The sequence below is a fragment of the Gordionus sp. m RMFG-2023 genome, chromosome 4 (assembly GCF_954871325.1).
Source record: "Gordionus sp. m RMFG-2023 chromosome 4, tfGorSpeb1-WG-v2, whole genome shotgun sequence".
In the NCBI taxonomy this organism is placed as follows: Eukaryota; Metazoa; Nematomorpha; class Gordioida; order Chordodea; family Parachordodidae; genus Gordionus; species Gordionus sp. m RMFG-2023.
Genome location: NC_088778.1, coordinates 12,842,826 through 12,944,731, shown reverse-complemented (window position 1 = coordinate 12,944,731; position 101,906 = coordinate 12,842,826). Strand labels below are relative to the sequence as shown.

At 26.6% G+C, this 101,906-nt stretch overlaps 3 protein-coding genes across 4 annotated transcripts; 2 read left to right on the top strand and 1 right to left on the bottom strand.

Annotated features, from left to right (window-relative positions):
* Positions 1–9,959: 9,959 nt before the first annotated feature.
* Positions 9,960–36,472, top strand: LOC135927733 (pre-mRNA 3' end processing protein WDR33-like). The gene is made up of 13 exons (XM_065463888.1): positions 9,960–10,194; positions 25,525–25,593; positions 25,658–25,762; positions 25,840–25,935; positions 27,955–28,106; positions 28,255–28,352; positions 31,547–31,673; positions 33,583–33,740; positions 34,212–34,290; positions 34,393–34,503; positions 34,609–34,724; positions 35,254–35,325; positions 35,475–36,472. The coding sequence occupies exons 1-13, from the start codon at positions 10,066–10,068 to the stop codon at positions 36,317–36,319; spliced, it is 2,157 nt and encodes a 718-aa protein (XP_065319960.1). The 5' UTR covers positions 9,960–10,065; the 3' UTR covers positions 36,320–36,472.
* An 11,687-nt stretch (positions 36,473–48,159) lies between these two features.
* On the top strand, positions 48,160–78,941 carry LOC135928449 (serine/threonine-protein kinase D1-like). Of its 2 annotated transcripts, none has more exons than XM_065464911.1 (19): positions 48,160–48,312; positions 48,355–48,493; positions 48,537–48,668; positions 49,496–49,782; positions 74,031–74,379; positions 74,452–74,577; positions 75,212–75,362; positions 75,420–75,609; positions 75,780–76,113; positions 76,156–76,250; positions 76,296–76,368; positions 76,418–76,524; positions 76,582–76,638; positions 76,700–76,804; positions 77,815–77,913; positions 77,955–78,039; positions 78,090–78,165; positions 78,269–78,461; positions 78,751–78,941. In XM_065464911.1, the coding sequence occupies exons 1-19, from the start codon at positions 48,178–48,180 to the stop codon at positions 78,853–78,855; spliced, it is 2,838 nt and encodes a 945-aa protein (XP_065320983.1). In that variant the 5' UTR covers positions 48,160–48,177; the 3' UTR covers positions 78,856–78,941. The 2 variants fall into 2 exon arrangements, with proteins under 2 accessions (XP_065320983.1, XP_065320984.1); XM_065464912.1 differs by lacking the exon at positions 78,751–78,941 and adding an exon at positions 78,506–78,642.
* Positions 78,942–79,020: 79 nt separating this feature from the next.
* Positions 79,021–91,704, bottom strand: LOC135928450 (serine palmitoyltransferase 2-like). Its single transcript, XM_065464914.1, has 11 exons — positions 91,588–91,704; positions 91,377–91,547; positions 87,351–87,505; positions 86,970–87,115; positions 85,891–86,015; positions 82,791–82,884; positions 80,039–80,364; positions 79,705–79,831; positions 79,509–79,644; positions 79,318–79,447; positions 79,021–79,259 (listed from the first exon to the last, which is right to left on the bottom strand). The coding sequence occupies exons 1-11, from the start codon at positions 91,651–91,653 to the stop codon at positions 79,152–79,154; spliced, it is 1,584 nt and encodes a 527-aa protein (XP_065320986.1). The 5' UTR covers positions 91,654–91,704; the 3' UTR covers positions 79,021–79,151.
* Between the last annotated feature and the right edge of the window lie 10,202 nt (positions 91,705–101,906).

The window sequence follows — 101,906 nt, the reverse complement described above, 5'->3', positions numbered from 1 at the left end:
CGAATGAGGCATTAGAATGAGGTAAGGACTCGCACATTTTTTCCAAGCATGGCCATTTATCATTATTACGAAAATATTCTACCCATTTCTCCTCTGCTTTTAGACCAACTAACTTTAAGTATTTTGACGAATCATAAAAATAGAGAGAATTACAATTTTACAATCGATTCAAACAAGAAATTAATGTCTTTCGGTATTTTTAATATATTTATTAATTATTAAAACCATCAATTGATGGTTTCTGTTCCAAGGTCATAATATTTATACATTTGTAAATAGAGTTATTAAAATCAAATTTTGATTGTAAATATTCTAAAATTGTCTTAATAAAAATATCTGCTTCATTTAAAAATGTATTAATAGAGTATTATTTGAACATTTTAATAATATTTATAGCAATATAGCGCCATAAAATTTATTATTAATTTTTAACTGTAGAGATGAACAGAGCTGTAGCATGATTTTGTGAATCTTTTTTATTAATAATATTATGATTGCAACTTAATATTAACAGCATGAAATAGATTTCCTACATGTGAAACGAATCCCAAATATACTTCTGCCATTTCATCTCTAAAAAATTTTTCAAAATTTTAGGACAGCTTTTAAAATCTTTATTTAAGAAAAGTATTTTTTAAGGGTTTGTAAAATTTTAAAATTCTATCGATGTCAGGTATTAATGATAATCACCTAATAGGTATATATCGCAACAATCACATTATTCCAAGTCAGACCACTTCACCAACTCTTTTAATTCATTAACTCTTTTAGTTGATGACTAAATTCGTTAAAACATTTCATCAAAATTATTTCGACATCCACAGATAGTACATTTATGCAAGAATTATGTAGTATATGGCATATGCAGCCAATTGATATTAATTCATTATTGTGCTGCCTCAATTCGTTAACTTTAGTTTTTGCCAAAATTTACAGAGGCATTATCAGCGTAGAAAGCTGACAAATCATTGATAAACCTGAGACAGCTATATTTACCATTATGTGGCTAGCTACATCGTTGGATTTTTTACTATCCGAGGAAAAATTTTTAACAGTGTTATGGAAATATTCTTATTCTTTTTGAAATAGCGAAGGATCACGGGAAATGTTTTAATATTTCCATTATTAGATATATCTGTTAGAATTGAAAATGGATGTCCATCTTTCAAATCGTCTAGTATTGACCTCTAGGATTCAGGTACTAAAACACTTGTGATAGCCTTGCTCATCTGCCACAAGTAAGGTTTGCACTTATTTTGAAGTCGTTAAATATCATGAGAAGAAGATATGACCCACATTGTGATGATATAGCTCTGTGAATGTTGAACTACATGATAGATGTATATGATTTCCGCAAATGTAGTTGCATCTGTATTATTTATTATTGTATTGCAATCGATGTTGATATACTCCCCTGTACTGACTTATATGAATGAAATGATGTTGATTTATTATTGGTTAAAAATAAAACAGGATAGAAAGAAATTTATAAACTAGACATATTTTTCGAATAAATATTTAAAATTATTTTAAAAATATAAAAATCATTAATTAATGTCTCTCAAAATTATTATTTATATATTTGTTAAAATACTAAAATACTAAAAAAAAAATTGCGGGAGAAATTAAAAAATTGCGGTAGATTTTTGCGGGAGATTTTCAATTGCGGTAGTTTTGCGAGAGAGATGTCTGCGTGTAAACTAAAAAATTGCGGGAGTCTCCCGCTGGTGGGGGGAGACATGGCAACCTTGGTGGCTACTACTGCAAATTAACCAGCATCTATTATTTGTGTTGCTATGTAATTTAAGATTATTAAACGGCTGAGAGCATATGATTGCATATTTTAGATAAACAATGGTCAACTGTGTAGTCGTTTATATATTATATATCATTTAAAATGGATGATAATCTTTTAGAAATTTAATATCTCACAATATACCAATTACTTATCTAGCTAACATCATGTCATCTAAAAGGAAGCTCTAACCACTTAATAATTTTATGATTTGGATTGATAGTTTATACTCTCTTCTTCAAGAATTGTTGATTTAGTTTAGGCCTATAAATTTTTCCTTATTAGTCCATTCTATAAATGTGTGAAATGGTAACAGAGAGTTATATTAGTTTGATAACATTTTGTCAATGTAAGTTGCTAAGAATTATTTTATTGCATTATGTGGTTTTTAAAAACTATTATCAATTGAGATGTATGAATTAATAAATGTTTTTTATCACTTGTAATTGTTTAGACTCAAATTTTTTTTATATCAGCAGTCGAAAATATTTTATACTGTAATAAATAGATTTTGTATTAAAAATTTTATTTTTAGAAATGTTTTGTATTGTTTTAATTATTTATATGCCTGTATGCATAATATAATAAATGAGAAAATTATAATTCAGAATAATTGTTCAGAGTTAACAAATTTAAAAAATGTATAATATATTAATATAAAACCCCGGGCCGAATGCCCGCAAATTGGAGGGCATGGGGGGAGAAGCCCCTCATAAAATTTTTTTAATTGAGCCCCCTGAGATTGTAAAGGCTTGCGACGCCCCTGATTGATAATGGTTTTTAAAAACCGCACAAGGCAATAATTCTTAGTAACCTATATTGACAAAAGGTCATGAAACTAATATAACCTTGAGTTACCATAAACATAAATTTCAATTTAATAACACAGGCAGAAATTAAAAAGACAAACAAATACAAAAATTTTAAAAACTTCATATTCACTCCAGTAGTGACTTCTACTAACGGGCATTTTTCGCCTTCAGCATTTATGTTTTTAAAAATTCTGGGTAATAAAATACGACTTTTCACAAATGAACCCAGAGAATTCCTTTTTATTCGACAAAAAATTCAAATAGAAATATTTAGACACAATTATGGTTCCTTTTTGGGGACTCAATTATAGAATTTTATTTAATTATATAATTATAAATTTATAAATTATAATTTTTTTAATTAGGTTTTATGTAAAATTTAAAAATAAATAGAATATATCTTTAAAAAAAAAAATTTAGACAATGTTTTATATTATGTACTAATAAAGAAAAATTTGTAGGCTGAAAATCAATAATTCTTGAAGAAGAGAATATAAACGAATCCAAATTATAAAACTATATAGTGGTTAGAGCTTCCTCTTAGATGTCATTATGGAAACTAGATAAGTAATCGATAAAATTATTGTGTGATATTAAATTTCTAAAAGATTATCATTTTTAATGATATATAAACGACTAGACAGTTGATCATTTTTGCTCATCTAAATTATGCAAAGATATGCTCTCAGCAGCAGGAGTAATAATCTTAAAATTATAATAGCCATACAAATAATTGATGCTGGTTAATTTACAGTCATAGCTATTACACTCACGATGTAAACTCATATCCGATTTTATTATGTTAGATAAATTGATAAAACACTAAAAAATTTTAGAAAATAATTATGCAAATATATTGAAGAGTTATTTACACAATGAGGATACTGAAAAGATTAACACTTTAGTCCGATCTTACTGACAACAAATATTTTCCTTGCTCTGAATAAGACACACTAATGATCTTTTTTACAAATTTCACAAATCTAAAGGCAATAATATTTTATTCACTACAAAATTTATGGAACAAATCTTATTGTATATTTATATTCAGAAAAATTTATAATATTATTATTTTTAAATTCATCAAGAAAAATCGTAACTCCCCCAAAAAAATAATAATCGTATTTTACATTACATAACTTCTTATCGGAAAAAACTAAAACAATCACGTGTGTTATAATATAATTTTAATCCAATCAACCTTGTTAAATTCGGTTGATTGGCATATAATAATTGTATATATTGATTAAAGTAATATCAAAATACGACAAATACCATATTAAAAATGAATCATTTGGTAACTAGAAAATAAGGACCAGAGTGATATAATGAAAGCAATTAAGTTTTGTGGCACCACCTCTAGTTAGTATATTATGTCTTAAAATAATATTAGTTTGTAATAATATCAAAATATTTACTTATTAAAAATTTAACTCAAAATTGTTTTTTAAAAAGGAAAAAAATAGCTTTCCTAAAAACATGTTAAAAAAAGAGAAGGGGAAAAGGATATCTGGTAAGATTATCAAAAGCATTGATTATTAAGGTATATTAAAATATTAACTGTAATATTTTCTAAAATTTTCAAATATGTCTGTAAAAGTGCCATTTTACCTCATATTTTGTAACCAATTCTATATAATAGAGGATTATCAACTATATGTCTACTTACTTTTTATAAAGAAATTTCTTATACTTGTTTGGACCTTGGAAATATTTTTAGGAAGAGGCATGGTAATTAAATTTAAAAATGGATTAGTGATTTTGAACACGACTAATTACAATATTAAAATGTTAGTTTTCAGAAAATTAATGATTTTATATATTTAATTAAGGTTTTAAAATAATTTAAATAATAAAACTCAATTTATCCTCAACTGTTAATGCTAAATTGATATTTAAACATTATGATTAATATTCCAATTTTAACACACAATTTGATTGTGCAAGCTGATATAGTGAAAATTTGATTTTTATGTATTAGCCTAATCTAATAATTAAAATAGCACTCATTTAATAAAAATTCAGATAGTCTTATTAATTTTTAAATAATAAAATCAAAATATATATAATACTTAATAGAATTATAAAGAAATCGATCAGGGAGCTATGAAAAAAAAAATTATTTTTAGTTGAGAGGGATCAAAGTTGGGCAGGTCCTCCCGGAAAAATAATCTAGATACAGATACAGATTCTTTATAAAAAAATGAATCTTAGATATAGATACTAGTATCTTTTTCAAAATATCAAAAAGATACAAGATAAAAGATACTTGAATCTTTTATCAAATTAGAGTATCTTAAATACAAGATACTTTTAAATTATCATTACCAATTAAATTAGAATAGTCTATAAAATAATGTTTTTATTATTTATTTGTGAAGAACAAAGCATACACATATAAGAATGAATATTTGCAATAATTAATAAATATTTATTGATGAATTAATTATAATAACCAGGGATTTTAATATTAGTTTTTGCCCATTAATAGCTTAAACAGGGAGTAATATATTTAATGGGAGGTGAAAATTTGCAAATAAGAAGAAAAAAATTAAATCAAATGATTTATTAGAATTTGCAGGTTTTTTCTGTGTTGTTTTAAATAAAGCTTATATTCGGAGTATATGGCTAAATGGCATCTCTAAAAAAAATATACTAGTTTATTTTATTCATTATCTTTAATAAGTATTTATCATTACTTGTGATATTTATGTATTTTTTAATTAGTTTTATTTTCTAATATGACTTATTAATTCTTGCGTTTGTAATATCATATAAATAAATATCATTTAAATCTCTTTTTAAATTTTTTCTAAATAATTCTTGCAAAATCATTAATTATATATAAAAAATATGAAAATAATGTACAACATTATATTATTTAATTATTAAATATATAAAAAAATTTTTAATGCATTTTAAATTGATTAAATTTTGAAAATAAATATTGTAATGTAATTTTACTCATATCATAAATAAATAAAAGTAACTAATAAAGTTAAATTCTACCTTATTATAATTATTTTATTAAGAGCCTTTTAAAATTATCTAATGTTATATATCAATTGTAGCTTAAATATTTCCTCTAATAAGAACTTGCTAAAATAATTATATATAAAATATATTAGGGATGTGCCAATATTTTTTATCAGATCAGGCCGATATTTCACCCATTTTAAAATATAGGTTATCGGCCAATATTATTAAATTTGATCCGATATAAAATGGCTTCTTTAACCAAAATAAGATGTTATAAAATTAAAAAAATATATATATTTAAAATCATTTATAAAAAAAACCTAATAACCTCGAAACCAAAGAAAAACTGTCAAAGATTATACGAAATTACAAAAATCAGAAAACAGAAAAGAAATATAACTGACAAACTAGAGAACTAAATAAATAAAAAACTTAATCAATGCTCTAAATATATAATTAATTAACACACTAAAATTACACGAATAATTTCTTTATTAATAATTTCCAACAAAAAAAATCTTCAAAATTTCATATATATAATTAATTAATAAAAAAAATGCGTCTTCGTAATTTTCATATTAAAAAAATTAAAATCTAATAAAAAAAATATATATTATTACATTTAATTTTTATATCCAATCAACCTTATTTGAATCGGTTGATTGGCATTTGGCGTAAAAAAATAAATGTATTCGTATATACAAATACGACATGCCACCCCTTTATGGGCTCATGGCATATCGTCATATATAAAACAAAAATAATCTAAAAAAAATAAGGCTTACAATATTATTTCGAGAATATCTTTACACATAACTTTCTTAAACAGACATGGGGTTGACCCAAAAATCCTCAGTGCCCGCCGTCTGCGGAACACCAGAAGTTAGCGTAGTGACCACCGCTTTCTGCAATATATTATCCACACTCGGACCTCGGGATCCATTCAGGGTCTGACCTCGAGCGTCAAAATGGCGAATATTAAGAGAATTTCTATCCATGTCCCTATCCGGCCTTGAGGGAATTGGGTCTATTGGCTGTCCCACCTCTAAATCGTGATGCGAGGGTTTTCGTCCTTCGTTGACTCCCACTCGCGGGTTTTCGGATAGCACTTTTAAGAGTACGCGAGCCCCCCGGGATGGCCGGGAACACTGATGCCGCAAGTGTCCCATTTCCTGGCAATTGTAACACCTTCGGCGTCGCACTTCAGGGATCGGTGGCTGATTATATTTACAGTGTTTACTTTATTTGTATATCGTGATTGATTATTGTCGTTGTTATGATATTTACAATTGCACATTTGATTTGTTCCTCGATTTCCAATATTATGATTATCGTTATATCTTTGAATACATCTTGAATCGTTATAATGTCTGTTATATCTGTAATTATAATCATTATTAAATCTATTATTATTATAGTCATTTTTATTATAACTAGCTCTATTATCAAATCTCGAAGAATTATTGTACGATCCTGGATAGTTTGCTCTGACGTTGTTGTAATAATTCGCGTTATAATTCTGATATCTAGGGTTGTAATTATTTCCTTGATATCTGGGGTTATAACTATTTCCTTGATAAATATTTCTTTGAAAGTCATGGCCTTTTGCTGTCCATCGTTGTCTGTTATCGTAATTAGATTGTAAATTTTGTCGTTCATCATGGTCTCCATATCTCACCAATTGTTTATTTTCTTCTGTTTTCCTGCCTCTTTGCCTTTCTACATGTTTCACGGTTGTATCATCTTCTGTTTTTTCGTTTAAAGAAATATTTTCAACTTTAGCAATTATATTTTCTTTCAATTCTAACTCTTCAAAATCATCTCTTAAAGTAAGAACTTCTTCTAATGTAATGTTTTCTTTTAACGTAATTTTCTGCCTAATATTTTTGCTGATTGACGAAATTTTTACTTTTTCAATAACTCTACTATCACTTAGCAAACATTCATTTTTTAAAATGCATAATCTACTTACCCAATCGATGTAACTTTCGTTTTTACCTTGTACAGCTGCATTAAATAATAATAAGTTGGAACTTGTAGATTTCCTCGGGTGTAATAACCTGAATTTTTCAATCAATATCGCTATATTGATGAAGTCGGTAGGTGAACATATCGATTTAAGCTTGATATATACCTCATCTGGTAATCTTCTTGTAAAGGAACCTGATTTCTCGATGTCCGAGATCTGAGTGTCCTTGAAGATATCTTCGAATCTACTCAAAAAAAGATCGCCATTGCCTGCGTATATTGGAAATTCAATATTTATATTAACATTATTATTGGGAATCTGTTTCATATTTAACCATAAAGTATTTTAGAAGATTGGTTTATATAAAAATCGTTTATTTAAATAAATTATTAAATTTTATACAATATATATTTTAAAATTTTACATTCTTTTTGAACTAAAAAAAATCTGCTTTATATAACAAAATATATCAAAATTTATATAAAAAAAATCAATCTATCAATATATAAAAAAAATCAATTTATATCAACATAAAAAAAACAATTTAAAGGTTAGTATTAATCGGTCATATTAACAGTCTGGTTGGATCGTAGTTTTTTTTTATTACTTTTGCATGGTACATGGCCCATTTTTTTAAAACTCTTACTCAGTTTGGGGGTCGTAAAAAATCTAACATTAGATATATATAGTCTTAAAAATGCAAAGAAATGCACTTTGTATAAATATAATTGATCCTTTGTAATGTTTTAAAAAAATTTTCCAAATAAATATCCAATTCTTTTCAAAAATTAATAAATGTTTTTATGAGACTGGTATTTTAAATTTACATATTTTAGAAAATCTATTATTTGTATTTAATTTTTCTGAATCCCTCCTCCAATATACACAAAATATTTTGAGCGGTTAATATAGACTGCTAAATAATTAAATAGAATTTATTTCACTTTAATAGGAAATTAATTTATAACTATCAGTATTCATAAAATTACTTTATTCATAAAGTTACTTGATTAAAACCAAATTATTATTCAGGGTTGGGCAGTATCGCATATTTGTACCTAAGATACAAAGTATCTTGTTCTTGTATCTTTTTTAAAATTTTGGAAAGTATCATATATCTAAGATACAAATTATTTAAAAATATTTGTATCTTAATCATTTTGTAATTAAAAAGATATAGATACTTTTAAAAAAATTTTATATTAGTTAATTTAAATAGTATTAAAATTTAAAAGGATATTATTTTAAAAGTTAAATGAAAAAATTAATCCAAATTTAGATATTTTAAGATAATGTATGATACATGACGTTGGTCGTCATATAGCAATTTGCAAACAAATACCATATTATATTTGAGTCCTTTTATATCCGTCTATTTTTAAATAATGATTGAAGAAGAAGAGAATAATATCATTATCTTCATCAGATGATTCTCCTACAGAAGAATATAATTATAATTTTAAATTAAGTATTTTAAATGGGAAATTTTTACAAGTTACTCAATATGAACAATAAAATTACTGCAGAATGTAAAGAATTCCACAAATACTGAGTTTATCAAAGCAGTTTTAATAAAATAGTTAGTTACACCATGCTGTACGAGATAGAATAACATGTTTGATAGCCTTACTAGTTTATTAAATAACTTCCAAAATTATATATAAAATTAGAATATCGAAAACTAAGAGTTATTGAAATGCAATTATTAGAAGAATATTCTTGCATAATGTCCCCATTGTCTATAGCGATGATAAAAAAGCTAAATTAGCTGTTATTATGGAAAATCAGCTACAATATTAAATGTCGCTAAAAAATCACAAATTTAATTCAAACAAGCTGTTTTGCAGTAAAAATTATTAAAATTAAAATTTGATAATAACTTTAAAAACGCATTTTTACCACTATTTTTTTTATCACTAACCCTCGACAAATAGACCAAGTCGTCAAAGACTGAACGACATATTATTTGAAAAATTAATAATATATAATGCTGATTTATGACGTTGATTTATTGATATTAACTAATTAATTTTGTTCTGATATTGTTTTCATTATTATTATATACAATTTTAAGAAAGATCTTTATATCGTATTATCTTATATAACAATTTGTTAATTTCTAAAATATATTTTCATATTTTTATAAATTTATTTTATAATTAAGAAAAAAAAGCTTGATAAAGTTACAAGTATCTTGAATCTTTTTGAATTTTATAAAGTATCTAATATTTTGTATCTTATACAAAATTTTATAAAGTATCTGTATCCAAATAGAATATCGTGGAAATTTGCCCAACCCTGTCATTATTTATAATTTAAATTTACTATAAAATCTCATTCAGAAATTCTGAATAAATATAATTAAATATTCCCTTGTGGATATATATTTAAAAATGGCAATGAATCAAGAAATAAATATAATAGAAGAAAAGATAAAACCAACTTATAAACCATTTTTTAATAAAATATCTTTTCAATTAACTAATCAACATCATAAATCCTCAAATTATATGCCTCCACAATTATCTGCTCAACATTATACGCCTAATCAAGCTTTAAATTTTGATGGGAAGAGGATGCGTAAATCAGTAAATAGGAAAACTGTTGATTATAATTCTTCCATCATAAAATATTTAGAAGTAAGATTAAATATTTTTAATTTCTAAATAATGTAAATTTCAATATTAATTTAAATGCTGTATATCATATAATATATTCTTTTACATTATAAGCAATTATGATATGTTCATAATAGATAATTATTCTAAGGTCTTAATAATATTATCTAAATAAAATATATTTTTTATAATTGTTACATTTTTAATGAAATCAACTTAATGTTAGTTAGCATTTAGTATTAAAAGTAATAATATAATTATGATGATTAAAAACAATATATATTTTATTTAATAAATTTCATAGGCATATACAAGATTTTCTTATGTGGTGGGGCTATTAAGTTTGTTTTTATGCTATAAATTTTATTAGAGATCATTAAATCCACTATTTTTGGCTGTTATATTTTTATAAAAATAATTTTGGGTTTTCACTTGTTTTTATGTAAAAATGCTTTTTTTTCTGAAAATTTTGAGTTAAATTAGTTATTTTAAATATTTTTAACTTATTTATGTTTTAAATATTGTATACATGGAGGGAGGAGGGTTTAATGGAAATTTTTTAGTAGCTTAAAAGATATTTATAAGAATTGGCAAATTTCTGTTGGGGTAAGGGGATTAACATGTTATTTAAATTTGGATAATATTAGATAATTTACCTTTCTTTATATAATTATAGTTTTATAATTTTATATTAATATTACATGAATATATGTAATAATATTTAAACTCTGTAGAGGTAAAATTTTAGGCCCAGTCCAGATTAAATAATATTATTTTCAAGCCCAGCCCAAGATTATTTTGGAATTTTTGATAGCCTGGCCTGAATTCTTACTTTTGATAATTTATGGCACAACCTGGAATTTTAATATTTTGATTAATTATAGCTATTTGCAAATTATCATAAAGGAATAATTGAAAATATGAACTTACAAAATAAATGCTCCATTCAATGATTTTCAAACTTGTTCTAATTGATTAATTGATAAAATTAAAAAAAATATTTTAAAAGAGCTTGGTATGCATTTTTTATTTAATAAAAATTTAAGTGTGATCTGGCTTGGATTTTTTAAATAATTCCATTTTTAGCTTCTTTGGGGCTGGAACAATAGGTCTCTGATAAATATATAATATATATAGATATTTTAATGCTTGATTTTCTCCTAAACTTTTATGCTTTTAATGATTACACTAAATATATTATAATTCATTTTTAATTAAATATATATGTTAATAAAGAAGATAACTTATATTAAAAATATCATTTTAATATGGACCCCATATAAGATTAAATTTTTATTAGTTATATTTGTGATGATAAAATATTTTAGGTTAGCTATAATTTATTCTGAGGATTTAGCAATATCATAAAAAATTTAAAAAAATAAGGAGGAAAAATATGTAATTTTTAAGCAAAGAGGAACATTATTTAAAACAGAATTACTTGAAATATTAATATATTATGTTTAAAACTTATAATTATACTTTTTTAAAATAGTGGTAAAATCTTGATAGGTAAGATTTTAGCCATTTTTTTCAATAACTCAAAATAAATGATTAAATAAAAGAGAAATATTTGCAAAATCATATTAAAAATGAAGTTTATTTTTGTTTGAAAATGAATATTTTAAATTATTATAGATTATTAAATTTTTGAAAAATAATTTATAAAATATAAAAAAGTTATGGCTTTATTTTAATAGATAATAAACTATAATATTTTTTGGAAATTTTCTGAATATTTTTATTTGTTATTTTTATTATATATTTTTTTGAAAATTTGCTTAACTATTTTTAATTTATAAAATTTATTTTACTTTAAAAAATTATGTCGTCTCATATCTTACATATAAATCAAATTATAATTAATCTTATTATTAGTTATTTTCTATGTTTGACTTACTTATTGCAAATAAATATTAATAAAGTTTTAGAATTCATAATAAAGGTTAAAATGCTAAATGGCATGAAGAGTCAAATTTTCAAAGTGGAAAATTAACTTATTGCAAATTTCATGTCAATTGGGGATATGGTACAAGCTTTATATATATGATATTGATTAGTGGGCCTCAAAATGGGTAAGGGGGGGGGGGGAACAATATTGACTTTATTAAAAAAATATTGCTAAAAAACACTTTAAAATTCATTTATTTTTCAGTATGTTATAAGAAATAGTCCAATATATACAAAATTGTAAAATAATATACAATCAAATGATGATTTATTGATATTATTAATAAATTTTAATTGTAAATAAATATTTCCCAACTATACCTGCCCAAATTTTTTTTATTGTGATGAGAAAAAGTTAATTTTGAAAAAATTTCACATACAAATTTTGCAATGCAGCTGGTGATATATTAATTGAATTGAAATAAAGATATTTATAAAACATAGTGTTAACGTTAAGTATATCAACAAAACTTAAAATATTTTAGAAAGTTTACAAAATTACTTTGTTTGTGTTTTTTTAAACCTTACCCTTTTTTATTAAATATTATTTTTTTCATAAGTATAAATATAATAATTTTCCCAAATTTTACTTACTATTATATTTATGACAAAATATACGTTTTTCTCTCAATTCCATTAAAAAGTTAATTATATTTGAGTAGAATATAGAATATTAATAACAAAATAAAAATATAGAAAATATGTTGATAAAGCAATTAGTATTATAAACCTGCCTAAAAAAAGAGTTTGGCCCACTTGGATCTAATTATTATTTTTAATTTTCAGGTGGGATGAGCTTGCACATCTTTAAGAAATGTGGGATTGGACAGCAAGAAAAAAATTCAAAAAATCTTGGACTAATCACAGAGTTTTCAAGATTTTTTTTTGGGACAGGTAGGGTTCACAAAAAACAGGTCTCATGGGTTCTAATTTTTATAATATTTTAATATTAATATATGATCTACAATCTTTCTAGTTTCCCTGTATAACATTTTTAATCTTAAAAAAACATAGGATAATTAACCTATCATTTTAGCAATGTAATACATTCGTTTTATTAATAATCTATAACATTTTTACTGAACACTTCATTTTTATAAAAAAAATATTGTCAATATAAAGATTTTTTTTATACCAAAACCAATATTCATGTCTAATATTTTCTTAAACTTCTTATGGTTTTCTAGAAAGTAAGCAGTAAAACTGTTATTGTGAACTTCATATAGTGAATTTTTGTTATGTTGAATCAAAATAATTCTATTATTGATTGACAAAATATTTTTAATGTTGGGAAATGTTTATTGAAATAGAAACATAATAGGTCATTTATTAGTATAAAATGCTTTTTATAGTAATATGCCCTCTTTTATATATTTAATATGTTTTTTATTGATTGATAATTTTCATTTATTGATTATTTTTGATATGAATATTGTTGATCATTTATTCAGAGACATACTAATACTTGACATCAATATCAGACTAATATCATGGTATTGGGCAGTATTGGTATGTATCATCAGATACTTTAAATTTCAACTGATACCAATAGTTGATTCACTGTTAATTAATCTTCATTATATTTAAAAAAGATTTAGCCAACAATTTATTTAAAAAAATATAAAAATTTATAGACTGATAAAAAAGAAAATACTTTAATTTTTATTTCTTATTTATCTTAGTTTAATTTTATGAATTTCATGAATTAATTATAAAATGATGAATAAATAAAAAATGACAATCTGCATTTATTAAAAACTTTATATTATTATCAGAGATATACTACATTAAATTTTATCACAGGTATCAGATCCAAATTTTTATTTATTTACCTGGATGGTACTAGTACAGGATCTTATAAAAAATATCTATTAAATGGAATATATAATTTAACTAGAGATTTATCTATCATAATTATAATAATTTATTTTGAAAAAATATTGAGATAAATATAAGATATAAAAATTATAATTTTTGGATTTATATAAGAAGCAATTTATTTTCTTCTGTTTGTAAGTAGGGGAGACCAGAAAGCGATTTACGGGGTAATAATGTTAACACGAATAACTTTTTCCCTTGAGCATATAGACCTAAATTTAATGTGGAGATGTATTTTTATATCTAATTCCTTACCTTTGTTCATCTTTTGAAAAACTTCATAGTTTGACATATTTGCCAAAAAACCGTTTTACCCAGAAATTATATAAACCTCTAGTTTATTCTACTTTTGGAAAGTATATTAAAGCTCACGATTTAAATTTATATATTTTTTTAAAGTCACTTATAAAATAATATTTATTGGAAGTTTATAGCATAACTAGAAGTCACACAATAACAATTTGTGTAATATAACACCTTGGAGTAAAGTTGTTATGGATAAAACGGTTAAAATTTTCCGTCTGGTTAAAAAAAGATAATTTTTAAATATTAACATCTACACCTTATAAAAAGATTTTTCTGAGCGAAAAAGAACATTAATAAATATTTTGTATTATTTGGAATAAAATTTTAAAAGTAATCGCAAAGAGAGATAATAATTGAAATGTCCCATGTGCTTAAAATAGTCACACTCTAAATTTGCTATTTTTGATAAAAATATTTACATTCCCATATTATATTGATAAGTTTATACTTAAAAATGATGAATAGATGCCAAAGTTACAATACTTTGTTCAATAAAACAAAAGTTATATTCAATTTTATTTTAACCACTTTGCTCGGATGCCTAGCCATTTTACTCTGGTTATGAGGTAAAATGGCTAAGATCACATACCTCACATAATTAATCATAGCTCCTAAAGTATTATAGGTAGAGAGCTACATTTTTTATTTTTTTTGTAGATGAGGGATTTGGCTTCATATAAATTTTTAATTTGTTAGGTTTTTGTTTCAAAATTTTATGGTAAGAATGCAAAATACCAATCGTTTTATTGTAGTCTCCTCTACTTTGTTTAGTCCAAATGAACATCTCATGATAGAGCTGGTAGAAAAGGATCTTGCAAAAAGACCGCCAGTTTAGTCCCAAGCATTGTGATCATTCCTTCGAGTTTGGATTGGGTTCGGGGCAGGAGGGTTCTAGTGAGGAAGGGATACTTGTGGCGTTCACTGTTTTATCGATGATGGTATTGATGGCATAGGACCTGGGTAGTCGACCTTTTGAAAATGACAATTTAGTTGGTGGTGGGTGGCCTATACTGTCAATGTTATAATTTCAAAAGCCAATATCAATTTTAAGCTCATACTTGGGTAGGAAGTTAGAGCTATTCATACCTTAGGAATATGAATTCTCACTAGTATTGTTTGGATCGGTTGCTAATATGTTCATATGGCTATATCCTAATGGATTTATAAGGTTAAGGAAGAGAGAAGGATAATCACTTTGCAAAGAATTCAAATGTAGGTATTCAACGGAATTTCGAAGGTAAATCCCAATCCTTTTATCAATATGAGTTAGGATATGTACAAATCCAAAGGCTAAACACATTGACTTGTTGTGAATCAATAATGTGGTCTCCAAGTGTTTCATAAAATTTACAACTGATGAAAGGAAAACTATACCGAGTTATATCTTTGAACGGAGGCCTAAACCTCCAAATTTTGATGGGAGTGAGGCTTGTACCCAAAGCTATAATGTGAATTTAAGAAGGATTGATGCAAGCATATTATTCAGGTCATTTTTGAGATCTTATAATATGTCTGAACACTTAAATATCGAAGATGAATGAAACGTAGAATTTTAGAAATATTAATTGATCAGATAAGGCCTGATGAGCAGGTAAAAATTTATAATTTCCTTCATAAGATTAAATTTTTTAATCTAAAATAATGTATCCGCTGATAGGTGAACCCAGATGTCTGAATACTTTGTCTACGAGTAAAGATGATCGGTTACCTGATTTCGATTGACGAGTAAAATTAACTGTTGGAATTTATAGACAAACCTGCCATGGGTTTATATATAATTTATGAATCTTTCATTAATTTTGCATTAATTAGTTTTTTAAATTTTCTCACATTCAGGAGGTCCAAGATGGGGGAAACATAGTAAGAGATTTTTTCCTACATAATAATTAGATAATTATGTTTTAAATTTTGACCCAGGAAGGTTGCTTAATGTCTTTTGACCAAATGCTTTCGTTATTTTTTTAAGTTTTGTTTGCTGATAATTCTTTTCTCTTTTATTGGGGATTGACCCAATTCTTCCAGCGATACATTTATGATATCCAAAGTTGAACTGGATGGGGGTTCGGGCTCTATATTTTCAAATATATTCTTAATGGATTCCACCTTTGCCAAATATAAGTGCCATGAATGACATAATGATTTACCTTTTGTTAATAGACCTTTGGATTTTTTCATCATGCTTGATGTCACCTAGTTTTATATATTAAAAACAATCACGATATCCTATAAAAAATAGTTTTATGTTAGTAAAAATCTAGAAGCTAAAATTAAAAAAGTTCCAATCCCATTTAATCACTTACCTTTTGTAGATTTTTAGCCTTATAACCGTTTTTAAAGAATGGATCACTGCATAGAGATTTCATTGGGGAAAAATAAAATAATTCTTACATTGTGAATATCAAAATATCAAGGGAAAAGAAAAATATTCAATCTTTGTTACGCTAAATTATATATTTTTTTAAAAGTTAAATATTTTGATTGATAATTAAATTTAAATAAATAAATAAACTGATATCATAAAAATCTTGAATTTTTTATTGATATTTTTTTAAATGAGATTGGTTGGACAAACATAATTTTTTTTTAAAAAATCTCAGATCGAAGCTGAAAATAGGTTAAATTCAGGGCTTATTTTCCAACCTAGTTTAGTCCATTGAAATTTGGCTGGATTTAACGGGAATCGTTAATAATATAAACTAAATTTTTTACTATAAAAATTTAGATATAGTTAAAAAACGCTATCAATTTTTTATAATTAAACAGTTTAATGTAAAGGTAATAAATAGGGCTGTACCGATACTTAATATCGGATCGGCATCAATATTAAGCGTTTTTAAAAATGTCGGATCGGGCCAATCTTTTTAAAAAACCGATCCGATATTTTTTACTGTTGTTATTTTATAATTGAATATATAATCATAATTTTTTTTTATTTTAAAAATAATTTCATTATAATAAATTAATGAAAGAAACTAATACAATTTTTTGTTGTTGTAATGTTTAAAAAAATACTTTAAAATTTTGCTCTATTTTTTGTTATATTATCTGCAAAAAGAAAATGATTTTAAAATATCTAACGAGTCACATTCAGTTAGTGTTGATAAACGATTCAATTTAGCCAATTTTAAAAACGATTAACTCAAAATTTTGGCCAAGAGTATATTACCTTTGCTTATTGATTTTCTTCATATATATCAGAAAAGTTTGGACTTTTTTTTGGCTAAATCGAGGCATAGGTAATAATATTTTGGTTAAAATTTGGATTTGGCCATTTTTAAAAATCTGTTAAATGGAGGTTTTTAACAACACTACATTCACCCGTAAACATTGCAAATATTTTAAATGATAATATTAGGGGTGTACCGATACCATTTTTTGGAGGCCGATCCGATCCGATATTCCAGATATTAAATTGATATCGGCCGATTACCGATCTGATATCATATCTAATTTTGTATTTTGTAAAGATACCAATAGTTTTAATTTTTAATAAACTTTTTATTAGTATAACATCTATAAGTTAACTATACCATAACTTATGTCATTTAAATATATTATAATGATCAATTATAGTTTATATTCAATTCAATTGCAATTCTAACAATATATAAAATATTTTTATTGTTAAATCACTTTTATATAATAAGTAATAACATCAATCTATGATACATAATAATAATAAGTAATAAAATTATGAAATTTGAAAAAATATTTAAAATCATATTTAACATAAATATATCGAAGATTTCTATTTAGAAATACCAAAATTTCAAATTTATCAGAGGTCAGCCTGCGGCGATGGTAACTGTCAATATCACCAGTTTCACTAAAAAGAAATTCTGAAGAGATTATCGCACACTTTTATAAACAGAATGCGCAAAAAATAACAATAAGACAGAATATTAATTAATTAATTATTATTATTAAAATGTACATAAAAATGGATTTCGATTTTATTTATAACATATTTTGTTAAAGACGCCATTTTATATCGGATCCGAAAATTTTATAATATTGGCGATAACCGATATTTTAAAATGGGTGAATATATATATTTATTTGTAATTCAGATCATAAATTTTTAAAATCTTAACAAATTTTTCCTAATTAAGATAGTTTATAAATTAATTAAATCTTACTTCATCTAAAGGAATACAAAGCCTGGCTAGCTTGTGAGATTTCTTCAGGAGTTAATATATATGTTCGACTAGTGGGAGTAGAAGGATTGACCAGCGAGAGAATATGAGATTTAGGCAACACTAAAATATCATCTTTCAGATGAGATTTAAATGAGGCTGAAAGTCCACAAGCGTGTAAAAATCGGATTTTTACTTCTTCATTTGTATCATTTTTATCGATTATATATCCTAACCACCATTTATCTTCATACACACATTGTTATATATCCATTAATATTTTAAAATATAATTTTCTCATTTAAAAACGAAACTTGTTTTTTATTATATTTTTTGGAATTAGAATATATTTTGGTTTTTAGTCTATTTTGATTAATGGGAATAACTCCGTGAATTTTTTGGGTACCATGTATGGGCAGTGCAGAATCAAGTCTTTTACGAAGGGCTAATTCCTCTTCGATATATTCTTGATTGGATTATTCAAATTAATTCCATTAATATTTTCTTTAGCATAATTATATAATTCTAATGGGGTTAGGATTTGATTTTTATTTGGCCTTTGAAGACTAGCTCTGGCAACTAATCTTTTGACAGTTCTTCCGATACCGTCACATGCATTTTTGCCGTGAGCAGTGGCAAAGAAATGCCATTCGGCAGGAATATTAAAATCGTATATATGAAGGCATATGTTCAGAAAATTTTTGCGATTCTTGTATTGAGACGCAGCTTCATCTGAAAAATAGATTATTTTTTCTGGTTTAGAATTAAATTTGGCTGTTAAGAAATTATAAATTCTTTTTGATAAAGGTGGACTGCACTAGTATTATGGCTTAATGATTCGGATAAAATAACAAAATTTATATTTTTTAATTCTTCTCCAGATTTATAATATTCTACAAATGAATGTATAGTGGCCTGCACGTTGTTTCAATGAAATCCCTGAACTTCATCTTGTTAAATGAGGAATAATTTACAGAATAATCTAGAATTGTTAAAAATTCCCCATCTTTTAAATTTTCTTTGGAATTCTTCAATAAACTTTGTGTTTAGCTATAAACGAGTGACGCAGTAAAATTTGAACTTTTTCTAATAGATATTCGATGAAATCATCAATGGACTTTATAATAGTTTCAAGATTTGCTCTATCCACCGTGATCCATTGTTTAAACGTGACATATTCTATACGATTTCTCTGAAACAATTGGTATAATTGGCCCTTAAGAGATTCTATACCAGGGCATTGATCACAATTTGTTAAATAACATTTTGGCTGAGATGGATTACAAATAATTTGCGCCAAAAGATAGTTATAAAATTTATACAGTAATCTTTTGCTGTAATTTCAGCATTTACATTTGTCATTAATTTCACATTCTGATGAATGGCGCAGACACAAACAGTGTGTGTGCCACTAGCTCCAACTAAAATACAGTTTTTTGGTCTAAGTTCGGCAAATTAAGAGAATCCAATTGATATATTTGGGTATTCTTCCTTAAACATCTTGAATATTTCTTTAAGATTATTTAATATAAGTCTTTGGACTGATTCTTTCTCGCCTTTAACAGATACACTTTTGTTCCAGGCATGAGTCGGCTTATTTCATCAGATAATAATTTTGTTATTTTTATTGCTTAAAAAATTTTTCAAAATCTTCGAAATTTTCTTTATCTCTGGTTATTTTAATAATTTAAGATAATGACAATTTCATAACATTCTTGGTCTTGATGGGTATGACTTAGTCTGGGGGGGGGGTGGAGGGTTGAGGGTAGGCCTGGTAATTAATGCTTAATAATTTTCCTGCACTCCTTTTATCCTGCTTTTTTGTTCATGTGCTAGTCGGATTTTTTAATTTACATTGAAGTATTAAAAAAATTATTAAAATTTTTTATCCTGAATATCTCAGGGGAATAAGGTTTACAAAGTTATATAATCGAATTTTATGATAATTATACATTAAAATATTTTAAATCAATAAAAAAAATGAATTTTAACATATTATAACTACTATATATAGCGCCATCTATTTAGTATAAAAATCGCAATATTTCTTTAAATAAATATCCAGCCATGCTAATTGTTGAAGAAATTATTAAAAATCGGAGAACATATTCATTTCGAAATATTAATTTCAAATTTTCAACTGACCATAAGATTACCCATATTTTATCAAAAATTAATTTTGATGTTTCGCCATAATTATCAATTATTAACTTAGTTATTGATTTTAGATTAATATTTGATCATATTTAGTTTTAAATTAAAAACTAATTATTTAACATCAGTAAAAAGCAAAAAAAGACGTTTTTTGGACCTTTAACTCCGATTATCTCCGCTAATATAGTTGCTAATGCGCTAAAATTTTGTTTATAATCTAATGGGAAGATATATAACCAGTCTACAACTTTTTATCGAAATTGAAAGGGATCGGCCGAAAATCTTGATTTTTTGCTCATTTGACATGGAATGACCCTGTCCATGTTTAATTTCATTATGTATTAAATTAAAATAAAATCTTATTATGTTTACCCCCATAAAAATCCCATCATCTAAGGGTAAAAATGTAAGCATACTTTGTACAATTGGAATTGGAGGGGTAATCCATTATAAAATATTCGAAGGAGCTTATAATGGGTTATTATTCCCTGATTTTATGACAGAGCTTTACCAGATGCAATTATTGTAATGGATAACGCATCTATCACAGAAGCCATCTTATCGATGCTTATAGATAGGATTGAATACTTACCACCATATTCACCTCAGCTAAATCCCATTAAAAATTTGGAGTCTTGAAAAATAAATATCGAACAATCAATCCCCGCACTAATTCAAGAGATGGAATTATTGGGAATATTATTCAGCTCTTACACGGATTTATTCCTTATAATTTTACTAACTTTTACAATCACATTCTAAGCTATTTGAAGTTAAGTTATCGCGGGCAACTGATTAATTAGGTAATCCGGACTATCATCAAATTCTTGGAACAATGGAATATATTGATAAATTATAATTATATTTTTTATGTATTATCATATTTTTATCGAAATAAATGGATATAAAATTACAAAATAGTTTATATTTAAGAAATTCTAAAATTTTTAAAAAGACTTTTTACAAAAAAGGATTTAGAATTTTAGATAAAATTTAATCAAAAATCTTACTTGAGTTCTCAAAGAAGATCGAAAAATATTTTCATTTTTCATCACAAATTATATATTTACAACATAATTTCTTTTTATTATTTAAAAACGATTAATCTTGTTAATTAATTGCTTGTCCTAATTTGATTTCAATATGTATTACATAAATTAATCTAAAATCTTATTAGGTTTACCCCCTTTTATTGTAAGTTGATTATTAACACTCGTTTCACTATATATGTTATCGTGATAAATTTAAATTATTTAGTTCCTCATTATTTATGATTTGCATATGCATGTTCTATAATTCAAAAATAAAACTAAAATAGCTGACACATAAAACATTTAATTAATTCAGGCATTTCTACACCCCCCCCCCTTCCACCATTAATGACGATATTACCACTAACTCATTCTACCCATCTACAAAAACAAGGAAATCAAAATTAAACTTAGAACAAATAAAATATAAAGATTTTATCATAATATTTGAAATGATAAACTATATTTCCTTCCTAGTCAAAGCCTATTTCCAAATTTAGATTCGATTAGGACTTAATAGGAAGACATTTATTCTACTGAAACGGAAGCTACGCCTCTATGAGAGTTGATTGGAGATTAGGATTAATTATGTAGAACATTAATAAAAATTTTATTTTAGTATTTTCACCACTCAAGATTCGAGAGATTTAATATGAAAGGCGAAAACATTGTTTTAATAACTTTTTTGATTTGTTATGTTATTTACTTATTAATACCAGGTTTGTTAGCCATTTTTCGACGCAATCTGATTGGTAATTTTTTGCAATACACTCAAAGATTTTATAATTAAAATTAGTAACTTTTATTATCTTTTGAGACTGATTGCTATAACTTTTTGGTAAATTACTTTGTTTTTTTTCGTTTTCCCTGACAAATTTTATATAGTATTAGTGACTTATATATGCTTGGATACTATCTGTGTTAGCATGTTCTCTACTCTCATTATAATTCTTTAAAACGCAAAATATTTATTTCTAAAATAATTAATATTTGTTCCTTTACACTTTTTACCTCGAAATCATTTAAATAGATTGAGTTGTTAACACTCATTTTTATAAAAAGTTAGCTCCCGCCCCCTGTTCTATCATTTCATAAGAAACTAGTTTTTTAAAAGGAGCGCGCTTCTGCTCCAAATTTAAAAAAAAGCAGCGCCGCCGCTCCTTTAATTTAATTTTTATAATATAAGGTACACGCAACAAAATCATAAATTTTTTCATCTATCAAAGAAAATGATGCATCAAAAAAATTTATTGCCTTTAACAGTAGTAAATTTTCTAAATTTGAATTTAGCAGCAACGCTTCTCGCCTAAAGCCTGCTAGCAGTACTAAACAATAGGGGTGTAACGATGCCACTTTTCGGAGGCCGATCCGATCCGATATTAAATTGATATCGGCCGATTACCTATCCGATATCATATCTAATTTTGTATTCTGTAAAGATACATACTTTTTATTAGTATAACATCTATAATTTAACTCTACCATTAACTTATGTCAATTGAATATATTTATTCAATTTAATTGCAATTCTAAAAGTATATAAAATATTTTTATTGTATAATCACTTTTATATAACATTAATCTATATACATAATAAGTAATAAACAAATATATTATGAAATTTGATAAATAATTAAAATAATATTTAACATTAATATATCGAAGATTTCTTTTTAGAAATATTAAAATTTCAAATTTATCAGAGGTCAGCCTGCGGCGATGGTAACTGTCAATATCACCAGTTTCACTAAAAAGAGATTCTGAAGAGATTATCGCACACTTTTATAAACAGAATGCGCAAAAAATAACAATATGGCAGAATGTTTATTAATTAATTATTATTATTACATGGAATGTAATTGGAATATCATCATTATTACTTTATATTGATAAATCTGAATCTGAACTTTTTTGATGATATACCGAACATTATGTATTTCTGTGATCCTTTTAATGTGTGTCATGCCTGATTGATATTAATTTTTCGACTCTTTCATTCTCTCGTTTTTGAATGAATTTTTCAAAATGCTGACCAGATTCTTTGACGAGGCACTTGAGGGTGGTATTGAAAGACATTGTACTGCCACTTGACAGAGGGGTTGATTTGTACATAACCTTCTCCATCAGAGTGGTTTGGTATGGATTGAGCTCTCCTATATGTCAGCTCCTTTATAGAAACCTTGTTTTGAACGATATTTTGCTAAATTACTCACAATTTTTCCAATATCGCAATTAATTTGGCCTGAAATAATATTTATTAAATTTAAAGCCACTGATTTCACACCATAATATTTAGAAAGAGATTTGTTGCATAATGATATTCTCGGCAACAAAATTTCTTTCGTTTATTAATATGCATCTTAACACTTTTCAAATCATTTCCATTAATAATAAAAGTTGATGAATTGAGTTTTATATCCCAAAATAATTTTGGTATGTTAGATAATAACGCTGCCGATTCTACAATTATAATTTGTTATAAATAAATTCCAAAAAAGTCAGGACAATTTCTAATTTATCCCGTATCCTTCTTTGTCCAATATAATATTCCTTTGTTTGTCTATAAATAAACTTGAAATTGCAATTTCTTGCAAAATTTCCTTATTTTTCGCAACATTATAACAAAACCTCTCCATCTTGTCGGACTTGAATTTTTAAGGAAGATTTATATCCCTTCAATATTTACCTTTATTTAAAAGTTGTCAATAAAATGCCATTAAATATTATATATTTAATTTGATTTTTTAGATGATCTTTTCAATAAAACGTATTTGGATAAAGCTTTAATAAGCAGATTCAAGCAATGTGTAGATCCAAATCATTCAATTAAAGACTCACGAGGAATATAAAAATTATTTTAAATTTATGATATAATAAATTAAATTTATAAATCATAATTTTTGCAATAAAATATTATATAATAAGGAAAAATTCGGTATTTTTTTAACCTTTTTATCTCTAAATAACAATTATATTTATGATTATAAACTGGTGAAAATCTAAAGTTATTCAAAAATATTTATTTTATTTTTATAATGTTATAAACCTTTTATTAATACCGCATATAAAAGATTCCAAGAGTTTGGCAAAACTCGAAATCTGCAAAATAGGATCTTCAAGGTTTTTGCCCAAGGCTGACCTAAAATTTATTCATTTTGAAAAAATAACGATTATATTAATATTTGGCTATATTCTGTAATAAATTTACATTCCTGAGAGTTAAGACTTATAAGTTTTAATGTTATTTCATAAATTATCAAGATCGAGTTTTTCGCTTAATATTTTAGTTAAGAATATAATGTATTCATATGAATTTTATCTTGTGGAATTTAGACATCAAATACTCCGTAATTTTTAATATTATTAGTCATATTTATGGATATATTTTGTTTAGACTGACACCTTTGAAATGAACTTTGGGATATAATTTTAAATCTTATATTTTCGAAATCTTTCTCCGCCTCAACTGTAGCCACTAAATGGATATTGTGGCACGGTTTAAAAATTTTATTTACGAAAGCTGATTCATATATATGATCCAACTTTTTTAAAAAAAAATCCAATTTTTAACTCTTTTAAAAAATCAATGATTTAAATATACCCACCCTACCACAATATTTTATCAATCATTTTATATTGTTCTTATGTATAACTATGATTCAACCCAATCTCTAAAAATGATATTCTAATGAGTAAACGCGTTACTATTCAAACTTAGGATTTTTTATAGCACTGCAATAATATAAAATTGATTGAAAAATTTTATCATTCAACAATAAATGTTTTATCAAAATATATCTTATTTATTTATTATTTTTTTAAGCCAACATGTTTAGAAAATGATTTAAAAGTCTTTATTAATTTTTTTTAATGCCAAATTGTAATTTTATTTTTAGGAACGCAAATGGAGACGAGACTCAAGAGACATAAATTTTCCCGAACCAGATCCATCTTACAATGTAGAGGTAATAATTCATTAATGTTTTTAAAAATAATTACTATTACTTTATTTTATTTGCTTATGAATAGATGCTCCCCCCTGAAGGCTATTCAAATAATCCCATTAATTCTGTGATGACGAAATTTATCCGTACCGCCACTAATAAGATTAAATGCCCGATATTCAGCGTCGTGGTATATATAATAACAAATATATCTTAAATTTTTTTATTTGTACCATTTAATAAACATTAATATATACTTATTAATAGTGGACACCCGATGGCAGGAGATTGATAACCGGTGCTTCTAGCGGGGAATTCACACTATGGAATGGATTAACTTTTAATTTCGAAACCATATTACAAGTTCTATTTATTTTTGTGATAACTGATTATACTAAAAAAAGAAAATAACGATGAGTGATAAGTATAGAAAAAAGACAAAAAACGTTAAACTCATAAAAAGGAATTAATATAAAACAACCAATCTGAAAGATTAGTTAAATATATACTTATATCTAATTTTTTTATAAATTTGATATTGGAATATTATAATCTAATCGGGGAGAATGGGAAAATTTGAAGATTGAAATAATTTTAACTGGATCATAAATTTGGATGTGTTTTGAAGGTCAAATATATATTAAAATTGAAACAATAAACTTCATTTTAAGTAATAATAACAAAAAGAATAGCATTCTTTAAAAAACTTAGAAGTGGTTTATTTTTCACCCTTGATAAGTTTGAAAAATTGTTTTCAAAATTAATTAGATCACGGTGAATTCCTGCATAACGCGCCTGAACTAGAACAACTCATTATTTCCAAAAAACAATTTAACGAAATATATATAGTTTATCATCTAAAGAGCAAAATAAACTAGACATTGAATTTGCAACAACCTATGTCAAATTGACCATTTTCCAAAACTTAATATGTGTATATTGGAAGAAATTATTTTATCTATTCAAAATGTCTTCAAGAAATTTACTTAGTAAAATAAAAAAATTCGGGCTGGGTCGGGTCGGACCTTCGAAATTTTTTTAAATATATCTAAATTTATCAATTTTATATTGAATTTTTTATGTAAACTAAAAATATTTGATTTTATTTTGAGAAATTATAAAAATTAATTTCTATATTTAAATAAATTCGGAATTTTTTTAAATAAATTCGGAATTTTTTTAAATAAATTCGGAATTTTTTTAAAAAAATTTCGGCCGGGCCGGCAAAACTTTTTTAAAAAAAATTACGGGCCGGGCTTGAAAAATTAGGCCCGATGCAGATCACTTATTATATTTAATTAGCCGGTTATATCTTACTTAAAATGTTTAGTGTTACAAAATTATTGAAGTAGATTAATTTAGTTGTTTACATTCAATGCAATGTCATCTTTTATTTAAAAAAAGTTCCTTCACATTATGGTCAAGGGAAAATGCAAATATTTATCAACCATGCCTATGATATGGCTTGAAAAATTTTATAGAAAATTGTTAGTTAATCTACATTACAATATAAATGTTTTCAATCAAAAAATACTTCATCTGGCATTTCTAATTGCCATATTTTCTTATAATTTTTTTATTATCTGTTTCTAGTTTTCAAATGATGTACGATTCGAAAATCTGATCATATTCTTTTTCACACACATCTTTGTCATCTTTATAGTGTGGAAAAATGTATTTCAAATGAGATTTTTGAGATACTACTATAAAAATATTTTTCCATATATTAAAAATTAATGAATATGTGGAATAGCAACAAAAAAAATACAATTCAATAAAGAACCACAAGTTTATAATAAAATTTTAATATATAAAAAAAGATGGGGAAATTTTTCAAGAAAATTAGCAATTTTATTACATCCCTATTTATCTAAGCTCATGCCAAAAATAGACATACATAGCCAAAAGCATTTTGATTTTGCTTCAGGGGAAACAAATTGAATATATACAATTTATAAATAGAAACATAAGAAAATTTTTACCTTTAAATGAAATTTTCATGGTGGGTAAATGCCACCATATAAGCTATTTTCATTTTTTTAAATAACTACAACAAAAAATAATTTAGGGCATCTCAGAGTTGGTTGCTACAAGTTTTTGCTACATTTTGTTTACAACTGTTTGGCTAAGATTTATATTTTTGTCGACAGCTACTTGCAAAATAAAGTGGAAAATAATTATATAGATAAAATGTTAAAATAGAATTTTTTAAAAAAAATTCTAGGTGTAAATTTAGAACTCAGATGAAAAAGGGTTCTGGTTCCTATATTTGCTACAATTCCAAGGGTTCTGATTCCAGTTCCAAAGCCTTCTATCGATAAAAGGCATAATACATTTTTATCCTTTTAATTTATAAAAAAATTGAAGTTTATTTTTTTACAGGCCCATGACACATCAGTTAGAGCTATGGTATGGAGCCACAGTGATCAATGGATGGTTACCGCCGACCATGGTGGCTATATCAAATATTGGCAATCTAATATGAACAACGTTAAAATGTACCAAGCTCACAAAGAGGCCATCAGAGGATTGACGTTTAATTTAATTTTGTTTGCATATAGTAATTTAACTAAGCTACATAAATTTAAATTATGTTAATCTAATGATTTTATTAAAAAACATTTTGATATATAGTGGGTTTAGTAATTTTTATTTTTTTAACTATATATATATATAACATAGTTTTAGTCCAACAGACCACAAATTAGCATCTTGTGCCGATGATGGAACTGTTAGGATTTGGGATTTTGAACGCTGCGCCGAAGAAAAAATTTTGAGAGGTGCCTATTTTTTCCTTCAAGATATTAAAGCATTGAATCTTAATATATTTGTATTATATATATTATATAATGTTATAATAAAAAAAATCAAAAGTTTTTTAGTTTATGTTGAATTTGTTTATAATATCATATTTTATCTGGGTGGAAATAAATGGTATTATGGATTAGTTTGCGATTTGCATATATTAAATAAAAATAATAAAGGATTATGTATCCGTTTTATATAAAGCAACCCTTTCAAAAATTTCTGAAATATTATTTATACCTTAGCTTATAATATAATCAAATTCATTTTATTATCATTAATTTATTCATCCGAATGTTGGTTTGATTTGAGCTTCAATTTTCAAATTTTTTAGATAAAGATACTGATAAATAATAATTATATAAATTATGAAAAGTTATTTACGATGGAATTTTTTCCCATTTTTCTCTATGTATTAATAATATATTTTGGTATAAACCCACAACATTAATAACATATTACGTCAACAACTTACCTCATCAAAATATCCCTATATTCAATTAACGTATTATTCAAACTTAATGAACACGATTGACTAAACCATCCAAAATATTTTAGGAATTAAAATGGAACAAAAAATAGATAGGATCTCATAGAAAATTTTCCAGACGAGGAATGACAGGTATAAGATTAAATCTTATAAACTACTAAAGAACAGCAATCAAAATAATTGAAAAAAACTAAATCATAAATTAGACAACATGTTACCCATCCTACAAAACAACACTTTCAAAATAAACTCCAACAATTATGGATTAATCGCAACTTTACAGGAAGAAATAAATAAGATAATAATATTCAAAAGAGCAACGGTTTCTAAAATTACTTCCTATCAAGATTTATTGGATGATTGGACTCTCACTATAAAAACCTCTTGAATAGACCTCCTAATCAAACAGATTTTTTTTATTTGTCAGTAGCGACCCTATGAATATTTAGCCAGTAAATCTCCCTACCGTCAAAGGACTTTCATCTATTTGCTGTTCCAGGATGGGAAGATATACTGCATTCGGTAAAATTGGCAACAAAGTCATGGATATATGTTGTATTTTTAAATATTGGACAAATGCAATTTTTTATTTTTCCTCATGACATAGAAAAATTCTTCAAAAGGCCAGAATGTTTATTCTAATTAATTTTAAAAAAACTACTCATTTGACTACTAGAAAGAAAAAAAGTAAAAAGTTGCCATTAAATTTATGTTTTGCTGTTGAGAGTCTAGTCTGCACTTAAATTGTTCAAATTTCCCATTATTTTAGCTACATTTAATAAGAGTGCTATTTTAAGAAACCAATATTAATGCCAAATCATAAATAATGCCAATAATGATTGATCTTTAATATAATTGCTTTTGCTTGAAAGATGTTTATTAAGTAGTGGACAAGCTTTCAGCTATATGAGGACGTAATTCTTGTCCATCTCTAACTCAAATGAAATTGAATAAATTTAAATTTGGTTCTTTTTTTTATTGGTAATAAATCTCATTTTTTTTCCAAAAATATTTTGAAATGATTTTAATATTTTATAGAAGCGATTGAATCATTCAAAATTAGCTACAAACAATAGCACGACACCATTATAAAAAATACAATTACTTGTTTCCAAAATGAATATTCGTTTTATTTTTCAATTCCCAAAAAACAAAATAATGAATAATCACAAAATCCATAATAATAAAATTGATTGACATTTTTTATAATATATTATTTATATTATTTAATTTCCATTTTCAACAGCTGCAACACTAGAGCCAATGACAATTTATAAAATTTGGGAATTTGATTAATTTTAGATCCATACTCTGCCACAAAAATCTATTAGAAATAAAACTCGAAAAGAAAAATCTATGAAGAATTAACTGTTTTGAGTTATAATTATTTTATTGCAATTTTAACAACCGGGGCTCGCATGCAAATTTTTTCTCTAGGAGATTGGCCCAAGTACAGAATTCATACTTAAATAATTACGTCCTATTCATTTATTATTCGTTACATTTTAACTTAGAGATTCACTTGCTCCTTTCCTATGCATTTAATATTTACGTCATTAATTTATTTATCTCAGGGTGCTATTCTGGATGCACCTTACGCCCCCAAGCCTTTTTCGATGTACCACGAAAAATCCATATCAGTCCTGATCTTTGCATAACAGAAAGAATAAACCTACTGAAATTGAAAGTTTATGCAAAACATTCTCATACTAATAATTTTAAAATTGAAAATTAGGGATGTAAAATTTGTTTCCCACTTCATGTTTAAGCTCCTACATTTTTAAATATATGAAATATGACTTTAAATTGGAGAAACTACTATTACCCTTTCAGAATAAATCTGGATTGAAAGAGGCATATATTCTAATTTCACATTAGTTTAGTTTATATGCCTTTCAACAAGCTGTCTAGTACATAAATATTTACAAAAATCAACGCTTCTAAACCAAATTCTAGCACGTTTTCTTACCGTGCCCTCAGATTTCTTGACCCAGAAACAAAAAATTCCTTTAGAATTCTATCCACGGTTTCTGTAAATGGGTAGCTTACAAATACTATATTCAAGCTACATCGGTGAACTACTTATCTAAGGATCGAAGGGATATATTTTTTAGCTACAAACAAGCACCTACTAATAAATGAACGAAGATGGATAACTCCAAGGCCCAAAACGATATTTTGGTAACTTATATTTTATTACTTTTTTGAGCAATCTTAATTTTTTTTTATAATAAAAAAATTATAAATTTATACCTTATTTTCTGATAACAAAATATTAAAATTGTACTCGATATTAAAAAATATTACGAAAATAATATTGTTATTTGTTATTAAATTCAATTTTCTCATATAAATATACCAGACGTATGATCAAACCAACATTCAGGTGGCGATTCTATCTAATAAATAAATGATATCTTATTTAATATTATTTTCAATCATATCAAACTACCTAAACAAAAATTATAAAAACAGATTTTTTAGTTGGAAAATTTTAGAATACTTCACATAAATCGATTATTTTACTAGCAGGAAAATGAAGAATTGTTGCTAGAATTCGATATTTCTCTTGTATTTTACCCTAAAATTTTCTGAATAATATGTATTTCTAAAATATAAACAATTTTATTATTTAAAAATAAAATACTTATTGTCATGTCAATAATATAATATATATAGGGCATGGGTCTGATGTTAAATGCATAGATTGGCATCCATGTAAATCCCTATTAGCCTCTGGAAGCAAAGACAATCAACAACCGGTAAAGTTATGGGATCCCAAGAGTGGACAGTCTCTAGCAACTATGTTTGATAATTTATATACTAAATTTATTAAATTATTTCTTATGCATAATTTTTACTGTTTTTATTTTATGTATACAATTATAACCTTCTGTTATGTAAACATTTTGTATTCGATTCGTTTAAAATTATTTATTATTCTTAATTCAATAAAAGCCAACCAACAGTTATTTTTATAAATATGTTTAATTTTTTTTTCAAGCTTTAAATTTAAAAGACCTCTAGTTTTTACTATATAGTATTTTTTAATAACAAGGTTTGTTAGATTAGATGAATTAAATGTAAGCTTAAAGTTTTTCACCCAAAAATAATTCTGGCAGAATTGTGTTCACGCTCCACTTCAATCAAACCTACAGCAGAATTCAAAAAAAAAATTATTTTATGAACCTTTATATTCGATAAAAACATAATTAATCTTGTGGCTTTTTTTAAATAAGAAAGAAGATGGAAGACTTCCTAAATATAAGATTTTGACTAATCAATTTACAACCAAAATAGAGTTGGAAGCTTATATAATTAATCGGTGATTTTCATAATATCATTTTTTCAAGATATATATAAGTTGGATGAATTTCTTACTATCTTATCAAAATGTAATCGCCTCAAAGAACATTTTGAATAGTTGACAATATTGATAAGAATTTAATCTCAAAACAAAGGAATTAAGCAACTTTGTCTAGTAATTCTCCATTTTTAAAATATAGTAGCAGGCAAATATACCATACTATTCAAAATTAATTTAATTTTATAATTATCTTGCATAATTCTATTTTATTATATTTTATCTAAATTTTATAAAAAATGACTTACATAATTAGACTTGAGAATACAATTATTTTCTTCTCAACAATAAATTTATCATACTTAAAAAATATTACAACTTGGAACTTGAAAGCAACTAAAGTAGAAATATTATGATGTTGTTACCTGTCAAAAAGAATTGTACAATCATAGGAAAACAGTTACTATAATGTATAACTAGGCTTTTACTTTGCTGACCTAATGCCTATGCTGATTAAAATGGTATGATTGTTGTTAATTTATAATTGATAAACCAACAATTATTTCAAAAAGAATAAGAGAACAAGATAGCAAATCAGCATATATTTAAAAAAAACAATGCAGTATAACCCCGCTTATAACCTTTTTTGAGGGATTTCAAGTGAAATATCGTAAATTATGTGATCTCACATAAATCAAATTCGAAAAGGTTATTAGCGGGTTATACTACTGTATTGTTAAATGTTGAAAAACGAAAAATATAAAGAAGCCTCCAACTTCGCGAACATCCTATTTTAAATGTTACCAAGATTATATATAAGGCATCTTAAACTTTGTTACTTTATGGCATTGCCTTATTTTTTATCATCCTTAATAGATAATATGAATCGAAAATGAATTATCCGCTTAAATAATTAATGATTAAATTATGCGAATAAAGTAAAAGTTCCACTAGGAGCATATTGAAAACTTACGAATAAACGAATGTTATACTAATAATTTGATAGAAAAATAAAGAGACCTCTTTGACGAATAATATTTTTTCGAATCGATATAATTTTGTTTTTCGTGTTAAATATACTAATGAATCGATCCGGATTCGAGTTACAAATGAGTCGATTTAGGCCTTGTCCTTAGCTTTAAATTTTCTTTCTTAGCCCTAACAAATATCTTTCTAATGATACTATATTCTATTATTTCTAAATTAGACAAACTGATTGTGAAAATCTTTTGTTACCAAAGGTATTTTTTTAACTTTTCTTTAGCTATCTATTTTTGATATTGTCCTTCAAACAACTTAGAAGAATTGTCTCAAAAATTTATTAAAGTTAACGAAAAGTAAAAGAAATAGCTTTGGACATACCTAAAATACACTTTATTGAATTTCTATTTATTATTTTAAACTTTTATAGTCATTCTCACAAAGGGACGGTGATGTCGTTAGGCTGGAATCCATTTAATAGTAATTGGCTAGTCACTGGGTCGAGAGACCATTCGCTAAAACTTTTCGATATCAGAAATTTTAAAGAGGAAGTCCAGACATTTCGAGGCCATAAAAAGGACATTACTTGTAATTTCTAAATGTGATTTTGATCTTTATTTAATTTCATATAGTCATTTACCCACATTTATAACGCCAGGCGCAGGATTGTCTTAAAATAACTTTCTTTTACATTATTTTTTGTCTTAATTATTTTAAAATCGATTTCTAAATAATATTATATTGGTTCATAAAACCTTATCTATCATTTAAAGGGAAAATCTTTCTCATATTAAATAATCTGCCCTTAAACATACATCTTATGGAATTATAAAAAATTCCTGCCATAAACCGGGTTTTAAAAACTATTTATTTTTTAACTCATTGGGACTGGAAACTTTCCTAAACTTTTAAAAAATTAGCCCCAGATTGACTTCTCTTTAACAATTGCTTAGATTTTTTAACGGTTACTTTAAAATTTTTGTAATATAAACTTTGAGCAGGTTGGATTAATTTTTGGTCAACGATTTTATATTAGCCTATTTTTTTTAAAAATAAAAGCTTTATCGTGGCACCCGATACACGAGAACTTATTTGTTAGCGGTTCGGCTGATGGTACCATTTTATATTGGACAGTTGGGTATAAATATAAATTATAGAAAAATTTTCTACTATAATTTAAATAATTAAATGATCTATTATCTAGAGAAAATATATTTTTAACCTGTAATATTTCATATAGAAATGATAAAGACGTTGGAGGGATCGAACAAGCCCACGATAGCATTATATGGACTTTGTCTTGGCATCCATTGGGCCATATACTAGTTTCCGGTTCTAATGATCACACTACGTATTATACGATTTGAAATTTTTTTATCGCCATGCCCATTTTAAATTTTCTATGATCAATTTTTTTTCAATCATATTTGACTAATGTTTGAATAAATATATCAAGAAAATTTTGGACTCGGAATAGGCCTGGGGATTTGATGCACGATAAGGATAACACGTTATTATCTTCCAATTCCATTGGCGTGGAAGATTATATATCGCCGAGGAAACTACAAAACGGTACTTTTGTTTATTTACCTTATCAAATATATATTGGATACCAAGAAATATATGTTTTCGAATCTACAATATTGCGTTAGAGTCCAAAAGAATACAATTATAATATAATGATGTTAAATTGTACATTACTTTTAAATATATTATTATGTTTCTTAAGTTCAAATTCAATATTTCGTAATTTATTCTATTTACCATCTTACATGTAATTAGATTTTTAAAACAAAAATATGGATTGCATCTTTATTTAAATAGTTGTAAATGTGACTATCATATCGATTTCGAAGCCTTGTCACATTTATTATGTCTGCCTAATATTATCCATCATTATATTTCCTTGAGTTTTAAGTATATCCCATCCAGCAGTCCGCAACCATAAGATTGATTTTTTTCAAAATTATTTTTTTTACGGTTGGCAGTCTCATTTTTTATAACTCATTTTAAACTATCACGCTTTAAAGTGATGAATTTATTTATAATAAATTTTTGTTTTAACCAACGAAATAAAATGTTTATATTTTTTTCAAATTAGATTACACCAAAATTGAATCATATTCAACAAGCAAAAATACTCAAATTCTAAATACAGCAACACCTCTTTTAGGTATTCGCACTACAATTTTACATTCTTCAATTTATGAATATATTTACTAATTTTATATTTTACGAGTACAATCAATGTCTCAATTATTATTTATTTTTTATTTCTCCGAAATTAAACATAATTATTCTACATTAAAAAAAATGTGGCAGATGCTAACCAAGCCGTAGTGAACTCTCAAGTTTCCTTGGATGATCATAAGACTCCATCTACTCAATCTTGCATCTTTATTCCGGGTCTAGACATCATAGCCCCGACTAATTCTACGCATCAACAACCAAGCGACACCATAAGGAATATTATTGATCGCCACGAATTCAATGCTCTCGATCGAGAAGATTCTCGAACTTTGGAAACGGAAAGAGGGAGCAAATATCACGATACCGATAATCGATACCCCCAAGATAACGCGCCTTACAATAAATCCCATAATTTTGATAGCAATTCCCATAATTACAACGAGCAAAATTACGGTAAAAATAATTTTCCGACTAATTTTAATGCGCCGAATATCGCTGGAACCGTCGGTAATATTCTTTATCAGCGTGTTCAAGATGACTTTCATGTGCGAAACGCCCCATCATTTCCAAATAATTTTAGCGATCTTAAAGTGTACACACAACCAATCTCGGACGAGAACGATGCAAATAATAATGTTTTTACTAATCGAATGTTTATGATGCAGCGGCAAATGAGGGCTGGTGGTATGATGATGAATAATAATATGAATTCGGGTTCTTCCTCCATAAGTCAGCAATTTTCGCACGATCCCTATCACTTTAATCCTAACCAGACTAATTTTACACGTAATTATAACAACAACGATTTTACTCAAGGGACTAACAATAACATGATGTTAGGGGGCGGAAATATGAATAACATGCATAAATTTGCAATATTTAATAGGTTCACGTATCCTCGTCTAGATATGCCTAACAATGGCCCCCTTAACACTAAAAAGGATTTTAGGTATCAACGAAATTATAAACGCTTGTAAAAAGACATTTTTATCGCCGACTATAGATTTGGGGCAGAAAATAATAACGAATTTTATATAAAAAAAATATATTATTTATATAAAAAGAATATTAAAATATAATATTACCAATAGACAAAAACTTTCTTTTTTCCCCTTATTTAAAATATTATGAAATTTTATAAATATAACTGCGTTTTTTGAAATTTGACGTTGATAGGAATTTAAAGTTTTGTATATAGCTTATATTGCAAAAATAAATGATGCATAGTATAAGTTGTTAATTGCTTTAGCAGTACCCACCCCGATGCATGCCCTTTACATACATTTGTGCGAGGCGGCAATAATTGCAATTTTTAGGGCGGCAATTAAAAAAAAATAGTATTTTTTTCAGAGACCTGCAGAGGTACCATAAAAATTTTAGGCCCGGCCAGAATATTTAAAGAAAAAATTTTTTGGGGCCCGGCCTAGATTAAAAAAAAAAAAATTTTTTTAGGCCCGGCTCGGAATTTTTTAAAATTATATTCGACATGGTATATACAAAAAATTTTATCATATTTTTCGGCGAGTATTATCATTTAATAAGCAAGTATATTAGCTAATGTTGTTAAACGGCTCGTTTTGAGCCGATTTTTAAAAACGGCTAACTCAATATTTTCGCCAGAAAAATATTGACTAAGCCTCGAAATTTCGATACTATATGTCTAGACTTTTGCTCCTTCTATGAGCAAAATTTTCAGGCTTGCATAAAATTTTTCTGGATCAAACACTGAGTTAGCCATTTTTAATCGGTTTAAAACGAGCCGTTTTACAACAATAACATATTTTATTTTTTTTTATTCTAAACAGATATTTAGTATATTACAAATTGATACTATAAAAAATTTGTTTAAATAATATTTTGAGAATATACTATGTATTTATAAAAAAAATAAAAATGATTTAATAAAAAATGTAACATATATTATATATTATATAATAATGTATTTAATCCTGCGTATTTTATTCCATGGCAGGAAAACTATAATTTTTTATGTAATAGATACTATGAGTGTTAGCTAATGTTAACTTTTACCAAACATTATATTAATCATAACTATATATAATCATTATAACCATATCTAATTGACGAATATAATAATTCATGTTGTATAAATTTTTTTAAAAAATATGGCCCGGCCCGGGTATTTTTAAAAATTTAAAATACGACCCGACCCTGGTACTTTGGCTTAGGGCCGGGCCTGCAGGTCTCTGATTTTTTTTAAGATGCTTTTCCTGAAAAAAGTTTTTTAAGACTTAAATTAATAAAGGTACCTATATAAGGTCTACTATTTACTCAAGAATTAGTGATCTTCATCGGGCCTAATTTTTCAAGCCCGGCCCGGCCCGAAATTTTTTTTAAAATTTGCCGGAATTTATTTAAATATAGAAATTAATTTTTATAATTACTCAAAATAAAAGACATGTTATATGGCGTTTAGTTTCAATAAATATAATCAAAAATTTTTATTTTACATAAAATATTCAATATAAAATTAATAAATTTAGATATATTTAAAAAAAATTCCAAAATCCGACCCGACCCGGCCCGAATTTTTTCAAAAATATTAGGCCCGGCTCGAACCCAATTATTTTAAATAGAATTAGACCCGAAGCGCGTATGGGCTGGGCCTAACTTTGCAGATCTCTACCAAGAATTGTCTCTTAGTTTATCATTGTTTATTTCAATAGAAAATGAATAACACTAGAAACAATTTGAATATTGTTAGAAAATTTTGATAAAAATGCCAGAAAAAAATCTAAAAAATATTTGATTCTAAATATGATTAAATAGTTTTATTGTTTGATCTTTTTATATTTAAAAATAAAAAATTATTATTCTATAAGATAATTAAAACTTCAAAACTATTTTTGAAAGTTTGAAAAATTATTAAATAATCTTGCATTAGCTGAATTTCGGAATATTTTTTTTCAATTTTACCACATATCTTGGAAAATAAATAATATTTTGAATAGTGGGCATGATGCAAAAATAAGATTTGCCGGACCTTGTAAAAAACGTTGGGTGGCCCTGGCTTTATATATTATGTTGTGATATCTAATCTATTAGACATGAGATATTTACCATATTATTTTCGAAAATAAAATAAAATTTAGGAATGTTAGTAAAAAGTAATGAGTGAAGATGATATAATTTTAACTATTAGCAGCTAAATTAAAATTGGGATAATGATGAGATTAATAAATGAACTAAATTAAAAAAATACATTGATTACGATATTTATAAATTTAACCGGTAGCAAAAATAATAATAACCTTCATAAGTTTAAATTTTTTTTAGTCAATATGCTATAAATATATAAAACAAAATTCATATAAAAATTTCAAAACTGATAAAAAAAAAAAAGGTAGAAAGATGGTAATATTATTCGTTTTCCTTTGTAATTTATTTTTAATAATATCATAAATTAATTATAACTAAATAAAAAAATGACAATATCGATGAATTTTATTTCCACTTTGTTTTTAATAAATATATTGAATTGTTATTTTTTGTATCGGTATTGGGAATCGTTTGACCTATACTCAGGAGTGTATTGCTAAGGGTGACTACGAGTGGCTAAGCCCTCGTGAATTATTTTTTGATATATAGCCCCCCCCCCTAAATTTTTATTCAAAGGTGGCTAAATTTGATTCCATTTCTTTATTATTGTTATAAGAATTAAAAATTTTATATAGTCAAAAATAGAATTATTTTTTTATAGCCACATAGAAGATAGAGAAATGAAACGTTTTATATTTTATTATCAACTATGATAAAAATTTAGATTTCTCTTTAACAATTGTTTTTATAAATATTAGAAATTTTTTTCATGTTAATAAAAGATATTAAAAAAAAATTTTTTTTGAAAATATTAATCATAAGGTTAATAAAAACCGTACTGGCTTGAGAATAAAACAATTGACAGATGACTGATTTTAACATTATTTCAGTGTCGTCAACTCTACGAGGATTGCGGACTCTACCCATTGAAAAATTCTATAAAATATATATTATTGACCCATTCATAAGATAGACATCAAATTTTATTTGAAAATATGATTACTCCCGTATAAATTTTTAAAAATTATCGCTGCCGCTTCTGCTTTATTTAAGTTCACTTAGGTTCGCCGCCTATAAGTTTATTTATAAATGGCTCCATTTTTTGCAGGTTTTAAATCAACCCTAAAGTGGCTAAAATAAATTTTTAATCTAAAACTAAACTATCATAACCTCTATCGAGATTTAAACCTAAGATATCTCAATCTTCAAAAAAAATAATATTTGTCGCTTCAAGGCTTAGCGATTTTTTTTCGACTGTTGGGTTTGAGCCGAGTTAGCAACACTGCAGGCAAGAAATAGTACAATTTAACAAGATCTTTAACTATTTAAAATAAGTAGGTTACCTTGTTAACATTAATCAAACTATTTTGAAAGAAATAATAAATTATAATATTTTTTTTTATCGTTCTTCGGTTCTTTTCGCCAATTGATCATTTTTTTATTGATTGACTGAGATTTTAAAAAAAAAATAAATCATTAGGACCAGACTAATATTTAATATAGGTGAATATTTAGTTATCGCTCAATTCAGAAATTAAAGTTATATTAAAATATACTATTAAAAAAAATGCAAAACTTATAAGAATAAAAATATAGCAATATATAATTTTACTAGAAATCATGCAGTCCCGTCTAATGGATAGCTAAAATTGAATATTTTAATATTATAGAATTTAGAAATTCTTTCCTACATATTCTTTATTCAATTGGCCTAAGAAATGAGCGCTGCTGAAGATTCAAGTTAAATAAATATGAAACGATTATAATAAAAGTATTAAATAATTTTTTGTAGCAATATTTTGCCCTATTTTATCTAAAAATGTAACTGATAACCCCCCCCCCCCTTCCCCAATAAATGTATACTATCCCCTTAAATGCCTTTATTTCTATTTATAATATTAAAATTCATAATTATGTACATAATACTTAATCCTAATTTACCTTCTAAACTCAAGATTGATTTATTAAAATTTTAATTAAGAGCTCTTCCGGTTATATATTTCTCAGTTTGCGATTAAAACGATCAAAGAATTTGAAAATAAGTATGTTCAAATGGTCTCTAAGAAAATAATACTCAAATCAAGCATGCTTATATTTAAAATAAAAATTGTGTCTATTTATTAGTTTTAAAATAATGCCTAAATAGCTCCATATGATATTCTAAAAAAATCCGTCAAAAAAAAATCTTAAATAGAAAATCCAGCATATTAAGAGGTTAAAAAAGTTAATTATTCGAAATAGTAATTGGGTTATTGTATTACGGATTATTGGAATATAAATATTAGGCCAAAACATTATTTCTTGTGGGAGCGAATGATATCCAGTTAATAATAGAATTACAATAAATCTCTTAATATCTGGGATTGACCTATTAATTTGTCTTTCATAAATATTACTTTGATCTACATTTAGAAAATATAAGTCTTTTTCACAAGTTAAAGAAAATATATCTAATGACTTCTATCATGCATATCGTTTTCATGTTTTATTATCTTCTTTCCCATATAAAGGGCTGTAGAATATAATACATCTATTTCTACATTTTAAATTGCATGAAATTACAGAATAGCTTCTTGTAGAAGATGGTCCTGGAATGTCGTCATCAATTGAATTATGAATCTCTAAGCAGAACTCGGTCATTTGTTATCTCATTTTTATCGAAATCTTCTTCATCATAATTGAGGAGGGGCTTGGTGGAATTATAAATATATCTCTTTCCTCAATTTCTTCAAAATGTTGAGCAAGTGCTTGTTAAATTGTTAGAAAACGATTCATTTACAAATTTTAATTAAAAATTAAATATAATTAATAGAATTTTGATTTTTTAAATTAGTCATCTATTATTTTCATAATTTTGATTGAATCGACAAAAGAGGTGCTAATAAGAAAAAATTAAATGAATTTAAATTTAATAATAAAATAAAATGTTTGGCAAGGAAGTGGCTACAAATAATATTAAATTTTTATGAATAATTTTAAATATTTTCGAATATTTATGAACCAAATATTTATGAATATTTCATATATTTTGATCGAATAGATAAAATATCATAAAAGGAACAATATATTATTCGATTTAATTTTAGATGGCTCAAAAAAACATTTTAACATTATTTTCAAAAGACGATACAGGTTTTAGGTATAATATAAAAAATTATAATTCATTAAACTAAATTTGATTTGTTTGAATTTTTTAAAATAATTTATTACGGTGCATATATGCACCAGTCAAACTTTATGTGATTACCTATTAAAATTTTAATTATTTAAAAATGATTGATAAATATTGATATACTATAAAAAATATACACACTAGTTTTCATTGAAATAATTTCATACTATGCTTGTGAGATCACTTAAAAAACTTTGCATTTAGACCTCATAATTTTCGCCATGTTTGAGGGCTTCTTAGGGACATAAAAAAAATTTTTTTTTCATATTTTTCTTTTCTAGTTTTGAAGTAATGTCTAAACTATACATAGGCGTAGCCAGGATTTTTTAAGGGGGGTGGGATTAAAAAATTACTGGGGATTCGCCCCCAGACCCCCTTTTGGGCGGGTCTTCGGCCGGGTTCCCCTAGTCTATATATAGTCATAAAATAATTTTAAAAATTTTAATAAAAAATATAAGCCTGGAACAAATATGAAATATATTTTTATTAGTTTACATAAAATATAATAAATTACTTGTATATACATAATATAAAAGCATGGTAACAATTTATTTCAAACAATTAGAAGATAATTATTTATAAAAAGTAAGTAGACATATAGTTGATATTCCTCTATTATATAGAATTAGTTACAAAATACTAGGTAAATTTCACTTTTACAAAAATATTTGACAGTTAGAGAATATTTGACAGTTAATAATTTAACAAATTTTACTAATCAATGCTCTTGATAATAAATATAGCAACAATTTGCATTCAATTATTTAACGCCATCTATTTTTTTAAGTAAAAAATTATTATTAAAATTTAATTTTCATATTATTCATCCCACAATGTCTTAAGATATTTTCTGATGTCCTTATCAATATTTTATAGTTTTCTGTAAAATATATAATTCGCTATATTGGTAAAAATTACTTGATTGCCATATGATAATTGATAAAATTAGATATACTGTAAATCTACGATATATAATATTCCACTGTTTGTATTGTGCCTTAATATTTTTATTTAATTTATGATTTAATTTTATCAATAGTTTTTTAATTATATTTTACCTTTATTAAGTTAGATAAATTAAAATTACTCACTTTATAAAAAATTATATTTGATATATTATATTATTTAGTAATTTTATGGATTTATTATTACTATAATACATTTCACTTTTGTCTTAAGACTTATCTTTGGCTTATATTCCATTTATTAAAAAGCATTTTTGGTTCATTTTATATATTTATAAATTTATTTTTCCAAAAATGTATAAATTATGATGAATAGTTTTAAAAAAATATCAACTTTTACATTCTCTCTTTCAAATTATTGTTTAAGATATATGCATACACTTCTGAGGGTCAGGGAGTGGGGGGAGAACTAAGGGGGATATTTTTTATTAGCTAAAAAATGATATTTACAAAAAGTGATAAATTTCTGAAGGGGGGGGGATTTTCCCTTGCCCCCCCCCTCCCCTGGGTACGCCTATGAAACTATATAAAAACTTCTTTTTTAAAAATATAAACTAATATGTTTAAAAATGTTATGTAGGAGGTGGTATATATATGTACCGTTAACCAGTAAAGGGAAATAAATTGAGTTGGATTCTTTTCAAAAAATTAATTTTGTTGCTTGATATTATTTAAACTTGACTACCAAAATTATTTTTGATTTTATAATTTTTTCAATTCAACATAGTTTAGTGTATACTATTAAATAATTCATTTTTATAATCATAAAATTGAAGATTAAAATGTAAATTTATTTTAAAGACAACAAAAATATAGTTTTTCGCAAGATTTCAAATGGAGAGGAAATTCCGCTTTTGCTACTCCGTAGTTCCTTCCAAAAAATTTGCGTTATTTTAAAAAGTATCTAATTTATTTTGACTAGAGGAGATACTATTATGGGGGTACACGGTAAAATTGTTTTAAATATATGTAATTCCTTGCAAATTTAATGAATACTACATACTAACCCCGCTGTAGAAGTCAACTGATTAGAGTTAGTCAATTATTTTTGAGATATATTTATAAAAATGGCGACGATAGACATATAAAAAGCGACAGGTATAAGATAGAAAGAATGCTATCTTTTATTTTGGGAAAATAATTAATTCGTTCAGTGCTAACTTGAAGAATAGACTAAATGGTTAAACTAATATGTTTTAGACGAGATAAAAGTTTCAATATTAGAAAAAAGTTCTATGAACTTTGGATTAAGAAAAAAATGTCCTTGCTATTTTTCACTCAAGAAGGATACTAATAATTTACAGTATTTTAGCTCCAACCCAACGGGAATACCTGTTCAGGCCCCTCATCGAGCCATTCCTTTGCTTATAGTGATAACAAGCGTCTACATGAGAGAAACTGTTGGAGGCAACCCCCCTCTAAAGCTACCTTTAATCCCCTATAAAAAAATTAGCTGCCGTAGGTGACAATTTTCAATCACTAATATCAATCTGATGCTATTTAAAAAAAGGTCCATTTAATTATTAAGCCCACTATAAGATTTTTCTAAAGAAAGGCAAAATAATTTAGGCTATGAATAAGAAAGAAACTTTAGTTGGTGACAATCATCTGTGTTTATCACTCATGATCTGAATATTAATCCCGAATATGTAAATGAAACTATTTCGCTCATAATATAAAAAATATTTTTTAACTTTATTCTACCCGCTTACTCTATCCCCTCTTGATGCCTATTCCCTTTAAATAAAATGGAGGCAAATGCTCTTATCTTTTTCATGTAGACGCTGGATGGCACACTCATTTTAAATGATCTTTAACAGGATTAATAATTAAATATTATGTTTATAGGAAAAATTTTAACTCATCATTTATTCATTACGCAGAATTATAATGTTACCTTGTCTTCGCAGCCAATTAAAGGCTCGAATACGGAATTACAAATTAAAAAATACATAAATATGAGTTAGAATAATTTCCATTTCGTTTACTTTGGGTTTTATTTTTCTTTGATTTCTAGCGATTATTCCTTTTAAATATTTTCATACACGGATCTGAAATCCATTCCTATATTAAGGCCCATTAATATTTATGAACATATAAGCATCCACACTGGCGTAGCCAGAATTGATTCATGGGGGGAAGGGGGGGGGGGTGGTTTAAAAATTTGCCAATATTTTGTGCTTTATTAGTGTCTAGTGACCAGAGTTGTTAAACGCTACTTTTAAAAGTAGAGCGCTACCGCTATCGCTAATTATCAAAAAAAGTAGATCGCTATTAGCTACTTTTTATAAAAAAAATTTACAAACAAATTTTTCATTTTTTGCTTATAATGTTATTGTATAGTAAATATATAAAAATCAACATTTATAAATATTAAAATATAGTTAGTTTTGATTATAAAAAAATTTATGTAATAAAAATAAATATTTATGGTAATTTGTTGCATTTTAATAATAAAATCATTTCAATATTATCATCCCCAAGTCTTGAGCGACGATCAGAAAGTATAAGTTTTGCCTTACTAAATATTCTCTCGACACTAGCACTTGAGGGTAGTGGTGTATTTAATCTTATACATATTTTTAATATAAGATAGATTATCAATAATTTTATTTGCAAGTACATCGTTTGTCTGGCATTCTATTATCATTTTGAGGGCTAATGCCACAGATCTTCTTTTTAAAGTCCTAGGGTCTAGCCAATAGCCTATGATTCGCAAATAACCTCAAAAATATTTAATCAGATCAATTTATAAATATAAATAACTTTTTACTTTCTGTTATGTGTCCAACTATCTCCCATGGTTCACATATATGATATCTCTGATAACTCTACTATTAGAGCATCTTTCATCATTTTAAAGTTATCTGCTATTTTATTCATTAGTGTCTGGCGGCATAAAATTGTTGTACCAGGGTGATAGAGTTTTAATCATCATGGTAAATGATGGATTATTAACTAAGGACATTGGCTGAACTGTATAAATTATAAAATCAACAATAACTTTATCAGCCAATTTCTGAGAAATATTGTCATTTGCATTATTAATTAATTTGGTTTGAATTAATTAGTCTTTTTGGATGTAGAGTCGCCTATATCAAAATTATTTAGATGTTTCTCCATTTCCTTAAAAATCATGAACAGTCTTATAAAATAAATATTAGAATGTAAAAATGACAATTTACCTTTAGGTGCTTCTTGAGGTTATAGCTACTGGATTGATTTTAGGAAATATTTTTTTTTACATTTTAAATAAATAAATTTGAAACCAGTTTTGGTTATATATTTATTTTAAAAAATTTTCAAATCTAGGGAATGGGAAATTTGTATTATAGCTATTAATAACATTTTCTTCCCTGGTATCTTCCATTTCATTAATATCATTGTCTGAATCACTTTCAACGATTTGGATATCCATAGGCGATTACATTTTAAATTATTAACACGTGATTTAGGTTTATAATACAAATTTCAATTTTAAAATTAAATAATAAATCATAAAAATTATAATTAATTATAATTAATTATGATATTATATTTAAATTTTCATGTTTATACTTATCTTAATTATATTTTTTAAAAGTAGCGAAGTAGTGGCTACTTAACTTCTTTTAAAAAAAGTAGCGCGCTAAAAAATTAAATAATTACAAAAAAAAGTCGCCGCTATTAGCTATAGCTACCAAAAAAGTTAGCGCGCTAATTAGCACGCTACTTTAACAACTCTGCTAATCACTATAGTAGCCAGCATAAATGAAAAAAAATATTAGTAACAAAATTTTGGCCAAATTTATGATTATTACGCTACTGAAAGCATTATTCTGAAAATTTTATCAATGTTTAGTCAATGGTAAATTAATTCAATACATTCGGTGTAGAAAGAAGAATAAAATCGCCCCCCCCCCAAACCTCTTATTTTTTATGACACTCAATATATCTTATTTTATGTTAAAAATAATTATTTTAATTAAATTTTTGCATATAACAAAATTTTGCAGAGAATTTCATTATAGATTTTATTTATTATTAAAATTCTTTAGTATAAATAACATCCCTTTATTTAACTATGTATTATTTTAATGATAACAAATGAGTATATTAATAAAACATTAATAATTGTTATTAGGCCTAATATTTTTAAAAAAAATTCGGGTCGGGTTGGATCGGGCCTTGGAATTTTTTTTAAAATATATCTAAATATATCAATTTTATGTTAAATTTTTTATGTAAAATAAAATTATTTGATTTTATTTATAAAAACTAGACGCCATGTAACATATATCTTTTATTTTGAGTAATTATAAAAATGATATTTAAATAAATTCAGGCCAAGGCCGACAAAACTTTTTAAAAAAAATTTCGGGTTCGGGCCGGCAAAACATTTTTAAAATAATTTCGGGCCGGGTTGAAAAATTAGGCCCGATACAGATCACTAATTCTTATTGCAAATACAATATTTTTATTAAAAATAGTATAATATATAAATATTATGACTAAGAATTCATTATAATTACTTATTGAATATAAAAATTTTATGTTATAATAATATAGCAATTTTATGATTTGAATTTATAAAGCGAGGTGTATTTTTCTCTGAGATTTGACTAATTTATCTAGAATCAAATTTTTATCTAGAATAATATCCTTATAAATATTTAATATGACGAATCATTTAAACGGCTTTCACCGGTGCTATTACCAAAATAGGGTTTTAACTTTTTCAAAATTGAAGAAGACCTTTCATTAGTGCAGGTGCTAATCGGTAAGGTAGCTAAAATAAAAAGCAATGTTTTAATATTAGGCAGGGAATCTAAGGTGCTATTACACATGGAAAGGGCCTGCAAAGCATTTTTTGGTCTCAAAGAGTACTCTATTCTGTCAAAGTAACTAATAAATCTTTTTGTTTTTTGGTTACAGTGTATTTTATTAATGTATATAAAAAATTAAAAAAAATAAACATTTTTTATTATTTTTAATTAACATGTTCCTAATGATTTATTTTTTTATATATCATTAATCAATAAAAATAATGGTTAATTGGCAAAAAGACACCAATGCTGAAAAATATCCAGATTTATTATTTCTGACATAATAAATTACAGGAAATCTTATCTATTTAAAAATCTCAAATTCATATCTAAATATTTAAAAGATTTTGTTAAAATTGGATTATTTTTGCCTGTAGTGTTGAATCGGCTAAATCCTAACAGTCGAGAAATTTGCTAAGCCTTTTTTTTAAATTGAGCTACCCTTTAAGTTTAACCCTCAATCGAGGTTATAATGATAGTTTTCTCTTAAAATGGCTTCTTAGCCTTTTGGAGTTGGCTCAAAATCTGTTAAAAATAGATATCCCCACTTTCTAGATGATAAAACTTACTTTAAACTTTAAATATTAAAAAAAATTTTAGGAAGGGGGGAGTAGGGGGTCTCAGCCTTTTCTTATAATTTGGAAAGGGGGTTAAAAATCAAAATAATCAGATACTTTTAGCCCTCGATAGCCCTCTCGCAATACACCTCTGGCTATAGCGTATATATATGTATATATTTGAAACAAGTAAATATGTATAAACAATAAAAAAAAAAGTTATTAAATCAAGAAGAACACTCTTACATGTGTTAAATGTTTGGTGATTTAAATACCATGTCTTCCAAGATTAATATAATATTCCAAACTGGCGTTTTTAGGGAAGGCATCTTAGTTGAAAAAGCTCAATTTGATATATACAATCTTAAAAATTTAGCCCTATTATTTCTGCAGCGCGTATTTAGTTTGCAAGTAATAATATACAAAAGTTTATCAATTTTACAAATATTATAGGAACCTTTAATTGGAATTGGGATTCAAGAGAAAGATCTTATGTTATTTTATCATAATTATGAATCTCCATGTATTTTGGATTATCTTACTGATACATTAAATTTAACAGACAATTCTATGATAGAAATAGTATTACGAGGTTGTTCTTACTCATGTGTTTTGAATATTATTTATCAATATAGGAGATATGAAGATGATATCACCTTCTCTTTACCCACATTCTTTACATATACATTCATATAAATCTCCTGCATTTTGTGATTTTTGTGGTGAAATGCTTTTTGGTCTGGTGCGTCAAGGATTAAAATGCGAAGGTTTACCCTTTTATTTTCTATAATATTGATTACACATATGTATACTAATTAATATTAAATTGTGTTGGGCTTCATTTATATGAGCATAGTAATACCATGTTATTGTTCTATAAAGCAATATAAGAACATCACCATGGAGATTGATATCATGGTGCACTTTTTTTTGCTTAATTTTAAATGTGGTTATTCACATTTACTAAAAATATGTATTTATAACTATAAATTTACAATTATTTTGATTTTTTTTCTCTTTAATCAGATTTAATTCATAGAACTAACAAGAAGAAAAATCTTCAAAATAATTTATTAAATTTGAAAAATTATTTTATGTATTTGAACATATTGAGTTTTTAATTATATAATGAAATAGGATTAGAACTATAACCTATATAAAAAAAATAATATTCTCAAACAAAAATATTTTAAATACAATACATATATATTTTATGATTGTTTTATATAAAATTAAAAATATAAGTAATTTATATAAATTCTAATTTAAATAGTATTAAACCTTAAATTGGAGTACAAGGGTGGGTAAATTCTAATGGAAATCATAGTACCTAACCATATAAAATATTTTAAAAGATTGCAAACTTAAAACATTTTGATTTAAAATCTAAACCTAAATAGTTTGGAATCAGAACAATAATAATAATATAAGCTAAAAATGTTTTTAAAAACGAATTTTTTCAATCTCATGTTTAAAACGTCCAACTAAGAATGATATCCATAAATTTTTGATAATTCACTAAATAATTTAACTGGTTATACAGGGATTACTTAACCCTATTCTTACACTTAGATTTTTTTTTATTGACTTTAAGGATGTGGGCTGAGTTTTCACAAAAGATGTGCTTTTAAAATTCCTAATAACTGTTCTCAGCTCAGATCACGATGTTCATCAACCTCTACCACCCATAATTTAGTATCACCTAATAGTTCTTCAGAGTCAGTTGTTAGCACTGTTTCAGGCTCTACTGTTCTCAGTACCAATAATAACCTTAATCAATATCCCTGTTTTAACGATCTCTCGAATATTGCTTATGCCAATTCCAAAAACGAAGCCAAAAATGAATTATTTCATTCAACTTCTCACCGAGTTGACAATATGGTAAATTTTTATTTTATTCATATAATATAATTTCTTAAAAGATATAATTTTGAATTATTAAATTAAAAATATTTTTATCTTTCATCTAGCTCGATTATTATTTTTAACTTCTTCTTTTTTGACATTTTTTTTCGTCCATCAATATATCATGCACTATCTTTTTTGTCCATTGCTTGCCAGTAAGATAACAATGAGCCAATTTTTTTTTGCGACGCTTATGCTATTTTTTTTACGATAAAAGACTTGGCACTAGCATTACATATTTATTCATAAAGCTTATTTTAATTTATTTATATATATATGTATGTTTTTATCGTTAATTACAACTGTTAATTTGCCATTTTAATAATACATAATATAACGAAGCTAAGTTTAATTTAATTAGTAAGATAAGTTAGTCAACATTTGATTAATAATAATTTTCTTTCAAATGGATAATGAAAATTATTTTATTATTAGATAGAGGCTAATTTTTTAAAAATATTTTATAGCGTTGGCTGATAAGAAATCTTATTACCGTATAACATTTTATGTTTTAAATGATTTCCCGAGTTTTTAAATTGTTTTAATTTGGTCGTTTAATATTCAAAACACGATTTTTCTGACGACCGATTACATAAAAAAAAAATATTAACGAAAGAAAATTTTGAAATGACAATAATTGCTTCTCCCTTTTTTTCCTGGTGGTAATTTGATGCGCGAAAGCTTGATATTTATATAATATACATTAACATATAGAATACGAATCCCGGATAAAAACTTTCAGGAAAAAAACACCCGGAAAAAACCCCCGTTTTTTTCATATTTATAGAATTTACTTAAGACCTAATAATATAAGTATATTTTTATTTGGATTATAATGAATATACTCATTTATAATGTATAGACAAATTAGTATTTTAGAAAAAAATATTATAAAAATATAATATAAGCTAAATTTCTTTAGGCCCTAATTCATTATTTAAAGATTACTCATATACCCTCCATAAAAAATGCTTAAACAAGATAAAATGCTAAAGTTCAAATTGGTACTGGGAAAAAATAACCCATGTATTTCTTATTTTCGTAAAGATTATTTGCTATACTAATAAATACAATATCCATCTTTAATTACGATATTAAGTAGACTAAATTTCACAAAATTTTGTAATAATATATTTATTTTATTGGTAATTCATGATTATGTATACAAATTTAATAATTTAGAATAATAATTATATGGGTGACATCGAATATTGAAGGAAATCGCTCTTAAAAAATTTGGAAGGCTACACACCCCATCATGGTATTCCTCACAAAGTTTCTTTAACCGAATCTGGGTAATATAACTGCGATTTTGTATTCGGTGTCCAACTATCTACTCGCCATTTTTCAAGTTTGGTTTCATCGGTAGCAACCTCGCAATTTTTTTAAATCAATACCCAGATTGATGTGTGTTTATTCCCAACCAGATTAGAAAAACTATGATTCCAACCTTCACATTTTGTGCGTTCTTCGTCGGATAGAGTGCTCTGATTCACGTTCCAAGTTTCTGGAGGAAATCGAGGCTCAAATCGACGTGTTTGGAACTGAGAATTTCTTCTTGTGATAAATTCTATAAATATGAAAAAAAAATCCGGGGGTTTTTTTTCAGGAGGTTTTTTTTCCTGTGAGTTTTTATTCTGTGGTTTTTTTTTCCTATTACCATTATTTCTTTTTATCATATCAGTTATGACTTTTTTCTTATCACATTCATATATTTTATATTAAAAGTTACCATGTTTCCTTTTTTAGCATTTAGAATATCTACTTTTTTTTGAGAATTTGCTATTTTATGAGTTTATGCTTGTCCGTTTAAATGAAAATCAAGTTTTGATAAATTTATATTCTTATACATTTTATAATTATTATTTAAATAGAATTCAATTAGCTTTAAAATGATAAATGCAATAATATGCATATTTAAGATAATACAATGGTTAGGTATACAAATTCTACAGCGAATCGGACCACAATGAAATACTTATCAATTTTGAAAATTGAAAATTTAAATCATGGGAATTTCTTTGAGATGATACAAAAAGTCATAACAAAAAATGATAAAATGCTCTTAGATTCCATTTAGAAAACTCTATTTTCAGGAGCCAAATTAGAAAGGAAAAACTGAAATTCATGAGGAATCAAAATCCAAGGGAAGAAGTTCTCTAATAATTTTATGTCTAAGACAACCATAATGCCGGCTCGAACAAGGATGACAAATCACAGGGGTGCTAGCCCGGAATCGCCGGAGCCTAGACGTCCAGGATTGAGACCTTGGAGGAGAGAACGGTTGTACTATATTTGCAGAGCAACTGACCATCTGCAAAATCAGTGCCTCCGTGGGTCAGCCAAGAAGCAAGAGGCAATTTCCCAAGTCGATATGCCAATGGGCGTATAAGGAGATAAAGAAGTAGGAGTAATATAAGAGAAGAGGCAGTGTCCATCTGGACGGTATTGCCACAGCTGACAAGACGGAGGACCCCTGATGTTCGGGATTTGGGAGAGGCCGGATTGGTCAGACCGGTTGCCATATTGGAACCGTTGGGCGAACGTACCACATATACGAATCTCGAGGATGGAAGTTTAGGTAGCTGGCCGATAGTAGATCTATCGGCGGGTGAATTAGAATAACTGTTGGGTTAAACCTATAGGGTTCTTAGGTATAATTGATGGGGGCATGTGATAAGTATGTAAAGAAAAGTTTTTTTTGTATTTTATAAAAAATAAATTATTATTTTTTTTGTTATTATTTATTGCAATAATAAAAGATGAAAAATAATATATATATTAGTTATCTGCATCGGGCCTAATTTTTCAAGCCCGAACCGGCCTGAAATTTTTTTATAAAGTTTTGCTCTGCCCGAACCCGGAATTTTTTTTTTAAAAAATTTTGCCTGTCCGGCCCGAATTTATTTAAATATAGAAATTAATTTTTTATAATTAAACGATATGTTATTTGGCGTCTACTTTCAATAAATAAAATCATATATTTTTATTTTACATAAAAAATTCAACATAAAATTGATAAATTTAGATAGATTTTAAAAAAAACTTCAAAGCCCGACCCGACCCGGCCCGAATTTTCTTAAAAAATGGGCCGGGTACTGGCCGGGCCTACTTTTGCAGATCTTTAATATATATACGCGTGTTGCAAAAATCATGATTATTATATTACTATCTAATAACCCGTCAAGAATGACGGGGTTAAGGGGTAATTAGTTAGTTTGTGTATATGATACTAAATATGCTTTATATTAAAATTTAGGAGAAAGTAAAATTGTTGCAATGTAACCCGTGAGCATTAAGGGTATTAGAACAGGCGCGTACGCAGCGGGGGGGGGGGGGACAGGTGGACAAATCCCCCCCCCCCCAAAGCCAAAAAATGCAGATGCCGGATTATATTTTTCAAAAATATTATTGTTAATATTAATTTATATTTGTTAATATTTATTCTTATCTCATATATACATATATATATATATATATATTTTATTTATCACATTCATCTACTAAGTTATTTTATCAATCAATTTCGATTTCAAGTTTTCCTTGGCGTAATTTACCTATTATTTTCAAATTTTAGTGGCGTAATATTTATCTAAATTTCTAATAAAATAATAATTATCTCTGAAACTCCTTGTCCAACAGGGAGAAAAAAATTGCAAGCTTGTCCAACGAGATCGAGTCTCCGCCACAGTAACAGCTATTTTGGAGTTAGAAGAGCTGATTATTAATGCTATTACTGAAATATCACAATGGCTTGAAAGAAATATTTCCTCAGAAGCAAGAAAATTATTGGATTCAATACTTATTCCAAATTGTTTTTCCCATTAGAATGTATTATTTAATTATACAACTATTTTATGTAATACTTTTAAAAACATAACATTGACTTGATTAAGAAGATGAGAATAGCGGAGAGCATTTTATTAGAACTCAAGGAAATAGAGCTAGTGTTGTTGAAGAATTTCATATTTTATATGTTATTGTTGAGTCAAAAGCAGAGCTATACGTGTTAAATATTTGTCCCCCTCGACTTGCAGCAAGCAAGCTCATCATCAAAACATTAATATAGGATCAGTAGAAGAGTATTATAAAACAAATGTCCCCTCTCCCAACCTTTTTCATATGGTGATAGAAAAAAAATATAAATATTTGTTATATTTTTATCATGAAGATGTTAAAATATCTTATGATGCCTTATTAGCTGAATAACTATGATTAAAAGATTAACTATGGTTGATACAGTCCCAAAAAATGCTATGGATGCTTTTTATTTCAAACACATTTTAGATTAGTTATATATATATTAGCAGCTCTTTAGTAAACTAATGAGAGAACATTCACTTTTTTAAGAAGAATAACAGAGCCTTGCAGAGGTACCATTTGCAGGACCAGGCCCAGATTTTATTTTAAAATTTTTTCCGGCCCGGGTTTTTTTTAAAAAAATTTTCAGGCCCGGCCCGGCTGGCTTAGCCCGAATTTTTTAAAATAAATTATATTTATTTTTGATATTTATAGCTAATAATGGCGATTTCAAATATTTGGTTTTAAAATATACAACTAGGCTCGGATATTTTTTCTTAAAAAATTTTCAGGCCCAGCCCGGGTGTTTTTAAAAAAAAAATTACGAGCCCGGCCCGGGTATATTTAAAAAAATTAAAATACGGTCCGGCTCAGGGGCCGGGCCTGCAAGTCTGTGAAAAACATACCTATGAAATACAACATCTGAAAGTAGATTGAATGATTTGGATCTTTTGAATATTCATAGACATTTAACGCCAAGCAAGGATTGATAATTGAAAAATTAGCTCAAAACATACAAAATACAATTATTCCTAAGAAACTTTTTGTGTATTAATTTATATTTACAACATTTAAATTTTTTATACTTTATATATTTTAAAAGCTCAAAAAATTCAAATTTCAATTTTGGGTCATTTAGGTGATTCATATCGTGGGTTATATTCACTTTATATTTTATGATTCACATTTAAATGCCGGTTTATATATATAATTTTTTTAATTCACATTAGTTTAAAATTGTGTATTAGAAAAGTTATTAATCCTAATAAATTTATGCTTAGTATTTTTAATTAAAAATATTATTTTTTTAAAAAATTTATTATTCCCCCCCCCCCCAGACCAAATTCCTGCGTACGCGCCTGTATTAGAAATATCAAAATTTAAATATGTGATAGGAATCATATGGGTAAAATTAAAAATAGAAATAGAAATTCTTCAAAATTTTTCAATTTTAAATATGGGCTAGATATTGGCCTCAAAATTTTGTTTTGCAGACACAGCTAGGGCTGATCAAAAACCACTTCCTATGCAACTTTTCAAAATTTTGCCATTTATTTCTATTGTAATTTAATAATAATGTCTTAAATTTAATTTTATATTTAGAATAAAATTTAAATGTGTGATAGAAATCATATTGAATAAAATTTAAAAAAGAGATGCTTGGAAATTTTTTAATTTTAAATATGGGGTAGACATTGGCCTGAAATTTTTGCAGACATAGCCAGGCCTGATCAAAAAACCAAGTCCCATGCAACTTTCATAAAATTTTGCCATTTATTACTATTGTAATTTAATAACAATGTCTTAAATTTAATTATATATTCCATTTATTTCTATTGTAATTTAATAACAATATCTTAAATTTAATTTTATATTTAGAATAAAATTTAAATTTGTGATAGAAATCATATTGGGCAAAATTTAAAATAGATATGCTTGAAAAATTTTTTATTTTAAATATACCAGACATTGGCCTGAAATTTTTCTTCTCAAACCTGGCTAACCCATAATAATTTTGTAATTTTTTCTCAAGCCTGGAGATAGGTAAATCTCTGAAAACCATATTGTTGGAAAAATTTTCTCAATATAATAATTTTGTTAGTTGAGAACTGAAATAAAATAAGTCATAATTCATTTAAAAATAAAATCAGTATATGGAGTTGCATGGGGTTGGTTTTTTAATAAGGCCTGGCGATTTCTGCAAAAAAAATTTTCAGGCCAATGTCTAGCCCATATTTAAAATTAAAAAATTTTCAAGCATTTCTATTTTATATTTTGCTTAATATGATTTCAATCACAAATCTAAATTTTATTCTAAATATAAAATTAAATTTAAGACATTCAATAAAAATAAATGGCAAAATTTTATGAAAGTTGCATAGGACTTGGTTTTTTAATAAGGGCCTAGCGATTTCTGCAAAAAAAAATTTCAGGCCAATGTATAACCCATATTTAAAATTCAAAAATCTTAAAGCACTCTATTTTAAATTTTATCCAATATGATTTCCATCACAAATTTAAATTTTGATATTTCTAATACATGCTCACGGTATACATTGCAACAATTTTATCTCTTTTTTCTCCTAAATTTTAATATTTATATATAATTTATTAATAAAGTATATTTAGTTCCATACATACAAACTAAATAATTATCCTTCAACCTCGTCAGCTAGTATGGTAATAAACGGCAGAATTTTAAAAATATCAGATTAATTAATATATATATAATTAATATTTTCAATTTAATTATATTCAAGTTGGTGCATGCTTAAAACATGCGACTTTGAAACGGGAGGGTTGTGATTCGACTCTCGTAGAGAGCAAAAAATTAACATATAGTCTCCTTAAATTTTAAATACATTATGAAGATACGAAAACGATCATGTTTGATTATGGAGATTATATATATTAGATTATTTTATTCGATTTTTTTTACTAATATAAAAAAAGAAATAAATAAAATTAATTACTTTTGTTATGTATTAATTCATTATATTTCAGGAAATTTAAAGTAATAATAAATTGAAGTAAGAAAAGGAGATTAATAACCTATTAATTAGAACGTTATAAACCCAAACTAAGAAAATATTTTGATGAAAAAAATATCTAAGATATTTCTGGTCTTGAAGAAAGAATCACAATTAGAAAATGTATTTAATGAGAAATTACAACATGATTTGTCTTCATTTGCTCATATTTAAAAAAATTTAATAGGCAGGTTAATGGAAATTTCGATGACCTAATTTGTAATAGTAAGGATTCCAATAAACATTGAAATATTACAAGATAATAGTAACTCCAACCAAGTAATCAATGCTTAATATGTATTCATGAAATTCTTTGATGATATGCACGGTCAGAGTTAGATGTTACTTGAGATAGTTTATGGTTGGTTATTATTAATAAAACCTAAGGTACCAAGTCACTTCAAAGAAAAGCTAACGGCTATGTTATCTTTAGTTACAGTTACAAAACATAATTAAAAATAAGAATAAATAAAAAAGAAAAATGCATTAAAGAATTTAATGATTCATTTTTCTATAAAGTAAAATAAAAAGCAGTTAATAAAGAAACGAAAATTAATTTATTAATATTTTAGTCTAATTTAATAAAAATCAAAGATTATCAATTAGCATTCATTCAACGATGGACTAATAAAATAAAATGATTTTTATCCCTGTTTGGTCTTCAAATTTGCCAAAATGGTTATACGGGATATGTATTGTAGTGAATAATTATTTATATTATTGGATATTTATGCTGTATATTTATTTCAAATGATAGATCGAGATATAGAATTCTTTCAGTTTTTTTACTACAACTGTGGAAAGAAAGAATCATGGTTCTAGCTTTTAGATTATTATAATGTTAAAGTGGTAATATTTTTAAAATTAGTATAATGTTATAATAAAAAAGTGGTAATATTTTTTAAATGAAACTTTAAATAATCTGTTTTTCACAATTGTACAAAATTCGTTCTTACTGAAATACTATCATCGTCCTCCGATTAAGAAAATAAAAAAAGATATGTAACTAAATGCCACAATCAAAAGATTTGAAATTGAAGAAATTCTATTCGCAGTTCTATTGGATTCCTTTATTTTCAGTTGACCAATACAATCAGACATTCCATTTATCGTTTAATATATTTTTATAAAATGTAAAAATATTATAAAAATGACGAAAAACAAACGTTATTTTAAATCAGGGCTATGATACCCTCTTTCTAAAAAAGTTGTTTCGGGTATGGGTTCAGTGAAAAATCTCTGAACCAGATTCGGGTTCAGGGTTCGGAGATCAGAAAAATAATGACATAAAAATTAATTAAAATAACAGAACATCACTTTTTTAAAAAAAAATATTTTAATTCATATTGCCATAAAAATAATTTATCATCATAATTATAATATATATAACTAATACTACAATACAATTTAAAAAATAATATTATAATTCTATTTTAAAAATTTATATCTTCTAAAATATCGTCATTAAGACTTGCACGATTTTTTTAAAAAAAAAGCTTGAACCCCTTAATTTTAAAAAATATCGAGGGTTCGGGTTCTCAACCTTGCTTTAAGTTACTTAGATAAATATAATAGTTACAGAACCTCTTCGTTGTATTTTTAAAATGGGAGATGTAATAGCGTAACGCTTCTGCCCTACTTTGCACACAACTGCTTACATCAATCTATTTTTTGTCAACATATTAATAAATTGTGAAAGAACATCTGATAAATTAAATTATAAATAGACTAAGGGCAAATATGGGACATGAACATGATTAATTAGAGGAATTTTTATTGATGCTCATTGAAAAAGAATTGTTGATGCAAATATAACTTAAATATGGGTTTATTTGCGCAAGCCGATACATACAATAATAAGTATATTTATTATATATATTCATTCTAGAGATCAAGGACCATTTCTGTTTACTAACAGTTAAAGCTTGAAATATCAGCAGAATAGTTCAGGATAGGTTTTCCTCATATAACAGTTGCTATTGAAGGAAAGCTTATGAAAATAAAACAACCTAAAAAATGGATCTGTGTTTTTTAATTATAAAAAATATTACTCCATTGTGATTGAAGCTGTTGCAGATCACAGAGCAAGGTTATATATATTTTAAGTTTTAATTCTTTTCTAGATTCCTGTTAATTGAGGTTCGTTTTCCTGGATCTCAGATAGAACTATCTTTACAAAGAGCTTATTTTATTTGTCATTTTCCCAGCAAAAATTTTACGAATTACAAAATTATAATGATAAAATTATTAAATTTTCCCAATTCTTAAAACTTTTAAGAATCACAAAACATTCGCGAATTGGAAAAAAACATTAGGCCAATATTTTAAATTTACATTAAAAATGGCATTTATATTTTTTTGTTAAACGCATAATTTTTTAGATTTAATTTTTCATATTTAGGACTTAACCTAATGTCATTGTTTTATTATTATTTGGATTAATTATTTAAATATTTTTTTTTCGCAAACATTAGGAAAATTCTTATAACTAAGCTACTTGTTAATAATTTTATGATTCATTAAGATTAAGATTATTATTTTATTAATGTTTTGCAAAAAAGCAACAAACTTTATTAATATTTTGATTCATTTTTAGTTTCGAGTATAATTAAAAACCCCTAAAGTCTAAAGGGTTTTAATGAGAATACTTTTACTAGATAAGATATATCAAAATTATGCACATATATGGCGAGAGAGTGTAAAAATGATATTGCTCTTCATCGCAATAAATTTATACGATTTTGATATCTTGTTTTATGAATGACAAGCTATTTTGAGGCTTATTAATAATATATCAAATTAATTTTAAATGATTCATTAATTTTATAATAAAAGAAAATTTTTACCTAATTAAATTAAATTAATATAAAAGTAATATATTGATTATGAATCTCGGACATAAATGTCCTGGACAAAAATACACTAGACATAAGTACGCATGCATGAGCATAAGTGCCCCTGAACAATTTTAATTGATTTTTTAAAATGCTTAGAAACGGGAATTAAGTTATTTTAAAAATTCGTTTATTCTATACAACTCTAAGTATCTATCAGATTTTACTGAATGTAGTAGCTTTAGTGTAAATAAAATTATTATATAACCTCATCTAATATAAACACCCTTATTTTTGTTATCTGGGCTTAAACCAACCTCTAACGCATCCACGAGATCAATATCAGGCCTTAGTCTAACCCGCGGAGTTCTGTAAATACGAAACATATTGGCTGCTCCGCGCTCTGATTTTACTGAATTTAGTAAATTTAGTGTCTAATAACAAACATTTCCCCAGTACTCCACATTTGCATGATCTTTTTAAAAAATTTGTGTTAAAATGCATGGTGGCTGCGCATTATCATTAGTTAAATATTTTTTTAAAGAAAAATGAATGTGAGAAAGAAATTAATTTTTTTTAAAGACTTTTCCCATGTTCTTAAAGAAATTATTAAAATTCTGGTATTTTTGTCCAGTGTCTTTTTGGTCATCACACATCTGACCGATTACCCTTCCCAACATAGATCTATTTTTCTTATCTAAGACTGAAATAAATTTTAAGAATTTATCATCAAAAACCGAGTGGTGACTATAGTCTAAATATAGCAGATTAGAGATTATCAATGAGTTGCATGTCAGCATTCTGGGCTGATAATGCCTCAGTGAATTTTGGCAAAAAAATGTATTTACAGAATCGAGGCAACTTAATACTAATTGGCTGTATATGCCATTTACTACATAATTCTTGCAAGAAGGCAATTAATGTATTATCTGTGGATGTCGAAATAATTGTAAAGAAATGTTTTAACGAATTTAGTTCATCAACTAAAAGAGTTAATAAATTATAAGAGTTGGTGGAGTGGTCTGACTTGGAATGGTGGGAGTTTTTGCGACATGTCCCTATCAGATGGTTATTAATACCCGCAATCGATAGAATCTTAAATTTTACGAACCTTCAAAAAAATAATTTTTAAATAAAGATTGTAAAAGCTGTCTATTTTGAAAAATTTCTTCGAGAATCAAATGGCAGAGGCATATTTAGGAATAATTTCACATGTAGGAAATCTACTACATGCTGTTAATATGCACTTACAATCAGAAGAATCTTTTTTAATAAAGATTCACAAAATTATGCTGCAGCTGTGTTCATCTTTACAATTAAAAATTGACAATAAATTTTATGGCGCTATTGCTAAAAACAGGGATTCGAACTGAACCCGAACCTGGAGAAGAAAACCCGGGTTTTTGGAAAAAATGAACCCGAACCTGAACCTCGTTTTTAAAATTTTTGAAACCCCGAACCGAACCGGGGAATTTTATTTGAACCCGGTTCAACCGGGTTCAGTGTATTGTTAAAATCATATTATTTATATAATTTTAAATACAAATATTAACAATTTAATTGAGATTTTATCATATTTTCAGATTTCAAGTAATTGAAGTGATAATAAATTTTAAATAACTTTATCCATTTACGCCATTTTTTAATTTATTCTCAAAGATTCCTATTGGAGTGTTAATAAATTTTGAACAATTAAATTCTTTTACCCCATTTATTTTTAATTTTTAACTTATTCTCATAGATTATTAATTAGAGGAAAATGAAAGTGAAAAAGTCAAAGTAAAAATTATTATATTGGATATTGTTAATTTAAAGAAATACATACGTCTAAATAAAATTTTTAAAATTTATTTTTTATAACTAATTTATGTCTAGTTTTTTAATTGTGATTTAAATATAGATTTTTTTTTATCAATTCAAAAATTCTTAAACTCGAGCTAAATCCGAAACCAAACCCCGGTTCAAAAATATTTCCCTGAACCGAACCCGGACAAAAATTTTGCCGGGTTCGCATCCCTGGCTAAAAATATCATATTCAAATGTTCAAATATTACTCTAAGTCTAATTAATGTATTTTTAAATGAAGCAAATATTTTTATTAAGACAATTTTAGAATATTTGCAATCAAAATTTGATTTCAATAACTCAATTTACAAATGTATGGATATTATGACCTTGGAAGAGAACCATCAATTGATGGTTTTTTAAATTTAATAAATATATTAAAAATACTGATAGACATTGATGACATGTTTGGAGATTGTAATGCTCTCTATTTTGTATGATTCGCCAGAATGCTTAAAGATAAATGGTCTAAAAGCAGAGGAGAAATGGGTGGAATTTTTTCGTAATTACGATAAATCCCCATGCTAGGAAAAATATGTGAGTATGTTTACTCCTTACCTCATTCTAATGCCTCATCGGAGCGCATTTTTAGCCCGATGAGGACTGCCTGGATAAAGGAGAGAAATTGGATTGTTTTAACATTAGAGGTCAAGCTAAAGATTAAATAAAATTATAATGTCATGCACACAATTTTATAAATATCTCAATAACGACGGTAAATGTTTAGTTCCATTATTTCAGCTCTCTGGATAATTGTTATTTAAAATATTTTCGAATTATTTTGCTCAAATGATCTAGTTTTTAACCCTCGCCCTTCTATATAATTGGGCGGGCTAGCTAAATAATTTAAGTGTTAACGGACCTTTGAAAAATTTTAACAATGGGCGGGCTAACAAACTTTTAACTTTTATTTGTTATTTAAAATTTATTATTGTAAACATTAAAAAATATATGCTTCATAAATTTTTTTTAAATTCCAGATTATCGATAACTGTTGTAAATATTATCGTCAGAAAAATTAATGAGATAAAAAAATACTTGTTGGATTTGATTTGCAATTATAGGGTCGAAGTATTTCGTCCTATAATTGATCAGATTATAAACAGCATGTCAGAACGGTTTTCTGCGAAAAGAGAGCTCATTTTGAATGTGCAATATTTTCATCCTAAGCATTTTGATGAAAAAAATAGTAAAGGTATTTCTGAAAAGGCCTTGGAAAAACTGACACAATTGGCAAATATATTGAGTGTTAAATACGTAACGAATTGTGTTCATTTGCCTGTGAATTCAAAGATTTAATAGCAGAATTTGAAACGGACGATGATATCGTATGTGCAGGTGAGGAGTCTAATGAAAAAGTACAATAAGATATTAACTCAGAATGTGAAATGTGAAAATAAATGTAACAATTGTTTAATATGCGTATATGAAATTCTTAAAAGATACAATATGTACACAAGTGCATACACTAATTTATTTTTGACATATGAATACATTTTAACTTTGTCATTTGCGCAAGTTAACTGTGAGAGAATATTTAGTAAACTAAAAATTATTAGGCTGAGAACTAATATAGATGAAAAAAAATTAGGATCATTTTTAATGTTATTGAATGAGAACTTTTAGTGAAGATTGAACTAGAAGATATTCTTGTTTATTTGCGCAAAGGTTCAAAGTTAATGAGATTTATCAACATAAGAATTATATATTATCTTAATTCTTTTATTTAAAAATCATGTAATTCAAATAAAAATAAATATTTAAAAAAATATTATAAAAAAATAAATATTTAAAAAAAACAAATAAAAATAAATAAATAATATTAAAAATTTCCCCGTGATTCAGTGAGTTACCAAAATTTGGATTATTTATTATTTTTGCATGAAAATAACAAATAATATAAATAAATAATAATTTTATATTATCATAAATATTTTGATCATAATTTAAATCGAATATTTTTTTTGTGCTTATTAAATTATGAAATTTTTAATAAGGGTGTAGCGTTGAAACGGAATCATTCATGTGTTATTAGATGCTTAAAAAATTTGAAGAATGGACATATTTAAATTTGGTTTTAATTTTTTTATATGGGCGGGGCAAGACGAAAGGTCTATAAAAATTATTTAGATTTTATTTCACATTTTTTCTCCATGATTAAATTCCCTTATAATAATAACTAAAAATTCTGCTTTCTTCTATGATAAAAAAATTCAAAGGAAGACACATTTAATTTACAATTTATTAATAAATAAACGTACACAATATAAAGATATTTTTATAAATACGCGATTACTATACAAAAAATATAGAAAGAAAAAAAAATATAGATTAATTGTTATCATTATAAAATCCCATTCCTTCAAAGTGATGGATGGAAGGCAGTTAAGTTTTTTAGTCATGCATTCCACCGCTTTGCTAAAAATTCTTTCACTTGCAACACTCGTAGTTTGCTGAGCCAAAAAGTCTCTGGCCATTAAAGACAAAGTTGGATATATTGAGCTGTTTTTATGCCACGAATCGAGTACATTGGTTGTTGGACTAGCTACTTCCTCTTTTAAATATGTATCTATTTCATCTATGATATGATGTGGAAATTCATAAATAGCCCTAAATAATAAAGAAAATTATATATAACTATGTAATCATATTTACCTTCTTAGTTTATTATGTATACACATAGAATAAGGCATGGCTTCCATATCGGGCTCATTATAATCGTACGCTGACGATCCGGACATTGTACTCTTATATTTCATATATAACGTTTCGAAATTTTTAAAATAATCAGGATTATTTATAAATTTAGGCAAAAAATTTTCTTTGTCTTCGGGTCTAACAAACACGATATATAGTTTGAAAGAGTATTCATGTGTTCCATATATATCTTTGAATTTTTTTAACATACACTAGCAGCATTTTTTAATATTTCGTTTTCATGATTTTCACTAGCATCTTCTAGTGTTTTGACAATTTTATCTATAAATAAAACTGCCGAACCAATTGTAGAATTTGTAACTGAGGATATTTCTTGGGTAATAATGTAGAATGGTTTCAAAAATATTACAATATCTATTAAATATTTGGCCTCTTCATTATTTATAATAATTTGATTATCAGGAAGGCTGCCCTTCTTGCTTAAATTATTTACCACATCAATATTCTATATATAAAAATAAAAAAAGGTGTTTGTTATTACTTTGTTAATTGTGGAAATCATTAAAAATTTGGAATTCCATTGTGATGGCATCTAGTGGTATAGGAGTATCACCTGATAATTCCATGTATTCCTTCATAAATTTGGGAGAATTATGTAATTTTTTAACAAATTTATTTAATTTGTCTAATCTTTGATTCAAAATATTCATTCCGGAGCTCACTATTATATTCAGTATTTGAGCTAAACATCTATTGCTATATGGACAATAACCGTATTTATCCATATAAAATTTTGTCGTAATAAACACAGATGATAGAAAATTTTTTGCATTATCGATTGTTATCGATATAATTTTATCCTGAATCCCGAAAGATTCGAGAAAGGATAATAGATTATTTGATATTTCTTCACCCGTATGTGGATGAGGTAAATCTATGAGATCAAGTAGGTGATTCACGAATTTCCAATCTTTATCAATGTAATGAATTGTTATTGAACAATAAGATAAGGAATTTATTCCGGACCAAATGTCCATTGTTAGGCTGATTTTGCTTACCTGTTTAAGGTCTTTAATAATTTTATTTCTAGATTTTTGATATAAATCATTTACATATCGGGCAGCCGTTTGCCGGTGCCATATCTTCTCATTTTTAAATATAAAAGAGAAGATATCTCTGAAATAAAAGATTCTATTTTGTTAAATGATAAATTGCTTTTATTACATATTTCATTATCAATTTGTTCAATTGAATATTTTCGTGTGGGACCAATTTTCTTATCCCTACTAATGAATTTGTTTTTTTGTTATTATTTTCTACTCTCAGATGCGAAGGTGAGTGATATGTCTTTTTAAATTTGCTAAACATAAAAATTATAGTCATATATAAAATTTTAAAATTATGTACTTGAGGCTAGAGAACTGCAAAGTAATTTTTTTCGCAACCCGAGCCCGACCCGAGCCCGAATTTAAAATTTTTTTTTGTCCGAGCCCGACCCGAGCCCGAGCACACATTTTTTAATCCAACCCGACCCGACCGAGCCCGACCCGAATAAAATTTTGCAATTTAAGTTTTAATATTATAATAACCAAAAAAAAATTTATGTGTATTTATTCAGTTCAGCCACCTTAAATAAAAGTTTATTTGACGGCCATAATCTATTCAAGATATATATTAAGTTGCATTTTTAAAATTTGTAAAAAATATTATAAAACGATTAATATACAAGCGAATTTAAAAATTATAACGATTATATAATAAGCATCATTTATGCGAATATAGATATGATGTAAAAGTTAATAAATATATAAAAAATATAATGAACATATTATATTATATATTGACCTCATCAATATCATTATCAAAATTATCACAAAGTGAATAATTATGATATATAAATAAAGAGGCGTCCAGTTTATCTGGCTTTAAACGAGTCCTTCTCTCCTCAAAGGCCCTACCAGCAGCTGAAAACGCCCTTTCACTGCTAGCCGACGAAGCAGGGATAGCCAGGAATTTAAGAGCTAAAATACTTAAATTTGGAAACTCATAATGGTTTGTTTTCCACCATTTTAAAATATTATCGTCATCAACACATAATTTCGGATCTAGATATTTTTTTAGCTCGTCAACTTCGGCGCTAGCATCAGAATACGCATTGTCAGCCTCCCATAGAGAGAAGTCCAAAAACGTATCTACCACCTCTGTAGTTTCTTAAGAAAAAAATATTCAATAATAATATTAAGATATATATTTACATTATTATTTTTTAATAATTTTACATATTTGATGATTAATATTTTTTTTGATATATGATATTTTTTTATAAAATTTATGTAATTATCATTATTCAACATTGATTTAATAAAATTTGAATTTTTTGAATTTTATTTAGTGATAATAAAATAATTAAAGGAAGTACTGAAAAAGAAAATTTTATTTCAGTAATTTTAGGAAAATTTTTCTAACTTTTTTTTGGAAGTAAATATTAATCTAAGATTTTGTATTTATTATTTCCAATATTTTTAAAATATATACTCAAAATTTTAGATCTCAATTTTTAATATGTTTTGAGATATATCTAATCAAAATTTGGGGTAAAATAGACCCCACCTTTGTAGTTAAGGGAGTTTTTTCTACCTTTGTAGTGAAGGGTTAAAACAAATGTTAAAAAAGACAATGTATAGGCTAGTTAAATAATAAATAAAACTTACATAAAATATGTCTTATCTTGTAATTTACGAGAAACACAATTTAGTAATAAAATAGTTTGGTATCCGGTTGTTAGGTTTATAAAATAATAATTAATAATGACATGACATGTTAATATGATTGACATTTTAATCCTAAAATGTGATAAATATTAAATAGTATGATTTTATAATTAATATTATAAATTATACTAACTATTTAAGATATTAATATTATTATATATATTTTCGGGTCGGACAGCTTTTACAACCCGACCCGAGCCCGAACCCGAGAAATTTTTTTTTGATGTCCGAACCCGACCCGAGCCCGAGGCTCGGGTCGGGTCGGGCCGGGTCGGGTCGGGCTACGGACAGCCCGTGCAGTTCTCTACTTGAGGCTGTATTTACACTCTATATATTATTTATTAATAAAAAATATATTTTATCTCTTAAAATTGATTCTTTGTTATTATACAAAAAGGTTATATTAAATTATATATTTTTTAAAGTTGTTAAATTTTAAAACTATCTAAATATATTACATCCGAATCTGTGTCAAACCCACGAATATGATTTCTTCATTATTTATGATTTTATAACTATTTTTTTCTACATTGTAAATACTATCAACTAAGTCCTTTTGATTCTATAAAGTATTGTATATAGTTAGTGTTGTTAATCTACTTAGTCGAAAACTGAGCCAAGTTTTGGGCCAAAAAATCGACCCAAACTGACTCTATCAGAAATTGATGCATACTTAAAATGAATCGAGATCGATAGAATTAAAGACAACAAGTAAGAATTTAATAAATAGATTAGAGAAATGGGCTACTCGATATGGTATTCCACATCAAATTGTAACCGACAATGGTCCACAATTTATTTCAAATGAATTTAATAAATGGTCTAAAAACAAGAATATACAACATTTAAAAACTAAACCGTATCATCCAAGAAGTAATAGTAGTAAAAAGATGTATTCAGACTATCAAAAATCGATATTACGCGAACAAACGAATAGTGGAGAGAAATGCTTAAATGAAGTGCTATTTACATATAGAAATTCACACTCATCAACGGGGCGAATACCAGAAAACTATTTATGGGAAGGAGACTAAATATATTATTGGAGTGGATCAAACCTTTTATTATTGAAAAATAGGTAACTTCTGTATAAAACCTAACCAGTTAGACAAAGAAATACATATTTCTTTTGACGAAAACGATTTGGTTTTAATAAAAAAACCATTTGAAAAAAGATGGCATAAAGGAAAGATAATAAATCAACAAGCAAAATCTCTTACCGACCACTACGAACAAGGGAGAACCAGTTGAACCCAAATCAATAATAGCAGATGACAATATAAAGTTAGGAGAAGTTAAAACAATAGAAAAAATGGAACTAAGTCAAGAATGAATTCAACCCTGATATCCAACGAGGGAAAAGCCAACAAAAAGACGGGTTTGGGCTGGGTCGGGCTTAATATTTTTTAAGGAAATTCGGGCCGGGTGGGGTGGGCCTTAGAAATTTTTTTAAATATATAAATTTATCAATTTTATGATGAATTTTTTATGTAAAATAAAAATATTTGATTTTATTTATAGAAACTAAGCGCCTTATAACATATATCGTTTAATTTGAGTAATTATAAAAATTAATTTCTATATTTAAATAAATTCAGGCCGGGCCGGTAAATTTTTTCAAAAAAAATTTCGTACCGGCCGGGGAAAACTTTTTTAAAAATATTTCGGGCCGAGCGGGCTTGTTGAATTAGGCCCGATCCAGATCACTAATTCAAAGCTATTTGAATATTATATTTGTTATACAATATTATAACTTTTCTATATTAATATTATTGAGGTCAATATAATTGCAAAATATTAGAAGTTATAAATTACATAATTATAAAATATTATATATAGATAAAAATTTAAAATAAAGATACCAATTGTTTTGACTATAAAAGAGTCGACTTGAATTAATCAACTAATTCTAATAACATTTAGAGACTCTGAGTCGGGTGAACTCGTCTTTTTAACAACACTATGTCTACTGTTGTTAAATGGTTGAGCCTATCCGGCTTAGCCCTAAGCTTAGCCAGTTTTTTAATCTAAAGAACGACTTATATTCAAGCCGGTTCATTAGTCATATGAGTCGGCTGAAGCCCGACCCGTGCGCTATTTTTGAATAAAATATTTTTACTCTTTCCCTAAATTGGTATCATATTAAGTAACTCCTAAACCGGCTTGAACCCGGGCCGAATTTTTAACAACACTAATTGGGTATAATAATTTAAATTATATATAATAAAAATATTCAAAATTACATCATCTTCCTCTTTCTGTTGAGAACCCATTATATTCGTATTATATAACTCCATGTATTTAAATAAGGATTTAAATCTCAAATAAAATATAATTAATATTATAAATACAAACTATTTAATTTTACATATTTTTTTTATATTTTATAAAACCTTATTTATACATTTGCATAAAATAAATATATTTTTTACATTGTAAAATTTAAATCGTTTGTTTTTCTTTTTTTATAAAATTTTATCTTGTTGGTTTTTTTAAAATAAAATAAATATATTTTAATAAATAAAGTTTTTTTTTCCAATACTTTATAATTTAAAAAAATATAAACTCATTCTATAAAAACGGAGGTGGGACTACAAGTTCCCCATAAAATAATAATTTGTATATTTTGTTTTAAAAAAATAATATTCTTTAGGTTCTGATGTAAGGGCTCTTATTTTGCCGCCTATATTTTTAAAAATTTTAAGTTCCACTTTACATTTGTCCAAGGGAAGAGATAACGATTGGTAAAAAAAATATAATTTGTTAATTTGAAATATTTAATTGTTTTTTTTCTCGGCTATATCAACCGGGTTAAAATTTAAATTTTTTGGAAATGAAGATACGCATGTGAAGTCCCAAATTAAGGATTTCCCTAAAAACCAAGGCACAGAAGCTAAGCCATCTGTCTTAGGCCACCTAATGATAAATTAGGGATATTTGGTATTCGGGCCCTGGTAAGAGAACGGCTAATAGATGAATTAATTGCTGCATGTCTGCCTTGACTATATATACAATTAAGACAATGTCTCCCTTTGGAGTCAACTAATATTTTACATTTGATACATATACATATGTGGTTGAACTATGTTAGATGGCCTATGGCAACTCTAATTGTTCATCTGATAAGAGGTTACCTAGGTACGACTTGGTAATGCTTCCAACCATTCATAACCACTAGTACAGTTAGCATTTTGTAATAGTTGAATATACTCTAAATGAGGTTTGATGAGAGTATTTTAAAAAGATTTTTAATTAAAGGTTCGAAAATTGATCGATATGTTAAGATTGTGGGTAAAACAGCTTCAGGTGGAGCTAAAGATACCCAAGCTGTCAAGGCCGAATTTAAAAGGTTACCTTTAGGAGTTATAAAAAAAGATATCATGGCGTTGTTCATCAAACGCCATGCCAAAGATGAAGAAAGAGATATAAGATTTAATGGATATAAATCTAAACCACCCATTTTCGAGGGCAATTGTGAGAAAGCCCAATTAAAATCTTCCAATTTAATATTTAAAATAATTTCTAATGTGCTTTTAAACAATTCATGAACACGATGAATAATTTCATTATTTAAAAAAAGGAAGAACATTTAAAAATATGTAAAATCTTTGGTAAAAATAAATATTTCTTTAAAAGAAAAAAGCTTTGGTGTGAAGATATTTCTTTTAAAATATTTTCAAGTCCTAATAAGCCTTCGAAAAATTTTTCCACCAACACATCACAGTTGGAAACTGCTTAAAGGTGAACCAAGAAGATTAATTTCACTTTCTTTAATGATTTTAAACCTCTGGACTTCGAGGGCATTTAAATTTAAAAAACATATTTCGATTTAGCTTTATTTAGATTAAGACCTATGTTTAGAGAATTCTGCTCTATATAATCTCTCGCTGCTAAAATATTTTTAGAAGGTCCGCAGATGGTGCTATCATCCAAATATGTTTAAGTCTAAGTTAAAAATCCTTTATAGAGAATGAATTAAGTTATGTATGCCTAAGCTAAATATGAGAGGGCTCAAAGGGTCTCCTTGTTGTATACCCTCATCAGAAGGAATTATATAATCCCCGAATTTGAGAGGGGTTCTACAACCATATGACTGTTCAGTGAATCTTGCGTAAACAGGAAATTTTCATAAAAATGTTCAAAATAACTTTTCTGGATAAAGAATTAAAAGCATTTTTAAAATTCAGCTTACAGAGTATGGCGTCTGGAGGAGGATCTTCGATATATATACGTAGAGAGTGGGCAGCTATTTCTCATCCACTTTTAGTACCAAAGCCTAGTTGATATTTTTGGAACATTTTTGAAGCATCAGGTTTGCGCTCAACGATTATCTTAGCTAATAGTCTCCTAAAAAAGACGCAATCGGCCAAAATCCACCATCAGGCTTAGATAGAGCATTTAATCTTGCACCAAAAAGAATTTGGTGAACTTGACTAGGTAAATCATTGTTCAATATATTTTCACTAATTAATTGGAAATAAGAGGGGCGAAAACCGTCAATTCTTCCTGCTGAGTTTTTATTAAAAGATAAAACTGTTTTAATAAGTTCTTCCTTGCCTATTTCGATTAAATTAGATTTTATAGGGATGGGAATGGGAAGATCCTCAGCAAATCCTCGGTTAAAAAAAGGATTCTGATTCAGTAAACGCGGATTGGTTCTTACCCCTGTTTTTTTTGGAACAGCAATGCTTCATGGGTTTCTTTCCATGTTTATTCAAAAATACAATTACGATTTTAAAATTATTATTTTTACTCTTTTAATTTATTAATTAAAAATTTAGGCCTGGTTCTATTATTATTTTATAATACATATTTTTTTTATTGGAAATTTAATATTTCCACATTATTTGTATTTTTTTTTAGCTCATTCATCTCCCGAACATTTAAGGCTTTTCAGATTTTGCCCGAATTTATTAATTATTTTTTTAAAATCTGAAATGTAATTTTTAAAAGGTTCTTTTTATTAAAGCTCTGCATAAATCTGTTCGATCAGGTCGAACTCGACACATTTTCCTTGATTTTTTAAAATTTTTATAAGAGCTGGACTTGACAATTTTATAAAAAAAATTTTTGTTTGACTACAACTTTTGGGGTATTTATTTTTTTTCAAGAAAAACACCAAACGTAAATAAAACTTTCTTGAATTTATGATTTTGATAAAAGTTTGATGACATTTCTTAATCAATTACTTATAATTATAACAGTATGAGTTATGATATGAATGATTTTTAAAAATTATTTTATTTAGTTAAAAAAAATATATAAAAAAGAAAGATCTAAAATATTTATAATATAACACGTAATGTAAACTGTATCAAAATTAAATATTTTTTTAAAAAATATATATATTATATATAAACGCTTACCCTAGCAGATGGCAGGGTGCTTATACATGGTCCTTTAATTTAAAACTATTAGGATTTATTTACTAGAATTAGATCGACACAGTGGGCCAGGATAAAGATTTTCAGACCGAGCCGGGTAAATTGTTAAAAGTATTTTTACAAGCTGTTAAGGGGTAAAAGTTTTAAAAATGTTTTTAAAAGATAATAATTAGGCAAATTTATCTCTTTTTCTTTCATAAAAATTATTACCACCCGGACCGAAAAACGGGGCTCCCTATAACTTGTATTTTTATCCAATCATTTTATTTTGACATATATAGACCAATGATCCAGTATGGTTAAAATATATAACAACGTTGTGTGTTTTTATTTCTAAGAAAAATATATTGATAAAATATAGAATCATTATTATATAATATTTTTTCTTAGGAATTTAACATAAATATTTTATTTTAATTATTTAAGAATTTACAATTTATGACTAATATAACGTTTATACGTTTTTTATTTTTTACAAGATTTAGGCTCATGGGAGAGGTAGTTATAATTTATTATTTTGTAGTTCATCATGATTGAGCTATTATTTATAAAACGAGTTTTAGATAATTTATTTTAAATCATATATAATTAAACTCCTATTTTTCACGACACGTGATAAATTATTCATAATTGATTAGTAGGTCTATAGAATATAGTGTTATTAAAGGGCTCGATTTTTAAAAATGGCTTTCCCGATCTTTTGGCCAAAAAATATAGCGTAAGCCTCGAATTTTTTTTAATAGATCTCGAAACCTTTCTACCATCTATGAGCAAAATATACAAGCTTGCTAATATTTTTTGGCTAAAATTGGGTTAGCCGTTTTAAAAAAACGAGCCGTTTAACAACACTAATTAAAATATTTAGATTTAAATAATTAATTTTAAAAAATTTTAAAAAGTCTTTATTTTTAAAAATATTTTTCCCCCTTCTTATAACTCCATTTTTTAGGTATATAACAAGAGATCAGTTTTAAAACTTTTTGAACGAGGGCATTCTTGCCTTACTATTCGGTTCGTTAAAAGTGAAGGTTATTTGGCCAATGACATATGATTACATAGACTGATGTTTCATAGTGTCGTTGAATACATATCAGCTGCATATAACAATCTTTATAAATTTCTACGCTCAAGTTTTTATTCTTATTTAATTCCTCTAAACATACAAATTAAAAGTTATTTTTTTTATGTTATATTAAATACTTTGGTTTGGTAGTTTAAATTAAATGATTTTAAATGACACGATTTTATAAATCATACATAGTGCTGGCTAAAATACAATTAAAATGAGAACTTGCTTTTGCCATATAATTCATTCAAGAAGTTCCATTCATCATTTTAATTAGCTCAATTATTTTAAATAAATTATAGTTTGATTTATAACGATGATACCTGGAATATCATTACGCTTAAATCAGATCTCTCAATAATTAAAAAAAACTCTTGCTGTAAATGATTTAAGTTTTTAAAAATAACTAAAATACCCGGGTTTATAAAAAGTCTTAAATTCGCTAAATTCCTACCATAATATTAAGATGAGTAAAAAATTAGATATTATATTTATTGATTTAATTATATATTTTATTTTCACGGTTAGTATATTAATTCTATTTTATAAAAGTTTAAATAATATTTAATTATTGAAATTATATAAATAATTTAGACGTTTATGTCTTTTTTAAATTAAAATCTTCCGGATATATATTTTTGATTTTTAGACTTTTTTTACAAAATCTAAGATGACAAATTTTTAAATAATTATTTGATCTTCTTAAACCAAAATATTACCATTTTAATCTGTTCTCAACTCAATTAAGATATCAACGTTTTTTTCGGTAATATCTTTATATAAATTTATCTAATTAATTTTTTTTCCACATACTGTAAAAACACTTATTTTTTTAGAGCCTTAATTCGTTATCCAAATACAATAGCTTAGATCAACATAATCTATCCTCACTCCCTTTCAATTTCCATACCCTCTCGCTCGGGGTGTTTTTATTCAGTACGCACGATATATCAAACAATCAAAATAGTAATACCGCCAACGTATTTGGCACGAGTAGTATGTTGGGTAAACGACGAAACACGTTTATACCTTATATGGGAAGACCTTTTTGGATGGAGCGGGAAATAGCAAATCGTATAAAGATTCCTCATACACTTATGATCCATTCCTACAAGATTCCTACCATATGCCAAAAATGCAAGAAATTGTTATTGGGGTTATTTAGGCAAGGCCTGCAATGTCGTGGTAATACATTTTTTAAAAATTATTTTGCTTCAATTTTATTGTACATTTGATTTTTTATTTAAAAAAATTTAGATTGTAAATTTAATAGTTGCAAAAAATGCGCTCCTATCCTTCAAAAAGATTGCCAAGGAAGTCCTATAATTGATGAGCCACATTCGCCCACCTTCAGTAATTTAACTCCAGTTCCAGCTCTTGAAGGTATTTATCAAGATCTTCTTAAACCCATATTTTTTTCAAAAATATTTTCAGGCCTGGATTTTCATTTTATGGTCCATCTCGGCCCGAAATGCTTAATATTTTGTTTTTTTCGAATAATATGGACTGTATTTTGTAATGTTTCAAAAGGAAATTGTATTTGAGCAGTAAAATTACATGCTCCATAAGGCAATATCCAAACAAAATTTTTTCAAAGCCAGTTTGGAGGCATATTTCCAAATTAGGATAATAATTTATCGAATTAATTTTTTTTGTATAATATAAACATTTAAAGAAGTACATACTGGATCAGGTATCTCAGACGTCATTTAATCGTTTCGATAAATTATTTTCCTTAATTTTGAAATAAAAAAAATTGCTGGAAAGCCTCAAAAACCGCTTTGAACTTTCTGCCTGGAAATAGTATATGATTTTATAACTAATAAAGAATATAATTTAATTTTTTTTTAAAGAATAGTCCCAGTCCGCATTTTATATATATATATAAAAAAAGAATAATTTTAGGCTTGGTCCAAGCGGGTTTATGTTTTAAAAAATTTTACGATTTGGCTCATATAGTTGGGTTTTTCGGTAGAAATAATTTTATATAGTTTTATTTTTACATATAAAATATTAGATTTAAAAACATCCGATGAAAATCAAAGCGAAGCAAATGATTCATTAGTTGAAACTGAACTGGAAGAAGAAAACGATACTTTTGAAGAACATTTACCTGCTCAAAAAATAACTAGTTTTCAAAGCGATGAAATATTTGACAAATTTAAAAAGTATTTTAAATTTACCAGTGAGTCATCGAGCAATTTTTTTGTTTTATTTTATTTAAGCAATATTCCGTTACAAAGGATGGTCGTGTCATTGAAATATACCAAAAAACGTCAAGGTACTTTAATTCTCAAAGATGGTTGGATGGTCCATTACACGAATCGGGATAACACTTTAAGAAGGCACTACTGGGTGTTAGATACCAACTCTTTGACCTTCTACAAAAACGAAATGGATACAAATTTTTATAGAGTACTTTTTACCCCATAAGTATAAATATTAGAATAATTAAGTATCATGGAATTATAAATCGCAATAAGGATATTCTTTAATTGCATAATGATAAAAAATGCCAAATAAGTTTTTAATTTTTTTTAAACATCATTATTTGAATAGAAAAAAATAATATCAAATTTATTAAGCGCATAGTATTAGACGACATAGTATCGGTATTAGATAACGAATCTAAAGCAGCATCTCATAATAGAGATTTTAAGCGAACCCACGCTTCATCGACCAACTTCGAAAAAAACAATAATTTGTTATTTGATCCGCCCCTTCATTGCTTCGAAATTGTCATGGAAAGTGGGTTAATATATTACGTCGGTGTTGAGGAAATTGGTAATGGTGCCCCTCTGGAAACGGGACTAGGTTACCATAGTGCCAAACAATGGGAAATATCTTTGAAACAAGCTTTGACGCCTAAACTTCGATTTCACAGGCTGCATAAAGGAGATCTGCCAAATGTTGAAGAGGGTACAATTTTCTTACAATATATTTTTTAAACTAATAATTTAGAAAATGGTAGCACGATCAAAACGAATAACAAAAAAGGGGATCATGTATCAACTGAAGATAATGATATTCATGTTAGATATTTATGTGAAATGGAGGTTAATATTCAGCTTTATAAAATGAAATACATCATAATTTAAAAGGAGTTCCAAAATAATTATACTATATTTCCCAAAGAGGTGTTGGGTTCTGGTCAATTTGGCACTGTTTACGGAGGTTTCGAATTATATAATAATTGAGTCTTTAAAATATTATTTATTAAAAGGTTTAAACAAAAAAAACGGTGGACCCATAGCAGTGAAAGTTATTTTGAAATCCCGATTTCCTAGTCAAAAAGAATCTCAATTGAAAAACGAAGTCAAAATTCTTCAAGTATATAAATTATAAAATTTTGCTAAAATTATTTTTTTCTAAATAATTTATTAATAGACACTTTCTAACCCGGGAGTAGTAAATCTAGATAGAATGTATGAATCAGAAGAAAAGGTATTTAATTAAATATATTTTAAATGATTCTATTTCAATTATTTATTCTCTCTTCTCTTAGATTATAGTCGTGATGGAAAAATTAGCCGGTGATATGTTAGAAATGATATTAAACAATCCCAAGGGATTATTGTCCGAAACTGTAGCTAGATTTCTTGTTTATCAAGTTTAACAGCATAAATAAAATTAAGTATAAAATTTAGAGATGCCAATTTTTTAAATATCATAGCCCGATTTTTTGAAATATTGGTACCAGCCTATATTTAAATTGGCTAATTTAATTTCATTAGGTAATCCTATAAATGTTTTGATTATTAATAGTTATATATCAAAATATCTTATAAAAATGATTATGCTAATTTTGGATCGCAATTTTTTTTAAATATATGGTTTAGTGATATGCAAAAAAGTTCGCCTGTTATATTATTTTTAAAATTCTCGGAGTTGTTAAAATTTTATGAAAAATCAGGCCCAGCCCATTAAAATTTTATAAAAAGTCTGGCCCCGACTCTTAAATATTTTGTACGAATTTTCCGGTCATCTTTTTTAATTCCTTATCCAGTTTTTTCCAAATGTCATTTAAGGTTCTTAAATCGGTTTCATATCTGCATTATGTATTTATAATTGGATCATATCAAAAATAACTTGTTTTATTTTTTCTGAATTTACTATATTATTTATATTTACATATTATAGACAGAGACAGTTCATAAGATAAAAAGTATTAAGCATGTAATTTATTTTCAAATATTATTCATCAAAATTTTAGCTTGATATTCAAGTCTATTAAAAGCTAAAGATCAGAAATTTTTTTAAAATAAATTCTCCACCCCGGTCCGATTTTTTTTTATATTAAATTGCTTGGCCTTATTCCATTTCAAATAAATTTAGATAAAAAATTTCTTTCTGTAGATGCGTGATATCTATAGTTGGGTAATGGTTATAATTTGCTAAATCGGCGCATTTTATAGCGCCAATGAAATTCCACTAAGCATTGATATGCAGGCTAATATTTAAACTTGCTTCAAGTTGAGCTATGTTTGCAAAACCCGAGAATGAAGTTATGATAGCTTTTGGCTCAAAATAGATAAATTACCAAACTATAGTGATTTCGGATCTGCCTATAAATCTGTATCAGATTGATTTAATTATTTTATTTATTAATATAATGAATAGATTTTGATAGCTTTACGATATCTCCATAACATGAATATCGTTCACTGCGATCTTAAGCCTGAGAATGTTTTATTATCGTCTTACATAGATTTCCCACAAGTAAATTAACATTTTTATTGACAAATAACGTTGATATAAAGGTTAAATTGTGTGATTTTGGATTCGCGAGAATTATTGGCGAAAAATCTTTTAGAAGATCTATCGTAGGAACGCCAGCATATCTTGGTTTAATTTTTAATTTAAACAAAAATATATATTGTATAATATATTTTTAGCGCCCGAGGTGTTAAGAAATCAAGGCTATAATCGGTCATTAGATATGTGGTCAGTGGGAGTCATAATATATGTTAGGTAATTGCGTTTTAAAATTTAATTTATCCCCCCCCCCCCCAAGAGTTTTAAAAAATTCAAATAATTTGTATTATCGTACATTGTTATATATTTTTTCTAACAGCTTGAGTGGTACCTTCCCTTTTAATGAAGAAGAAGATATTAATGATCAGATTCAAAATGCGGCTTTTATGTACCCCCATAACACGTGGGAAAATATTAGTAACGATGCCAGGGATTTGATCGATAATTTGTTAAGAGTTAAAATTAGATTAAGATATTCCGTCAACAAATGTTTAATGCACCCTTGGTTACAAGTTACATAAAAAATTACCAATTTTTTTTTAAATATTGGAAATAGGCTGATATTTTATAATTGGCCCATCTAATATATCAAAATAAAGGATTAAAGGGCATTTGGATTACCCATTTACTTTTTTTTATTTTATGGAAACTTTCTTCGATTTTATTCTCTATAGATTTCCAATAATCTTATTAAAAATCAAATCTATAATATCGGATCGGTCTTTAAAATGATTTATCCATACATCTTTACTTATGAATATTATTTAGTACATTATTTACACTATATTTTATATACATTAGAATTATACGACATGGGAACATTTGAGAAAATTGGAACAAAAAGTTGGAAAAAGATATATCACTGACGAAATTGATGATATACATTGGAAAGCCTACAAAAAATAACTGAATCTCCTTTTCAAAAAATATTTTCCTAAATTTGCTCAAACGATACCTTTTTTGTCAAAATAAATTTATTATTTCAAATTTTTTTTATATTATTCCAAAAGAATATAAAATAAATTACAAATTTTTCAAACTTATGTAAAAAAATAAAACTCGTAACAAAGCAACTTTTACGTTTACAAAATGAGTGAGATTTTTTTCGTGCATTTTAACAATTTTTCTCTAAATGTAGTAAAAAAATCTAATTGGCTTGTTTTCAGTATAATACTTTTGTAAACAAAAATTTGATAAATAATTTAATCACATATATTTTTTTTGTTCCAAAGGTTGATAGGCATAAAGGATCTCTGTAATTTATATTTTATTGAAAATAAGTCCCCTATTTCGTCAATTTCTTTCAAGCACTGTTTTTATAAAATATAATAGAAACATTTACAATTCAATAAAAAAGTTAAGATAAACTTTGTCTAACATCTCTTTCGTATGTCCAGCTGACAAACAAAATCTGACTCTAGCACCTATAATATGAGTTGCGGGAAAACCAACAGTGACACATGCTATTCCTCTCTTCAACATTTCTCTATAAAATGATCTAGAAATTGTTGTTTAAAAAAGAAATATTAGATATGAATTTATCTCGTCGTTATAATTACGAAAGTTTTGTGGGAAAATAAAGATAAACAGGAACGACAGGCGAATCATCATCGCCTATAACATGAAATCCCATGTTAATCAAATTTCTCCTCAGATATTTAGAATTATTTTTCAAATTCATTATTCTTGCGACACCTTCATTATTTATGGTGTATATTTAAATAGTTTATGTATATTAATATTCAATAAATTTACCATCTTTTGTACCATCCAACCCCATAATAACTTCCATGCTACTTATTATTTGTTGAGCAATAGGCGCTGACATACCAACACCGTATGATACACAATGAGAATGTTCTTTTATATGATTTATTAAACTCTGCGAAATTCAAAATTATAATAAAAATAGGAAAATGTATTAGTGTTTTTACGTCTTGTTGCACTCCATTCTATGGATTATTATAATAATTAATTTAAATGACTATAAAACGATCAAACCAATATATTAGAAGATCGAATTAAAATAAATAAATGTGTTTTCAAACGAGACATTTAAAAATTATTGTAAATGAATTTCAAAAAAAACTTTTGATCCTGCTATATAACCCCCAGCGGAGGCAAAACTTTTTGTAAAAGTTCCCATCATAATATCAATCTCTTTGGGGTCAATGTTGTAATAATCAGCGACCCCTCTTCCGTTTGGCCCCAAGGCGCCTATACTATGCGCTTCATCTAAATAGAGATACGCTTTGTATTTTCGTTTAAGTCTCATCACCTCGGGTAGATTAACTATGGTTCCTTCCATGCTGTAAACACCTTCAACCATAATCATGATTTTTTTCCAAGGCCTATGGCTTCTAGGTTGCCCCATAACAATGTATTCACCCAACTTTGATTCCAAATCCTTCATATCTTAAATGGTTTTATATTGACATTTATTAAACTTGTAGTAAGGAAATGTTTGACATAATAAATTTTTTTTGAATATGATTATAACAGAAATAATAATCTAAAAATTAAAACATTTTTCTAAAATCAACCGCAAGGAAAACGAATCTATGCTATGAAAAGATTGTTAAAAATTTATCGACGAAACAATTATAATTACTCCGTTTAAACGTATTTTTTGTTTTAGATGGCAAAAAAGATTTTTCATAATTCCTTGTGATTATGATTTACTTACATCAGCTGTCAATATTTCAGATGTTGGCAGGGGATTTTAAAAAGGCCATATATTTGCTTGATTGAAAATCGGCGTTTAATATTATATTCGTTTGAACAAAAAAGTTTACTAATAGGGTTATATTCTAAAAATTGAGTGGATATTATGCCACTCTTATTTTATTAAATGATTTCTATGTTGTTCTTTTCTGACCAGTGTAGTATTATTCTGACGTCACATAGTCAGTTATCGGCCATTTGGCTATGATATTTGTTTGTAGACTCATTTGTACAGATATACCAATAAGTCTACATGCCCTAACCGATTGGGGTATTTAGTAAACATAAATATTTTGAAATATGTATGAAACGCATCATTTCGTAAATAAAGTTATCTAAATCCACTAAGTCGAAGTTATTTTCATATTACGCCAAATTAGATAGTCAACTCGCAGCTCAAGCACACCCCATCTCACCAATAAATTCTTCGTAGAATTATATTTTAATGCCTAGAAGGGTATCACGCAAATGGCCATTTGACAGTAGTTGAAGATATATGAAATGTTAGCAAAAGTAGCATAATCACGTGAGAATTATCGACAGAACAATGCTTATTAAACAATCCAATTTGAAAACCATAAAGGCGATTATAATGTTTTCGTCCATACTTTTCTCCCAATCATAATATATATATATGTGTGTCGTATTGTGATATGGAATCATGTGGGATTCGGAATCCCAACGCGGGGATTCGAGATCTTGAATCCGCAAGTTTTATTAGGATTTTTTTTTTAAATAAACAATTAAATAAAAAAAATTTTCTTCGCTTTTGCCACCTGGCTGGCACCAGAAAATTTTATTTTTTAGAGATATTTTGTTAAAATAAATAAATTATATAAATTATCAAAAAGGATAAGAGAATGTTTAAAAAAGTAAATAGTATAAAATTAAGGCATATAATGAATGAAAAGGAATAAGGTTAAAAGACATTTTTTTTGTAAATTTATATAAAATTATAAATATTTTCACATGAATATATATTTTTAAAAAAATCCGAATTAAAAAAAATTATTTATTGCAACTTATTCAATGCAAATGACATTTTGCTGAACATTTGATGTTGTCTTGACAGCGTCTACATGAGCGTAAGGGGTAGGAACAGTTTGCATGCTATTTTGTGAGGGGGGTAGGGGGTAGGCTGCTTTAATGAGGGTAGGATAAATTGGGGGAGGGGGGGTTATCTATTAAATTTTGAGATGAAATAAGGACAAAATTTATTGCTGTAAAAATTAATACTTTTATTATAGAATTATTATAATACAATTCATCGACCAAATCTATATATTGCAAACAATCATACACATTGTTTTCCAAATAAAACCTTCTGCTTACTTTTAAATGTAATTTAAAAGGTTTAGATATTTCAGCCATAATGTCATAATTAATTCATTGTAAATAATGGAGGTTTTAATTGAATTTATTATCTAAAAAATAAATTCTTTATATTCACAAAATATTGATAGTTGGTAGTAGAGATAGATTAATTTAAGTTATCCTTTATAAATTTTCTGAAATAAATTAAAAAGGTGGAAATAATAATAGGGAGACACCGCCGCCGAAGGTGGTGTAAATATTTTAGGGGGGTAGGCAAAGGTTTTTGAAGGGGGTTTGCATCCAGCGAAAATCCTGTCATGTAGACGCTGTGTCTTAAAACACTCGCATCTTTTATTCATGAAACCCATAATTTTCTGGTGCCAGCCAGTCGACAAAAAAGAAGAAAAAAAATATTATTTAATTGTTTAAAAAAATATATATTCCGAATCCCCATAGATTCCGAATAAAACGTGGGGATTCAAGATCTCGAATTCCCACGTTGGGATTCCGAATCCCACATGATTCCATATCTCAATACGACATATATATACTAACCTAGATTGACGATTTATTCATTAAAAATGTACAAATATATTAATCAGCTTAAGACACTATTTTGGGATCTGCAAGTAGACTAAATGACAATAATTTAGTCAAAGTGCAAGCCATAAAATAATATATAGTTGATACCTATTATATGTATACTTTTAACATTTTAATGAATGAATCGTTAGTCTATATACTAGTATATTAATGTCATTACTTCTACTATAAGAAAAAAAGTAAAAATTTATATAAGTAACCATTGTGTTCAAAAGTTTTGATAACCGCTCCAGATAATCGACAACCTAAAGCAATGGATGCGTGATTCAATTTATCACTTAAAATAAGGCAACCCTAAAAAGAGAGGGATTAAAACGAAAAATAATTATATAGAATAATAAAAAAAGTAAAAGTTTCAAATATAGGAGAAAATATCATCAGCTCTCAGCTGTAATATCGCTAATTGACATGTGATGTCTCTAAAATTTTGGAAATGAGCACAACTTATAATTTTTGTAATGCGGATTTTCTAAAATTTACTATGTCAATTGTGATTTCTTAATATTATCTGATGAGAATTGGTACCGATATGATAGTATTAAAATAAAAGGTAGATTATTTATTTTTTATCTCAGAGGTTTTACGACCTGAAATATGAGTAAGTTTTAAAATTATATTTACTATGTAAATTCTAGATTATACAATGAAATCTTATAAATATAGACAGTTCTTGATCTCTGATCCTATTGCAGGCATTGACCGATCTTTGTAACCTAATAGTTAATGGGCTATCCATTAATTCCACTATTCTTTAGAGCTAGATTGATTGCCTTACAGAAGTATATCAAGGCATCTGCTTAATAGCTATAGGGGAAGTTATATGAGGATTATCTCAAAAATATGCAAACATTAAAAATAAATCCTAATCAAATTGCTCCCTCTAAACTAATTAGGGTTTGGCATAAAAGGAAGCTGTAAAACAAGTCAAACAGCAAGAAATACTCTGGATATCTTTGTTTCAGAATACGCATTCGTCATACTTGACATAAAAGAACCTTCAATTAGTGATCTGCATCGGGCCTAATTTTTCAAGCCCGATTCGAAATTTTTTGAAAAATTTGTCCTGCCCAGCTCGAATCCGAACTAAATATTTTTTTATATGTCCCAAAAGCTCGACTCGAAACAAGAATAAAAATTTTGTTCGTCCGGCCTGGCCCGAATTTATTTAAATATATAAAAATTCGCATATTTTTTTGATTGTAAAATTATATTCTATAGACAAAAAATATTAGGGTCATGTTTCTTGCAAAAATATTAAAATATATCAATTTTTAAAGCAAAATTTAATATCTTATTTATAAATGTAAGCCCTACCCGGCCCAAATTTTTTAAAAAAAATATTAGGTAACACCCAGCCTGAACCAAATTATTTTTAAAACCTTTCAATACTTTAAAACGTAATTTCACAATCCAAAGCTTTTTAGAAGTTTATCCAAATTATTTCAACTATATCCAGTCAAGCTACAGTTCCAAACTATATTACGATATGAACACAAACTATTCCATCAGCACAAGGAATACAGCAGGGGAATTTACTAGGTTTGCCTTTATTCTGCATAGCCATAAAAACAGCATCATCCAACTAAATATCATTAGGCCCGATTTTTTAAAAAGTCCATGCCCCAAATCAAAGCTAATTCTGACCCCGAGAGGAGGCGGGCTTTGCAGTCTCTAATTGTAATCTCGTCCACAATGTATGGTATTCAGATGATGCCATATTATCGGACCCCATCAGTGAAATAATTAAAACTGTAGATATCATCATTTTAAATTTCTAACTATTAAATTTATCTTTAAATTATAAAAATGTGAAAATACAACCACAAATGTTTCTTCCTTATTGAACTTTTTTATTTGTGATTAAAGATAAAATCTTCGTTTTCGGGTCATCTAAAGGAAGGTCTACAGGCATCCAAATATTTTTAGACACAATTCAAAAGAAAATATTCTCAAGCATATGTCTTACCATCAGGCGCTTCAGTTAATTTTAAAAAAAATAATATTCCCAAAATATAATTCTGCTCTAGATCATAAGATGCCGATTTCCTTTTATACTTTAAAAATATAGGGAAAATTTTTAATCGATGCTTAAGAATTAGTCAACCTATAATAGCTGGCTATAAACCACCCTTCCAACAAAATCCGGCAGACTTGGCTTACGATCACCATTACTCATTCCAATAGTTTCATTTATTTCCTCTTTATTAACAAACAAAAATTTCATTCTTAAATTAATTACTTTTTGAGGACATCATATTAAACAATCTTTGTCAAGCTGGCTGCTAAAACATTCTTTGACACAATTTATAGACTCTAATCTATAAAAAGATGCTGCTGTGCGTACCATCGATTATCTACTTTGCAATGATACCGTTTTGTACTAATGTTCGTTCATCGGTAATGGATAAATCAGATCACAAATGGTTAAAAACTTATCCAGTATCTCTTGACAAATAAGGAATTTAGAAATGTTTGGCCATCAGGCTATTAGACATATCTATCTGAAAAAGATGCAGGGTATAAAGCACGCAATAATTAATAAAACAATCCAAAATTCATTATTCAAATCCAATGTTCCTTTTTGTTATTAATAACTCGTAGCCTGATGGGCATACATTAACCCCCTGGAATATGGGCAAATACATGTATGTGGAGTTTACATGTATAGATATTTTCGCCCCATAATTAGGTATCTAGTGGAAAAAAGGAAATCAAAAAATATTCATTCTAGCCGTCAATATATTTATCAGAGATCTGCAGACCCGGGTGTATGGGCTGGATTGTAAATTTTTTCGATAAATCCAGGCCGAGCCAAATATTTTAAATCGCGATTATTATATATATAAAATAAATTCATTGTTGTATAATATCATTTTAAAACTATTTTATATAAAAAATTATACACCCAAGCTGGGCCAAAAATTTTATCTTTTTTTAAAATGCGGGTTAGACAAAATTTTTTTTAAAAATCCGAACCAGGCCAAGATTTTTTTAGAAATCCGGACCGGCCCGTGCAATTGATACCTCAGCAGTCTGATATTTATACCCATCGTGGTTTCAATAATTTTCTCATTTGGGAAAGAACCCTTTTGATCAAACAAAAAATCAAGGTAAACGAATAGCACAGGCCAAATTAAACATTCACTTTTATTATGACCATGTTTAGAATTAATTATCAATAATTCAATCAAATGTAACGTATGACGTTACTTTAAAAATAACATATAGCTCTTAAACGATACAATAATTAATTAAAATCAAATAGCAATGTATAATTTCATAGGAATTAACGAGGAAAACCTTGCCTATGATGCATGGAATGTTGCTGGAATTAGTGGCAAAACCCATAGGAAATACTATCGCATCTTCGACGCCCAAAAATTTGGCAGTTAATCTCTCTAATTTTTCTTGTATAACTGATATACCTTTATTAAATAGATATAAATAACAATGATGACCCTTCTAAATATAAAATAGTTCTAATGCTGAATGCAAATTGTGAATCTAAGAAGTTCGATTCATATTAGTGCCAGCTATTTCGGAGATTAAGTCATAAAATTCAAATATTTTTTTAAAATAAACCAAAAATGAACTTTGACTTGTAAAAATCCTAAACTCAACTTAAAGCAACTATAATTATGGTTGCTAAACTTCTAGCCTTTTTAAAAATATAAAGTACCATTTGAAAATAGGAACATTATATGCTATGTATTTTTTGTTCAAACATAGTTGATGTTTATTTAAAGTTAATTTGATATTTTCAACAATTTATAAAAAATGAATCCTGCAGGTACAGATACAAGTCCGATTCGACCATTCTCTCAGATTCGATCGAATAAGGATCCTTATTTCGGGTTGGACATGGACCTTGTCGAATTTTTAATTATTTCATTTTCCTAATATTTTTATAAATATTATTTTCAAGAATAACAAAAAAAAATTGCTTAGAATTTTTCCGCTTTAAGTTGTTAACAAGTCTAATTCTAAAAAATCGGAACGAATATAATTTAGATTAGTCCTTAAATCTTTTAAAAAATAATACTCGGATTGGATTGGTCAGACAAATTTTTTTTTCTTCTCAGATAAGGTTGGATGTGAAAAAATAGGTCCTATGCAGAGATCTAGTATATAGTGCACAACCAGTGATGTTAAAATTTTACTGGGGGAGGGCTTGACCAGTTTACATTTATTTTTCTATAAAATTCTATTTCTAAAAAATTTAATGGCATTTTATATTGAGACGAAAGGATATGTAAGAGGATTAATTTTACTAGCTTAAACTGATATATATAAACAGTCAAATTTGCGAGAATTTGCTAGTGATAAATATCAAAATTAATTTTTTAAAAAGAAAAGAAAGAGAATGTTAATCAATCAACCGATTTCTTTTCTGGAACCACAGATACCCATACCGTGTATTGATATGACTTCTTCTACCTGATCAACACATATCCCAGAATTCTCGGCAAAGCCCAGATAATTGTAAGAGCCGAAATTTATTGCCTCTAAAATCTTCCCCGTGTATCTATAATTATATTACACAATCACATTATAATTTATGAATGAAATGAGATATTTATTATTTTTAAAAAACAGAAGCTAAAATAACTTAGGCCAAAGAGGAGATTAAAATTCCAGGCCCAGGTCAAACAGGAAAATATTTTTTTTACAAAACCAGGTTAGCCTTGTAATTTTGGGAACCCTATTTTGCAGGTCTCGTTAAAATAAAAAAATTGAGCAAAATAAAAATAAACTATTACTGGAATGTATAGTTTTCATCGTGGCTGACTCGCTCTAAATATTTAATTTTAACACCGGGAGTACTGCATATGGGTTGAGATAAGGCGTCCCTGCAACGAAGATAGACGTTTCTGGTATAAAAACTTTCGAAATTTGAGTATAAAGGCACAAAATCCTTCAAATTATTTTTTTTATCATCAACAAAATAAACAATATTTAAAATTTATAATACATCAGCTATAAAGTTGTCCCTTTTTGAGGTTATAATAATAATTTATTAAAAATTTATAAAAATCCTGTTAATTATAAAAAAAATATAAATGATGAATTCCATCATCATTAATTTAATACTTTTTTAAAAATAAAACCTTGAGCTAATTAATAAAAATAGGACATTTTTAAAATTAGGAAAAAAAGACCACATTTATTCTTTATTTTATTGTAAAAATATTTGTTATAAAATAAAAAATTCGAAAATGAAAAAGGACAATAAGTTTATAAAATCGATATACATTTGTTTAAAAACTTATTTTGTATAATATATTTTAAAAATCATTTTATTATTGCCATAAACAAATTTAAAAAATGTGACTCTAACGTTAATTATTTTTTTCCTAAAAACATATGCAATAAATTTATTTCTGTTTCTAACAAAATTACATTTCTCTTACTTCTGCAAAAATTCACGCATTTTAAATTTTTTTAAATTTAGGCGGCTTCTAAAAAACAGCCTGCAAATAATATTTATATCAGAATTTAGAAAAATTTAGATTAAAAAGGATTATGGCGGTTCTAAAAAATTTAAGAAGTTTTAGCTAAAGTTTTTAGATTTGACGTATTTAATTAAATTGGGAAAAATAATGGCAATTCTAATTTAAGAAGTTTTAGTTACAATTTTTAGATTTGACGTATTTAACTAAATTGAAACAAAAAATTTGAGCAATCAATAAATAAACTCTTTTAAAATCAGTGAACAATATACAATACATTATGTTGTGTTTATTAACTGGTGCTATAAAATAACGTCGATGAAAGTAACGTGGTTACTAACTGCGTTACTTTTTTGAGGAAAAACGCAATTCGTTATTTGTTTCAAAAGGTAACGAGTAACTAGCAACGCGTTTCTTTTTTCGATTAACGGTAATGCATAAAGTTACTCGTTACTTTAAATCCTTTCTTAAAAAATATTTTTTATTTTATTTTACATTATATATTTTTTAAATAATTTAAGCCAAGTTTTTAATTCAGATAAACTACCAAAGTTCTTAATTTTAATTATTACATTTTATGTTAAATTTTATAGAGTCAAGATTGATAATCAAATTAATATGGACTCAATCAAGGTATGTTGATTTATATTCTTTAATATAATATATTTTATAAAGAATATATGTCAAAAATATATATTTCTTCAGGTGAAGATGATTTAACTCTGCCCTGGTCCCAGTATGAAACATTTTTTACACAAATAAATAAAATTAAGGGAGCTTTTACACCTTCTAATTGTAGACTGTATCATAATTATAATATTTCAACCTATCCAGCAGCTCAATCTAAAAAAAAGAAGTGAAGGTAAAAATATGAATTTAGATTTCAAAAATTGATGAGGATCTGAAATGAAGATTCTTGTGAAGAAGATCTAACAACCTTCTTTTTTTAAAAAAATTTCCAATTAACATTTTTATTTATTAAATATAATACATCCCTCCCATCATCTGCGCCAGTTGAAGCTGTGTTGAGCACGAGGCGCTCTATGTTTACAGTGTAGACTGTCATAATTAAAATATTTGAACCTCTCCAGCAGCTCAAATCTAAAAAAAGATGTGAAGGTAAAAATATGAATTTAGATTTCAAAAAAATGATGAGGATCTGAAATGAAGATTCTTGTGAAGATGATCTAATAAGCTTTTTTTAAAAAATTTCTCCAATTTATATTTTTATTTATTAAATATAATACAACCCTTTCATCATCTGCGCCAGTTGAAGGTGTAGCACAATGAAAGCTGTGTTGAGCACTAAGCGCTCTCGTTTATCTAATCAAAATTTGAAAATCAATTATTGTTAAAAATAAATAAATATTATAAAAAGAATTTATCTTTGTATAATTTTTTTTATTTTTTATGGGGAAAAGTAAAAATAAAAAAAAAATTTATATATAATACTTAGTTTTTTAAGTAACGAGTAACGTGTTGCTTAATTTTTACAATCGAGTAAGGCTAAACGAAACCTTCATTGAACCCAAAAATTAAGATATACTTGCATTTTGAATTATTTTTTTTTAATGAAAGAGTATGGCCAGAAGAATTTGTACAAAAATTTATCCAAATAAAAGAACGTAAAACGATAAACAGAAAAGTTTTAGTTGGTATTTTAGTTAAAAAGCTCTTAAAATACAAACAAATAAACATATTGCAATTTATTTTCAAATGGTATAATCAAAATATTAGCTTGAGATTCAAAAAAATATATCAATGCCTGGATGTCTGTACAAAAAATCAAGAATTTGTTAAGCCCTGCCTGATTTTTTATGTATAAATTGCTTGGCCTGGTCAATTAATAATTTGTTTTAATTTTCCCGTCCAGCCTGTGAGCTGGGCTAGAGGTCGGCACGGACTTGTCTTTGTCTGAAGCCCAACCCGGGACATTGAAAAATTTTTCCTCAGGCTCAGGTCGGGCTGTGTAAGATGTGTTCAACCTGGTATTGGAAAAAAGCCTTTGGGAAAAAACTGTGGAAAAAAAACCTATGGACTTAAAATTCAGTCCTTTTTTATTTTAGAAAATTAAATACTAATGAAAATTTATTACAGATATATTTATTGTCTATAAATATTATGCATGATGTAAGATATTTGAAAAAATAAATTAATAAATGAGACTAAATGAATGGATGAATAAATGAATCTGTATTATTTATATATAATATATTTATCATTTAAATAGTGTTTAATAAAGATTTCCACCTATTTTTATTTAAGTTTTTAATTCGGCAGATATTTTTTGTGCAGTTTTTTTTCCTTAAGATTTTTTTTTCCTGCAGTTTTTTCTCCACAAGATTTTTTCCGGGATTTGTGACCTGAAGTTGAACAAATAAATATTAAAAATACAAATATCCTTATTGTTTCACAAAAATGTCGATAAAGATGTCTTTTTAATATGTTCATTATTATATTTTTAGAAATTTTTTCTCTATATAGACCATTATATCATCTTTTTTGACATCAATGATACAAATTATTTTTAAATAATCACAATAATTTTTAAATTCGATTGTATTTTAACTTTACTTTTATATTTAAACTGAATAAAATTTATGTGTATACAAATTAAATAAAATTAAACTTTATATGAATATTGATTAAATTATGGGGGTTAAATATACTTTTATTTAAGGTGGCAATATGTGAATATATACATATAGTTTTTAATTATTTCTTAGATATTATAATATTTAAACTCAAATAATAAAAAAAATTTCTGTTGGCCTGGTGTTTGGTTAGATCTAAAAATGTATGCTCATGCTTGGACAAAAAATTTTTAAATTCAGGCTTGGGCCACAAAAAATCACTTTACAGACCTCTAGGCTGAACCAAGTTTTGCAGATCTCTGATAATGACTAATGAAGAACTAAAGGGTGAGTCAATAACTTAATTGTTAGGCAAAATAATGTTAACAAGATATAGATTTCATAGTATAATTAAATAGATATTAATCGAATTAACAATGGTATATAATGTATTCAATTAGTATTATAAATAAGATAAAAGATATCAAATTTAAAAACATAATTTTTCAAATTTTAAGATTTTGTGACTGACTTTTTTCAAAATATGTCAGTATTTATTTCTCTATTCTATTACCTACATTTCATATTCTCAATAACACAAATAGAAGTTTTTTTTGTAATAACATATATTAAAAAATTAATTAAAAAAGTTTTTTCTGTTTTCTTAGCAATTTTTAAAGACTTTATTGAAAAGGCCTTGCTTTGTGATCCTCAGTGATATATATTACTGTAAAATATAAAATAATTTAAATTCCTTTATTACTTTTGTATCTTTGTCACACATTAATTGTCGTTTTTCAAAGCCATATTTTCTCAAAGCATCCCTTATATAGCCAAAAATAATCAAGACTGCATAACAAAAATAAGTTAATATGGCTAATAATAAGGGAATATCATCCTCATTTCCTTTCCTTTTCTCTTTGTTTGTTAACAACTTAAAAATATTTTAATATCGTTAAATCTAAAATGAATACTTTTTTAGTTTTATTTTTAGTAGATTTGAATGAATACTTTTGAATTTTTATCACATTAATAGACATGAAAGTATGCTTTTAAATGTCACCATATCTGAATATAATTTTACGAATGATATTTAAAATCTATTTAGGGATGGTTATAGCTAAATTGGGTATACTTGGTTTTATTAATAAATAAAAAATAATAATACACTAATTAACAGACACTGCTTGCTTAACGTATTGTTATTTTATGTATATAAGACATTATTTTAATGCATGGGTGCCTGCTTCATCTGGGTAGCGCGGGTTTAGAGTCAATGAAATTTTTTTCTAAGTGATAAGTCCCTATTTAAAAAAAATAGATTGAATTATTATATCTGATCTAACAACCAAACAGAGAAAATAATATTTAAAAAATAAAAACACGATTTTCTTTTTATTTAATCATTCAATATTGATGTGCTTTTCCCTCTTTTTATTTTCTCTGTTTAAATCTTGCAATTATTTCTTTTAAATTTTTTTAAGTATATACCTAGATAACATGACAAATTTATTTTAAAAACATTAATCTAAAATAATCTCTCTGTGCTTAATGGCATACGGATATTTATTGCTTGATAAAACTTTTGATGAGATTTCCGGTTTTTGATGAGATATTAACTAGACATGTGCCCCGCCAGAAATTTTCTCCACGCCGGAAAATTCGCTACTGAGAGCCGCGCCGTTTTCAAGTAATATTTAATTATATTTAAATAATAAATTATTATTTTTTAAATTTAATATAATATAAATAAAATATGAATTGTATTGGTATATGTGAGTACTTATTGCAATCGCGCCAAATCAAAACAATATAAGGATTTTAAAATCATGAACAGATTATTAATTATGCTAGAAAATATCCGTGGTGTTAACAAGAGCCCTAAATAACAGGGACCCGAACCGTTATATATAACAGTTAAGTTTGGTTACGGTTCAGTATGTAAAAAATTAAAATGGTTAGGGTTAGGTTACGGTTCTTAAGAAAAAATTTATAAAGGTTCGGTTCAGCTAATTGTAAAGGTTTGTAATGGTTCATTACGGTTAGAATTTTTTTTATTGAAGTAACACCATCGTCTAATTTATTTTTATTAAAAGCATCTATGAATTATATATAAAAAAAATATAAGATTCAAAATAACTCATCTTCAAATATATTATTTGAACGCATAAGTAATATATTTTCTAATATAAATGGATTCATATTTGTTCCTTGTGAAGATAACTCAAATTTTAACCCAGAAAAGGCCCTTTCTACAGAAAATTGTGTTGCGGGAACCGCCAGTACTATAGGAGCAAGTTTATATAATCCTGGATGTTCAAATTTTTTTTCGATTCCTAAAATATAAAAACTGAACCGGTTAAACCTTTTTTTATAAGGGTTCTTTTTACTCCTTCAAAATATTATTATATCGGTTCGGTTACGGTTCAGATATTTATAACGGTTTATAATGGTTTAACGGTTCGTTACGGTTCATTCCGGGTCCCTGCTAAATAATACGCTAAACATAGGGAAACAAAAACTTTTCAATAACGAATTAGATCCTGTAGATGAATTATTCGTATTTACCAAATCTATTCAGAGAGATTGTAGTATTTCTTTCCTCCCAAAAGGGCTCAATCGGTTTATTAATTCGTCGTGAAATAGAAACAAATATACAAATCAATGAATCTTATAGATCAGATATCATTTGTCTAAAAGAATAGCAAAAAAAAATAATGACCGACCATAGATTTCTAATTACAGAACTGCATATAATTTATTTTATATAAAATTTTTACATTTAATATTTCAATTTTAAAATATTTTGCATTAAATATTGGTGAAACTAGTTGGTTCAATGCTTGATCGACAATAAGTTTCCATTTACCGAAATGCATGAATTTATTTTATATATCAATTTTTTATTTAATTTTTAATTCTGAAATATTTTACAAGAGATATTGGCGAAACATCCTAAAATCGTTTCAGAATATTTAAATTCGAATTTTACGACAATATTGTAATTTGTAATCAGAATTGTTTAACTTATAAAGCATCATAAGAATGCAAAGAATGAGATACAAGATAAAGATAGTGGACAAACATTCAATTCTTACATAGCTAAATAGCAAACAAATATTTCCAAGCAACGAATACATTAACACAGGCGCGTACGCAGAGGGGGGAGGGGCAGGAGGCAAATCCCCCCTACCAGTCAAAAAATGCAGATGTTAGATATATTTTCCAAAAATATTATTGTTTATTAATTTATATCTTATAATATTTATTCCTATCTCTTTAAATATATATTTAATTAATTACTTTCATTTATTAAGCTATTTTGTCAATTAAATCGATTTCAAGTTTTCCTTGGCACAATATTTATCTATTATTTTCAAATTTCAAGTGGCCTAATATTTATCTATCATTTTCAAATTTATAGTCAATTAATAATTATGGACATAAGAAATTTTTTTAAATATATTGATGATTATGAAAATCCTAGTCATCTTACAAAAAAGCAAAAAAGTACAAGTAACATTTTATAATTAGCCTGAAGAAAGACACTTACTTCTTAAAAAGGTATTAAAGATACCTATGATAAATAATTTATTTAATATAGATTTATATTCCACCCCATAATTTTCAATATCGATAAACTTTATGTGCTAATCGAAAGTTAAAATTTCAAAACAGCTATTTTACTAGATGGTTATGGCTAGCCAGCGTCTACATGACAGGATTTTCATTGGATGCAAACCCCCTTAAAAAACTTTTGCCTACCCCCCCTAAAAAATCCCCGCCGCTTATTTTTATTTTGACCTTTATAATTATATTGATACTCTTTTCAGAGAATTTATAAAGATAACTTGAATTAATCTATCTCTACCAACTAATTTTGTGATTATAAAGAATTTATTTTTTAGATAATAAATTCAATCAAAACCTCCATTATTTACAATGAATTTATGCCATTATGAGCTTGCTGACATTTAAAAGGATACCAGAAAGTTTTATTTGGAAAACAATGTGTATGATTGTTTGCAATATATAGATTTGGTCGATAATTGTATTATAATAATTCTATAATAAAAGTATTAATTTTTACAGCAATAAATTTTGTCCTATTTCATCTCAAAATTTAATAGATAACCCCCCAAAAAATTTATCCTACCCCCATTAAAGCAGCTTACCCCCTACCGCCTCAAAAAATAGGATGCAAACTGTTCCTACCCCTCCCGCTCATGTAGACGCTGTGGCTAGCATACTCTATTTATTGCAAAATATTAGCCTGTTTGGCTCAAGATATGCTGGAAGAAATTTAGTTAAGCTTAAAAGTCTTGTTAAGACTCCATTTAGCAAGTACAAAAATGATGGAGAAATTTTTGACAATCATCAAAAAATCACAAAAGCTTTGAAGTGATGATTTCTTCAAATTAATTCAAAGTGGGGATATAATTCCCATTACATCACATATTGACAAAAATTTATTTTAAAATAGCAAAAGAAAATAAATGTAGGATTATCAAATTAGCTATTGAGCCCATTCTATATTGTGGCAGGGCCTAGAATTACATGGCCATTTGGATTCAGGAAGCTTAAATTTCAATTATAATGATAATAAAGGTAATTTTCGTGATCTTGTAAAATTTAAAGCATTAGGGGATTCTGCATTAATGGAATACCCCAAGCGACAAAATATTTTAAATAGAATTATTTCTGAAACTCCTAACAAAGAGAAAGAAATTGCAAAAAGTTTGTCTAACGAGATGGAGTCTTCGCCATCAAGCAGTAACAGCTTTTATGGAGTTAGAAGAGTTGATTATTAATGCTCTTATGAAATATCACAATGGCCTGAAAGAGATATTTCCTCAGAAGCAGATAAATTATTGGATTTTATACCTTTTTTTCTCACTAGAATGTATTTATAAATTATTTAATAATACAACATTTTATATAATACTTTTCAAAAACATTACATTGACCTGATTGAGGCGATGAGAATCTTAATCCCTCTCTTAGATACATTTATAACCCAAATAAATGAACGGTTTTTAATTCATCAGGCAGCACTTACCAATCTGCAGATATTAATTCCATAAAAGCCTTCAAACATTTTTCAGATGGTGATAGAAAATAAAATATTTAGCAGATTTTTATCACGAAGATGTTAAAGTATCTTATATGGTCTTATTAGCTGAATGCCAACTATGAAAAGATTAACTATGGTTGATATAGTCCCAAAAAATGCTATGGATGCTGCTTTGCATCATTTTAAATATCTTTTAAACTATTTTCTTATTGTATTAAAATTATTATTTATTAGCAATACTTCCCATTAGTACTGCAACTAATGAGAGAACATTCTCTTCTTCAGCGTCTACATGAACGGGAGGGGTAGGAACAGTTTGCATCCTATCTTTTTTGAGGGGGTCGGATAAATTTTTTGTGGGGTTATCTATTAAATTTTGAGATGAAATAGGACAAAATTTATTGCTGTAAAAATGAATACTATTATTATAGAATTATTATAATACAATTCATTGACCAAATCTATATATTGTAAACAATTATACACATTGTTTTCCAAATAAAACTTTCTGCTATCCTTTTAAATGTAATTTAAAAGGTTTAGATATTTCAGCAAGCTCATAATGCCATAATAATTAAATTGTAAATAATGGAGGTTTTAGTTGAATTAAAATAAATTCTTTATATTCACAAAATATCGATAGTTGGTATTAGAGATAGATTAATTTAAGTTATCCTTTATAAATTCTCTTGGTGACTTTTTTTAGAGAGGTAGGCAAAGGTTTTTGAAGGGGGTTTGCATCCAGCAAAAATGCTGTCATGTAGACGCTGCTCTTCTTTAAGAAGAAAAAAAAACACACCTAAGAAGTAAAACTTCTGAAAGTTGATCGAATGATTTGGCCCTTTTGAATATTTATAGGCATTTGACCAGACATGGATAAGAAAATTGAAAAATTAGCTCAATCCCAACCAGGGGCATCGCTAGCCTTTACAATCTCAGGGGGCTCAACTAAAAAAAAAATTAAGGGGGCTTTGCCCCCCTATACTCCTTCCCCCTATATTAATATATAATACATTCTTAAGATTTACTAACTTGGAACAATTATTCTGTATTCCATATTTTGTCATTTATCATATTATGCATAAATAAACTAGCATATAAATAATAAAACAATACAAGACATTCCTAAATATAATATTTTGTAATACAAATCTATTTATTACAATATAAAATATTTCGATTGCTGATATAAAAAAATTTTGCGTCTATACAAGTGATAAAAAAGGTTAATTAATTCATCATATGCTTCAATTGATAATGGTTTTTAAAAACCACATAAGACAAAATAATTCTTAGCAACTTAGATTGACAAAAGGTCATGAAACTAATATAACCCTCTGTTACCATTTTACACAATGTTTTATAGAATAGAGCAATAAGAAAACCAACGAAGATCAGATTTTACATTATAAATAATAATAGGTTTCTTAATAATATTATTTGTGCACATTTATTTTTTCATGATTACTTTATATGTACATACAAAATACAATTATGCCTAAGAAACATTTTGTGTATTAATTTATATTTCCAACATTTAAATTTTTTATACTTTATATATAAATTTTAAAGGCTCAAAAAATTTAAATTTTTATCTTGGGTCATTTATTTTATAGTGATTCATATACTGGTTATATTTAATATTATAATTCACATTTATTTTATAGTTTTTTATATGCCGCCGGTTATATCTCTTTATTATTTTACATTTATTTTATAGTATTTTATATGCCGGTTTATATATTTATTTTTTTACAATTCACATTAATTTAAAATTGCGTATTAGAATTAGTTGTTAGTCTTAATAAATGTATGCTTGATATCTTTAAATAACAATAATTTTATCTTAAAAAAATTTAATTATTCCCCCCCCCCAGCTAATTCCTACGTACGCGCCTGCAATAACACTAGCAATATGGAGCAAATTTCACATTTTACCCCCAACATACTATACCAGATCAGGATGGACTAACCTTTTAAAAAGACTGAAATTTTGTACTTTGTATACCAGTAAATAGTGTTGTTAAAAAGCACAATTTGGGTCGATTTTTAAAGCGGCTCGATTAAGATTTTAGCTAAAATAATATTATGTAAGCATTGAGGTTTGCCAAATAGATGTCCAAGAATTTCTGCCAGCTATGTGCAAAATCTTTAGGCTTACATAATGTTATTTTGGTTCTTAATCGGGCCATTTTTTAAAATCGACCCGAATCAGGCTTTTTAACAACACTACCTGTAAAAATAAAAACTAGCACACCGAAATGATCTTTTCTACTGCTGGATTAATAAGTAATGCTAAAAGAACCTCTTTCTGCTCCACTTGTTTCTACAAAATAATATTTACAAGACAATTATAATTTAACTAAATTTGATTTCTTATTTATTTATATTTCTTACTTTGTATTTTGTGTGCTTCCAAAATTTATATATAAATCTGTTTTAATAAAAAATGATAAAATATTATAGATATTATGCGTGTTCAGTAAAAAGGCAATTTTAGTCTATTTTGAAAAATGAAAAAGATACATTAATAATATTTAGGAGTGGGCAGGATTTAAGAACAAAACTATATCTTGAAACTAAGAGAGCCAAAATAAACTTTAAAATATAAAAATAGGTAAAGCCACCGACGCCGTCACCAATTTATTAGACGGTGAAAAATTTGGCACACCGATGTACGCGGATGAAAATTTAAGAATAAATCCCCATCACCGATTGAGACTTCGACGCACATTTCTCGATTTTAAGGCCTAAAATTTTTAAAATTTTATAGTTTGGAGACCGGATAGGAATTGCTGAGGGCAAATATTTCAATAAGTTGTAAAATCCCAGACACATTTTCTGCTTTCGAATGGATAAAGTGTTATGCCATCTGTTTATTGTGTTGTTTTTTTAAATTCAAAGATTTCAAAAAATATAATGCATAAAAATAAATGTGTATAAAATATTATTTATAAAAATTTTTAACCTATTGCTAGTCTTTATTTAAAAAAATTAAAGTGTAAATAAAAGTTCCAAAAAAAAATCTTCCGTCTTCATTCATAATTACTATTGATAATATTTATTCACCATCAGGTAAATTATAACAAAAAATTAATTTTTTATTATATAATTTTTGCTTTTAGAAGAATTTAACATTTTTCGGTATGTTCTCATATTTTTTTTCAGGTAAATTATAACAAAAAATTAATTTTTTATTATATAATTTTTGCTTTTAGAAGAATTTAACATTTTTCGGTATGTTCTCATATTTTTATAAAAAATTCTGTTAAGTCAGCACCAGTGAGATAAAATTATCAAATTTTATTATTAATAAGGATAACTCTTTTTATATATAAGTAATAATTTTATTAAATCTCTAACCATATTAAGAATAATAATTTATGTTATGATATAATGAAACGACATTCATCTATCACACGAAAAAACATTCGATTAGTTATTTATCTACAGATTGTATTACAAACTTATTGCCTACTTTTTTCGACTCACAAAAGCCAAAAAATAAAATATAGAGAACAGCCTCGAAAATAGTGTTAAATATCCTGGACCTGAAACTAAGAAACACATCTTAGAGAATTCGAAGGAAAATCATCTATTTTCTTTATTACAGTGTTGTTAAAATAGCGCGCTACTTTTTTTGGTAGCGGTAGCTTTAGCTGGCTACTTTTTTTAGAAAATAGCGATAGCGGTAGCTCGCTACTTTTAATTTTACATAAAAAATACATCTAAAAATTATTAAAATATATTTTTTATTAAATCTAAAATTATAATCCTTTTATTTAATTTAATTTTGAAATTTAAATTTATATTTTAAAATATACATTATAAATCTAGTTATCATTAAAAATCTAGTTATTAAAAATGTGTGAGATAGTTGAAGATAGTGAAATTTCTTTGGAAAATGAGAAAAATATAGATTATCCTTTCCCAAAATTCAAAAAATACTTTAATCTTGAAAAAAAAGTTACTACTGGATATCGGTTTCGATGCTAGAAAATTTTGCCAACCACTGGTAGAGTCTATGCTAAAAGGCATTGAGAAAAGGTCAAAACTTTATTTTTATTTTCTATTATACAATTAATAAAATGAATGATTTATTGCTTGATTAGCCATAATTTAAATTGGCTTAATTTACAACACAATCTATAATATTAATATATAGTATTAATATAAAATTCAAAATTAATATATTATTAATTACCTTGTGTATAATAATTATATTTTTAAAATCTTTATTTACCATAATTTAATGCTATTTTAATATTTTTTTATAAATGAATCTAAATCTCAGATAAATTAAAATTTTGAAAATTAAAAAGGTATTCTTCTTATTTTATAATTAATACAATCGCTTTATATAAATTAGATTTCCAGATCTGTATGATGATGATAATGTAATAGCTGCTATCGTTCATCCTAGTTTCAAGTTAAATTGGCCATACATTAATTTGACTGAATCCCACTTGATAGGCTGATGATAACGTTAAAAAATGCCATGCCTAACCACGATACTAATACTATAGCAGGATCCAAACCGCGGCCTTCCATAGACGATTTTTTTGAAATAAATAATAATAATCATATTATTGAACCTCTAGATGTTTTTTTTAAATCTAAAAATACTCATTTAAATATCTTTGATGTTTTTTTATATAAAAAGTGTGTTTATTATATTTAATTCTGCGTTGCCCTCAAGTGCTAGTGCTGGACGATTATTTAGTATGGCAAAGCTTATACTTTCTGATCGCCGAGTACAAAATGTTATTATTATTAAAGCGCAATATTAAATAAATTATATATATATGTAACAAATTATAGTCATGTTTATATACCAATATTTTATTTGTGGAAATAAAGTTATGTAAAAAATATTTAAAAAAAAATCAAAATAGCGTAAAAAGTAGCTAATAGCGCGCTACTCATTTGAAAACGATAGCGGTAGCGATAGCGCGCTACTTTTTAAAGTAGCTTTTAACAACACTGCTTTATTAAAACATGCATCAAATATAGGAAATATTACATTTACAATCAATGTTTATTTTAATAAAGAAAGAGGGGTTTCAAATAAAATTCTAAAGAATTTTCATCAAACTTGGAGAAATCGAAGGATATGCATATATGCCATGCAGAGCATTGAAAATTGAAATCTTTCACCATAAAAAGTAACAACCTTTTGCTCTGATAACGCGAATTTCGGAAAAAAAGCAAAGTATAATAACCAAACTATTAACTATGAATAAATACATTATCCGCATTGGTTGCATGTGTCATACAATGCATAAGAAAATGGACACGCCATGGAAAGTTGTTTTGAAATGTTATGCCGAATTCAGCAGTTTCACAAACAGTGTATCCATTTTAAGTAAAAATATATATTCTCAAGATATCAAATGGTCAGAACTTCTAAGGAGTGTTCAAATTAGATCATTATTAATTCCAGCTCTCAAGAGTTTATTTAAACTACTTAGCTATTAAATTTTATTTTCCTCTTACATATTTATTTACATAAATACTTATTATTATAACGTTTTACTTCATTGTTATTTTTCTTTGTGTTTGTATCAAAATTTAATGGTTCGACCACGTATAACTACTACTATTGAAAATAGACCTCCTGCGCCTTTGATTATAACCTCCCAGGCGCAAGGCGAGAGACAATTTGAGGGCTCTTTCTTACTTACGCCCAACAATTCGGTCGACGTCTCTCCTCCGGATCCCAACTCTCAGGCGCTCATCTCCGCAATGCAAGCAATTTCGGCGCAAATGGCGTCACTATCAACGCGGATGGATAACCAGGAGCAGATCACATCTAGATCCCGCTCCCCACGACACACGTCAACGCCGAGAGCTCCCAATATGGCAACAACAGTGGATCGTCCCAGCCCCCGGTCATAATACCGCCACCGCTCGAGCCACCCCAAACCCCAGCCGAGGCCCACGATAGATTAACAAAAGTATGGGCAGGCTTGCAACAGGATCTTTTGGAACCCTAGCCCTAGCTATCCATTGGATTTGGCAAACGGCGAGAAACAACGATGCGTCATATCAGGAGAAATTCCTCTGCGGTGAAAACATAGCGGTGTTTCAAGACCCTCGCCCCTTTCGAGATAGGGGCCGATACGACCCTTCAACCTCAACCTATAGAAGAGCGCCGGCCAGGAAGGAGGCGCCCGCCTCCAGGGGCAAGAAAAGGAAATGTCAATCTTACCGTCACTT

Coding starts and splice junctions, on each gene's coding strand:
- LOC135928450 (XM_065464914.1), bottom strand. CDS start 91,653: ATGTCTATTAATGTGATAAAAATTCAAAAGTATTCATTCAAATCTACT. Junction 79,448..79,508: donor TATTTTCCCACAAAACTTTC/GTAATTATAACG, acceptor AACAATTTCTAG/ATCATTTTATAGAGAAATGT. Junction 79,260..79,317: donor CGAAAGAGATGTTAGACAAA/GTTTATCTTAAC, acceptor TTATAAAAACAG/TGCTTGAAAGAAATTGACGA.
- LOC135928449 (XM_065464911.1), top strand. CDS start 48,178: ATGTCTTCCAAGATTAATATAATATTCCAAACTGGCGTTTTTAGGGAA. Junction 48,669..49,495: donor TCAAGGATTAAAATGCGAAG/GTTTACCCTTTT, acceptor ATTGACTTTAAG/GATGTGGGCTGAGTTTTCAC. Junction 74,578..75,211: donor TCCAGTTCCAGCTCTTGAAG/GTATTTATCAAG, acceptor ATAAAATATTAG/ATTTAAAAACATCCGATGAA.
- LOC135927733 (XM_065463888.1), top strand. CDS start 10,066: ATGCCTCCACAATTATCTGCTCAACATTATACGCCTAATCAAGCTTTA. Junction 25,763..25,839: donor GCCCGATATTCAGCGTCGTG/GTATATATAATA, acceptor ACTTATTAATAG/TGGACACCCGATGGCAGGAG. Junction 34,291..34,392: donor ATTTTATATTGGACAGTTGG/GTATAAATATAA, acceptor TATTTCATATAG/AAATGATAAAGACGTTGGAG.